This window comes from Sorex fumeus, unplaced genomic scaffold, assembly GCF_029834395.1.
Source record: "Sorex fumeus unplaced genomic scaffold, SorFum_2.1 ptg000045l, whole genome shotgun sequence".
Taxonomy (NCBI): Eukaryota; Metazoa; Chordata; class Mammalia; order Eulipotyphla; family Soricidae; genus Sorex; species Sorex fumeus.
Genome location: NW_026606102.1, coordinates 13,441,446 through 13,582,839, shown reverse-complemented (window position 1 = coordinate 13,582,839; position 141,394 = coordinate 13,441,446). Strand labels below are relative to the sequence as shown.

The 141,394-nt window shown below is 48.8% G+C and overlaps 5 protein-coding genes and 1 pseudogene across 9 annotated transcripts in view; 3 read left to right on the top strand and 3 right to left on the bottom strand.

The window, feature by feature from the left end:
* The window catches only part of IFT25 (intraflagellar transport 25), a 24,967-nt gene extending 11,681 nt beyond the window's left edge, over window positions 1-13,286 (bottom strand). Inside the window, exons 1-3 of one of the 4 annotated variants that reach the window (XM_056122163.1) lie at window positions 13,152-13,286; window positions 11,910-12,009; window positions 3,426-3,538 (exon numbers count right to left, since the gene is read on the bottom strand). In XM_056122163.1, the coding sequence (XP_055978138.1) occupies window positions 3,426-3,523 (98 nt within the window). In that variant the 5' untranslated portion in view covers window positions 3,524-3,538; window positions 11,910-12,009; window positions 13,152-13,286. Of the gene's footprint in view, window positions 1-3,425; window positions 3,539-11,909; window positions 12,010-12,586; window positions 12,683-13,151 lie in introns of those variants that run through there. The other 3 variants (XM_056122164.1, XM_056122165.1, XM_056122166.1) reach the window with 3 other exon arrangements.
* Window positions 13,287-13,594: 308 nt separating this feature from the next.
* Window positions 13,595-40,639, top strand: LRRC42 (leucine rich repeat containing 42). The gene is made up of 8 exons (XM_056122158.1): window positions 13,595-13,676; window positions 20,061-20,547; window positions 27,703-27,834; window positions 29,836-29,954; window positions 31,191-31,279; window positions 31,462-31,575; window positions 38,437-38,521; window positions 40,166-40,639. Exons 2-8 carry the CDS (start codon window positions 20,075-20,077, stop codon window positions 40,420-40,422), a joined length of 1,269 nt encoding a protein of 422 aa, XP_055978133.1. The 5' UTR covers window positions 13,595-13,676; window positions 20,061-20,074; the 3' UTR covers window positions 40,423-40,639.
* Window positions 40,640-50,158: 9,519 nt separating this feature from the next.
* On the bottom strand, window positions 50,159-56,374 carry LDLRAD1 (low density lipoprotein receptor class A domain containing 1). The gene is made up of 6 exons (XM_056122214.1): window positions 56,354-56,374; window positions 55,949-55,991; window positions 53,880-54,005; window positions 52,147-52,284; window positions 51,155-51,283; window positions 50,159-50,307 (listed from the first exon to the last, which is right to left on the bottom strand). The coding sequence occupies exons 1-6, from the start codon at window positions 56,372-56,374 to the stop codon at window positions 50,159-50,161; spliced, it is 606 nt and encodes a 201-aa protein (XP_055978189.1).
* Window positions 56,375-64,808: 8,434 nt separating this feature from the next.
* On the bottom strand, window positions 64,809-85,672 carry TMEM59 (transmembrane protein 59). 2 transcript variants are annotated; one of them, XM_056122159.1, is made up of 8 exons: window positions 85,374-85,672; window positions 79,548-79,653; window positions 76,554-76,648; window positions 75,101-75,253; window positions 73,686-73,767; window positions 72,512-72,596; window positions 70,302-70,410; window positions 64,809-65,430 (listed from the first exon to the last, which is right to left on the bottom strand). In XM_056122159.1, exons 1-8 carry the CDS (start codon window positions 85,557-85,559, stop codon window positions 65,275-65,277), a joined length of 972 nt encoding a protein of 323 aa, XP_055978134.1. In that variant the 5' UTR covers window positions 85,560-85,672; the 3' UTR covers window positions 64,809-65,274. The 2 variants fall into 2 exon arrangements, with proteins under 2 accessions (XP_055978134.1, XP_055978135.1); XM_056122160.1 differs by having other exon boundaries at window positions 72,512-72,593.
* A 1,390-nt stretch (window positions 85,673-87,062) lies between these two features.
* On the top strand, window positions 87,063-139,462 carry TCEANC2 (transcription elongation factor A N-terminal and central domain containing 2). The gene is made up of 4 exons (XM_056122162.1): window positions 87,063-87,193; window positions 103,703-103,844; window positions 127,717-127,910; window positions 138,550-139,462. The coding sequence occupies exons 1-4, from the start codon at window positions 87,092-87,094 to the stop codon at window positions 138,736-138,738; spliced, it is 627 nt and encodes a 208-aa protein (XP_055978137.1). The 5' UTR covers window positions 87,063-87,091; the 3' UTR covers window positions 138,739-139,462.
* On the top strand, window positions 124,838-125,055 carry LOC130031156 (uncharacterized; annotated as a pseudogene).
* Window positions 139,463-141,394: the final 1,932 nt, after the last annotated feature.

Below are 141,394 nucleotides of genomic sequence, written 5' to 3'. Positions count from 1 at the left end.
TCTCCGGCCCCCACTTTTTTTTTTTTAAATAGGGGCCACTTATGGAGATGCTCAGCCTGACAGTGCTTGGCCATCACACTGGCAGTGCTGGGCAGGGGAGGGGACACGGTGCTGGCAACTGAAAATTCAGGGCCCTCCACACCAGCATCAGTCTACCACTGGAGCTGTCTCCCGGATCCATGATTATTTCTCTTTTAGCTATCTGATCCAGAGAGTTTGATATGTGTATCTGCTTATGTGACCAATCCCCAGTCAAGATCTAGAACAGGGCCTGGAGACAGCTGGGAGGAATCGAACCCAGGTCGGCCGCATGCAAGGCAAATGCCCTACCTGCTGTGCTATGGCTCCAGCCCGGTCCCTATATATAATTTTTTTAAATCACAAAATGGATTTATTTGAGATTAGCAAGGGAATTAAAGTTCTAGCCAGGAATTAAAATTCTAGAATTCAGAGAAACACAGGAGGGTGGAAGGGGAAATTGGGAGGGGCAACCCAAATGAACATGCGTTGAAGGAGGCAGCCTCCCAATGCAGCCTGCTTTATTTTCCTGCATGTATTTGTTCAGTTTTTCTAGCACTGTATGTTAGAAAGTTTCCTTTTCCTACCTGGAAATAACCCGAGTGCCCGAAAACAGACGACTGGTTAAAGAAACTTTGGTACATCTACACAATGGAATACGATACAGCTATTAGGAAAGACGAAGTCATGAAATTTGCTTATAAGTGGATGACATGGAGAGTATCATGCTACGTGAAATGAGTCAGAGAGAGAGGGACAGACACAGAATGACTGCACTCATTTATGGAATATAAAATAACATTATGAGACTGACAACCGAGGACAGTAGACACAAGGACCAGAAATACTGCTCCATAGTTGGAAGCCTGTCTCATGAGCTGGGGGAAAAGGCAGCTGAAATAGAGAAGGGATCACTAAGTCAATGACAGTTGCAGGGATCTTTTGGGATGGGAGATGTGTGCTGAAAGTAGATAAAGGACCAAACATGATAGCCTCTCAGTATCTATACTTCAAATCATAATGCCCAAAAGTAGAGAGTATGGGGGAAATTGTCTGCCACAGAGGCAGACGGAGGGTTGGAAAGGGCGGGGGGGGGGGGGTATACTCGGGACATTGGTGGTGGAGAATGTGCACTGGTGGAGGGATAGGTGTTCAATCATTGTATGACTGAAATTCAAACATGAAAGTTTTGTAACTGTATCTCAAGGTGATTCAATTAAAAAATAAAATATAAAAAAAAGTTTCCTTTTCCTATTGAATTATCTTGGTGTCTTTATATAAAATTAATGTTTACATATGGTTTAATTATTTCTTCCCTGCGTATCTGTTTCTAAATCCTTAGCCTTTGTGGATAATTAATTTACCTTGTATATATGGCTTTCTACCCTGTTTCATTGGTCTATATAGATCTATAATCAGAAAAACACACTACTGGAGGCCAGAGATGGGTGGCGGGGGGATAAGGCCCAAGCTTTTCTGTCAAATAAAAATAATAAAAACAATAATAAAAATGCAGTGTTGAGATCCAGAGAGTAAAGTGGGTAAGTGCTTTGCACACACCAATCCAAGTTTGATCCCTAGTAACATATTGTCCTTCAAGCCCCACTAGGCGTGATCCTTAAGCACAGAGCCAGGAGTAAACCCTGACACAGCTGAGTGTGACCCAGAGAGAAAGAAAAGGAAGAAAGAAAGGAATAGCAGCAGGACTGGAGAGATAACATAGTAGGCAGGCACTTGCATCTGCATGCAGTCGACCGGGGTTCACTCCCTGGCAACCCATATGGTGCTCTACGCACAGCCAGGTGAGATCCCGGAGTGCAGAGGCAGGAATAACTCCTGAACATCACTGGGTGTGGTCCCCCCCAAAAATTTCAAAGAATTTAAAAAGAAATCAAGAAACGAACAACAAAGGTAATTCACAGACTCAGTGAAAATCAGTGTTACCAGAGGGAGAAGAGAGGGGAATGGGAGAAATGAGGACGGGGAGTCTTTTTGAGAGTGGAATGGCACTGGAAAATTGGTGGAAGGTGTAATGGCGACTACATTTCTCTAGGGAGGCGTGAAGAACCCTTGAATGTCCATATTAACACAAACCAATCATAAGGCAGTGGTCAGACAGAAGAAAAAAGATAAAACAAGCCTCTTGATTTCAAGTCATTCATCTGATAAAGGAGAAGAAGTTAAAATAAATAATAATGCAATAGAAGAAAACAGAAAGGTAATAGAGGTACACACCCAGCACTATGGGAGCCCAACAGAAACGTAAAGTAGTCCTACTTGAAGGAAGGGGATGGATGTCAAAGAAAAGGAAATCATTAGGCCTAAAGGCAGAGGTCAAGTGATTTTATCCAGATACATGAGCTTCAGAACACAACCACAAGATTTTTTTAACAACCTTCTCTGTCTTCAACTCATAACGTAAGCAGTAAGAGCAGAGAGACAACTCGACTGGCTGAGTGCGTGCCCTGCATGCAGAAGGCCCAGGTTCGATCCCTGGTTTTGCATGGCCCCCAAACACAGAGCTAGGAGTAGTGCCTGAATGTGTCCCCCCCCAAATAAACAATGGGTATCTGACCTTCTTAGATTTCTTTTATCACAAGTATAAAATGAAAGATTTTTTTAAAAAATATTTTAAAATGTTTTAGGAAACGGAGAGGAAAGTTTTGGTAACACCTGACAATACTCAGGGGCTGCTCGTGGCTGACTGCTCTGGGGTTGAGGGTCACTCCCCATGGTACTCAGGGGACAGCATGCCTTAGGGAACTGAACCTGGGCGGCTTGCATGCTAAGCATGCATCATCTTTTGAACTATCTCCAGGGCCCCTAAAATGAAAGGCTTACATACAACGTATATTGAGGTTGTCCTACCTCTAAAATTATGTCTAAGAATGATACTTATATATATTTTAGTAAGGGCTTTAGCACTCTGACAAGCAGAAACTGGAATGGTTGTCAAGAAGCTAGGAACCAACCAATGCAGGGGGCTAGCTTCAAGTGAAACGTTCAGTTTAATGCCGATTATGCATAGACAAGAAATTAAGCAGTAGATACAATATGTTACTATTTACAAAGAAAATTTTCAAAGAAAAACATTATCACTTAAATGTACACTCCCATAAAATGAGGCAGTTTTGCCTTGATAAACCATTTATTAAGAAACAACCAATTTAGAAACTATAAAAAAATCAATTTAGAAACTATAAAGAGAAGGATAAAGAAACACTTAAATGTACACTAGTTTCTGGCATATATATATGTATATGTATATACATACGTGTATATACATATACATATATATACTGTTAGATGACATAACTCATCAAACACTTATTAAATATTTAATAGCACTAGTTATAGAAACATAGTTCCTGGACTCAAGAAGTTTAATAAGTATTAGTAACTCTTACCCATCAATAATATTTTCAGGTGGATATTTTTCATCACTTGATGTAGCTAAAATCACTTCAGCCCCTTCAGAGCACAAACAAAGGTCTGTTTTTTTCATCTTGAAGTGTTAAATCTGAAAATGAAACAAATGACACAACAAGAGCTACTTGTGAATTTTCTGAACCTTATCCAAGAAAAGGGAGAGAAAGTCTGTTGCCTAGCACACAGTCTAGCAACTAAGATATTCAACAAACGGGAGGGACTCTAACACATTTGTTTATTTAAGAAAACTTCTGGTCTCTCCCAGGGAACATCCATAAAACAAGTTTTCAGCTACTCTGATAGTTATTTATCTGCTTCTAAAATTAAAAAACATCTAATTATATGGAAAGTTCACAAGATAAAATTAAATCATTATTAAATTAAAAAATTATTTACAGCTACATTTCTAATATAAAAAAAGTTTACTTTCAGCATGCTTCTCCCATCCTGGGAGGATCTTCCCAACACCCTTTATTTGGTGCTCCCTTCTCTATCTGAGCTGCCTTTTCCCCTAGCATGTGTGGCTGGCCTCCAAGCCATGGGGCAAAATCCCTGGTACTGATCTCCGCCATTCTTGGGTGTTAGTCTCCTATTTAATTACTTTATGTTCCCCAGAACATAAAGTCTATCCCTCTCTTTCTGACTCATTTGACTTAACATGATACTTTCCATGTAGTACCACTTGTAGACATCATTATTTTTTTAAGCAGAGATGTAAGGGTGAAAATAATCTTTTGCTTATTTACTATGATTTTTTGAGAGTTTGGGGCCACACCGAGAAGTACTCAGGGATCAATTCTAGTGATGCTCAGGGGACCAGACAGTGCTAAGGTTGAACCAGTGTCAGCTACATTCAAGGTCTTACCTCCTGTACTGTCTCTGCCCCCTATTTTATTTATTTTAATTGCTTTTATTTCTCCACTCTTCTAATGATATTAAATCATTTCCAATACTTTGTTCTTACAGCTTTGTGGAAATACCCATAGCACATATATGGGGAGTCTTTTCTTTATAGAAGTAAATTTGTACAGGCCAGAATAATGGTACAGCAGGCAGGGGGTTGGCTTTGCATGTGGCAGACCTGGGTTCAGTCCCTTGCACAACATATGATCTCCTGAGCACAGCCAGGAGGATCCCTGAGCACAGAGCCAGGAGTTTGCCCTGAGCACTGCTGGGTGTGACTCCAAACTGAAAAGTATAAAAATAAAAAAAGTAAAACGTAGAAATTTAGACCATCTTAAAAAAAAATAATGGATGAATTTGCTCTCTAGTTGTAACGAAAAAGAGTTTATGACTATTTTCTCACATGCCCACTTGCTTAGTATTGCAAGATATTTTGGCGTTAGGCAATCTCACCGGTGTGGAATGCTGTCTCAGTAAGGTTTCAATTTACATTTCCTTACTAGTGATGTGGAATAATATCCAGCCTCTTCTATTTTACTCCATTTTGTATTGCCAGAACTATTACAGAACTGTCTTTTTATACTTTTTGATTCATAGGAGTGTACTTATTTTTACTTTTTGGTCTTGGAGTCACTCCCAATGGTGCTCAGGGGTCATTCCTGGAGGTGTTCAGGAGATCATATGTGGTGCCAATGATCGAACTGGGGTTGGCCATATGCAAAGCAAGAGTCATAACTTCTGTACTATGTGGCCCATGGGAATTTAAAAAATTAAATATTCCAGACACAAGTGCTTTCTACTATGTATTGCAAATATCTTCGCCTACTCTGTGGCTTAATTTTTAACTTAGTTTATGGGCTGGTGAGTTGATTTGTGCAAGAGCTTCTCCCCCACCATTATTGAATTCACACACAGCAAAGAACACAAATTCTAAGCAGAAAACAATAAATTTCCACAAAGGATAAACACTAGGTAACCACCACTGAGGTAACCCTTATCCTGCTGGAAAAAATTAAAAATTACCAGTGGTGCTGACAGCTCAATATGCCCAGCACATGCTTTCCATGAAGAAGGCCCTGGTTCAATCTGTGGCACAGCTTGGTCTCCCAAGCACTATGGGGGAATAATGCCCCTGAACACAGAGCAGGGAGTAGTCCTCAAACACCACCAGATATGCCCCCCAAACAAAATTACCAGCACTTGAGAAGCCTCTTTATCGCCCTTCACAATTACTGCATACTTTTCACACTGTAAGAATGGGTCTTATGCCCAAGACTGTAACCTTTGGATTTTATAAACAGTCATACATTTTACCCTTTTCCTTCTTTCACTCACTGCGACGTGGTTAAGATTTACCTATTGCTTTGTGGACCAGAGCTAAAGGGGAACTAGGGCACGCTCCCACCCAGCCCCCACCCAGCCCAACTCCTAAGAAGATCAAAGAAGTCAGCCGTTGACAGGCACTTTACAGGAAGCTTGGTGTGAACTGAACAGCAAACATTTCTACCAGCTGGTGAACTTAGATCCCAAAGTCCTGATGAAAACAGGGTCATGATCTCACACTTGGATCTATAAAATCTGAGGTAAACTGAAACTAAAACTAACACTCAAACTCCCTGTTCTTGGTTCAAAAGTAGACTGCTTGCCTTACGAAAGTGAGGACCTGGGCTCCTTTCTAGCAGCACACAAAAAAATTGAAAAACAGAAACCAAGAGGCTGGAGCGAGAGCACAGCGGGTAGGGTGCTCCCCTCACGTACAGCCCACCCAGGTTCCATTTCCAGCATTCCATGTGGCCCTCTGAGGTCTGCCAGGAGAGAACGGACATAGTTTTCAGTCTTCAAATCCAGGGTCAGTTTGTTTCCTTAGAATCCAGATTGGTATGGATTTATGATGTTTCATGATTTTCTCTACACATACCTTCACTTTTGTTAGATATTCTTTTGTTAGATTCACTTTTGTATGACTTATGGTTTTCATTGCTACAATAAATGAGGGCTGGAGTGATAGCACAGCAGGTAGGGTGTTTGCCTTGCAAGCGGTCGACCCGGGTTCGATTCCTCCGGCTCTCTGGAGAGCCCAGCACGCTACTGAGAGTATCCCGCCTGCACAGCAGAGACTGGCAAGCTACCTGTGGCATATCTGATATACCAAAAACAGTAACAACAAGTCTCACTTCATGTTCCTGAAACGAAGCAGCTTCCATTGGGCTACACTAGCACACAACAGGGCCGAATGGAGACGTTACTGGTGCCCACTCAAGCAAACTGATGAACAATTGGATGATGAACAACTGGACGACAGTGCTACAATAAATAAGAGCTCTTAAAAATAACATTTTTGGGGCTGGAGTGATAGCACAGCAGGTAGGGCGTTTGCCTTGCACGTGGCCTACCCAGGTTCAATTCCCAGCATCCCATATGGTCCCCTGAGCACCACCAGGAGTAATTCCTGAGTGCAGAGCCAGGAGTAACCCCTGCCAGTGCATCACCGGGTGTGACCCAAAAAGAAAAAATTCTTGCCAAACAAACCTGCAAACCTGCAGCTGCTCCCACACCGGAGCCGCTGCCGTGCCCCTGCCAGACTCCCCACCTTCAGGACTGAGCCTCACAGAGAATCTAATCCGCTGACGACCTCAGCCTCTTGAGGCTGAAAACCTCTAGGCCTTTTCTGGATGGGGTTGGAAACCTCTCCCCACCTCCTTCTACTTCCAGAAGACCAACAGCCACGCCCATGTCCCACCACTGCGCCAAGTAAGATCATCTACCAGCCTAGTTCCAGGCACTCACATAAATCTCCAAAGAGATCACCTAGTAGCAAAAAATCCTCAGGACATTTGTCCCGGTTGAGACCTCGGGGTGCTCTCAGAAAAGGGTGGACCAGCTCCAGCCCAAACAAAGCCCCGGCCGCCACTCCCCTATCCCAAAGCTGTACCCAGTTAAAAAAGTTAAAGCCCACTGGACTGCTCAGTTAAGAATTCTGAATTTTAGGAGGGTGTGGCCGTGACATCTCCAATGTCTACAATACTGACACCACTGAAGTAGACGGATGGGATGTGGGAGAAACCAACCCTTCTCGGCTAACAAAAACATTAACACTGAAGGTTAAACTTTAACAAGCTTACGAAACCCTCAGACAAGCACTTAACATCCCCATGGTGTGATACAACCATTTTCACGAATTTTCCTCTATGGAAACAATCTTTGATCTTTCTGTTAGCCGTTTAAGGGTGACCAGCAATAGAAAAGAAGTGATTGTCGGCCTGCTAGGGGGAGGTCTGAGGGGTGGGTGGGGAAATGTGACAGTGGTGGTGGGGTTGGTGTTAGAATATTGAATGCCCGTCACAAACCACCATGAACCACTCTGTAAACCAGTATTTTAATAAAGCGTTGGGGTGGGGTGGGGTGAGGGTGGAAATAACATTCATTATTGGCCAAACATGAGGCAAAGTACTTAAAATGTTATTTTTGAAAACTCTTTCTTTCCTAGATTAGCAATATTCCTAACATTTCACCATTAAATGTTACTAAAGGATTTGATGACATTGCTCATCAGGTCAAGAAGTCTCTTCCTCTGGCTTTTATTTTTTCTTCTAAAGGGAACGAGCATGCATGAACACTGAATTTGATCAAAAGCACTAATATTTACCAAAAGGATGGATTTTTCTATAGGGTGCTAATATGACAAATTAAATTATTCTAAAATGAGGCTGGCGCGATAACACAGCGGGTAGGGCATTTGCCTTGCACACAGCTGACCCGAGTTCGATTCCCAGCATGCTATATGATCTCCTGAGCACCGTTAGGAATAATTCCTGAGTGCATGAGACAGGAGTAACCCCTGTGCTTTGCTGGGTGTGATCCAAAAAGCCCCCCAAAAAATTATTTAAAAATGTTATATTACCTCCAGTTACCACCATAAACTCTGGCCAATGTGTGTTATATTTTAAATTTTAGTCTCCACGATAGAGATGGTACCATGAACGGTAGGCTTGACGCACATGTTCTTATGCCACACCCTCCACCAGAGTGCCCACTTCTCTCCAGCAGCCTCATGGGCCCCTACCCCAACCTACACACACACACACACACACACACACACACACACACACACACACTGTGGTAAGCTCAATTTTACAGACAAGTTCTTGTGTTCTGTTGCCTTTGGCCACTTATTATTTCCTTACTATATTCCTTTATATCACACATGGAAAAGATCATTCTATATGTTTCTCATTCTGACTCCTCATTCCATCTACATAGTTTACATACACGTAAATATATACATTTGTGTATATAACATTTGTGTATATATACATATATGTAACATGCATACATACATACATATATGTATTTGGTGTAGGGGCTATATCCCAGCTGTGCTCAGACCTTACTCCTGGCTCTATGCTCAGGGATCACCCCTGGTGCGCTCAGGGGACTATATGGCGAGCCTGTGATCAAACTCGGGGTGGCCACGTGCAAGGCAAGTACCTCACTCCAGCCCCAATATTTTGTATTTAACATTTTTTTTGATTCTGTGATTTAAATGCTATTAATCACGATTTTTCATGCATCCAGAGTGGGAATCAGCTTGTTAACATAATTTCCCTTTGTTGGTCCATATTGTTTTGGATTTGTACAATTAATTGTACTCCAGTCATAAGAATTTGGAGTTTCCTGTTTTTGCAGTTGTTGGAACAATTTGTGTAAGATATGGGTTACATGACCCTATAAGTCTAGATTTTTTTTCACTATTTCAAGATCATTTTTCTCGTGAGGCGTTTTACAAATCCTGAAATTTGCATTTATTGGTATAAAGTTCATTTTATATTGTGATTTTTACTATATTTAGTAAGATATTTGACCTCAGAAAGGCCAACAATGGTACTGGAGAGACTGTACAGTGGGTAGGTGCTTGCCTTGCCGGTAGTCCATTCCGTTTTGATCCCTAGCACAATTAAGGCCTTCCAAGGTGTGATCCCTGAACAGAACCAGGAGTAACCCCTGAGCATCGCCAGGTATAGCCCCCAAACCAAAATCAAAGGAAGGGCCAATAACACTGAGACATAAAAAGCAAAACACAAGAGGGGCCAGGTAGGACAGAAGTTGGGTTAAGGCAACTGTCTTGCATGAGACCAACCCTGGTTTGATCCTGGGAACTACATGATTCCTGGGGCACTGCTAGGAGTGATCCCTAAGCACAAAACCAAGAATGGCCCAAAACTCTCCCTCTCCTCCAAAAACATCATAAGGATTGATCTAGACCAGAAGTTGATAAACCACTGCCTACAGGCCAAATTCAGAATGCCAACTGTTTTTGTATCTTCCATGAGCTAAACATGTTTTATACATTTAAAAACATTTTTTTTTGGCTTTTTGGGTCACACCTGGCAATGCACAGGGGTTAGTCCTGGCTCTGCACTCAGGAATTACTCCTGGCAGTGCTCAGGGGACCCTATGGGATGCTGGGAATCGAACCCGGGTCGGCCGCGTGCAAGGCAAACGCCCTACCCGCTGTGCTATCACTCCAGCCCCCTTAAAAATACTTTTAAATCAAAAATTTTTGTGGCAAAATGTGTAAAACCCACACTTTAGTATCCAAGATGCTTTATTTGAAATAGCCACATATGGTCATGTATACACTATCTATGGTTACTTTTGTGACAGAGTACCACAATTAAGCAGCTATGACTATAGGATCCAAAAAGTACAAAATATTTATTATCTGGCCCTTTACAGAAACTTGTCAACCCTTAATCTGGGTGTGTAAAATCTATGTTTGGTTGATTACAAAGTCACTATAAGGCAAGAATATACTGTTCTGCCCCAAATGTAATGGAATGTGATTTTACATTAATTCTGATAAGATGAAACTACATTCCATCAAATGTAATAGTCAGGAACCAAGCCAGTAATAGAAGATAATTATAACCTATGACAAGATGATGACGAAGATTTGATTTTTGCCTTCAAGCGCAGACTCAAAGAAGATGGACAAGATGCAACTAATAATTAATATTCAGAATAAGGTGTTCAGTCCTAGATAGCATATATTAAGTAGGACAATATCAGGTCTGATACTGTTCAAAGGAGAGCAAAAAGTTTATAATAATCTATATTAACTATATTGCATGGAAGTTGAAATTATCAGAACTATTTCAAGAGATAATTTATCAAGAGAAACGACTTTTTTTTTTAATAGGGACCACATCTGGCATTACTGGGGGTGGGGCCACTTGGACAGAGCTGAGTGTTGCTCTGCTTACAGCCAGTTATACCTGATGGTGCTGAGTGCAGGACATTCCTACCAGGGGTCAAATTCAGGACCTAACACGCATTAGGCATGTGCTCTATCACTTACCTTCTCAGCTCCATGACAAGAACTTCTAAAAATCACAAGGATAGGGGTTAGAGAGATATTACAGGGGCTAAGTGGCATGGCAGACAACCTTGTTGGATCTCTGACACTACCACATGTTCTCCTGGGCATCATCAGTAGGTGTAAGCAAGAAGGCCCCAAACACTGACAGGATGGGCTGGGGAATCCCAGGAAGTACAGGGTGAGTACCATCCTCTGTTCCTCACACTGACCCATCCAAGACTTTCAGGAGGGACGTTGGGCATCTTGACATCCTGAATGCAGTTGGGGTGGGGAAGGTCTTCCCTCCCAATCCCCCAAATCACATGTTCACAAATGCAAAAAAGGACTCGATTTTTTCTTTCACAACTCCAAGAGTCTGGACTACACTGAACAGGTAATAATTTTAAGCAGGAAGGTTTCCCAGATCAGCTGTGATCTGTGCCAAAAGGTACAAGTGTAGTAGATAAAACTTAGGTTTGGTAGTTCAGCAGGTAGGGCATTTGCCTTGCATGCAGCAGACTCTGGTTCGATCCCCAGCATCCCATACGGTACCCTGAGAACCACCAGGAGTGATTCCCGAGTGCAAAGCCAGGAATAACCCCTGAGCATTGTTGGATGTCAACCAAAATGTGGAAAAAAAAAAAACAAAAAACAAAAAATACCACCACCAACAAAACACCAAACAGCTTAGGTTTGGGGCTGAAAAAATAGGTTATAGACTATATAGGATATATAGTCTATAGTCTAAGGAGAGAAAGGGCTTTATAAATTTTTTTTAAGTGCTGTTTCAGACACATGTATCTGGTATGGGTAGTAGAGGTATAAAGATGTCTATTTACCAGGAGGGAAGCAAATACAAACTTGAATCGCAAACTCGGTTCATACTTTCTGTCTCCCCCAACATCCTCCCTACTTCTTGTATTGGAAGCAATGATCCAATTATGAAGAAATGACATGTTAAAGTTCTTTTCTTGTGCTAGTAAGAGATAAACCAGTCTCAAAGAGAGACAAGTGAGCATACAGGTTGTGTCCACTACTCAAAACAGCAGGTCTGGGGTGCAGTCAGATTTTTCACGCGGGGGTGCCTTAAAAACACAGACTCCCTTCGGGATTCCGTTTATCAAAAGAGTGCATTCTGGGGTGTCAGCCTGGGGAATTCTTTGATTGAGGGGGAGCACAGAGGGCAGTGCCCACGTCTTACTCCTGGCTCTGTGATCAGGGATCACTCCTGGCGGGGTTCAGGGTGCCAAGGACTGAACCTGAGCCGGCCGCGTGCAAGTTCCTTTGCTCGGACTCCAGTACTGGAAATTTAAAAAAAATAAAAAAATCCATGAGCGTCAATTTCCCTGATGCCTGATCCCGTCTTCTACTCCCAGCAGGGCCAGGATTACCCTTTCTCTCCAGTTCACGTGACCTTTCGAGTCTCATCCCCAGGCCACTGGCTGGCCCCTGGGTTCCGGTACCCCTGGAAGTGGCCAGTCTGGAGTGGACCTCGGGAGGGGTATCAAGCCGGACACGCCCTCGCCCGGCTCCGGGCGCTCAGCCAATCCGGGCCCCGGGTCCCCGACACGCCCCGCCCCCGCACCAGGAAGTGCATTTCCTTAAAGGCGCCGCGGCCGCGAAGCGACGTCGGGCGGCTTAGTTCTAGGTTGCAAGTTTCCCTCCCTTCTTGGCCGTAGAGGGTGGGGGGAAAGCCAAAACGTTCCCGCGCCCACAGTCTGGGGGCTGGTCAGGGTGTCCCCCAGGGCTAAGGGGCCTGGACGGGAGCCGCCCGCCGCACGGCCGCCTGCTCCGCTCGCTCCCGCCCGACCGCGCCAGCTCGAGCTCGTTCCTTCGCCCCGCCCCGGCCCGCGCCGCGGCTCCCGGCCCTTCTCTCACCAGCACAGCCGCCCCGCCCTCGGCCTCCCCACGCCGCGGCTCCGGAGCGCGCCCGGGGCTCCCCGCCCGCAGAGCCGCCGCTCCGGGCGCGCGCTCGGGGCTCCCCCGCCCCGAGCCGCCCCGCCCCACGCCCCGGGTGCGCGCTTAGCGCTTCCCCCGCCTCCACCCCCGCCCCCCCGCTCCGTGGCTCCGGGCGCGCGCTCGGGGCTCCCCCCCCCCCACTCAGAGTCGCCCCGCCCCGCGGCTCTCGGGCGCGCGCTCGGGGCTCCCCCGCCCTCAGAGCCGCCCCGCCCCGCCCCGCCCCGCGGCTCTCGAGCGCGCGCTCGGGCTCCCCCCACCCCCCACTCAGAGCCGCCCCGCCCCGCAGCCCGCGGGCGCGCGCTGAGCGGTCCCCCGGCTCCTCCCGCCCTCAGGACCCGGCGGCCCGGCGCTGCGGGTCCCCGTCCTGAGACTCGCCCCGCGCACGGAGTTCGGGGCGCGGCCCAGGACGACTCCCTGCCCTCAGCTCCACCCTCCCCGCAGGCCCCTCTCCCTCCCGCGAAGGCCTTCCGCTTCCCGCACGGACCTCCGCAAGGCCCGCCTCTGGGCCTCCTCCCCAGGCGCGCGACAGAGGGAGGACGCGGCCTCTCCGCGCCGGCGCCCGTCAGACCCAGGGAGCCGCCCAGGAGCGGGCGCGCACGCGCAGTCACGCCATCGCGTCTCTCCCCGCGGATCCGCGCCCGGGGCCCTCTGGTCGCCGGACCGGGGCCTGGCCCCGCCCCCTCAGGGCCCCGCCCCAACCCGGACACGCCCCCTAAAGGCCCCGCCCTCTGCCCCGGCCCCGCGCACGCGCGCGGCCCCAGCCCCGCCTTGGTCCCCGCCCCCGTCCGCCCCGCGGTCTCCGGGCGTCTGGTGGCCCCCTGCCCCCGCCCTCCTCCACCTCCTCCTCCTCCTCCTCCTCCTCCTCCTCCTCCTCCTCCTCCTGCTCCTGCTCCTCCTGCTCCTCGTCCTCTCCCCCTGGCCGACGTCCCCTCCCTAGCTTTGTGCCCGGCGCGCGGCGCCCCGTCTCCCCCCGCCCCCACCCCCAGCGCTCCTCCGGGCCGGGGTCCAGGTAGGTGGCGGCCGCGGGGGGCGGGGGGCGCGGGCCCACCCGCCGGGGAGCCCCGAGCCGGCCCCGGAGGGGAGCGGGGTCTGCGGTCGGGGCGCGGGGCGGGGGCGGGGGCGGGGCTGGGGGAGTTGCGGCGCGGGGCGGGGGTCGGCGGGGCGCCGCGGAGGCAGGTGCAGGCGGCCGGGGGCGGGAGGGCTGCGGGGACGCCGGGCCGCGGGGGTCGCGGGTGGGAACCGGCTTCGGTGGCACCAGCCCCCGCGAGGTTGGTTGGGTTTTTTTTTGGTGGGGGGATGGTTAGGGAAACTGAAACCTGGCCGGCTGCTGGGTCCCGGAGGGCCCTGGGGAGCCGGTGATGGGTGAGGCGGCAGGTGGGCGGGTGGCCGGCGGGGGCGGGGAGGGCGCCTCGAACAATGCCTGGGCGACGGGGGCTGCCCTGGGGGCTTCGGCGCCCCCTCCGGGCGGGGTGGTGGCGAGGCGTGTTCCCGGGAGTCCCGCATTTTCCACGCGAACCCGGCGGGGTGCGGACGCGGCGGGAGGCCCGCGTGTGCCCGATGCTCCCCGGGGTGGGGGGCTGCCTTGTGCCTCTCGGCCCGGGGGGCCGCCTCGCCCTCCCCGCCTCTGCCCCCTCCGATGCCTGCTGCCGTGCCCACCGACGTGGCTGTGTTTCTCCCTCCCCACCAGCCTGCGCCGTGGGCGCCCCGCGGAATCAGACAGGTGGGTGCGACCCATCCTGCACGTCCCTTGTGGAAAACGGGGCCCCCCTTGCCCCCGAGAGGCAGCACCCAGCCCCGGGGAGAACTTGAGCCGGGAGGCATGCCAGCTTAGAGAGGGGTGCTGGCCCTGCCACTGGCTCCCTTTCTTCCTGCAGAGAGTTGCCTCTCCTCCTCTGTCAAGGAAAAGGCAACCCTGACCGGTTGGGGTGTCCGGAGTGACGGACACGGACGTGAGGTCATTTTGCAGGACGCCTGGCCCAGGCCTGTCAGCTGGGAGGTGGTTGATGAGTGGCAGGATCTCGGAAGCTGTCAGCTCATTATCATCATCATCATCATCGCCATCATTGCTATAATTTCTTTTTCTGGGGGGGCGGGGGTCGTGGACTTACCCAAGTTATGTGTTTTCTTCCCTTTTTTAAGTGAAAGAGCCGTTGACTCAATTCCCCGTTTTAATCCTATCCCTCCCACTCTTCCTCTTGTTTGGGATAGTCATGCTTCGGGCTTAGTTAAAAAAAAAAAAGGGCTCCGAGGCCTGGAAAAGAAGCCGGTCGTGTTTCGTGTTATTTCACCATCTTATTCAAAGAGACTGCAGAGAAATGAGTTTTTATTGTAGTAAAGTTGTATTTTATGCACTGGGCAAGCGTTGGCTCATCTGTGGGGACCAAATAGTGGGACATGCACTGTTGTGCCGTTTTTCCTCTGAGGGTGTGTGGTTGCAAGCTGCCTCCTTTAGAGGGGACTGGAAGATGACCGTAATGCCCCGTCACTGTTAAGGTAATGTAAGATACAGCGAATGTACATCTACTCTGGACAGTGTTATATAGATTCCAATTTTTCACTTTTATGGCCGTTTTTGAACCACACCTGGAGGTTCTCAGGGATCACTCTTAACAGTGTTTAGTTGATCATGCAGGGCCAAAAATCGAACCCGGGCCTCCCCCGTGCAGAGCATGTCCTCAGCCCTTGAGCCTCCCTCGTTCCCTCTTATGGGGGGGGGGGGTGCCTTGGTATAGATCCCGTCGCCTGAGGGTTTCCTTTATAATAATCTACCTTATCCAGTAGCAGGTAGAAGCAAAGCCAGAAGGTTTGTATGAATTTCTGTTGACATGTTAACCTTGGGAGGTTTACACTAACTTCATTCTTAGCTCATTTTTTTAGCACCCCACAAACTCTCAGGGTGCTGCCGTTGGCAGAAGACAGATGCACGGATTTAATAATAGAAGCCATAGGTCAACAGGATTCCTTGAACCAAGTTTAGCTCCTGAAGAACCATCATTAAAGGACAGGACAACTGGCCTTGGGGCTTTGGGACAAAATGTATGGGTTTACCTTTCAGGAAATACTGAGGTTTTGGAGATTATTATCATTTTTTTTAACCATTTAGAAAGAGACTGTTGTTTGGTGAGTCTCTTAAAGTTGAATAGGCACCCCAACTGGGCCTTTTTAGAAACTGTTCCTTGGAATCCTGGGCCAGCAGGGTTTGGGGTGGCCTGGGTGTCTGCCTTCATCCTGGTTCCAAGGTGCTTGTGCCCTCTGCTGGTTACAATCAGACTTTGCTGAGTGCCCCCACCCCCACCCCAAAGTCATCTTCCTTCCATTCATTTGTGCAGTTACTGGAGAGTTTGTTGTAGACCTGGTCGGGGGCGAGCTTACACTGTGCTAGTAGGTCAGTTATCTTTTGTAGAATTTGCCTTCCTCCTATTAAAATGATGTTCCCTTTTTTTTTTTTTTTTTGGAGCCAGTCCTGTCGCTTAGTTTCTGATCCGCAGGTAGGGTCCGGCTCCGGATTTTCAGTTCCAGGAATAAAGGGGATTTACCCTAATAGGATTCAAGGGTGAGATTGCCGGGTCCAGATGCTTACCCTTTCTGGAAGAAGAAAAGCTAAGAATCAGTGAGGCATCACCTGAGCCGAAGGCAAGAACATGAGCTATAAACTTTGGCACCGTGACAGGGATTTTTCCCCCTAGTTGTTAGGTTTTTCCCTGGTGGTGCTGCAGCAGTGACGCCCAGTCATCTGTTTCGCTTCTGCCACCTGCAGGAGGGTCTGGCGAGGAGGGGAGGGGCCCGCAGCGCAGTTGCCGGGAGGAGGAGCTGACTCCTAGCAACGGCATCAGCCGGCAGAGCACCAGCCCTGCCCTGCGGAGGGCTGCCGCAGCACTCTGCTATCTGGGAAAAGGGGCTTCCTGGGCACTTGGGACTTGTGTTGGGCTTGGGGAAGAAGGATGAATTCCTAACGGCCCTTCCTTCAGGGAGCCTGCAGCTGCGGGGCCAGTCACAGGTGGACGCAGTGGGAAGTGCTGATTGGTGGGTAAAAGGATACTCTGGTGCCCGGGGGAAGTCCAGGCAGGCAGGGGTGCAGTGGTGCGGGTCAGGCGAGGTTTCCTGGGAGGGGGCCAGCAGCTGAGCTGCGTGTTAATGAGGAGTAGGACCGAGCCAGGTCCGGGACACGGAGAGGCAACTCCTGCAAGAGCTGCGGAATGGGCAGAGGCGCATGGGATAGGAGTGCGGCTACCTTACCTAGGTGGCGTGGCATGGTGAGCTGGGGATGTCACCCCAGGGAGATGAGCTGGGACCAGCGGCTGGACCCAGGCCCCTTGGCCTGTATGGTTTTGGGGTTGTGTGTTCGGTTTTATTTGTTGGGCAGGGCTGGAGGAGGCACCACCTTCTGTGCTCATGGATTCTTCCTGGCAGTAGTGGGGGGGAGGGGTCATATGCAGTGTCAGAGATTGAGTCTGGCTTGGCTGTGTGCAGGCCAAGTGCCTTACCCACTGGACTCTCTCTCCTGCCCTTTGCTGGTGGGTTTTACGCATATAATTTTCCCCGGGAGAAACACGGTTCATATTGGTGCCCACAGACAGGTTTGATGGCCTCAGGGGACTCAGCATTTTTATCACTGACTGGATTTTGTCCCTCTTTCATTGTTGTTTGGTTTTGGACCTTAACCAGCACTGCTCAGAGGCTGCCTCCGGCTTCACACTCAGGCGTGGCTCCCAGCAGAGCTCCAGGCGCCAGGCCTCCTGCAGATCAAACCTGTTGGTTCTGCCCGTCGCTCTGCTGACACTTGAAGTGGCACCAGCGCTGCCTTCTAGCCCCATGTTGGCCCGCGCGGCAAGCCTACCGTAGTCTTTCATGATATCATTAGCTCTTTTTTAACCTAGGCTGTGTTGGGTTTCTACCTCTCTCCTGCCTTTAAATTGTGGAAATAAGTACTTTTCTTTAACATAGTAAGTGTTTTGAAATTATACAGTTCCTCAAGAAAACAATCCCGGGGTGAGCACAAAATGCCACCTGCATGACTGCGTAAGTGCCCAACTGTTTTCATGCTATGCCTCATTTCAAAAGTTCCCTGATGGAAGATGTTTCCAAAGGCCGGAATCATTTTCTTATTGGTTATCGGGACGGGGATGGGGCAGAGGGAGTAATGGGCCGTACCACGAAGGGCCGCTACCGGCTCTGTGCTTGGGGGATCACTCCCAGCCATGCTTGGGGGACCGTATGGTGCCAGGGCTTGAACCAGAGTTGACCCTGTGTGTAAAGTAAGCACCCAGAATCATTTTCATTTGACGGTTGTAAGGGTGGTTTTCATTCGTAGATCCCAGAAGCCGCCTTGCTTTGGTGTATGTGGAGTTTAGCCCCTGAGCAAACGTCAGGCCCACAAGTACGCTGCTTGGGGTCCCTAGGCACACCTCAAAGAGATTGCCCACGCAGCTCACAGACCGCCACTGTGAAGCGAATTTGCCATGAAGTGACTCATCTGAAATGCTTGGTTTCCCAGTACATATAAAAGTTATGTTTATCTTTTGTTTGAAAGAAGCTGTTCATTTCTCAATTTAGCGTTTGTTTCTGGACAGAACTGCAGAGCTCTGGTTACCGGAGAGGGGGCAGGGCGTCCGATGGATTGGTGGAGGGTTTGGTACTGTGGCAGTGGGGGTACAATAGTAGATACTTTGGCGTGAAATTGTTTCCCTGAAGCGCGGACACTATGTAAACTGATGTTTGGTGTCGGAATTTTTTTTTTAAATGGCAGATGGGAAGTGAGTGCATGCTTTGGGGAAAATGGTCCAATGCACTTGCTCAATACAGGATTGCTTCAGACCTCCAATTTGTCTTTTACACCTTCAGTTTGTAAATAGTGCAGTATCTGAATAGTGAAGGGAAGGTAGGGAATGCCGTGAACTGTGAAGGGGAGGTAGTGAACTGTGAAGGGACGGTAGAGAGTGAAATATGCCTGGAGTAGAAGGCAGAGAGAGCACTATGTATGGAGTCTGAGTGAAATCAGTGCAGTTCCTCCCTTCAGAAAAGCCAGAACAGCAGAAACAGGTCCAGAAACAAATTAGTGCAGAACAGTGAGCCAAGTGCAATGAAGAAGTGACTGGCCCATTCCCAGGTAACTGAGGAGTTAGTTATTTTTCTTTCTGTTTCTTTTTTTTTTCTTTTTGGGTCACACCCAGCTATGCACAGGGGTTACTCCTGGCTCATGCGCTCAGGAATTACTCCTGGCAGTGCTCGGGGAACCATACGGGATGCTGGAATTCAAACCTGGGTCAGCCGCGTGCAAGGCAAAACGCCCTACCTGCTGTGCTACCGCTCCAGCCCACTTTCTTTCTTTCTTTTTTTTCTTTTACTCTTTTCAGTAACTCCACCTCTAATTTCTAATCTTTATACTGTGTGTAAATTGTGTACTGTATCTAATTTGCAAATCAATAAAGACTCGATTGGTAATGGTTGCTAACATTCACGGAATGGATGTGTCATCATTCATTTAATAACACCCTAGTTGGTGGACATTTAGGTGGACATTGTATTGCTTATATAGATCGGGCTGCCATGATATTCCAGGTAGAATTGAAGAATTGAGGAGGCTTTTTTCTTTACTTTTTGGGAGGTGAGGGAGTGGTGTTTGGGCCACACCTGGGGCTGGGGGCTGCTCCCTGGCTCTGTTTGATGGACCATGTGGTTTCGGAGGTAAGCGATCTGTCTCTCAAGCCCCAAGCTGGCCTTTTGAAGATGGGTAAGAGTGGACCAGACAGACAAGAGAAGGGAGAGTAGAGGCCAGAGGACAGTAGGGCCAAGTGGGGCACGTGCCCTGCAAACGGACTACCCAGGTCCAATCTGTGGCATCCCATAAGATCCTCTGAACCCTGCTAGGGCTGATCCCTGAGCACAGAGCCAGAAGTATGCCCAAAGCACCCCAGGATGTAGCCCAACATACTTACACACATACATACATACATAATCGAGAATAGAGGAAAGGACATTGAGAGCATTGCCGGTAGAGACAGCAAAGGTGATTACTCCCATAGAAGTTCACAGGCCACAGGCCAACTGGTAAGTTTATTTTCCCCAGAATCTTGCATGGGGCCGGCGTGGCTGACCCAGGTTCGATTCCTCCGCCCCTCTCGGAGAGCCCGGCAAGCTACCGAGAGTATTTGCCTGCACTGCAAAGCCTGGCAAGCTCCCCGTGATGTATTCGATATGCCAAACACAGTAACAACAAGTCTCACGATGGAGAAGTTACTGGACCCGCTCGAGCAATCCATGAGGAATGGGAGGATACTGCTACACTCTTGGGGCTTGTCTGTAGGCCCAGAAAGCTCTGTACACTGGGGAAAGTTAACATGTTACAAATAGGATTTTAATTGGATTTCCTTCCCTTCTGCCTTTGCCTTTGTAGTACCAACCAAAGCAATGTCTTACTACCTCAACTCAGAAAACCACCTAGACCCAGGACCCATCTATGTGAGAGAGAACGGGCAGTTACACATGGTCAACCTGGCACTGGACGGCGTCAGGAGTAACCTGCAGAAGCCCAGGCCTTTCAGACTCTTCCCCAAGGGCTTCTCTGTGGAGCTCTGCATGAACAGGGAAGATGACACCGCCCAGAAAGAGAAGACGGACCACTTCATCTTCACGTACACCCGGGAGGGCAACCTCCGGTACTCGGCCAAGTCCCTCTTCAGCCTCGTGCTGGGCTTCATCTCTGACAATGTGGATCACATCGACTCCCTCATCGGCTTCCCGGAGCAGATTGCCGAGAAGCTGTTCTCTGCTGCTGAAGCCAGGCAGAAGTTCACAGAGCCAGGTGCGGGGCTGCGGGCCTTGCAGAAATTCACGGAGGCCTACGGGAGTCTGGTGCTGTGCTCCCTTTGTTTGCGAAACAGGTGGGTGTTCTGATGAGCATAATGCGTATTTTACTGGGTGTGTTAATTCCGTAAAACTCTGGGATCTAATGGATTTGGGGGCTTCCTCGACCAAAATAACCCTTCTGTTTAAAACTTCCAAACACAAAGCGGCAGGCCAATTTTAAGAAAAATTCTACCTGCCCACTCTGAAACAACGCTTAATTAGATTTTGAAAACACTTTACAAGTTGATTACCAAACCTCTGTCATTAGGTAGAAAAGACTCTTCTACCAACTTTTCTAGTAGGAGGATAGAAGAAAAACAAAATGTAATTTGCCAGGTAACTCTTGGAATGCTTTGGGGAATATAAGGATTAGTAAGCAGAGTTCTGGGTCCTTCACTTGTTTTTAGTTATTGAGCATTAGATTAAGAGCAACTTTCGGGGCTAAGAGATGACTCCACTGTAAATGCATATGAGACATAGGTTCAATCCCCAGAACTCTAACGAAAAATTTTTAAAAAAGACTTTAAGATACTGAGTAACTGGATTGAGTGAGTGGTAGTATGGGGGGGAAGGCATTTGCCTTGCATGCAGCTGACTTGAGTTCAATCCCTGGCACCACATAGGGTCCCCGAAGATGTGCCACAGTGATCCCTGATCACTGTACCAGGAGTAAGCTCTGAGCACTGCACCAGGAGTAAGCCCTGAGCACTGTTGGGCGTGGGCCTCTCCCCAAATAAATAATTTTTAAAAATCAAACACTGAGCGATTTTAAATTTTGAGTATCCTGTAATGTTTGGGGGCTGGAGCTAGAGCACAGCGGGTAGGGCGTTTGCCTTGCAGGCCGCCAACACGGCTGACCTGAGTTCAATTCCTCTGACCCCCCTTGGAGAGCCCGGCAAGCTACTGAGAGTATCTCGCCCACATGGCAAAGCCTGACAAGCTCCCTGTGATGTATTCAATATGCCAAACACAGTAACAACAAGTCTCATGATGGAGGTGTTACTGCCCCAAATCTATGAACAATGGGAGGACAGTGACAGTAACATTGTAATGTTTGGGAATTCCCAAGTAAGGTTGTTCCTCTAACCGCAAGGTCTAATAGAGCCATCTTTTCTCTTGTGACATGCCTTTGCTTGCTTCTATGGATGTACATCTGTATTTTTTTTTCCACCATGATTTTTATTCCACCATGATTTAAAAAAAATTACTGTCTGAACATCTCCTTGCACCAGGGAAATAGATGAAAGGGCTGGAATGCATGCTTTACATGCAGGAACCCTAGTTGAGCCCCCACCACCTTAGGGGAGTGACCCCTTAATCAGGAGTGGTCCCTGATCACTTGCCAGTATAACCAAAATAAATAAAAATGATTTTTTTTAAGCATAGGAAAATTCAGACACCAGAACGTATGAAGTGAAACAGACCTTCCTCCCAGCTCATCTCGTGTTTCTTCTCCCCAAAGGCACCCATTGCTGCCAGGTTCTTTTCTCACATCCCGGAGCGATTCCGTGTGTTCCCACTTGCAGATACGGCTTTCCCCTTTGTCATGCAAAGGGAACCTCACTGCTGTACCCTGTTAAGAACCTCGCTTTCTTCTCATATTGTGACAATCAACAACAGTTTTGTAGACTGGAATTCTCATAGAGCTGTATAGTAAACCACTCCAGAGCCATCTCTGCAGTTAAAAATGTGAAAAGCAGCTTGTTACTAGGATGCACAGTCGAAGGAGAAACAATTCTAAACAAAAAAGCATGTGATAGAAAAAGAAAAATCACACCAGAAAGTGTAAGTTAAGTTTATTGTTGGGGAAAAAAGGTGGGGAGAGGAGCGTAATCTATATTTTATCGACCAGGGACCTAGTGGTTTCACTCCCAGGCCCAATTTTATACCTTAAAACGAAAAGACAAACACGTGTAGACAGGAATAGTAACACCTACTCATCAACTGAGCAAGCAACTCATGGGTCCCGGGTCTGTGACGTAAAGTCTTAGCTGAGTGCATGCAAGTGGCCCAAGGTCTGTCCAGGGCCGCATGGGCCCCTGGACACTACCAGGAGGAGCCCCTGAGCACAGAGCTGGGAGTAGCTCCCCAGGTCCACTGGGTGTGGCCCCACAACAGAGAGAAGGAAAACCGATGCACTGTGTGGTCTTGGTTCAGGCTGCCCCTGGGAAACCAAAAAGTTCCCTTGCTAAATGAAGAACAGCGGTGATTTCTTTGTCTCTCCCACATTTGAAATACATTTCATGGGCCAGAGATTAGCCCAACTGCTTGAGCATGTGCTTCGCCTGCCGGAGGCCTGGGTTCAATCCTCGGTGCCGTACAGTCCCCCAAGCACTACAGAAGTGACCCCCAAGTACTGGGCCAGGAAGTAGCCCTTGAGTACAGAACCACAGCAAAGCAAAAGAAAATTAAGTTCATTCTCTCACATTTATTCCAAACTACTTACCTTCATCGTATAAAACAAAGAAAAAGAAATGAAAAATAGGATTATAACGTACATTTTTTTTAATTGTTTTATCGAGGCTGTACATATACTATTTGGGAAACTAATCTTGGAAATTCGTAAATTAAAGGTGATTGTTTTCAAATACATATCTTTATATGTTTGGAGGTACGCATCTGCATTTTTGCTCTCTAATTACCCCCCATTACAGCCAAAGTGTTTTATGTTTTATTCTCCTCCCCCCCCCCCCTTTTTGGGATCATACCCAGCAGTGCTCAGGGCTTATTCCTAGCTCTTCTCAGGCATCACTCCTTGGTGCTTGAGGGACCATATCGGAGCCAGAGATTGAACCCAAGTTGGCCACCCAAGTTGCAAGCACTCTATCCACTGTACTACTTCTTTGGCCCTAGAGCCAAAGTATTTCTTGTGATTCTTAGTGTGCCTTTGACCTGTGTGGTGCTGATAGAGTGGTCAGTGGTCAGATTGGGTGAGGACCACTCTTTTATTCACAATTGCTGAGCATGTGAATAGTGTAGCACTTCAGAAGCAGCTCCGCATGATGTATCAAAAAGCTTTTAAAATATTGGCACTATCCCTGAATTTTTTTTTGAACTTCTGATTTTTTTTAAAGGTAAAGGTAAAGGCCCTCCCGTTGATCGTCGATTTGCTCGAGCGGGCCCAGTAACGTCTCCATTGGAGACTTTGTTGTTACTGTGTCTGGCATATCCAATACTCTCGGTAGCTTGCCAGGCTCTCCGAGAGGGGCGGAGGAATCGAACTCGGGTCGGCCATGTTGGCCGCTTGTAAGGCGAACGCCCTACCCGCTGTGCTATTTTTTTGATTAAGAATCTTCTAATTTTTCATTGAATGATTATATATGGAAGCAAATATTTTTACATGATGTGATCTACATGTTAGTACTATTTGTAATTGTAGCATTCTGTAAACTGTCTTAACTGGTTGACAGGAAACTAGTTAAACTAACGACCTAACGACCGTACATTTATGTAGCAAAATGTTAAGTAATTATGAACACCTAAAGCTCATTTAAAATAATCCAGTGAAATGTTCATTAGATAATAAAACTAATGGACAGAGGAGATGGCTCGGGGCCGGGACTGGACCATACTGGGGAGCCCTGGGTTGGGTCCCCAGCACTATGTGGTCTTCTGAGTTGCCCCCCAGCAGGCTAAGCACAGAGCCCGCAGCCTTCCCACCTGATGGCTTGCATTCTGCTGCTGAGCCCCTTCTCAGGCTGAAATGTAAACCATTGCAACATTGAAATTGATTTTGATTTTCTTTACAATTTTCCTTTTAAAAAAAATTTTCCCCAAGAGTCTTCACTGTCACTGTCCTCCCGTTGTTCATCAATTTGCTCGAGCGGGCCCAGTAGCATTGTGAGACTTGTCACTGTGTTTGGCATATCGAATATGTCATGGGGAGCTTGCCAGGCTTTGCCGTGCGGGCGAGATACTCTGGTAGCTTGCCGGGCTCTCCGAGAGGGACAGAGGGATCGAACTCAGGTTGACCGGGTTGATCACGTGCAAGGCAAACGCCCTACCCGCTGTGCTATCGCTGCAACCCCCAAGAGTCTTATTACTTTTATAATCAAAACAACAAGAGAAATATTTTCATATATTCGTTGAACTCACATATTACTGCCACAGTTCCAGACCTCACTGTCTTACTCAGACGTAAGTAAGATTTTCAGTTTTGATTAGTCCTTCCCTCTCCTTTTGAGTTGGCAAAGGAAAGCAGGAAGAGGAGAGGAGATTGGGCTTTCCCTTTGCAGTCCAGCTCGGCGTTGAAGCTGGAGCCGCAGAGTTTCGCCAGCTGCAAAGGGTGCTGGAGGAAATCATTGAGAATAAGATAGCTGAGCAGATGCAAGTAACTTGCTGTCCTGACTTTTGGCGACAAAGCTGACTGCCTGGAGAAACCTGTGTCTTTGCGGTTGGATTTCACCTCTGCGACATTTCTGGCATTTGAACTTCGTGATTTTTTTTTTTTAATCACAGTGGTGGTGGCAGGGAGGCAAGTATGTTTTCCTAAAAATAGCAACTCATGTAACTAAAGTCATTAGAATAGCCACCCTTTAATGAGAGAGCTTATGAGATGCCCTGTACTTTTGGAACATCGCTTGTTGTTTTCTAAATAAAAGAAGAAACGATCAGGTGTGACCCACCCTCAACCCCACATTTCCCCAAAAACACAGTGTAGAAGATTCTTTGCAGAGAGGACCCCAGACTAGTTCTTTAGCGGACTTCCCTGAGAAAGCTTTTTTTTTGTTTGTCAGTCATGAACTTTCATGTTAAGTCTTTTTTCCCCTTAATGACGGCCTTATTTTCCTTGTACAACCCTGTTTACCTTTAGTGCCTTCTGCCACGTGAGTCTAGTACTAGACACTCGGATGTTAGTGGTGGGTCTGTATCCTTTGCATGTGCCAAGTACTGAGTTCGATCCCTGGCGTTCAAAATAAGAACAAACAAGATCAGCTCCATTTCATCAAACAAGCAAAAAGATCAGCTCCGTTTCGGAGGTGCTGAAATTGAGGCTCAGACAGGTGAAATACTTTTCTCCCAGTCATTCGCGCTGTTAAAATTCGAGTTCGGGTCTCTTTGCCACAAAAACCTGCCCTTGTTCTTCGTGCTGCTTCTCCACCGTTCTGAACTGTTTCGGGGACAGATTGGAAGAATTGTTGCCAGTGAGACCCTGTCTTACATCCTAGAAAAGAATCGAGTTGTTCCTGTGACTTTGCACATTGGTTCTCAACTCTGACTTCCATGGCGCTTGTGCATCCTGCTGAACATTGTTGTGTCCTTCACAGATAACCCTTGTTTCGGAATACTAATAATCCTCTGTTAATTGGTCAAAGAATGTTTATTTTCCTTTCTCTGATTGTCATAATCCCCCAAGTCCCTATTAACCCACTTCAACTCTGTGATTGGAAGATGGAAAACAGCAGCTTTATTTACAGTGCAATTAAAATACTTCTGAGTAAATAAGGCTCACTTGTGTACCCAGCTGAGCTCAGTCACCAGACAGCTTAGAGGGGTATCAGTGCCCCTGGCCATCTGTACCCAGCAGGCGGGACCAGTGATTGGCTTCAGTGCCTCTCCGTTGGTTTGAAGTAGAAAGGAAGGAGATCTAACTCCTTTCCTGCCCTCAAATTATTCCATCCTGTGTGGGGCAGTTAAGATCCTGCTGACAGAAGGAAGAGGCGAGCACTTTTTAAGTATAACCCACCGGTCCTAGCAGACTGTCTTACAGAGGAAACTACATATCCCAGAGGAATGTGGATGACGGGGCCGACTCCTAACACAAGGCAGTTTCCCTTACTCCTAACACAAGGCAGTTTCCCTTAGCCTTCTCTGTTTCCTGTCATCCGTGATCCCTTTTCATTTTTTCTAACTGATGTCACCTGGGAGAGTTGAGCCAGCCAGGACTGTGGAATGCCCCCCTCCTTTTTTTTTATTCTTTAAATCTCCTCTTCTCCAGAAGCTTCCCTGATGCGCCCTGATAGTAGCTTGGCAAAATGATCCAGTATAATTAAGTTGTTTGTGCTCAGAGGTTTGTCTAATAACCATGTAGATTGGATCATGTTCGAGTCTTGCTGTACAGACGTTGGCGAGGGTGTGGTGTACCAAGTGGGGCTTCCGAGGCACCCCTGGCTCTGCTCCAGTGGCCATATGTTGCTGGGGATAAGCCCGAGGTTCCCACATGCAGAGCGTGTACTCTCGCCCTTCCAGCCATCTCTTCAGCCCCTGCTTTTGGAGTAAACTTAGCTAATGAGCCCAATAGTTTGGTTAGGGGAACAAAAAGGGATCTCCCAATTATCTCTTGGTATATTCTTGGGCTTGTAGGGCCAAAGGTCGTAGCCAGTTTCCAAGCCTTTGAGCATTAGAGAAAAACAACAGTTCGAGAATACAGAGTGCGGGAGTGTGCAGGCGGCCTGGTTTGGAGCCTCTGCACAGCACGGCCCTCCGAGCCCCACCACGAGACAGGGTGCCGGGACTAACCCTGAGCACCGCTGGGGATGGGCAAATGGAAAAGAGAAAGGAAAGAAGAAAGATTAATGATTTGCATGTCCTGGGGCTGGCGAGGTAGTACAGCATGTAGGGTGCTTGCCTTCCCTATGGTTGACCTGAGCTCGGTCCCTGGCTGGACCCAGGTGGCTCCCTTAGCACTGCAGGAGGAACCCGTGAGCATCACGGGGTGTAGCCAAAAACCAAAGTATCCTAAATTCTCCAATAAAGTCCTAACACCAGCACCTAGGTCGGTCTGGTCATCTAACAAAACACCTGTTTAGTATATAACTTGCCTTTGCTGATAGTTTTAAGTTTTGATTCCACTGTAGTGTAAAAGATTTTTGAGACATTTCCTAATTAAAAAAAATTAACCTGTGCTCACATAGTCAGTGAAATCTGATTATCCATAATCCCTTGTCTGATGGAATATTAGCCAAAGCCACAGATGTTTTGAAAGAAGGAAAGGAAAAAAGGAACGACATCTTATTATCTCGTTCTTACTTTGGACAACCCGGCAAATGTATCCTGCCCACACGGCAGAGTCTGGCAAACTCCCTGTGGTGTACTCAATATGCCAAATACCAGTAACAATGATGGGTCTCATTCTCCTACCCCTGAAAGAGCATTCTCAGGGCTAGGACGAGAATGTTACTGGTGCCAGCTCGAGGCAATCGACGAACAACAGGATGATCGTGATCGTGATCCCTTTTCATACCCTACAGGTATCTGGTGATTTCAGAAAAACTTGAGGAGATTAAGTCTTTCCGGGAGCTGACCTGCCTGGATCTTTCCTGTTGTAAGCTTGGAGACGAGCACGAACTTCTAGAACATCTCACCAATGAGGCCCTATCTAGGTATGAACCTGTCACAAATTGTAGATGAATTTCATTACCTGTGTGAAAGGCTGACCCATGGGATGATCTTGAAGAATGTGTTTATTTGCTAATTTTTCCCCCTAAAATATTTTAGTCTCCATCTACTTGGTCAAAGCGATATAGATTGGGCATTTGTTAGAAAATAAGTTAAGAAATTATTTTCTTTTCTAAATCATCTTCATTTCTGACTGTAGTCCTTACGGCTTCTTGGGTTGAAAAATGACTTGATCCAGTCAGCAGTTTGCTGCGGTGTGGATGGCTCTGGAGTGTATCGTGTTGAGTGGAATCAGCCAGAGGGAGAGGAGCAGACTCCGATCGCTCATGTGTGGGAGAGAGAGAGACCTCACAGGGGAACAGCAGATGCACAGAGGAATAGGAACAAAGAACTGGTCTTCAGTAGGACGCCTGACATTGGGGAGGGGCAGGGAATAAGGTAGAGAAGGGAACACTAGGACAGTGGGGGAGGGTGGGGTGGGAGGGAACCGAGGCACCGGGGAAGGGCTGGGCTGTTGGAGCAATAGAAGCCCGAAACTCAATCATAAATATCGTTGTGACTTTGTACTTCATGGCGATTCTACTTCATGGCGATTCGAATGATTTATTGATTTATTTTGTTGGTGATTCCATTTAAAAAGAAGAAAAGGAAAAAATTTTTTTATCCAGCTCTGATATATTCTAGCAAAGGAGCATCGTTTTCTGTTTTAACTCTCAGTGAACTCTAAAATCAGTTTAAACAGTGAACCATTAAAGAGGGTCACGGAAGCCGTTTCAAGGACCCACCAGAGCTGGAAGAAATCCCCCAGCAGTACATTCCCAGTTGGCATTGACTCAGGCTGACCAGCAGAGAAGGGTGGCTGGTGGCAGGTGGCGTCCTGTGTGGTTTCCTAGGCGTCAGGGGGAGCCCACAGTAAACCCGAGTCCTTGCTGCTGTCTGGGCTCACCTGGGACAGCAGCACCTACATGTGCCCTTTACAGAAGTGTTCCTGTGTGGTGTTGGTGAAGGTCTGGACTTACTGTGTTAGGACAAAAAGCACATTAATACCCCAGTATCAAATGAGCTGGCTGGATTGGGTCCCGGGTGCACTGAGAAACCCAATCTGAAATCTAAATTTGCAACAGCAGTTAAGAATAGAGACTCCTTGGGCCCGAGAGATCGTACAGCGGGTAAGGCACTTGCCTTGCACACGCTGGCCCCGGTTTGCTCCCCTGGCACCTCCTGGTCTCCCAAGCCCTGCCAGGAGTGATCCCTAAGCACAGAGCCAGGAATAAGCCCTGAGTGACCCACCCTGCACTGCCAGGTCTGACCCACCCTCAACACCCCCACCACATACACACACACACACACACACACACACACACACACACACACACACATCTCAAACAAACAAAAAAGTAGAAAACTTGGGGCTGGAGCAATAGCACAGCGGGTACAGCATTTGCCTTGCATGAAGCCAACTCAGTATTCGATTCCCAGCATCCCAGATGGTCCCCTGAACACCGCCAGGAGTAATTCCTGAGTGCATGAGCCAGGAGTAACCCCTTTGCATTGACAGGTGTGACCCAAAAAGCAAAAAAAAAGTAAAAGGCTTTGCAGAAAGGACTCTGGAGTAGTTCTTCAGCGGATTTTCCTGAGAAAGCGTTTGTTTGTTTGTTTAGTTTTCACACTGTATTTGTCAGTAGTTCAGCTTTTATGTTGTCTTTTTTCCTCTTTTTTCCCTAGTAAAGCCCTTATTTACCTTCTGCAACCCTGTTTAACTGTTAACGCCCTCTGCCATGTGAGCCTGGTACGAAACACTGAGGTTACCCCACACTCGGTCAGTGAAGTAGCGCCGTACAAGCTTTAGCTTCTGCCAGTGCACTGGGGATAAAATTGTGGGTAGAGGGTATTTTTTTTTTTTTTAGTGAGTTTTATGAAAGTATGTCGTGCCTACACCTCACAGACTCTCTAAGTCTCGTATTTATGGACTTTGTTTTCCCTAGTGTAACTCAGCTCCACCTGAAGGATAATTGTTTATCTGATGCCGGGGTTCGGAAAATGACAGCACCCGTTCGTGTCATGAAAAGAGGCCTTGAAAACCTAACGCTATTAGACCTATCTTGTAAGTTTTATTAGAAATTACAGCTTATTGATGTTGGAAATATGGGCTTAGAACTTTCCTAATACTTCTTCGCTGAAGAGGTGATAATTCAGAAAGTGAATTTCCAAGGTGTCACATTAAGTCACTGGCCCAGCAGGATCAAAGCAGAGGCCCTTGGCCCCTTGCCAAGAAGCCCTTCCTGGCTTTGCTGCTCCTCGTAGGGATTCGCCTGTGCTGCCCATTCGCTTGGTGCCAGCAGGCAGCCTTTCCTCGCTTTCATGGCCAAGGATGTCGTGCTCCTCTGGATATGTTCTCTGAGCTCCCGGTCTGTGGTGTCTGTCAGCTAAGTCATTTTATCAATATTTGCTTTAAATCTGGATGAGTCCACAATTGGGACGTTGTTTTCAGCCTTAACCCAGATACAACTGCAATGGTAGAAAATTGACGAGCTCATTTACGACTTAACTGAGCATCGGGTGTTGGTCTTGAAAGAACAGAAGGTGCCAGAGTGGAAGGTTGAGGTGCAGATCTGGCGCTGCTGTTTTTACTTGCTGCTGTGTCCCCTTGGACAAGTTATTTAACCTCTCGGATCCTGGCTTTTAGCTTCTGTAAAATGGAGACAATATTTCCCTACCTAACCTCCGAGGAAAGTACATTCATTCCTTCAGCATGTCTTCAGAGCATTTCTGCCGTGTCTGGCCTGTGCTCAGGGCCTTGGCAGCAAAGAGCTCAGTGCACACTCTAGCGTGACCGGGAAGTAGGAGAGCGAGGATCCTGGCAGGAAAGGCCAGTTACGGTAGCCGTAATAATTTCTGTATCTGAGCACTCTTGGGAACATTCATTATAGGAATCTTTTCAATTTGGAGATGGGCAGCTACTGAAAGCGTCTTTTGACACATTTTAATATGTGTTTCCTGTATTATCATATGGTTCCACACTAAACCCTTTGGGATTACTACCTGTTAATTTTTTGTTCATTTTTCTGCTAACGCCCAACTCATGGGAAGTTCAAGCCGACAGAGCCTCGCAGATAGCCTCGTGTGGCTCGTCTGTCACAGTTAGGAAAGATGAAATCCCTGTTTCCTTTACTCCAAAAGCATTGCTCACGCAGTGCTTTACAGTGAAGCATCATTTGGCCCTCCCTCCCTTCCTCCCTCCCCCGAGCTTATTGTGGGCTTTTTAGCAAGAGTTTTATGTCCTCGTGGTTTGTGTGGCATAGAATTTAATAGAAACTACCTGTGTTTTTTTAACCTTTAGGTAACCCTGAGATCACAGATGCAGGAATTGGATACCTTTTCTCTTTCCAAAAACTAAACTGCTTAGATATTTCTGGGACAGGGCTCAAGGTAAGATCACTTCCTTCCTTTCTTTTCCCCAACTTCCCGTTTGATACTTTGCTTCTGCTCCGAGCTGCTTAGAAATGGCTGGCATTACGGGTGGGGTTCCCCCCCCCCCGACAACCACCACCACCATCATGAGTCACCAGAGTAACTCAGACCCCACACTCCTGTCCTGTCTCCCGCCCTAGGATGTCAAAGCCGTCAAGCACAAGCTCCAGACCCACATCGGCCTCGTCCACTCCAAAGTGCCTCTGAAGGAGTTTGACCACAGTAACTGTAAGACGGAGGGCTGGGCTGACCAGGTAACGTCGCTGCCGCCCCCACCCACGGCCCGTGCCTCTGTGCCCATCCTCATTGCTCGTGTCTGCCTCCACCCTTGGACAGATGTTCATGCTCTTGAGAGTCTTGGCTGACTCGTCCCACCTCCAGGCTTAAAGCACTGATGACCCGTCACCGACCCACTGCCCAAAGGGAAGGTTGCTGGTCCTTCAGCCTCTCTCTCTCTTTTTTTTTTTTCACTTTTTGGGTCACACCCGGCAAGGCACAGGGGTTTCTCCTGGCTTTGCACTCAGGAGTTAACTCCTGGCAGTGCTTGGGGGACCATATGGGATGCTGGGAATCAAGCCCAGGTCAGCCGAGTGCAAGGCAAATGCCCTACCTGCTGTGCTATCACTCCGGCCCCACAGTCTCATGTTTCGACCCCTTGGATTGTGCCATATTTTAGTGGACCAGTGAGAAAATGCCACCTCACAAACAATTTCAAAAATAAGTGAATTCTGGCCCAACTTCCAAAAATGGGTGTTCCTTAGAGAGTCAGTCCCACTGCCAAGCATTCAGGCGTTACCTCTCCCTTGCCGTGTGCAGATGGGTCACCTCTCAGGTCCTTAGTGGGGAGTGTCTGTGCTTGTCTCCCCTCGCCTGCCCATGTCCACCCGCCCAGCTCAGCTCACTCTGCCCCCCTCAGTGATCTTCAATCGTGGGGTGAGTGCAGGCGGACGTGGGAAGGTAACCCGGTAGTAGATGCCAGGTTCTCTGTGCTGGTACCATTCAGACGTTCAGACTCTTAAACCCATGATTCTCGGGAGAGGTCGAGAGGGAACCCCCAAACCTTTGTCCCGTGTTGCTCTGTGATCACAGGCTTCGGTGCCCAGTGGTGGGCCTGCTCGCTGGCCCACACCTCGTTCCACCACGCCTGTCTTGACAGCTGCCTCCCCTCCCCGCAGCTGGGCCGGGCGTGCGGGAAAGGCCGCATTTTATTTATTTTTCTTTTTTAAAGTCCACATTTTAGAAGCACTTTCAGGTTGGTTTTGGAAGTGCATCCTGAGATGGGACCACAGTGCATCCCCAGACTTGGTTGCACTGGCCGGACCCCAGAGGTAGCCAGTGAGCTTGGGGCAAAACAGCAAAAAGGGAAAGGGGCTGGAGCAGTAGCACAGCGGGTAGGGCGTTTGCCTTGAACGCGGCCAACCCGGGTTCGATTCCCAGCATCCCATTTGGTCCCGCTAGCACCGTCAGGAGTGATTCCTAAGTGCAGAGCCAGGGGTAACCCCTGTGCATCGCCCGGTGTGACCCAAAAAAGGAAAAAGTGTAGACTCTGGATTCTGTTGGGGTTGAGCTCCTGACTCAATCCCATCAACCCAGTGGGCGAATGCCCTCGCAGCTCAGAGTTTTGGTAGGTTCACCTCCTCGAGGCCCCCACGACCCAGCAGCAGTGATGACCGGCCTCTTGTGGGTCCTTGTGAAAACCTTCCTCCTGTCCTCCTGTCCTCCTCGGGGCAGATCATGCACGGAAACCAGGACCTCGAGCAGGACTCTCTGGCTCCCCTCTCTCGGTGTCAGTTTCTCCCTGCCTTCTGCCATATTCTGCTTCTCTCCTGTCTGCAGGCACAGACCTGCTGCTTTGCTCCCGTGATAACCCTCTCCGTCGTCTTTTTTCACTCTGTTCCCTGCTGTCACCAGCTTCTTTTCGCAAACCTCCCTGTACTGCCCGCCACCACATCTTCAGTCATACCCTCTGTCCACTTTTTCCTTCCTGTGTGTCTTACTGTGCTGTTGGTCACCTACCAGCACAATTGTGAAGTTCTTTTATTTTGGGAAAATATTTTTGATTGCACTGATACTGTTTAAAAAGTGTCTTTAAGTATCTCTGTGACTCAGGGGTACAGTGTTACTTTGCTAGGTCTCCCACCAGTATCCCTGCAACACAGTCCTTTGAACCCTTTCTGCTTGCACACACATTCCCCCCCCCCCCCCCGCCCCCAAACCTCAGTCGTGGTCAGAGTCCAAGGTTTGTTTTCACAGGGCCCTGTCTGTTCCCTTGTTTGGTTTCTTTCTTTCTGTACTGCAGGAGCGATACCATTTGGTATTTGCCTTTCTCCACCCGATTTAACTTCACAAAGTAACCCCTCCACTTCAATCATGTAGCAGCAAAATAGTGAAATTTAAGCTTTTCTCATAGCTGAGTACTGTTCCATAGTTATATGTACCTCAGTGTCTTGATCCACTTCCTGTCATTGGCTGTTTTCCGGTCTTGGCCTTTGTAAATAGTGCTGTGGTGAACACGGGTATGTGTGTATTCTTCCTAAATACATCAGTGCTTTCGTGTTTTTTTTTTTAGATGAGGAGGAGTGGAAATGCTAAGTAATAGGGTATACTTGTATTTTTAATTTATTGAGAAACATACATGCTGTTTTCCATCGAGGTTCAACCAACTTTCATTCCCACCAGCAGTGGAGGTTCCTTTTTCGTTTTGTTTTGGGAGAGCCACATCTGATGGCATTCAGGGCTTACTCCTAGATCTGCTTCAGGGATCACTCCTGGCAGGGATTGGGGGCCCATTGGGGTGCTAGGGGTCGAACCTGGATCAGCTGTGTGCAGAGCGAATGCCGTGCCCAACCTGCTGTACTGTGGCTGTTCCCTGAAGGTTCCTTTCGCCCACGCTTTTGCCAGCACTTTCTTGCCACCCTTTTGACATAGGCACTGTCTCGATTTTGGTTTGCTTTTTTGGTGTGTTTCATTTTTTTCACGTGCCTGGGATCGCACCCTGGTCTTGTGCTTGCAGGACGTACACTTGGCCCACTGAGGCCCATTCCCTGGCTCCTTGCTTTGATTTGCACCTAGTCATCAGCCATGACAAGCTTTTTTTTATCTCTCTGTTGGCCTTTTGCGGGTGGGGGGTGAGGAGGCGGCTATACTTGGCTGTGCTCAGGGCTTACTCCTGGCTTTGCACTCAGGAATCACTCCCAGCAGGGCTCGGGACCTCATGGGGGGCCAGGGATTGAACCCACGCCAGCCACTGCACAAGGCAAGTGCCCTTCACACCGTTTTATCTCTCCGGCCCCGTCTCTTGGCCGCTTCTCTGTCTTCTCTCCCTTCTTGAGACCCCAGACAATTGGGATCTCCAGACTCAGTCCTTCCCATAGGCCACTGGCCACTGCCTCAGCCACCTGGAGAGTGCCCTCTGGACCCTTTCTTTCCGGGACCCCGACCCCCAGCAGCAGGACTGTCAGATGGCCTTGTGCTTGCAGGCAGCATTGGGGTTGAACTCAGGTCTTATCCCCTGAGGCGTCCGTCTCGTAGACCCTCGTGTGCCTTTGAAGAAATGTCTCCCCAGCTCTTTCCGTTTTTGATGGGATGGGTTTTTGTTTGCTTTGTTCGTTTTTGTTTTCTGTTTTTGTTTTTTAAGTTCACATCCAGTGGTGCTCAGGTCTTTCTCCTGGCACTGTGCTCAGGGGTCACTCCTGCTGGGACTTGGATACAGCTAGGGCGCCTGGGATCAAACATGGATCGGGGCGTGCAAGGTATGCGCCTGACCCGCTAGACTATCTCTCCAGTCCAGGATAGGGTTTTTCCTTACTGAATTTGTGAGTTTTTGTGTACTATGCATTTTATCCCTTTGTCAGATGTATAGTATGTAACTATTTTCTTCCATTAAGTAGGACATCTTTTTATTTGAATAGTAATTTCTTTCACAGCGCAGGAAGCTATTTTAGTTAGATGACGTCTCCTTTCTTTCACTTTTCCTACTTGAGTCATGGCAGATAACACTGAAGCCAGTAATAAGGAGTGTTTTGCTTGTTTTCATCGATGTGCTTTACAGACTTGGGTCATTGTCTCAAGTTCTTAATCCATTTGAGTTAACTATTATGCATGGTGTGAGGTAACAGTCCAGTTTCACTACTTTGCATTTGGTTCTCCAGTTTTCCTAACACTATTTTTGAAAATGCAGTCTTTCTCTATTTCCTGCTCTTGGATTCTTTGTGGGAAATTAACTGTATGTCTGGTGGGGTTTCCTGTGCTCTTGATTCTATTCCTTTGGTCTGGGTTTCTGCTTTTTCCCACTCTCACATTGGTCAGCTTTATGATTTTTTGTTTGGGGGCCACACTCAGCGTTGCTCTGGGCTTATTCCTGGCTCTGCACTTAAGGATCACTCCTGGTGAGTTTGGGGACTATATCTGGTGCCTGGGATTGAATCCAGGTTGGCCTCATGCTAAGCAAACACCCTCCCAACTGTACTATTGCTAGCGCCGGCTAAGCTTTTAGGGTACAGTCTGAAAATCGAGCATAATCATGCTTCCATCTTCTTCTTTTTCTTCTTCTCTTTTTGGTATTAGGGTCACACCTAGCAGTGCTCTGAGCTGATTCCTGGCTCTGTTCTGGGGATCGCTCCTAGATCAACCTGGAGTAGGAGTGATCCCCAGCACAGAGCCAGAAGTAAGCTCTAAGGACTGCTGGATGTGGTGCAGACAAAGAAACAAATTTTTTGATCTCTATACATACCATTCCCCAAGCCTGCCAGGAGTAAGTCCTGAGTACAGCGCCAGGAGTAAGCCAAGAAACAAAAACAGAACTCGTATTGTCTCCATGCAAGGCAGGTGCCTAAACCCCTTCACTGTCTCTCTGCCTTCGGCTTATCACGATCCCTTTGACTATTGGGGGAGTTTTGTGGTTTCAGACAACTTATTGGTGATGTTCTGTGTCTTCGAAGAACACTGTCGGAACTTTGGTAGGGATTGCATAGAATCCGTATAATACTTGAGCTATAGGATTGTCATTTTAGCAGCTTGTTTTCCAATCCGAGGGGTTGGAATATTTTGCAATGGTTTCCTGTCACAGTGCCAGGGACTGAGCCCACGTCTCCTTCCTGCAGGTGTGGATTCTGCCACTGAGCCACATCCCCGGCCTGTTTCCAATTTGTTTTGTAGTTTCTTGTCTTGTGTGTGCCCTCGCTGACCAGTCACACCTTCAGTCCCCTAATCTAGTTCTGGCCTCCGCTGCACCCCTGTGGGTATTCTCGGGAGGCCCAAGACTCCATTCTTCACCTTTCTAGATGTTTCTCTGCTGTTGAGGTAAACGTGTGACTTAAGCGTCTCGCCCTTTGACCTTTTCCTGGGTCCCGTAACTTTCTCACTTCTCCCTTCAGCTCTCGGCGATCCCTCCCCTCCTCCTCTCTTCTCTCTGTGCTCAGTTTCCTGGGGATCTCAGCTATTAGCGAGTTGTAACTGTCCCTGCAGGGGATGGTCCACCTCCTCTCACATTCTGTTCCCCTTCCTAAATCTTGTCCACAAATCACCTACCGCTTCACGCTTGGCTGTCTAGAACCAGATTTGTTTTTTCTTCCCTGTCCCCAAGCGGCTTAACTTTCCCCACCGTCCACTGAGACACCAGATGCAAACAGTCCATCTCTCCCCGTTCCCCATGGTCAGGAAAGTATCCAAGAAGCAGTGGCCATCGTTATATGTTAATTTTTCTGTGAGTCAGACTCTGCTAAACTTCCATGTGTGTTATTTAATTCTTAGAACGACCTAAATGGGGTAGGTACTATTAGTAATTTCCATTGTATAAAGAAATTGAGGCTCAGAAATTAGAGTGCCTCTCTCCGGCTAGTAAATGGTGGAGCTAATTTTGTCACTGTCTTCGCAAACTCTTAGACGCCTCTGAGTCCCGAAAATCTTCTACGTGATTTTCTTCACATACCAGAAAGGGAAATACTGCATCTAGAGCTTTTATTCCTCATGGGAAATGTGAGCAAATCACTTCATTTTATTTCTGAAGTTTCATAGTCATCCAGATTTCCAAAAGGGTTTGTAATTTAAAACCTAGAGTCAAACTAGATTTATACGGAATTGGAGATCTCTCGGTAGAACTGATTTTACCTGGGTGGGGTTTGGGAAGGCTATGGGGATGCTGGAGGAGGAACTGGGCTCCCTGGGGATGGGTGTGGTGTTGGAATGATGCGTGCGTGAGAAGTGTGATTAACTGTATAATAAACCCTGGTATTTCAATAAAAACAGTCTTTAAAAGTACTAGATTGTAAACAACTTAAAAAATGGAAATTGAGCATGAATTGTTACCGGAGCAACAGATGTAGGTATTTGACAGTCATACAAGAATAGAGTTGGTAAATTTTAAAGCAGAAAAACATGTGAAGATTATAATGACTAAGGATTTTCGTTTTAATACTCAGTCTTTACTATGTATTGCTTAGAACAGGGATGAAAATAGTGAGTCAGCAATGCAGATTTTTTTCTGAGTCATCCAGATCTATTTCTCCAACTTGTTTCTCTTTTGGCCAGCTCGTACATTAAAACAGAAAATGCGTCCTGGCTCTTCGAGCCCATGTTCCCCCTTGAACATGTGTCTCACTTGCTTGTCTCGATGTCCCTTTGCCTGTTTCCACTCTGGAGAAGCCTGTGTTCCCTTTTGAACAGACAGTTCTCTCTACCCTCACATCTTTCTAATGAACTTTCAATGAAAGCTTTCTTGCTTCACCAAAAAATAAAAAGAGCCATACCACAACAAAACAGTATGTCCCAACTGTCCTTGGTTTATATTCTTTTTTTGGGGGGGGGGGGTTCATACCCAGGGATGCTTAGGGGTTTCTCCTGGCTCTGCACTCAGGAATGACTCCTGGCAGTGCTCAGGGGACCATATGGGATGCTGGGAATCGAACCCGGGTCAGCTTGTGTGCAAGGCAAACGCCCTACCCTCTGTGCTATCACTCCAGCCTCCTTGGTTTATATTCTTACCACTCATCTAGAGTAAAATTTACACAGGCTTTGTGTATTGGGAAAGAGGGAGGTGAGGGTGGAGGTGCAAGGAAGGCTTGCAAGTGATAGTTAAGGATTTTGTTCACAATGAAATCTTCCCAAATTTATTTCAGATCGTCCGGCAGTGGGAGCGGGTGACCTCAGAAGCCGTGAAGTCACGAGAACCGTCGGAGGCTCGAAAGGCAGCCCAGCACTTCTGTGAGAAGCTCTCTTTCCTTTGGCATTTTTGACCCTTAAAACAGCCTGTCTTTGCTCATTAGGAAATTATGATCATATTGACTTAATTAGATCTCTAAGACATATTTCACCAGCGTAGCTTTGTCCTAAGTTCATGCTTAACTTGGAGCAGCAGCACCAGAAAAATAACTTCTTAGAACTTATGTGCTTATCTAGTTAGGTCCCATTTTCCTCCAACAAAGATTTGTGATGGCGCAAAAGTTTATAGAATGCAGATGATTAAAAAGGAACTACTTGTAGCCATAAGGTAGAAGTAGCAACTAAAATGGGGCCAGAGTGATAGTACAGCAGGTAGGGCATTTGCCTTGCATGCAGCCATCCCGGGTTCTGTCCCCACCATCCCATATGGTTCCTTGACCACCGCCAGGATCAACTCCTGAGCATCTCCAGGTGTGACCCAAAAACAAAGAAAAAAATCGGAAAAGTGACCATTGATAGATACGTGGATAAGTAAAATGTAATTTTTTTTAAAAATTGTCATATTTACATAGTATGTAATATTCAGACTTAAAAAGGGATGACATTTTGACACATTCTGTAACTCCGATGAAACTTAAAAGCATTGATCTTACGTGAGATTCCATTGATAGTAAAATTCCTAGAGAAAGAAAATAAAATGGAAAAAAAAAAAAGTAGAATGGTAGCTGTCGGGGACTGGAGTCAGGGGAGACCATAGGGAGTTCTAGATGCAGTTTCAGCTTGTCAGGATAAAGAAGTACTGGATATGAGTGGCAGTGATATTTGTACAACACAGAGGTACTTAGAACCACAATATGTGATGTACACTCAAAGATGGTTCAAAGGGTAAATTTATGTGTTCTGCATTTTAACAAAAAAGGAGCTAAGTGTAGAAAAAAGCAAAGCACTGTAGCACTGTCCTCCCATTGTTTATCGATTTGCTCGAGTGGGCACCAGTAACGTCTCCATTGTGAGACTTGTTACTGTTTTTGACATAGCGAATATGCCACGGGGAGCTTGCCAGGCTCTGCCATGCAGACGGAGTACTCTTGGTAGCTTGCCGGGCTCTCCGAGAGGGACGAAGGAATCAAACCCGGTTGGCTGCTTGCAGGACAAATGCCCTACCCGCTGTGCTATCACTCCAGGCCCTGGAAAAAAAAAAAGCAAACTGATAGGAAAATTAAGGAAGCAAGCTAAGAACCAAAATCATACTTTAAAATATAGTCTGTGGTATCACTCCCTAGAGATGGGCCACAGATTTGACTCTGACATAGAATCCAGTCCAGATTTTGAAAAATAATAATTAGCAGTTGTGGACTCTTACTAGATGCCAAGGCTTAAGTGCTGAGTACTCTGCATCCATCATGTCTTCACCCTATTCTGTGGAAACAGGTTTTGTTTCGAAGATGAGAAAACTGTATCGTAGGCACGTTACTCGCACACCCTCCTCTTCCTCCCTTTCCCAGGAAGTAGCAGGTTGGGGGTTGGAGTTGGAGCGCGTGACCCTGCAGGGTGAGCCCCTGCGTCCCCACAGCACACACCGCTGCACGGGGATGCAGTGGGCTGAGGCCGCCACACTGCCGCCCCACCGGGCCCGGCCTCTCCGCAGCAGACCGACTCCCTGCCCTCCCCCTGTCCCCCTCACAGATGGGAAGCGGGCTCGGACTGAAGCCGCCCTGAAGTGCCCCCTGGCAGAGAGCCTCGCGAACTCCGCCGAAAAGCTGCAGTTCTATAAAGAGAAGGCCCCGGACTGCCACGGGCCGGCGTCAGGCCAGGAGTCCAAGAAAAGCAAGAAGAGAGCGTTCGAAGAGCCCGAGAAGGAGCAGAGCAGCTCTTCGCCGTCTTCGAAACAGAAGTGCGTGTGTCTGACCGTGGAGGACTGGGACTTGCTAAACTCCTACTGATGGGCAGGCCGAGGTCGACCTCTCTCCTCCCCAGCTCCACTGTATGAGGAAAGGGGACTGACGGCGTTTTCCTTTTTGTTTGGATCTTCCTACGGCATTAGCCTAGCAGATATTTCTACTTTTGTGGTGGGGGAGGGGGAACGTATGTAATAATTTCTGATGTATATTTTCAATACATAGTAATTTTTTCAAATAAACGTTTTTGCTGTCCTTAAGTGATTTAGGGTTTAGAATGTCAATTTCAGGTCGACACTAGCGCAGCCCGTAAGGTAAAAGGTAAAGGCCCTCCCGTTGATCGTCGATTTGCTCGAGCGGGCCCAGTAACGTCTCCATTGGAGACTTTGTTGTTACTGTGTCTGGCATATCGAATACTCTCGGTAGCTTGCCGGGCTCTCCGAGAGGGGCGGAGGAATCGAACTCGGGTCGGCCATGTTGGCCGCGTGTAAGGCGAACGCCCTACCGCTGTGCTATCGCTCCAGCCCAGCGCAGCCCGTAGGGAGGGCATTTACCTTGCACGTGACTGACCCAGGTTCGATCCCTGGCATCCCATCTGGTCCTTGAGCACTGCCAGGAGTGACCCCAGATCTCAGAGCCTGGAGTAAGCCCTGAACACTCCTGAATATGGCCCCCAAACAAAAAAAGAATGTCAGTTTCACCTGTTCTTCTAATGTGATGGGAAATTTATACAAGGTTTGTTTTTGTGATTTGCATATTTCTGTTAGACAGTGCTGCTTTAGACCCTCATTTCTTACATGGTGTGTTCTGACCCCCGTATGGGGTTAGAAACTGGTATGTGAAGTTTTGGAAAATGTGGTAGTCAGGAGCTGGAGTGACAGTACAGCGGGGGGGACATTTGCCTTGCACAAGGCTAACCCAGGTTCAGTCCCCAGCATCCCATGTGGTCTCTCAAGCCTACCCAAAGTAACTCCTGAGTGCAGAGCGAGGAGTAAGCCCTGAGCGTTGCTGGGTATGGCCCCCCCCAAAAAAAAAAAAACACAAAAAAGGAAAAGGTAACCATACAAGGTTTGGAGTGCCCAGTGGCCAAAATCTAATTCAAAATCAGTTGCAAAATGATCAGATCTTCTGAGATGTTTCTGGCAGCACTTGTCTAGGCACTAAGCAGATGCAGGTGGAAAAACTCCCGTGCTCCAAAGGTATTATTTCTCAAGTCAAGGCTTGCAAGTAAACGAGAGAGAGTAGCTCAGGGGGTCAAGTGCACGCAAAGCTGGCAGCCCTGCTGCCATCCCCAGCACTGACCACCGCAGGGAGGCCCCCCTCCCCCAGCACTGCTGGGTGTGGTCTAAGAAAACAAAAGGAAATAACATCGGTTTGGTCAGCTAGGTTTGATGCTTGGGGATGTTCTACAGAAGTGTTTTATAACTGAAGGCCATGTGGCCCCTCTAGGAGGGTGGGATAGTCAGTAAAGTCATGTTAACGGGAGGGGTTATGAGACTGGGGGGGCCCAGGAAGGAAACAAGGGGGCCACGCTGGACAAAGGCCGGGCACACTGCTAGAGTTAAACCAGGGTTTTGATGAAGGCGGGTCTCTTCACTTCGCTATGAGGGTTGCTGGTCAGAGGCAGGCAGGCACCGCACAACTCCAGAAGATGCCGCACGCGTGCTGGAAGCCTGATGCCTGAAATCTGGGGAGGGAAAAGGGTTGGTCCCTTGCACATTGTTTTTCTTTGAAGAACTAAAGTGTTAAAATGTTCTTTGGGCCCAGGAGATAGTTCCACAGACAGGAGTGCATGCTTTCCATGTGGGAGGACGGGGTTTAATCCTGACACCAATGCCCACTCCCCCAAATACTGAGCCAGCACTGCAGGGTGTGACCCAAAAGCCAATAAATAAATTGTCCTTTGGAGGAGAGTAGTACATTTCGCCAGATCCTAGACAGTCAGACAGCTTTTCATGTCAATCTCAGCATGTCCTGTAAGTTGGACTGACTTTAGGGCCCTTCCCGCGACCCCGGATAATACCGTAACACAGTGCCAAGTCACAAGCTGGCACCTAAACAACCCTTCAAGCATCCTGCCTCCTCTCTGGGAGAACAAAGCTCACAAAGCCATTTGTGATGTCTTCTCTTTCGTTAATACACTGTACTTTCCTGGCTTTCGTGGCCTTGAATGCTTTCTCAAGGAGATTGCTTTCCTCTGCTGGTGATTCCTTTCAACAGTTATTGTTCAAGTAATCCGTTATAGGGACGGAGCTATCATAGAGCGGGTAGGGTATTTGCCTTGCACACTGTCAACCTGGGTTGGATCCCCTGCATCCCATCTGGTTCCCCGAGCATTGCCAGGAATAATTTCTGAATGCAGAGTTAGGAGTAACTCCCGAGCATCTCCAGATGTGCCCCCCCCAAAAAAAAATTCATTGTTGTAATTCAAATGAAGAGTGCAAATCTAAACTTAAATGACTAAAGTGAAGGTGGGAACTTATGACTCATAAAATTGAGTAATAAATTAGGAGCTGTGTATATATGTTTATAAGGGAAGATTTAATTTTAGAATTCATTATTTCTTAGAATTCATTTGCTGACTTATAAACTTTGAACCAGTCATTCAATTCTGCTCATTTTAAGATTTAAAAAATCATCAGCCTACATTATGATTGCAAGAATTAATTAGTGTTTCTCAAAAATGATCAGTGGGGGCTGGAGCAAAAACTCAGCAGGTAAGGCGTTAGCCTTGCACGCGGCCAACCCACGTTCAACTCCCAGCATCCCATATGGTCCCCTGAGCACCGCCAGGAGTAATTCCTGAGTGCAGAGCCAGGAATAATTTCTGAGCATTGCCAAGTATGACCCAAAAGAAAAAAAAAAAGATCAATAGGGCCTGACCCCAGAATCTCTTGGAGTATTTGTTAAGGCGAAAAGCCCTGACCCTCACCCATTTCCACTCTGTTTGTTAGAGCTTTAGATAAGAATTTGCCATAAGTTACACATTTTCCTGTGGACTTTAGTTTGGGGGGGTTGCTTTTGCTTTCATAGCCCCTGACTCCCTCTCTTTCTGGCTCCTTATACATTCAGTTTTTGAATGTTGGGCTGTTTATTCATTTAGAAATGTATTTAACAGGTGCCAAGGAACTCAACAGTGAACACATCAAAAATATTCATCTGGGGCTGGAGCAATAGCACAGTGGGTAGGGTGTTTGCCTTGCACGTAGCCGACCCGTGTTCAATGCCCAGCAACCCATATGGTCCCCCAAGCACCGCCAGGAGTAATTCCTTGGTGCAGAGCCAGGCTGGGTGTGACCCAAAAAGAAAAATAAAATACTCATCTTTGGGGCCAGAGTGATAGAAGAGTGGGTCAGGCACTTTATGAGGTTCAGGTATTTTTCCATTGCCAGCAGCCAACCCGAGTTGGATCCCTGGGACCCCAGATGGTCCCCTGAGCATCACCAGGAGTGATTCTTGAGTGCAGAGTAACTCCTGAGCAACCCTGAGGATGACCCCAAAACAAAACAGAACATAAAAGCCACCTCATGTTCTAGAAGTTCTGTTCTTTCAGGGTGAGACAGACCAGAAAATAAACAGTATGTCAACAACCTGAGTTTATCTATTGATAAGCTCTTCAACTGGATGAGAATACTGGGATATTGGGGTATGTGGATGAAAAATCAAACTGAGATTTTTTTCATTGCTTTCTCCCCTGAGGAGATGGGTGGTGGAGGTGGGGGGCTAAGACTCTTAACAAGCAGAGACGGATGGGGTGCAGGGGAACCCTGGGGGTGAAGTCCTGGAGAACAGATTAGTAGCAGGTCATTGGATAATACAAGCCTAGGAGTGAAAAATGTCCTTGGTGTGTGGAGGGTGGGGAAGGGGGAGTGCAGCTCTGATGATGATCAGGGTTACTCCTGGCAGTGCTGAGGGACCTTATGTGGTGGCAGGGATTGAAACAGGATCAGCTACATGCAAAGCAGGTGCCTTTCCCGCTATACTATCCCTCCAGTCCCCCAAATCAAACGTCTAGTTAAAAAGGGAGTAGTGTGGGGCTGGCGTGATGGCACAGCGGGGAGGGCGTTTGCCTTGCACGCAGCCGACCCGGGTTCGATTCCCAGCACCCCATATAATCTCCCGAGCACCAGCAGGAGTGATTCCTGAGTGCAGAGCCAGGAGTAACCCCTGAGCATCGCTGGGTGTGACCCAAAAAGCAAAAAAATAAAAAATAAAAAGGGGGTAGTGTGGGGCTGGAGTGATAGCACAGCAGGGAGGGTGTTTGCCTGGCACGTGGCCGACCCGGGTTCAATTCCCAGCATCCCATATGGTCCCCCGAGCACTGCCAGGAGTAATTCCTGAGTGCAGAGCCAGGAGTAACCCCTGTGCATTGCCAGGTGTGACCCAAAAAGCAAAAAAAAGGGGGGGGGAGTGGAGGTAATGCACTGTGTTGAATGCTTTGAGGAGGTCAAGTTAGGTGAGGACAATAGTTTGGCAAATTGGAGGTTGTTATTGACCTTGATTAGCTCAGAAGGAAAGTGAACATTGAAAACCCAACTGGAATAGATTAGAGGATGGGCGAGGCAGAGACCTGCATTTTAGTCAGGGGCATTTGATGTAAAGTCCAAATTCTGGAGGTCCTGGGTCTTGGGGCCCAAGAAGTATTTCCTTATTTTTTTTTTAAATTTTGGATCACACCCAGTGGTCCCCGGGGTGTACTTCTAGCTCTGCACTCCTGTGCTCCGGGGACCACATGGGATGTCTGTGATCAGACCTGGGTTGGCTGAATGTGAGGTAATCACCCTACCAGGCACTGTACTATCACTCTGGCCCCTTTTTATTCAAATATTTTAAAATAGACTAGAACAAACCTCGTGTCCACAGTAACCCATGTGTAGGCTGAATGGTGCCCTTCCCTGAGCTCCTGCCCAGGAGAACCCGTGAATCTGCTACTGTGGTGGTGAGGGACTTCCCAGGTATGGTTGTGGATTTGGTGATGGGACGATTCCCCTGGATTGTCCATGTGCACCCACAGGGAGGGAAAAAGAACTGAGTCAATAGCAGATGAAGCAGGTAAAGAGGGGTCGGGAGACAGTACAGCGGGTAGGGGGCTTGCCTTGAACAAGGCCAACCGGGGTTTCATCCCCAGCACTCTCTGGGGACCCCTGAACTCCTCCAGGAGTGACCCCTGAGTAAGAGCCAGAGCCAGGAGCAAGCCCAGAGCATGCTCCTGCCCCTCCCCCACTCACCCCCCCATACCCAAGACTGTCGCCCCCAAAACAAAAACAAAAAAAAAAAAAGGAAGGAAATGGAGTCTCCCCCAGCATGAAGGCAAGAGAAAATACACGAGAAAGAAAGCGCCTGGGGTGTGTGAGGGAGCCAGCAAGTTGCTTTCCCTACACGGAAGCACTTGGGACGTTTGCCATTTGCTTATTGTCCCCTTTGGGGCCACACCCAGTGGTGTTCAGGGGCTTATCTGAGCTCTGTGCCTGAAGGTCGCTCCTGGTGATGTTTGGGTGACCTTGCAATGGCCCGAATCAAAGCTGGGGCCTCCTGAGGGGACCCATTCACCAGCTCAGTTGTCATTGCTGTGATCCTGTACGGGTCACATATGGACACCTGTGTACACATGTGGGATACTACTTTAAACACGTGTGGATTTGTGCATGTCAGTTGAATTTCATAGAGCGGTATCTGAAAACTCCATACTTGTCTGTTTAGGGTCTGCACATTCGGAGGACCAGGCTCATGGCTCAGAAGTTGGGGCCAGTTTGAACTCAGCACCCCAGGGCCCCCGGAGCCTCTGTGGGTGTGGCCCTGGGGGCCGCTGAAGCCCAGTAGGATTGCACCTCAGAGAGCAGCACCACCTGGCCTGCGCAGCAGCCTGGCGGCCCCTCCCTCAAACACATCTGTACATTGAGAATATATAACTCAGACTTCGTAATATCAAAAAAAAAAGAAAATTAGGCACTGCGATTTACAGTAATGATACTGGCAGGGTTTCATGCAAAAACTAACCCAGGACCACCGTCTCTGCAAATGTCAGCTTCCCTCCAGAGCGTCCCAAGGTGCCCACACCCGCCCCATCCCCTCCACCTCCCCCTCCCGTGATAAGCTTCCTACTAAAGACCAGCTCTCTTTTCTGTTGCCTGGGGGTATTTGCTGTTTCCTTTCTCTGTCACTGTAGGTCCCATCGTAGGAGGAAGATCATGCTGTAAAGTTAGTGAGATCTGCCTCTGACTAACTTTACTCTGCGTGATAGTCTCCAGATCCATCCATACAGCTGCAAATTGCGTAATTTCTACTCATCTGTAAGAATATGTGTGTATGTTTTGTATATATATATATATATATATATATATATATATATATTTGTTTTGGACCAGAGCCTATGGTGCTCAGAGTTTACTCCTGGCTCTGTGCTAAGAATCACTCCCGGGGCAGCTCAGGAGACCATATGTGGTGCCAGGACTTGAACCCGAGCCAGCCATGTGCGAGGTAAGTACCCTACCCACCACACTATGGCTCCAACCCATGCATATTTTTCTTTAACTAATCAAAAAAAAGAACTACTCAGAGAAACAGTTTCTGCCCCGGCCTGGTGTGCCTGGGCTTTCTCCAAATCTCAGCCAAGTGCTCTCCGCAATGGAGCCCCCTAGTCAAAAGTTGGGTGCTGAGCTCCCCCAAAATCCCCCCCTGGCGGTGACAGCGAGTCTAGGGGTATAAGGAGGGTCCTGAGCAGAGGGCAAGGTGGAGGGTTAAGCCAGAGCCGATTTTCAGTCCAGACCCTGGGGCGTAGCCGCAGCCACTTAAAATTCCGTTAATCTATCGTGTGTGTTTGTTTGAGCCGCCAAGAACCTGTTGTACTTTGGGTCCTGATGCTGCGCCAGGGCCGGGAGCCTGGAGATGGCAAATATTGATGCTGGCGCCCGGGGCCCTCTGGCAGGCTGCAGCGTTTGCTGATGTGAGCCAAGATGGGGGAGAGCTGCCCCTCAACTCCCACACACACATCTTTTTGGTTTTGGGGGGCCATGCCCGATGCTATCCAGAGCTTCCTCCTAGCTCTGTGCTCAGGGATCATTCCTGGCGCTGCTCCGGGGACTATATGAGAGGCCGGGGATCGAACCCCGGCGAGGCACGGGCCCTCCCTGCTGTCCGACCTCTCTGCATACCCCAACTCCCGCTTTAGATCCAATTCCAGTTTAAGGAGTGCAGCTTGGGGGGAGGAAACTTCCTGCCATGCCCCAGCCAGCCCCCCACACCTTTCACACAGGGTTCCTGGCTGAGGGGGACGCACTGCCGGGTGGGTTGCTGCAGGTCTGCCCTTGCCAGGTCACTTACAGACAGTGGAGTCACTGGGACACAACTTCACAGTGAGGTGCAGATAACCAACCCAGGTTCCTGGGGCGACGGTGGGGATTTGAGAAAAGAAAATTCACGAGTTGAGACAGAGAAGTTTGGGATGGTACTTGGCATGCACTGAACCCTCATTCAGGCTTCACCGGTTTAAGCCTCTGGGCCGGCATCCCAGGACCCCCAGTGCGCCCCACAGTTTCTGGCCGCCTTGCGCTAGTCCCTGCCCGCGTGTCTGCCAGCTTAAGGCCCCTCGGGCCCCTGCAGCAGCAGTCCCCGGTCATTGGGTCACTGGTCCCCCTCAGCAGTCACACCTCCAGGCTGCGGGCCCCACTCCAGCCCAGGGAACCCCGTAACTCTGGCCTGGACTGCCGGGTCTCTTCCCAGATGACTGACTTCTTTATTAGGAGCCTCGATGTCTCCATAAAGCGGGGCTGTGGGGCCGTGAGCCCACCCCCACATGGCCTCCAGGGTCCCCTACGTGCTCCCCGAGGGGGTGCAGAGCCAAGGGCTCACAGCAGGTGCTGCCCAGGGCGTATCTGAGCGGGCCTGGGGCAGGTCTCACTGCAGCTGTGCCCGCGCTGTGCCCCCGTGCTCCCCAAGCTCTGCGCTCTGAAACTCGAAGCCCCTCCACCCACACCCCCGGCTCCCTGACTCCTGGGTCCAGCCACCCTCAGCAAGGACCCACTGGCTCCGTTCCCACAGCCTCCCCTAACTCGGGGCCACAGAAACCAGCGGCTCTGGCTGCATGCCTCCTAACATGGGCCCTGCCCACAAGCGTCTCCCAGCCCACAGCAGACAGCCCTGGGGAAGAAGGCGCAGCCCAGCACGGGGGCCAGGACCCCCCTCTCAGGCCCCACCTCCGCCCCCTCCCCGTTTCCCGCCGCACCCCATGCATGCATCCTTGCTGACGGTCACCGTAACAGGGCCAGCGCCCACGGTGCCCGCCTCAAGTGCTCAAGACCCCGAGTTGGATCCCTGATGCCACATGCCCCTGCAAGCACTACGCCTGATGCCCCCTGAGCACTGCCAGGCCTAGCACCGCTCTGTCAAGAGGAGCCCCCTGAAAGGGTGCTGAGGGTCCACATGGTGTGTCAGACCCCATCCACGGCCCTGAGCGGGGGGAGCTGCACTCCAGGGGCCATTGCGCCCCTCTAGCTGCCCCTCCCCAAATCCCATACTCCCCCCCCCCATGGATCCACCCACCCCCCTGGACCCCTCCCCCATGGGCCTCTCTCCCTCTTCCACTGCCCTGAACTGGGGCTGCTCCCCCAGGTCAGCCCGAATGCCCTCCTGGGAAGGCAGCACCGCTGCTCAGTGCTCAGGGCTGAGCCTGGGGCTCCCAGCTCTCACCTGCACTGGGTCAGAGCACGGGGAAGGAGGGTTCACGGAGCCCGTGGGCGGGTGCACTGGGCCTGTCCCCGTGTCCCAGAAGACAGAAACAGAAGTGATTTCCATCCCTTTTATTCATTGCCCATGGGCTGGGTTTGTCTCCTTCCCGGGTCCCATGAGCGTCCACGTGTCCCACACCCCCTGCCAGGCCTGTCACAGAGGCTGAACGGCTTCAGCCCAGGGCCCCAGCCTGTGTCTCTGTGCCACCCCAGCCCTGCTTTGCTGTAGGACGAGGAACCTCTTTTTTGTCCCTCTGGGCCTGAGTTTTTCCTCATCTGTTCAGTGGGACCCTCCATCCTGGCCCGTGTGAGTGGTGGGAAACTTTAGAGGCCTACAGAGAAGCAGCACATTAGTGGGCTGGGAGGCCCAGATCCTAACGGCTGCTTCTTGCCCCTGGGTGCTGGACGGGGCAGCTGGACCGAGTGGAGAAGGACGCAGGGGTCTCCTCGTGGCCTCTCCAGCTCAGAGCCCTCTGCAATGACAAGTAACCCAACTCAGGCTGACCCGCAGGCGAGGGTTACTGATGAGGAAGAGGCTCAGGCCGCCTCCAAGCTCAGCCAAACCTGCTGTAGGTACCAACCAGACAGGAAGTGGCATACTTGCCTGGCGTTGTACTCGAGAAGGGTAAATGCCTCAGCTCAGTGCCTGGGCTCCAGACTCTAAGGGCACTAGCTGGGGACTTGCGGTCTGAGCAGAGGCACCGGCTGTCTGTGAGGCCCCACCCAGAGGCCTGAAACCCCAGGAGCAGGTTCTCTGTGCTTGGGAGTGAGCTCCCCGTCCCTGGAGGCATCCAAGCAGACGCTGAGCAACTTGAAAGCAGGAGAGGCAGTTCCATTCCCTTCCATCAGCCACAGTGTGTCTCCACTTAAAAGGTCCACCTGGGTTCCGTAACCTCTGAGGTCCTGGAGTCTGAGCAGCTGCGTGCCCCACACTCAGGGTAGGGGCAGAAGTACTCAGAACAGGGGGCAGGAATACTCAGGGCAGGGGGCAGCAGTGCTCAGGGCCGGGGCAGGAGTGCTCAGGGGGGAAGCAGTGCTCAGGGTCGGGGCAGCAGTGCTCAGGGCCCGGGACAGGAGTACTCGTCGGACCAGTCGGCACAGTCCTGCCTGCCGTCCCGGCAGAGGCTCCTCGGGATGCAGTCACAGTACTTGAAGAGGGTCGGGGAGCAGCGCCACCAGCCGGGGCCACAGGCCGGGCACTCGGACACTGGGGACGGCAGACGAGGCTGTGCTGACACGCCCCCGCCGGGCCCCGCCCACCGCCCTGCCTCGCTCTGAGCCGAGGATGCTCTCCAGGCAGCCTCTCCTTGCTCGGGCTGCTGTCCAGCCGGGACTCAGATGTTCAGGGGCGCCAGCCCGCGGCCCCCGCCCCGCTAGCTCACCCCTTCAGCCTGTCGGGGCTCCCCCTTCTCGCAGCTGAGACCCCAGACTCGCTCTGCACGGTCGGGGCCTGCCCGCTCTCCCAAGGCCTGCTGGAGATCGAGACCCACTACCCCCGGTACCACCCCTCACCCGGCCACTCCTCCGGCCCCAGCACTTCCTCTAGGCCTGTGTGTGAGGGGCGTCCTGCGGAGGGCATAGTACCCTGCAGTCCCCCCACCCCGGCCCCCAGCGGCAGTCACAGCCAGCAAGGTGCTTGGGGTCTCCAGACACAAGCTCCCTTCCTTGCCTCCCGCCCTAAATCTTTTCTCCGCTCTGATCCGTTTTCCCATGTGTCAGCTGGGTATGGAGCTTCCTTCCCTGCTTTCCTCCGAGGCTGCTGTGAGGTTCAGAGTGGCTGGGGGAAAGCCCAGGCTTCCTGCAGCTGGGCCGTGGACCTTCCTCTCATGGCTACTCTCTGTGTTCCCTCTTCTGTGCCCTCCAGTTCTCTCCTTCCCCCAGAAGAATAACCTTTCCAAGGCTGGCATGGTAGTGAGTTCCCCATCACAGGAGGCAATCAATCAGGGGTGTAGAGTTAGGTAAGCTCCCTAAATCTTCCCAGCATATCGGAGGGGTGCAGGAGGAGCCTTGGGGTGCCTGACCCGTGTCTCACCCCCGGGAATGCGCAGCCTCACCTGGGCTCTGTTCGTCAGAGCAGTCCCCACAGTTGTTCACCCCGTCACAGCGCTGGTCTGAGTAAATCCAGGAGGCCCGGTCTCCGCAGGAGGCCAGCAGGAAGTTGGGGAGGCTGTGGGGCACGTTTCCTATGGAGGGACACAGGAGGCAGGGCCTATCCACACCTGCCCCGGGGGACTGGCCAAGGCTCAGCCTTGGAGGCTTCCCAGGAGCTGGTGGAGTCAAGGGCGAGCAGGTGCCTCCCTGTGCACCATCCGGGGAGGGAGCAGGGAGCTCGCTCCCCTGCATGGGAGCCCGTGGGAGCCCCCGGGAGCCCCCCGAGAGTACACGGGAGCAAACCGGAGCAGGAGGGAGGGTGTGAGAGCAGGTAGGGGCACAAGGGAGCACACAAGGGCATAGGGGAGCACACAGACGTACACGGGAGCACACAGGAGTGTGGGAGCACACTGGGAGCACTGAGAGCACACAGAAGCCCATGGGCCCACACAGGAGCCGGAGGCCGGGCAGCCTCTGCTGGGCTGTGCTCGACAGGGGCCCGGGCCTGAGCTGCGGCACTGACTAGGTGACTTGAAGCTCCCTTCTGAGAGGTTTTCCAAGATGCGATGACGCGTCCCTCTCAGCACCCCTCCTCCCCCACACGCCTGCTCCCTCCTTCCTGCCTGGAGAGCACCGGGACCCCATGATCAAGGTATCTCGGGCTGGAACCCAGAGAAACATGGATCTCTGGAATCCCAAGGCAGGACCAGAGTCTATCTTGGAAGTCAGGGAAGACTTCCTGGCAGAGGCGACAGGAGCTCTGCCATGCAGGTGAATGAGGTTGCCCAGAGTGAGGTGTGCAGAGAGAGCATCTCCCAGTGCGGGCACAGGTGTGTCTGCGGCAGAGCTGGGGCAGGTGTTGCCGGCCGTGGGCACCTGCGGCACGAAGGTGCTTGTACACTGGGGGGCAGTTGAGCTTTCGTGGGGGCACCGGGCCGGGTGGAGCAGTACTCACGGCACAAAGCCTCGTCCTCATCCTCGCCGTGGGCGCAGGTGCGGGTGCCATCACAGACGCTGCTGGCCGGGACACAGTGAATCCGGTCGTGGCACAGGAAGCCCGTCCTGTTGGCCGGTGTCATACAGGCCTGGGCCACTGCAGGGTGGGGCGCCCAGCATCACGGGGATGCTCGAGGGCCCCGGGCTTGCTGAGAGTGGCCCCACCCGGGCAAAGGTAGAAGAGAGAAAGTGACCGTCGAGTGGAGGCTCCAGGAGGGGCAACAGGGAACGGGTGGGGGGTCGGGTCAGCCCTGAGCACTGGCCAGCTAGTGTGGGGACATCAGAGCTCAGACACTCAAACTAGCACCCCCACAGCTGAGCACACACATATCCCGACTGAACACACGGACTGGAATGCATTCACATATGGACACAGCACAGCCGGTATGCACAAACATGTGCAGAAACACAGACACAGACCAACACACACGCACTATGTGCAGAAAACAGACACACAAATTCACATACAAACACCAGCATACACACAGGCACACACATAGAAAAGCACAGACACACGTGATCACACACCTGCACTTACACAGACACACGGACACACTCAGCAAACATGCCTATATCCACAAACACAGGTGGATCCCTCCACACAGATGCACCCGCAAACACGCACACAGATGGGCACCAGACCCCCACAGGATACTGATGCCTCCTCAGGGGCTCACTGTCCGCCCAGGCCAGGAGGTCACTGCGGGCTGCTCCCAGCCCACCCTGCCCATGACACCCACAGCTCACTGGGGCCATCCAGAGAATTGCCTGGGAGTCCCTCACAACCGGCTCTCCTGGGGTCCGTCCTCCCACCCTCCGGGGCCCCTGGAATGCTGCCTCCCCTCCGCCTCCTCATCCCAGGGACTCCGTCCACACTGTCCCTGGGGACACCATCCACGCTGCCTGGGGGACCCCGTCCATACTTTTCCCGGAGACCCCGTCCACGCTGCCCCCAGAGACCCCATCCACGCTGCCCCCGGGGACCCCATCCATGCTGCCCTTGGGGACTCTGTCCACGCTGCCCCCGGGGACTCCGTCCACACTTTCCCCCAGGTACCCCGTCCATGCTGCCCCCAGGGACCCCGTCCACACTGCCCCTGGGGACCCCATCCATGCTGCCCTTGGGGACTCCGTCCATGCTGTTCCCGGGGACTCCATCCATGCTGTTCCCTGTGCCGGATGCTTTTCCACCCCACCGCCACCAACCTGGTCCCTCTTTGCCTTCCTGCCTCTTCCCTTTCTCTCCTCAGGCACCTCCCTGAGTGCTCTCTGGGCTGTCCAAGCCTCTCAGAGCCCCTCCCCCACTCCACGCAGTGTCCTGGTCACTCCTGCTCTCAGCTCCATGAGGGGATGCACGGGCTGGCAACAAGCCAGGCCTGGGACACGCGGCAACATGCCCCATCCTCCACAGTGACAGCAAACACCTTCCCCAGCAGGAGGCCAAGGAAGTATGAAGGCCATAGGAGCTGAGATGAGACTTCTAACCCAGCCAGTGGGCAGGGAAGGCTTCCTGGAGGAGGTAGCATCAGACCTGGGGCCTGCCAGGTTTACTGACATGCCTACCTGTGTGTGTCCCTACACCCACAGAAGGATGGGTCCCGGCTTCTGGAAGAACTGGTGGCCTCGGTCACCCCACCTCTCTGCCCGCCCTCCCGTCCGTAAGTCCAGCCCCGGTGTCTTGTCCACTCTGACCTGGCGTGCGCGGAGGGAGTCCGAGGACGGCGACCAGGGCCAGCAGAGCCGCGAGCATTGCCAGCAGGAGCAGCAGAGAGGCTGAGAGGCAGAGCCCTGCCCGCGAGCAGCCCAGGCGGTGGCGGCCTGCGGAGTGGAGAGGCAGCCAGTGACCGTGGGCCAGTGCTGGGGCTCCCTCTGCTGGGCCCCTTCAAGGGGGAGGCACGGCAGGCTCCCTGGAGGAGGGGGCTCCTAGGCCCCTTCTGACCTGGGCTCGTGTGCCTGTGTATTCCCCCTGCCAACCGCCCGCGCCAGGCCCGGAGCTGGTGCGTGGGGGTCAGATGAGGGCTGGGGTCTCTGCCCCAGCGCCCCCGGCCACCGTCCTCCAGTGGGGCCAGGAGAGCTGCACACGCAGGGCAGGTGCCCAAGAGCCTCCAAGGCCGACTTCTCGGATGGGAGAGGAGACTGAGGCTCAGGGAAGCTGAGGTCCAGGTCACCCCAGGAGAGGCCGGGGGGTCACTCCAGACTCACGGCCTTTCCTCAAGGTCAGCGGCCGCCCCACATCCCCAACTGGGCCACCTGAGAAGTTCCTTCTCTGGGTCTGCTTCTCCCGGTGGAGGTGGGGGCCTGACTCCTGAGCACTGTCATCTCGAGGGTCCCCCTGGCTCATGTGAGCAGCTGCTACTGGTGCTTCTGAGACCTGGCTTGGTTCACGGGGCGCCTCAGCCTTGCTCAGCACCTGCACCCTGCACCCACGCCCCCCACACACTACCCCCCATGCACTCACCTACCCCCACAATCTGCATCACCCCCATGCTCCACACACCCCCACTTAGGACTCCACTCCCCTGCACCCACACTCTGCTGTCCACTCCATGCCCCACTCCATGCTCCAGTGTCCACTCCACACTCTCCCCGCCCCACACTCCACATCCCCCCCACAGAACTCCGCCCCCTGCACTCACACTCCACACCTCCCCAACTCTGCACTCTGTTCCCCGCACTCCACACTGTCCAACAAAGGAAAGCGGGTTGGGCTCTGTCCAAGCTCTCCGCCCATTGGAAGCTCAGGGCCACCCTGGTCAGCCGCTGTACAGCATTTGGGAAAGCCAAGGTCCATCTGTGTTCCCAGCAGCGGGCCGCGGTGGCCTGGGAATCTGGATGGTCAAGTCTGATCTGTTCCCGCTCACCCCCAACCAACCCACTGAGGAGTCCGGGCCGCTTCCTCTGCGCCCACTGGCCAGTCCAGCACCCCCTCCGCTGCCCTGTCCACTGCCCTGCCTCCTCCCTGTGCTCCATCCCCACCAACGGCTGGGAGCCAGGTGTGTGGGGTGTTGCAGGCTCAGCCGGGATTTTGGGGGTCTGGGAGGCTGATGGGGGACAGCAGGGAAGGAGGGTGTGGCCTGGCCGGAGGGGAGGAGGTCTCTCTCCCAATAGGAATCTAAACCAATCCCCCCACACCCCCGGGACCCTGACCGCCTGCCAGCCTCAAACCAGTAACCAGGAGAGGCTCCAGTGCAAGTAAGTGTGGGTACGGACCCGACACGGTGGGGGCACAGGGCAGACCCCCTAGACAGAGAAAAGGGGGGTCTTTGTCCCACGGCCACACCACCCCGGCCAGGAGCCGAGATACAGGATCACGGCATTAGGGGCTGGGGCACTGTCTGGGCCCCCCAGAGCCAGCCAGCACCACCAGCCTCATGGGCAGCCCTGGAGGCCCCTGGCTTTTGGCCCAAGGGGCTGGGGCTGGGCCTGCATCTGCCTTCTCTCTCTTTCGGGTGCAGGAAGCAGCAAAGCTCCCGGTGCCTCTGGCTTGAACTTCCCGGCCTGTGGTGCTGGCGGGCAGGAGGCACTAAGGGAGAGCCCAGACGCCCTTGACCCTGAGGGCCAGGCAGAGCCCTGTTGCCTGTGCGGGGCATGTTTGCCCCCTGCTAGTCAGGGCGGCACTGATCTGGGGTGCCCAGAGGCAGGGTGCTCAGGCCAGGACACAGGGAATGCCTGGAGGCAAGAGAGGCTCCCCGGGGCGGGGGTCTCTAGTGGGTTACCCTGCTCCCCAGGCCCATGGCGCCCCGCAGGGGAGTGCTCCTTACCTGCTCCTTTGGCTCCTGCAGACGTGCGATCATTGGAGGGACCCTGCCCAAGAGGACAGAGTGAGCAGGCCACGGGGGAGGGGGGCTCTCCTGGGGCACAGACGGGGGGGGGGGGGCGGGGGGGGGGCTGCTTCCTTGAGGCACAGAGCCCGGGCCTCTCTCCTGGGACACAGAGCTGGAGTCCTCTCTCCCCTGGGGGCTCAGAGCAGAGGCTTCTAGAATCATGGCCCCTCAGGGGTACTGGTCAAACCTGTCTCAGTTGCCCTCTGCCCTGCACACATCCACCCACCGCCGCTGCCATGTGCCATGCACCCCCTCCCTGACACTGCTCCTGGGCTTTCTGCTGGGCCTCTCCGACTACAAGCCCTCCTGGGGCAGCCCCCAGAGAGCCGTGGGGGCTCTCACCTCGGGGAAGACCTTGTTCATGTCGCAGCTCCAGTCTCGGGCACTGGGGACGCAGTGAGGGCTGGGCCGGTCACCAGGGCAGCCAGGCGGCCGATCGCGGCCACGCCCTCGCCCTCTCAGCTGCTCCCCGGCAGCACCCACACTCCTAGGTTGGGGTTCTCAGTGCAGAGACAGACAGCAGTTGACAGTTGACAGGAGGGGGAGAAAGTGGCCTCGGGTCTCGGGGTGAGAGGGACAAGCGTGAAGGGGCTCCACTTTCAGCGTTGTTTGTTTCTCTTTATTGTTTGGGGTTCTTTTTTTCTTTTCTTTCTTCTCCTTTTTTTTTTTGAGGTCACACCCAACAGTGCTCAGGGCTTACTCCTGGCTCTGCACTCCAGAATCACTCCTGACGATGCTCAGGGGACCATACGGGATGCCGGGATCGAACCCGGGTCAACCACATGCAAGGCCAGCATCCTCTCTGCTGTCGTGTCGCTCCAGTTTGGTTTATTTTTAGTGGAGATGGGGGTGCACAGCCAGGCCCTGTCCTTGGGGGACGTCTCAGCTTCCCCCATCCAAGGCAAGGGTCGTTTCTCACGCGTTTCTTTTGTCCCATGAGGCGGGCATTGCAGGTTGGAAGACTGTGCATTTCCCACTGCAATGAAAAAGGAAAAATCATTTAGTTTTGTCTTATGTATCAGGGTGACCCTAACAGTGCTGCGGGGGGCGGAGGTGGGGACAGGGCTGCCCCTACGGTGTGGGGGTAAATGCGATGCCAAGGATTGGACTCAGGGCCTTGAGTAAGTTTGGCATGTGTTAAGCGCCTCCCTGTGACTCCTTTAACTTGTCTTGAAAGGAGGCAGTGGGTATCATTATTTCTCTGGAGGTGGCGCTGTGATGGGGAAGGGCATTTGCAGGCCTGTCACCCTCTCCCCAACCCCCCCCCCCCCCGCCAGCCAGCCAAGGTGGCAGAGCCCCGGGGAAGTGAATTGGGGGTGCAAGGGATGTCGCTCTGCTGCTTCTGCCACTGTGGGTGTTCTGGCCTGTGTCTGCCTGGCCTTCTGCTCTGGGAGAAACTCTGCACCACTGAGGAAGGGGTGGGCTGGATGGGAAGGTGGGCAGCATGCAGGAAGCCTCCCAGGAGGGGTGTCCAGCCAGGGCTCAGGGGAACAGTGTTTGGGCCACCCCTCTCGGAAGCTCATGCTGAATGAAAAGATTGGATTAGATGAGAATGTCTTGGTCTGAGGGTTCCCATGACCAGACGCAGGACCTGGCTGGAAAGTCACTGATGCTCGAGTCACACAGGGTTAGACAGCGCAGGGCCTGCCCCAAATCAATTATACTATTATTATTATTATTGATTTTGGGCCACACTTGCCAATGCTCAGGGGTCTTTCCTGGCTCCCTGCTTAGGAATTATTCCAGGCGATGCTTGAGGGACCATACGGGATGCCGGGGATTGAACTTGAGTCTGCCTCATGCAAGGCGAATGTGTTGCACTATTGCTCTGGCCCCACCAAATTGACTATTTTCAATAAATTGTAGGGGTGAGTGAATCATGACACCTGTAAATAAAGATGCATATTTTTCCTTTTTTGCTGGCTGGTGGAGACACACGCCTTTGGCAGTGTTTCTTGTCATGGAAGATGGTTTTGGCGGAGTGAGAAGTGACACGTGATTCATCGTATAAATAGAGGATGAAAATCCCTAGTTCAGGGATAGTACAGCTGGTGAACATTTACCTTGCATGTGGTTGATCTGGGTACAATCCCTGGCACCCTGTATGTATGGTCCACCAGTTTCCCCAGGAGTGATCTCTGAGTCCAGAGCCAGGAATCAGCCCTGAGCACCACCAGATGTAGCTTTAAAAACAAAAATAAATAAAAGAAGGCAATAAAATGAAAATATCTCTGATTTTAAGTGCACTCTTCTCCTCCTTTTAGTGACCCGTAGTAGCATTTCTTTTCTTTAGCTCACTTTATTGTAAGAATCTACTAGATGAAGTAGAAACCCCACCATGTATGTGCTCATTCACCGATTTCGACCGTCAACTGGTCATAACAGTGAAATTTGGGGGATTCCAAAAGTTATGCGTGGGTTTGGGGCCCTGAATCCTGAGTTGCTCTGGAGTCAACCATAGACTAAGTTGGGCGGAACCCAGGAAACGACAGAGTGGGGAGCAGAATACGGAAGCTAATGCAGGGACACTCCTCACCCTGGTGGGCCACAGCCCAGAGAAGGCATCTCCACTTCTGCTCTTCTCCAGCCTTGTCAGAAGGAGCCGTGGGAGGGGCAGCTGGACAGTGCTCTCCCGGGCCCTGCCGGAGTCCTGGGGCAGCCACAGCAAACTTCCTCCTGAAATCGCTCGAAGATGCTGTGCATGATAGCACTATAATATTCCACAACGCAGGTGATGGGAATGTTATTGCCGTTTACAAACTTAAGCATTATGAAATCATCAGATAGGGATCTTCTGTAATGACTGCGTGCTGGCAGAGCTTGAGGAAACATTATCAAGAGCTTTTCTTGAAACCTCTCCTTTCTAATCTCTTGCTCATTTTTTTCTCACACAAGCCTTCAATTATTGCTGTTCCAACTGTTCCAACAGTGCAAAGACAATTCAAGTGTAAGAAGCCCACAAGAGGCAATAAAATAAAGCCCAATAGTCTAGATCTGAATAAGCACACAGACAAAAAACGTTACTCTTAAGTGACCAAGTCAAAATTAGATAACCTATAGAACCGGGGCTCAGAAAACCTGGGTTTGGGGGAAAGAGAAGTCTTAATTTTCACTCACTTTGGACTAAAGTGCAACATTTCCTTTACTCATGAGCAAAGGCAGCCACTTAAATAGTATTAGCAGTATTTTGTCACCACTGGAAATCACTGATGTTTGGATATGAGCTCAAGGTCGTGATCTCCAACAAGGCTTGTGTTAAATAAAGAAGTGCACATGCAAGTATCACGGAACTGTGAAAATACTTTAATAGTGTGGTTTAAGATGGTTTCCTCTGCAATACTTCACATTTAGGTCTATGCATTTGAAGTCATTGTTCTGAGGTCTAAGTTTTTGTCAGATTGCCAAAGAGGTTCATGACGTTAAAAAAGGGTAGAGCACACCTATACTATTGCTGAGATTTTTTGGGGGGCTGGGGGGTGGAGGGATGCCAGATATTGAACCCAGGGTGTTCTACATGCCAGGCAGGTGCTCTCCTGCTGAGCTTGATCCTCAGAACATCCTACTCTGAACTGCGTCACTGCTATCCCAGAAGGAGAGGACTTTGCAGTGAAATCGATCAAGCTGACTTTAAGAACTGCGAATCTCGGAAGAGGTTTACTAACCATGCTTGAGAAATGAATTCCTGCAAGGAATTAAGAAACCCACACATTCTGTCACCGTTCATACCTCCACCCTGGCCTCTACTCTAGAACAGGTAGTCAAGGAAAAATATTTCTAACAGGTAACTGATTCCGGAGATCTTCTAAGCCTGTAAACACAACCTGCTTAGCAACTGGAAGCTGCTGGGAGGGACTCTGGTGGCAGCAGCCTGGTGGGTAGAGGTGGGGCTGGCAGACCTTTCGATGTTTGAGGAGGCAAGTTGACCTAGCGCTGTGGTTTCCAAGCCCGCCCTGCATCCTGGTGAGAAGTGTGGGCTCTGGGAGGCAGCCTGCCCAGAGCACTCTTCGACACAGTGAACGAGGGCCAGGGAGAGGCCAAAGCAAGTTGACTCTAGTTGCACTTTACTATCGGCACAAATATGTGAAGGAACAAAGGGCCTTGCAGGGGTGAGTTCAAAAGTCCTCGTGGGCTGAGGTGCCACCGCGAGTGGTAGGGCGAATGCCTCAATGGCTAAGACCCTGGGCATGACCCCTGGCCCTGTCATTTTCATGCCTCCCTGCATCGCCAACTATGGTCCTGTAAACTTTTTTTTGAAGTGTCTGTGACATGAAAGGAATTTGATGATTTACACATTAAAAAAATGTGTAAGTGGAAAGGGAATGGAATTTTTCATGTGGGAAAGGTTCTTCTCTGTCTCCTTTGGGTAAAGCCGGCTAGGTTCTTCACAAGGCGTCAGAGAGCTGTGGGACTTGCCCCTCTCTGCTGTCTCCGCATCATTTACAGAGTTTCTCTCTTCTTCAAACTGACCACACCAGTCAGGGGCAGCTCAAGATTCACACGGGGCTTTAGCAGGTCTGTCAGTTCCCATCCACGGCTGTGCTTCCGTCTGTAACTCGCTGTCCAGCTGTCTGCGATTCCCAGCCCACTTGGCTTCCTGCCCTTCCTGCTGGGGCTTTGCTCCCTGTGTTCTGTCTGGCTTCCCGCTTTCCTCCAGGATGAAGTTTGGCTCTCGCTTCTGAGTGAGCGTCTCCTGTGCGTTCCCAGAATGCTCTATGCCTCCCTGGTCGTGGCACTCAGCTCCTTACTAACAGTAAGACTGAGCAACCAGGAGTTAAGCGCTGGGCATTGGCTGCTGCCATCCTATCACCTAGTACAGGGCCTGTCACTCAGAATCTCAAGTGGTTATTGAATGGGTCAACAGTGATTCTAGAGCATCAGGACAAAATCTCTGCGGTGTTATGGGGGGCCCAGCTGAGAATGTTTTTTGTTTTGGGGCCACACCCAGTGGTGTTCAGGGCTTGCACCTCACTGTGCTCTGAGATCACTCCTGAAGGGCTCATGGTGCTGGAAATCGAACCTGGGTCAGCGGAGGGCAAGACAAGAGCCCTGCCTGCTATACTCTCTCTCCAGCCCCCTGGGAAGTTTTTATGTATTGATGCACAGGGAAAGATGGAAGGGGACTGATTAGTTTTATCAGAAAAGATCCAGAAACTTCTAGGCTGATGATTCCCATTGTGTATCCCTAAAACATCTAAATTCACTGAAATTTAAATGGAGTCATTTCTAATGGAGTTATAATTCAAAAATCTTAAGGGAAACAGCGTATGTATCTAAGAGAAGGCTAGAAGAGACCAAGAATACAGGACAGCTGCTCTTGGGTGGAATATCAATTCAAGAGAAAAAAATACTAGGTTTCACATTATCAGCAGTTCAGATAGGCTGCGGAGACCAGAGGAGATAGTGCAGTGGGCTGGAGCACATGCTTTTTAGGCGGGGTTCAATCCTTGGCACTGCAAATCCCCTGCCAGGAACCATCCCGATGGACTCACCTACGATTAGCCCCTGAGCACCAATGGGTAGAACTAAAATCTCATATTGGCTGGTGATGTGTCATAGAACATTTTTTTGAGGGGGGGGTTGGGTCACATCCAGCGATGTACAGGGGTTACTCCTGGCTTTACACTCAGGAATTACTCCTGGAGGTGCTCGGGGGAACCATATGGGATGCTGGGAATCGAACTTGGGTTGGCCGCATGCAAGGCAAACACTTACCCACTGTGCTATCGCTCCAGCCTGTCATAGGACTTTCTAAGATAAGATTGATAGCCACATAATTGGACACTTGTCTTTTTTCGGGGGGGGGGAGCAAACTTGGCCATGCTCAGAGGCTCCTTCCCTCCAGTTCATTGCTCCTCGCAGCACCGTAAGGGTCACTTGGTACTGGGGACCAAATCCAGGCTCTGAGATGCAGAGCATATGCTCTCCAGCCTTGGGGCCATCTCCTCAGCCCGATGTGATACTTTCTGATTATCAGACATACCTGTCATATATAAATGTGTGCATCATGTTTTGTGAAAATATTAGGAACTTTCGATCTAGATCATTAAATAAAGGTGATAGTATCTATACTGCCTGAATTTTAATGTTCTTAGACCAGAAACCTGATCTGTCAAGGAAGGAGGAATCTGGGAGGTGGGAACCAGTCTTGGATCTTGAGAATTGAGACCAAGACAAGGTTCTACAGAAGGTGGTTCGGGCGCTCTCTGCAAGGAGCAGGTGCAGTTGGAACCATGCAAGGAGGGTTCATTGTTACTTCGAAAGGAGCCTGGAGCCTGGGCATCTCAGCCTTTTCCAGTCCAGTATTTTATTGTGTACATTTTTTTTTCTGGGGCAAGTTTTCTTTCTTCCTGAAAGCCAAACTCTTCAACAAAATCAGTTGGGTTTGAAAGTCAGAAAGGTAGAATACAAATATTTGAGCCTAATACCAGGAGTGACTGGATGTTCAAACGTATAAAGAATTGTCTCCTACTAGTAAGAAGTGAAACAGCCTAAATGTAGATCAGAAGGATGAGGGCATCCCAGAATAGCTTATGCAGTAAACGACAGACAAAACTCAGAGAGGTAGAATACAGAATTAGATATCAGAATTAAACACAATTTTATCTAGATGTCCCTCTTTATCATTTTCCTTTTCCAACCTCTGGGATTCCCTGCCTTTTGTTTTTTGGTGCTTTTTGGGTCACACCTGGCGATGCACAGGGGTTACTCCTGGCTCTGCACTCAGGAATCACCCCTGCCGGTGCTCAGGGGACCATAAGGGATGCCGGGAATCGAACCTTGGTTGGCCACGTGCAAGGCAAACACCCTACCCGTTGGTGCTATTGCTCCAGCCCCGGATTCCCTGCCTTCTATAAATCGGCAGACTTTTGTGTATCTTCCCCCCTTTGCCTCACTGACTACAATTAAATTTGTGCCTGGCGAAGGTAACAGGGATGGAGAAAGGACAGCTGGGACTTTTAAGAAGTGACTCTAATCTACTACTTAGGTTGTATTTTCCGTCTTTGTTAGAAGACAGTGCTCAGGGATCACTCCTGGCAGCTGTGCAGTGCCAGGGATCAAGCTGGGATTACTGGGTGCTCGGCAAGCACTTTAGTCCCTGCGTTGTGTCTCCTGGTCCTTATGTTTAACGTTTTTGCACTCAATTTGAGAGGTGACTGCGGAACAATGAGCGCTTCCTCTTTCCTCCTTTCTTCCCCATCTGGATGCGCCCACGTATTTTCTTTTGCTTCTTGGGGGCCACACTTGGCAATGTTCAGGGCTTACTCCTGGATCTGCCTCAGGAATCATTTCCTGTTTGGCTCAGGAAATATGGAGTGCTGGGGATTGAACTCAGGTCAGCCGCATGCAAGGCAAGTGTCCTACTCTACTCTTTGTCCAATCACTCCAGCCCCATATTTTTGAGTTTTGGGTCATGCTTGGGACTTACTCCTGGCTCTGCACCCAGAAAACACTCCTGGCAGTGCTTGGGGTCCATCTAGGGCACCAAGGATTGAGCCTGGAACAACTGCGTGTAAAGCAAGTGCCTTACCTGCTGTGTTCCTTCTCCAGCCCAGGTCCCGTTATTTTCTAACCCGCATGCCAACTAAGCCAAACTTTAAAAAACCAAAACCTGTACTTTGTGACTGAAATCTTACTTGATTCATTGTTAATTATACTTTTTCTGACTCAGAGAAAGCTGAAACCGGGGCTGTGAGGTGGGTGACTCACTCTTCAAACAGCGCAGCTGCTATTGCCAGCGTCTGTGAGAGGCTCGATCTGCAAGCTAACATTTCATGGCATAATGACATGAAGTCATGCTCAGGTTCTAGTGTATTATATTACCTAATACCACTCTTACATTAAAATCCATTATTATAGGTAAAAAATAAGGGCTTTTTTTTTTGCCAAGTGAAATCTATACTTCATACCATGAGTTTCAATCTTAATGTCAAAATGAAATGCACTCTCTGAAAATAGCTGCTTTTTTTCTTTTTTTGAGGTGCTCTCCAGCAGTGCTTGGGACCAGTGAGTCTGTAGGTCTATACCTGAGAGCACTGTGGGGTTGGGGTGGGGACAGATGACGTGTTGGGGATAAAAGGCAGGGCCTCATGCAGGCAAGGCATGTATACCAGTCCTTTGGGCTGACTCTGGGCTCCTCTGAAAACATTTTTAATTTACACTTGATATGCTTTTCCTTTGGGATGACTCAATCTGACAAGAACCTACATAGACTGTGCAAAGCAACATAAAAATGTGGTTCTGACAAAGCCCATGGCCACAATCTACATGTGCGAGAACCAGGTTTGACTCATGTCCAAATTAAGGGGATAGAGCGTCACTGGGAATGACCCTAGAGCTCAAAGCCAGGAGTAAGTCCTGAGTACTGCCAGATGTGGCCCCCAACCAACCTCACTCCTCCAAACCAAACTACTTCTTTCTGATAATACAGTTTATGGGATTCTGTTCTCTGGTCATCACTGTCACTGTCCTCCTGTTGTTCATCAATTTGCTCGAGCGGGCCCAGTAACATCTCCACTGTGACGATTGTTACTGTGTTTGGCATATCGAATACGTCACAGGTAGCTTGCCAGGCTTTGCCGTGCAGGCGAGATACTCTCAGTAGCTTGTCGGGCTCTCCGAGAGGGGTGGAAGAATTGAACTTGGGTCGGCCATGTTGGCCACTTGCAAGGCAAACGCTCTACCCGCTGTGCTATGGCTTCAGCCCATCTCTGGTCATATTATACAGATATAGACTATTTCATAATTATTATTCTGGGTTGGGGTGGATAGAAAGGAAAATCTGGAAACCAGGAATTTATTAACTCAAATTTCAGAGTGTAATTATTGAAATAATATTTTAATCATTTCAGTTCAACACAACTGAAAATGTAGTGTCACTGAAGGGCACTTCCAATTACAAGTTGTCATTTTCTGAGCAGAAATATCATATCCTACTGAGAATATTAACTAAGGTGATTGACAGTTCATGGCAGGAGGTAGGAAAGAACAATGATCAGTACACAGCGCTAAGGAAATGAAACACTACAAATAGGAATTAGTGCAGCTATCAAGTAAAATAAAAACACAGTCCAGACATCTATCGCTTAAATTACTAGAAAGAAATCATAGGTAAAGTTTTAGCAAATGGTCTTCAAACTTTGGGGTAACTTTATTTGCATTTTATAGTGATTTTAAGCCCTGTATCCAATGAAACCATTTTTAAAAAGCTCAATGAGGAAAGTTTAGATGTCTAGTACATACTTTTTTTCTAAAAAAAAAAAAGCTTAAATTTCTGAATGAGCGAGATTGACTTTTGTAGGCAGAGGTCCTGCTTCTTCATGATCCTCAGTTTTCGCCCTAATCACCACAATAGAAGTAGCTGGGTATCTGCTTAGCTTCTGATCATTCATAAATTCCAAGTCACCATATATACTCAGCTTCTGCAAAAGAAAATCACCATATGTTAGCAATCTGAATAATGCGGAACCTACGTCTTCAAATAATTTACTCTATGGATATTGGGTTAAAACAACTCTAGGGTCAGGGAAATAGTAAGTGGGTTAAGGAGCTTGTCTGCATACGGTGGGCCCTGTTCCCATCCCTGGCACTGCATATGGTCCCCCGCTCCCACGAGTGGCTCCGGGGCAGGGCCAAGAGAAGCTCTGAGCGGTGCCTCAGGTTGCAGCCCCAGAAAACCAAAACCCAACCCCTGCAGCTCTAAAAACTCATTCAAGAATGAAGAATGCTTTTATTCCATATTATACCTGAATGTAGCTCCCAGAGAATGGTCAAAGGAAACTTTCTGCATCTCTCAAATTAAAACTCTTAAATGCTCAGGCTGAAATGGAGTTGGTGCGACTCCACCCGGAGCGCGGCTTCCCGCTTCAGAGCCTGGACCCAGCACAGGAGCTGCCCGGGCACGGCAGTGCTGGGGCACCGCACCCGGTGGCTCTCAGCAGACCACGTAGGACTGGGGGTTGAACTTGGGGCGTCTGCATGTAACTCATCCATCCCAGCCTTTGAGCTACCTCCCCACCACCATGGCTTTGTTAGGAGAGGAAGAGTTCCAGGGCGAAGCATGAGAGTAACATCTAGGGGTGGAAGAGATAGCACAGTGGGGAGGGGATCTGTCTTGCATATGGCTGACTTGGCTTCAATCCTCAGCACACCATCTGGTCCCTGGAGCACTACCTAAGCACAGAGCCTGGAGTAAACCCTGGAGCAGAACCAGGAGTGACCCTTGAACACAGAGTTAGGAGTATGCCCTGAGCAGAGCCAGGAGTGACCCCTGAGCACAGAGTCAGGAGTAAGCCCTAAGGAGAGCCAGGAGTGACCCCTGAGTACAGAGCCAGGAGTAAGCCCTGAGCAGAGCTAGGAGTGATCCTGAGCACAGAGCCAGGAGTATGGCCTGGCCAGCGCCGGGTGTGGCAGTCATCTGGAGAGACCAAAGTGGCCAACAGGCTCCGGGTGCTGCTGTCATACCGCTTCTTGATTCAGAGGCGCTGTGGGGAGGAAGGGGTGCATTGTGGGCACAGCTAGGGGTTCCCCACAGACCACCGGAACCTGTGGAGAAAGTTTCCTACAACTGAAGCTATATAGTCAAAACAAAGCGCATCAAAGTTTTAGCAGGCTACCCTGGCGCCTAAAACTGCTAGAGAGACAGGAGTCCTCCGAAAGAGCTAAGAGAAAAGCACTAAGTGTCCATCGGAAGTGTTCGGCATGGGAGAGTCTGCGTGGCCTGGCTCAGAAGCAGAAACCACGTGCTCCCAGGGGTGGTGCCAGCCTAGTGGCCAAGAGAGCACTCAGGAGGGGGCTGAGAGCAGCCGGGTCCCAACCCTGCTTACAGGTGCAGGCTGACCAAAGCAGCCCAGGGTTTGGCCCTGGAGTCCAGGCACCAGGCTTCTACACTTGCTCTGTGATCACTGTGGAACCACACTTTCTTTGAGTTTTCCTACCTGGAAAAAGAAAGATATCAATAACAGAAAACCTCACAGGATTACTAGGAGAACTAACGGAGCTAAATCACATAAAGCCAAGAACAGGATACAAAAGAAGGGGCAGAGCAATAGTACAGCCGGTAGAGCGACTGTCTTGCCCACAGCTGACCCAGGTTCAATCCTGAGCAGCATCGGGTGTGGCACAAAACCAAAGACGAACAGGAACAGTAGAATGTACTCAACATCCGCCAGTGAAACTGGGACATGGAATGGAGGTCACAGTGAATCCATGAACGTCAGCTCTATCTGAGGTCAGCCATGCAGATACAGCCTCACATGCATCTTTCTTACACAAGGGAAGACCTCAGGAGTAAGGGGTTTGAAAAGGACAAAGTACCAGAGAGTGGCAGGTCACCAAAGGTTATGTCATCGGTTTGTAGTTCTGTTACCAGGAGGATTTAGGAAGGGCTGGGGGTGGGGGGAGGTAGAGAAGGGAATCTCAGAGGCTAGCCAAAAATAGAATAGATATACGTATATATCTATCTATCTTCTTGAGAGAAAGAGAGGTAAGGTAATCTCATGTAGATGAGGAATTTCAGCTTTACAAGGAACAATAACATGATTAAGATACAGACACATCAGAATTAAACAAAAATACAAGTTGGTAACAATACAGAAAATTATCAGCAAAGTTAAATTATAAACAAAATACAAAGAAATGGACCCAATTATCTAACCAAACTGCAATTTGAAGTTCTCTGTAAGCCTGACTTGGACCACTCGGTCTAATCTCCTGCTCTAGGCTACCTAATTCAGACAGTCCCTTCCGCAAGGGACCTGAACCTGGGGGAGCAGAGTGCATCTCCCTGCTAGCCCAAACCTTGCTACTTCACCTTCCAAGTTCAGGTGAAGACTCCCATCACCTAAAGCCTAGTCTGTGCTTTCCTAACAATCTGCACATCAATTATTTGTGTGGGGAAAACCAGGAGCTTCATGCCCCAGATGCGGTCTCAGTGCCCTCATGGACTTAAGATCTAAAGATCTAAAACCTTACAAGTGTCAGCTGGAGGCAGTGGAGGGGCTGCCTTGCATATGCTCAGGCCTGGTTCAATCCCTGGCACACCATGTGGTCCCCATGCACTATCAGGAGTGACCCCCAAGCAGAGGCAGGAGTAGCCCCCAGCACAGCTGGGTGGGGCCCCAAACCCTATACCCACGAACCCTCACAACTATAAAACCCAAGGAAGATCAACGAGAGCTGTGCGTGCTGACTCCCCTCTAATAAGGCTAATGAAGGCTGCTGCCCAGCACTGCCAGACAGGTGAAAAGCAGGAAAATACTTTGTAGATACTGTTGGCTTTGCTTTGGGGCCCCACCTGGCAGTGTTAGGGGGTCCTCCCAGCTGTGTTCAGGGGTTGTTCCCACTACAGCTCAGGGGGCCATGCAGCGCCAGGGACCAACCCAGTCTTCCAAAGCACGTGCTCTGTCCACTGAGTTCTCTCTCTGGCCCCACTTTATCAATTCTGTTTTTCACTGTACTATACCCAGCTGTGCTCGGGGCTTACTTCTGCCCTGGACTCAGGGATCACTCCTGGCAGTGCTTGGGGGACCATATGCAGTGCGAGGGATCAACTATGGGGCAAAGCACACGCAAAACAAGCTGCTGTACCATCATTCCAGCCCCAGCTCTGTAAAATTCAAAGGCCTATGTAAATGCTAGTGATCAATAATATCCTGTCAATACTGTATCTAGCTGCCAATATTACAATCATCAAAATGAGATTAATCATTATTATGTAAATCTTACATCAAAACTGATTTCCATTTTCAAACAAGTTTACAGCTCAGGCACCATACTTAATTTTCCTCCTTCCTCTTTACACTTTTTTCTTTGGGTTTTCAGTTTTAGGGTCACCTGACAGGGCTCAAGGGCTACTCCCTGGTTTAGAGTTTAGGGAACAATAAAAGTTTAGGGGCTGAAGTCATACTGTGTTTTGGAGGAACAGGAGAAGTAAGGTTTATTTCAGCTAGATTTGATGTCAATAGATACGAGTTTATATTGAATTTCTTTTTATTATCTTTCGGTTTGTTTTTGTTTGGGGGACATACCTGAATGTGCTCAGATCTCACTCCTGGCTCTGCACTCAGGGATCACTCCTGGCAGGCTCGGGGGCCCATATGGGGTGGCAGGGATTGAACCCGAGTCAGCCGCAAGCCAGGCAACAGTACTGTCCTACCCACTGGTACTCTCTCTCTAGCCCACACATTTGGTTCTATAAATAAGTTTCCTTACTTGAGAGCTAAACTAAATACAACTGTATCTCCCTAAATGAAAATGCTGTAACAATTATGTTTCTTGGGCCAGTTAAATTAATCTATTACTTTATTTTGTTTGTTGGACCACATCAAACCGTGCTCAGGGCACCGAGTGGTGCTGGAGACTGAACCCTCAGCTTCTGCATGCAAAGCATGTGCTCCAGCCCTTTGAGCCATCCTTGAGACCTGGGCCAGTTAAACTTTAATTACCAAGGAATTATAATAGGCCATCTCTCTCACGGCTAGGTACCCGAGCACACTAACTCAGGATCTAATACTCTAGCCTTACACATTTTTTTTTCCCTTTTCTTTTTTTTTTGTTTTGGGGTCACACGCAGGGGATGCTAGGGATTGGAACCAGGTCGGCCGTGTGCAAGGCAGGAGCCCTCCCCACTGTGCTACCCCTCCCGCTCTCAGCCTTGCTGTTTCTAAGGCAGCAATTACTTCTTAATATTTGCAGCAATTAATTCAAAATTAAGAGGTTCTACAAGTCTTAGGGCTGGAGCGACAGCACAGCGGGTAGGGCGTTTGCCTTGCACACGGATGACCCGAGTTCGATTCCTCCATCCCTCTTGGAGAGCCCAGCAAGCTACCAAGAGTATCTTGCCACAGAGCCTGGCAAGCTTCCTGTGGCGTATTCGATATGCCAAAAACAGTAACAAGTCTCACAATGGAGACATTACTGGTGCCCGCTTGAGCAAATCGATGAACAATGGGAGGACAGTGCTACAGTGCTACAAGTCTTGATTATCACCTTGGAGAGATCTGTCAACAGGTCCTTTTCATTCTCAAAACACCCAGGTTTCTTTTACCCAAGCCAGCCACCACACATACATGCCACCAGGGTAGTTGGCGCCACAAGATACTGAACTAGCGGTTCTTTTGTGGCAGATCTGTAATTGTCAGGTGTGCGCCAACCCCACACATGACTAGAATCAGCAAATCTCTCATCTATTAGCGGAGTGGTCTTGTTTTCCTAGTTAAGTAAATAAGGCATTTAAACTGGCGGCCCCGAGGACTTGGCGCAGCGATGGTGTGCAGGGTCAGAACTGAGTTACCTCTGAGGGGACATACTGCTCCACAGCCGTGGCGACAGTCGCACAGCAGATCCAGAGCAACACCATCACGGACAGGATCAGAGTTGTGGTCAAGATCCACCCGGAGTTACTGCAAAAGTCACAGTGGGTTAAAATAAGAGACTTCCAATAGTAAATCTGTGCTTAGTTAGGGATACAATGAGAACTTTCTGCGCATGCTCTCTGAACGCTGCTCACACTTGGGGGTGGCGGGAACCAAGCAGTGCTGGGGACCTCTCCCTCCGATCACCAGCCAGTCGGGCCCAGCAGCACAGCGAGCAGGTGCTGCTGCAACCTGGTTGCCCAAACACCACACGAAGGGGGGAAAAAGGCGAAAGACCAGGAGTTGCAAGATTCAGCTGCTGGAGTGTTTTTCAAATCAATGTATTGTCAGGGAATAGGATAAGTTCCAAAGAAAAGGCGGTCAATCTTCTTTTTAACTCACTGAGTCTAATTCTAAGAAACTACCAGGCATTTTTTTTCTGTTTGTTAGCTCGTCTTTGTTAGGGCACCAGGACCGCCACACCTGTTTCAGAGTTCCACATCCATGTGCCAGCATCCATCCCACAGGGGGGCGGGCAGTGTGCTGTGCTGTCCACTCCCTCCACCAATGCCCTCTACCAGGTTCCCTCCAGCCTCCGGCCCGCCTCTACAACAGGCACATTTTAAGTGTCGTTGTGGCTGGGGTCTCCTGCTTCCAGTGCTGTGGGCTCTGTGGTCTGGATATACACACATACGGCACCCTACACCAGCGATGGGCCCAAGGGCCCTAGGTCACGTCTATGACCTCCTGCCCGCCTCTTCTTACAAAGCCTGCCACCTAAGAAACATTCACAAAATACTTCTGAAATATTATATTTAAAAAAACATAAAATATAATGACAGTATGTTAAAGGGCAGTGATTTACCAATATGATTCCAGGTACCACAATATTGAAAGTAAATTGTAATTTAATATTAGATATCAGAACTTAAGTTATAAGGTTTCAGAAAACCATCAAACTGCAGGAAAAACCCTAAAAACCAGAAAAAAAACTGCCCTTTTTTTTGGGGGGGGGGCACAAAGCCAATAAGTTCAGAAAGGAAAGAAGGGGAGACTGGAAATGAGATTGAATCTTCACTTTCTCATCCAGTGCTCAAAGACTTTGGTCAGTGAATGATAGCAACTTTTAGATTCCAGATGCCTCTACCCATCTCTGATAAGACCAGCAGGAAATGACTTCTACCCCAGTAAATCAAATAATGCTGTTCTCTGGCCTGCAGTAGGGGCCCACCGGGGGAGCAAACCCACCCCAAGCAAGTACGTGCTCCCTGCTCAGCTGGGCACCAACACAGCAGACCACTCTGGACAGAGCAGTCAGGACAGGTCACTGTCTATCTCTGAGAAGTGGGAAGCGCTCAAAATGAAACATTCTGGCAGATGGAAGCAGGCATACTTTGTTAACACCTTCCTCCCCTCCGATGCTTGATATGCCCTCTTGGGAAAGTAGAAGTACCTGACCACTCTCCTTGCTGTCCTTTGTTCTTGTTTTCTGGGGGTTGTTGGGGGGTGATCCTCCCCAGAACTGTGGGAGGACAGAGGGTGACCCAGCGGTGCTCGGGAGGCCCTGAGAGCTGGGGATTGAACCCAAGACCCTGCAGATAACAGGCCTGAGTTCCTGCCCTCTGAGCTAACCCCCACCCCCCTCAGCCCCTTTCCCTGCCATCCTTGAAAATCCCTGGCACTGGGGGCCAGAGCAATAGTCTAGTGGGTAGGGCATTTGCCCTGCAAGTGCCCAGCCTGATCTCCAGAGCACTGCAAGAAGTGATTCTTGTGTACAGAGCCAGGAGTAACCCCTGAGCATTGCCAGGTATAGCCCCCAAACCAATAATAATAATAATAATAATAATAATAAAAGTGAAAATCATCCCCCTAACTACAAAATTTAACTATCTAGAGAAGTACATTTCTTAACATGAATCAAGGCATCCTAAAAAAAAATTAAGAATCTTTTTGTACTGTGAGAAAATTATCTTTTAAAGAAACTAAAATACACGAAAGTGTAAGTATGTCAGGGAAAAGATTAAAAGGATAAAAAATTTTTCTTCTTTATGCTTAAGTAATAGATAAAATTTTGAGTAGTTAAAAGGACTGTATTTGTTCTGAGACAAGCCAGAGTTTACCTTCTATACACAAAGAGAGAGATACATACAGCGAGAGGCATCTTAAAAAGCCTTCACTTTCTCCATCTTCAAGATAGTTCCTGTGTGCTTGTGAACTTCTCACCTGCAGATCTGCTGAAATAATGAAACAAGAATTTACAACAGTCTATCATTCAAAGGCCACTCTCACATGATCACGTCTAGAATCTAGATGTCCTCAACAGATATGATCTAATACATTTTATAAGACTGTCTTCTGGCACTTCTAAACGAATGGATATTCTACATTACGGATTTCAAATTCTTATTGGTACTGGAACTTTTTCTAAATTATGTATTGGTTTTAAGGTTAAAATCTAGTCTAGTCTAGGGGACTGGAGCGACAGCACAGTAGGTAGGGCGTTTGCTTTGCATGAGGCCAACCCGGGTTCGATTCCCAGCATCCCATATGGTCCCCTGAGCACTGCCAGGATTAATTCCTGAGTGCAGAGCCAGGAGCAACCCCTGTGCATCGCCGGGTATGACATAAAAAGAAGAAAATATAAAATCTAGTCCAGTCTAAAGAAGCCTTTACTAAATGCAGTCTACCCACCAAAATTAGAGTTAATTAAATCATTTATCTAAAAAAAAAGTATGCATGCTAGTTTATTTTATAAGCTTTGGTTTGATGTTTCATAATGCCATCAGCTAAAATCCACCCTATAGTACAGGAATGCATACTTTCAAATAGTTCATTATTTGGTTAGTTTACTTGAAAATAGCAAAATATTTCAGGAGTTCATACCCAAATATTATTTAAGGCAAAGCAGTTTTTAAGAATAATGGTTTTCAAGGTGTGGTTCCCAAGAACATGCCAAAAATGCAAATACTCAGGTCCTATCCCAATTCTCATAAAATGAAAACTTGGCGGTGCGACTCAGAAAGCTGTTGTAACAGGTTCTCTGGATCTTAACACACATTAAAGTTTAAGAAACACTCTTCCAGTGTTTATCTGTTCACCTTCCACAGTACAAAAACAATCGCACAACCAGTTCTACTACATCCACATTTGTCTGCTGATGTTTTTTTGCAGTTGCTACTGCCACTGCAGTGCTGGGGAGTCAGATCCAGGAATACTGAAAATCAGATCGGGGCTTTGCATATGCAAGGTCTGTGCTCTACCATTGAGCCACACCCTGACCCATCTGCTAATGTTTTTATCTTGTTACTTAAAATAAAACTTACAGGACATTTTGCCTAGTGATGATTTTTTCAAATTTGTAGATTCCTGCTCCAACTGTGACGCATACTGGATTTCTGGCTTAGACTAAAATGATAATGAAAGCAATTAAGTCACTTGTACTTCTTGAGCTTTTTTTCAGTAGCAAGTTCTACAACACATCATCTCTATAAACATTCACGCTGAAAATAAAAGGAACATTAGTATGGTATAAAAAATAAAACACATTATCCACAATATATTTTAATTGCATTCCTTGAATAGCAGATCCACAGCCTTATAGAGGCACAAATTTCTGGCATCATCAAGTACTCAGTCTAATTTCCTGACATTACCAAAAAAAAAAAAAGCATAAATTATACCATAGTGGATTCAACCCTGCGCAAAAATGAGTACTATACCAAATCTAATTGATCAGAAATTCAGCAGACTGTCAAAATTTTTGACTAAACACACATTATCTCTATTTTTTCTCATCTAAAACATCCAAGTCTTCCCTAGAAATAAATAATTCATAAACAGCAGCTAAAGATTTCATACTTTCCATCTTCCACACTGCACTGACGCTCTGGAGTCGGGGCTTCTCCATTCTATTTACACTCAAGCGGACAAGACCTTAGGGATGGTGTTCTATCCTCTCACGAAAAGCTTGAATTTAACAAGAGAGAACTTCTTTTGTGTTTGACTTACTACCAAATTAAGTACAGGGGCTGCAAGGCTAAAAATGTGCTAAATATCACAAACTAATATTATAGCAGGCCACTCAGTAATGATAATACAAATTAGATTCTTGGTGTCCTCATTAATAAAATAGGGGTAATACAACCTCATAGTTGTCTGAATATATAAAATAGTATGTGTAAAGTGCCTAGTACATAAAAATCTTCCAGAAATAGCTGCTTCTATTATCTATATCTCATGGTAAATAATGAGGTAGAAGAAAAGGTTCTCCCTTAAGGAGAAAATATGCTTTCAACAAGCTTCCATATAAGTTATTAGGTAAAATGCTATTAAAGATTAAAAAATAGGGACAGGAGAAATAGGACAGTGGATGAGGTCCTTGCCTTGCAAGCAACCAACTTGGGTCTGATCCCTGGCATCCCATGTGGTCTGCTATGAGGTCCCACAAACACTGCCAGTAATGATTCCTGAGTGAAGAGCCAGGAGTGACCCCTGAGCATCACCATGAGTGGCCGCAAAACAAAACAAAACAAAAAGAATCTTGTAATTCTTTTCTCTAATATCAACATGATATATACATATGTCACTGAATCAAAAATATGACTCTTATCTCCTGTATCTATGGATTTCATTTTATCAACTTGGCCACTATAAAATCTAGAAAACCTAAGAGTTCTTGTTAGATAAACACATTTACAGTTGCTGCTATTTAAATGAATTGAGGAAGAAGAGCTGTCACCTGGAATATAACTATTTTCCCATCATCAGCTTGAAGATAAAAAGTCCACGAAGAGGTTATGAAGCTCTGTGCAGAGTCCATCATGTCACTCCAGAATGACCTCACCAGAGTCAGAGGGAAGAGAAGATGCATTTTTGGCATCAGGGTCATGAGCTTTAAAATAAATCATGGAAAATATTTACTTTTTGATATACACATTTAGTCAGGTGCTGGAGACTAAGCATGGCAAGCTCTTACATCCTATACTCTCTCTATATATCTATATCTATATATATATATATATATATATCCTATACTCTCTCTCTATATATATATAATAATATCGCTGGCCCTTAAAATTAAGAAACTTCAACCAGTATTCTATTCAGCGTATAGAATAAGGAATTATAAAAGGTGATACGGGAGAGGTAACTGGCATACCGAATACATCAGGCTCTGGTACGTGCTCTGGACTTAACATCTATTGACTTATCTAAGCTAGGAGAAAGACATGGTGATTTCTCCATTTAGAAAAATATCTGGACACAAACTAAAGGAAGAACTAAGAAGCACTGAAGAGCGAAATGACTAAGAAGCACTGAAGTGCGAAATCACTTGGGAGTTAATTTAGTGCTGAGAGTTAGAGACATGTACTATAGAAATGATGCTAGCCCGAGTTAGGGCAATGGTAGTTAGGATAAATAAAAAGGTCTGAACAGGCCCCAGAGATCGTTCAAAGGGCTGGAGAGCAAGTCCCCAAGCACTGCCGGGTCCCTGCCCCCAAACGAACACGAACTCAATTTTTCACGTGCAGAAGAGTGTCTTCATTGGACCATGAGAAAAAACAAAGTAATTACTAACACGAACATCCCTCTTTTTGCTTTTGATACTGGGTGACTCCCTGTAACTCTCCAGGGCTACTCCCAGCTGTGTGCTCAGAGGTGCAGGTGACCGGAAGCCAGGTCTCCTGCACCTACGGCATGCGTCCGGGCTACTGAACTCTTTCTCTGGCCCCATATATGGACTTTTTAGGAGGAAAGCACTGTAGCACTGTCCTCCCGCTGTTCATCGATTTGCTCAAGTGGGCCCAGTAACATCTTTATTGTGAGACTTGTTGTTATTGTTTCTGGCATATTGAATACGTCACGGGTAGCTTGCCAGGCTTTGCCATGTGGGCGAGATACTCTAGGTAGCTTGCTGGGCTCTCTGAGAGGGGAGGAAGAATCGAACCTGGCTTGGACGGTTCGGCTGTGTGAAAGGCAAATGCCCTACCCGCCGTGCTATCGCTCCAGCCCCCAGGAGTAAAGCATTAAACACAAATAACCATGCAATTAACTTCTTTTCTATTTGCCAACATGTAATATGTTTGCTGACAACTAATTATGAAATGTAACACTAGGATCAGGTGGGTGATAAACATTTCAATACTGGTCAGTGCGATCGAAACAGGCAACGTCAAAGTACTAGTTCTTACTTGCTCTTGTCTCTGTTCAGCAAATGGCAGTTGACTGTGGCAACCAAGATGGCAAGCATATTGCTCATCAGACTGGGAATACGCTTCTGTACATGCTGTAAGAGAAACCAGTGAAATTACAAAAGGTAGACGGGAAAGTAAAGGATTTGGCATTTTATAAAAATTTGGTTTTGGGGGGTTGGTATCCCTCGTGGTGTTCAGGAGACGGGGGCGTAGGGTGACAGAGGGGGCCCCTCCTGATGAAAGCATGGCACCGACATTTGGTGACAGTGTGGCAGTGTTCAGGATGCTTGAGGGTTCCCAGGGAGACACCCAATCTTGCTAGGATGTCATGTGCTGATGGGGATCTCACTCGGGGCCGTGTCCATTCCCGGCATGTGCCCCACGCCTGGGAATCATCTCATGGCTCTTACAAAGAAATCTCATACTGAAAAAGCATCTCATCGACAGGAATCTCCAAATTTGGTAATAAAATAAATCTCCCTAACTTCTACCACAAGTCCAATGTCTCAAGTATGAATCTTAGTTATACTCAGGCGAGGGATATATGACATTAACATGAGGGGTTCTCTGTGGCTGAAGTTTGGAAAGTAGAAAAACTGGGACTGGCATATTGAACTTCTGGCTCCATCTGTTGACTATATGTGATCTGAGCAGAACTGGTGAGCCCCTCTGATTATTATTTTCTATGTGTTTAAAATGAAAATACCACCACCCACATGGTTGAAAGAATACGTATTTCAGTGATTTATACAAATATGTATGTATCACTATCACTATCACCCCGTTGTTCATCGATTTCCTCGAGCGGGCCCAGTAACGTCTCCATCCGTCCCTGTCACGTGCTAGTGTAGCCCAATGACATATTGGGGGCTCTTTCAGGGTCAGGGGAATGAGGACCATCATTGTTACTGTTTTTGGCATTTCAAGTACTCCACAGGGAGCTTGGCAGGCTCTGCCGTGCGAACGGGATACTCTCGGTGGCTTGCCGGGCTCTCCTAGAGGGATGGAGGCTTTTGGAGCAGCCTCTATCTAATCACCTTTACAGGTGTTCCCAGTCAGGCATAGATATGGGCATGATACTCTCAGTAGCCTGCCGGGTTCTCTGAGAGTGAGAATTAGAGAATAAGAGGTCACACGGCCGCAAATGTATATTTATATAAATAAAACTGCTACGGGAATCACCTAATTGAGAAGAATATGTAAATAGGAAGAGAAAAATAATACAAAATCCAATTAGTCCAATATCCTAAATTCTAGAAAAACTGAACTTAGAAAATGTGCTACAGATGCTCCTAAAGTTAAAATGGTTCTTTACCAGGTATAATCTCATTAATCTCATCACGTAGTTCACTAGAACCACTTCTTTGAATGGAACACTCCTCTATAAAAATTCTATTTTCATTTACAACCCAATTACATCTTTCTACTGTTTCTCAAAGGTGCGCAAAAACTGTAGTGAATAGTTTTATGTACTAAGATGCCAGTTTGGAGCCTGGGCAGTGGAGAGGAAGACTGTGGTCCTGTGGAGACTGCACCTGAGTCAGGGCATACTGACATGGAGAAAGGTTGCTCCCCTTCGGCTGAATACACGCATATGACTTAATGAATGGGGAAAATTTCATTAGAGTTCTTTAAAAGGTTAAATGTCAATTTTGTCCAGATTACAGGTTTCTTTTACTAATCATATCTTTTTCAGCAAAAAGGAAGAGATGAAAAAGACTTTGATTCTTTAACTGGCATACACCACAAAGAATTCACCACTAAATAATGAGTCAAAGGCCCAATTCAGTAAAAAATCAAAATTGGTTAGACCAACCAATTTTTCTACACTGAAAGGCTTAGGAAAGTCAACCACTGAAAAGTTAGTGATGAATTATGAGCAAGGTAATTATTACTGTATTTGTAAAACTCAAATCCTTGGTTAAATAAAGGTATCCTATCCACAGTACAAGAAAAAAAATACTGTTTCATCAAATTTAATGTCCGTGAAATTTCTAGCAGCGGTTACTAAAATTCTAACTTCATGATAATTAAAGTACTAGTTTAAAAGGATGTTTGTCAGGCCAGAGAGACCGTAAGGCAGAAAGGCGCTTGCACTAAATGCAGCCAAACTGGGTTCGATCCCTGTCATTCCATATGGTCCTCAGGATTGTTCCCTGAGTGCAGAGCCACCAGTAAGCTCTGCGCACAACCAGGCATGGCCCCAAAACAAACAATAAAAACAGAATGTCATTTTATGAGTAGAAAAAAAATTAAGTAGAACATAACTCAAAGAAGAAAACAACATTATGCAATATAAATCTTTCGGAAGAGAGCATTGAACGATATTCCATAGCCATGCCTCCAGACCCTGCACCAGGCTGTTTCATTCAGGGCAACCTGGGGTGGGGGTGGGGGGTGAGACCCTCCAAGCCCCAACAGAGCCAGCCCCAGCAGCCAAAACTTTCGGAATTCAACCGCCACCATGTTCACGGCTACTCTCCACCGGCTTGGACAAGCCTCACCCATGAGTGAATCTATTCCTGGACACCTCGTACTTTACATATCCATATACCAAGAGTAGTAGACCACAATTTTATTGGGTTTAAAGTAGAAGGGAACCACCCTTACAGGGGAACATAGTTATACAGATGAAGATTTAAGCACACAAGGCTCAACCTTTAACAACATGCTACTCATCTCTTATAGAAGGGCTCAATGGCTCCTGCGTGAAATACAATCTTCACACACATTCCTCTAAGAAAACTTTGTCTTATTTTTAGTGGATTATTTATAATAAGCGATAAAAAATAAATCATTTCAGTTCTGCTTTGGGGGCAGGGTTTGGGGTTCGGGATGGAAATATGGTGGTGGGAAGGTGGAATGGTGGCTGGATTGGTGTCTGAATATTAAATGTAATCAAATGTTGTGAACAACTTTATAAAAATAAAATTAAAAAATATAGAAAAGAGAAAACAACATTATAATGCTGTCATTAACAAAGCACTTTACCTGATTCACATTCCAGCTTGGTCCGATTTAAATCAATTCCATCATCCACAAACTGACAAATTGAAAACAGTCTGCAGCCTCTTTGACATGCGTACAACTCCTCCTCCTGGGAAAGTTCAAGAACAGGGAGGATTAGCAAAAAAATTTCCCCCCCGGGGGAAGAAAGTCAAAAAGAAAGCAAAATTAGTCGGGTTTATCATCAACTATCCCATCAGTTTTATAACTTAAGAAGGCAGGGAGATTTACAGGAATCATACAACGAGATTATTTCAGTGTCTTACTTCTATAGTGGAACCCAAGAAAGAAGCCTAGAAGGCAAAAACAGAAACTTCCTCCCAGAGCTGCTGCTCCTATTCTGTAGGAGAAAATTTGACATAAGGCGAAGAGAGATAATCAGAACTTCGACATATGTAGAAACGAGTGAGCAAGTACGTACCAGCAGCATATGTCCAGAATATGAATATTTCACACAAACCATCCGGCTTATCAGGAAGTCACCACGACTAGCCTCACAAGGCAACTGCTGCCAGAAAACACCCTAGCACAAACAAGGGCCATAGTGTGTGCAGGGGAAGGCCAGTGGCAACCAGCTAGATCTGGATGAAAACCTCTTAGGTGAGTGACGCTGCACAAGTGTCTTTACCTATGGAATCTTAGCTTTCTTACATAAAAGAAGACACTAGCTACAATTTATCTCAAGCCCCCTCAATACAGTGCTCGGGACATAGAAAGTGCTCAGTACATGACGGTGTTAATCATAATTTTTTGTTTGCTTGCTTGCTTGCTTTTGGGGGTGGTGGCTATGTTTAGCCACTCAGCTGTGTTCGGGGCTTACACCTGGCTCTGTGACCAGGAATGACTCCTGGTCGTGCGTGGGGGTTGTGGGGCATGTGTGGTGCAGGGGATTGAAGCCAGATTGGGTATATGCAATGCATGTACCTTACCCGCTATAATATCTGGCCTCTACAATAGATTTTTTTTCCTTATCGAAAACAACAGTTCAAGCCATAATATATGTGTGGGATCTCAAGATAAGAATAAATTCAACATACGCTTATAAGACTAAGGACAATGTCTTTTTTGTTGTTTTTGGACCACACTTGGCTGTTCTCAAGGTTTATTTATGCTCAGGACTAAGTCCCAGCTCTACGCTCAGGGGACAGTGTGAGGTGCCTGGTATCAAAACTGGTCAGTCGGGTAGGGCGTTTGCCTTGCGCGCGGCCAACCTGAGTTCGATTCCCAGCATCCCATATGGTCCCCTGAGCGCCACCAGGAGTAATTCCAGAGTGCAGAGCCAGGAATAACCCCTGTGCATTGCTGGGTGTGACCCAAAAAGAAAAAAAAAAACCAACAAAAAAAAGCCTGTTCAGCCGTGAACAAGGCAAGGGTCTTCCCTCTGTACTATGTCTCTGGACCGAGGACAATCAGGGTTTTCATCCATAAAGTAACTACAGTATTTGAAATAAATCAGCCCATGTGGCACAGTAAGCCACCATAACTTATTGTATGATCCACTGGGTACAAACTGGCAGGCATCGAGGAAGGAAGGAAAAGTGTGTGCACATTGCCAGTTAGTGACCAATGGAACACAAAGGCGGGCGTTCCCTGCTGGAGGATTATCAGTAGCAACAACGCAATGAGAGCCGGCTACGGTCTAGAATCACACAGTAATACTTCCTATACTGCTTTGAAGGCAGCACATTTTTTTGGACCCAAGTTTTGGTTACACTTACTGTTAAGGTGAAACTGAAAGAATTTTTACCATTCACATCAATTTCGTGCCTGAGTGGCTTTTCCAGGCTTCATAAAAACAGTGGAAGAATTCTCTTCTGTCTTTGCAGCATCCCATATTTCTCTGCATCTCGCAGAGAGGAAACACGCCAACCCTACTGCATGCCATTTCATGTTTTCTTTCCTGCATTAAGCCAACCTGTAAGTCCCCCCACCCCATTTTCAGAATAGATTATGGCACAGTAAAAACAGCCGAGCTTTAGGAATCAGCCCTGTTTTAAAGACCGGCCTCTTATTTCTTCTCTACAAACTTGAATATGACTTAATTTCTCAGTGTCAGTTTCCTTAACTGTAAAGTAAAAGTAAAGGCCCTCCCGTTGATCGTCGATTTGCTCGAGCGGGCCCAGTAACGTCTCCATTGGAGACTTTGTTGTTACTGTGTCTGGCATATCGAATACTCTCGGTAGCTTGCCGGGCTCTCCGAGAGGGGTGGAGGAATCGAACTTGGGTCGGCCATGTTGGCTGCGTGCAAGGCAGACGCCCTACCCGCTGTGCTATCGCTCCAGCCCAGCAGAGCCCGGCAAGCTACTGAGAGTATTCGATATGCCAGACACAGTAACAACAAAGTCTCCAATGGAGACATTACATTCCTTAACTGTAAAACAGGGATAATATTCATGTCAATCTTGAATATGAGGGCTATACATTTTTATCTATAATATCATTACTATGCTATATGATCTAATATATAGCATTCTAAGAATCTATTTAATAAGCAGCCACAATATGCCAGGCTAACTTTTAAGGCACCATACAATATGGGCACGTAAGAGGCACTCAATAGCTATTAAAAATATTTGAGGCTGGAGAGATAGTACAGAGGATAGGGCACTTGCCTTGCAGGCCGTGGATCCAGGTTCAATCCCTGGTCCCTCAAATGGTACCTCGAGCCTGTCAGGAGTAATTCCTGAGCACAGAGCCAGGAGTAACCCCTGAGGCATTTCTGGGTGTGGCCAACAGTCCCCACCCCTCCCTACAAAATTAGAATATCCTAGGGCTGGAGCTATAGTACAGTGGATAGGATGCTTGCCTTGCATGTGGCTGAACTGGATACAAATCCCGGCATCACAAATGATCCCCTGAGTACAGAGCCGGGAGTGATCCCTGAGTACAGAGCCGGGCGTCAGCACTGAGCACAATAGGATTCGGGCCAACCCCGTTTTCCCTCAAAGAAAAAAGATCACATCCTATTCACATCCTATTCCAAGTGTTTCCTGTTCTAGACAATATTATTATTCAAGTAAAAATTTCACACCCTACTCATTCCAAATGACTAGCAAGGAAAAGGGGCTAGTCACCAAACAATGCCAGCTAATAACCTCAATGATACTATTTATAGATTTTATAAGCATTTTTAAATCCTGAGTTAAGTCAACTGTTCTCTCATTCATCAGCACTACCAATACTAAACACATCAGACTGGTTTTAAGATACTCAGCAGAAGAAATAACTATCTATTGCCATGAGTCAGGTACTATTCTAATAGTGCCTAATATATTATCTTCAGTCCTCATATTAGGTCTGTAAAAGGGGTGAGTTTTTGTTTGTTCATTGCAGCACTCTTTACAATAGCCAGAAACTGGAAGAAATCTGAATGCCCAAGAACAGATGACTGGTTAAAGAAACTTTGGTACATCTACACAATGGAGTACTATGTAGCTGTTAGAAAAGATGAAGTTATGAAATTTACATACAAGTGGTACAACATGGAAAGTATCATGCTAAGCGAAATGAGTCAGAAAGAGAGGGATAGACATAGAAAGATTGCATTCATCTGGGGGATATAAAGTAACAAAATATGAGGTTAATACCCAAGAATAGCCGACATCAGTACCAGGAGGATTCCTCCATGGCTTAGAGGCCAGCCGGGCACTCAAGGGGAAAGGGCAGCTCAGATAGAGAAGGGAACACCAAATAAAGGGTGTTTGGAGGATCCTCCCAGGAGGGGAGATGCATGTCGAAAGTAGACTATGGACTGAACATGTTTGCCACTCAATGCCTCTTTTGCAGACCACAACACCCAAAAGGAGAGAGAGAACACAGGGGATTGCCCTGCCGGGGGGGGGGGGGGGGGGGCGCGGGGATGGGGGGGTATTATCCATGGTGGTGGAAAATGGGCACTGGTGGAGGGATGGGTATCTGATCATTGTATAATCAAACCCAAGCACAAAAAATTGTAAATCTACAACTGTACCTCATGGTGTTTCACTAATAAAAAAAAGAAAAAAGAAGGGGTGAGTTTTTGCCTTTTTTTTTGTAACTGGCAAAATGAAGCAAAGAGACATAAAATGACCAGCAAAGGCACTTAGTAAAAATGACACTGGGACTGGAATCTACATTTGTATGGCTCTAGAGCCCATACCTTGTTAAAAAAATGACCAGGCTGGCTCTAATCAGTTTACTAATATGATTTATGTCTCCTGTATTTGGACCAGACCAATTATGCCACTGCGCTTTTGAGGAAAGTTAAAGGGTGAAATTATAGTAAAATATTTACAAACAGGTCAAGAAGTTTGCTTTCTTGCAACAAACAATACTGAGTCATCACAGTAAGATTTCTATTTGTAAAAACCTGACCCAGAGATGATACGCAAGCATCTAAATTCATTTCTTACAATGCACTGCTTTTTTTCTGAAAGGCAGAGTATTCCAGAGGTGGACCAATAGAAGTTATTAATAGTTTTAATCCAACTTTACAAAGGAGGCAGCATGAGGTACCCAACTCGAGGGCTCAACTACTACTATGGAAAAATGACTTTGGGCAAGTCATGGAAGCCTTCCGGGGCTCCCTTTCCTCCACGGAAGGAAAAGCCTGCTCTGCGAGGTGGTCGTGAGAATTCAGAATGTTGGGTCAACCTCTTATCATACTAGCAAAAAACACAGCATACCGCATTCATGCATTTTAAGGAGTCAGATGACTTAAAGAGTTCCTGAAGAGAGCATCTTCAAAGATGAAAAGTGACTTAGAGATACCAAGTGTCAGAAATCTGGATACTATGGAAGTTCCTCAAGTCTACGGAAGCGCCTCTATTTGAGATGGTCCATCCTAGCATTCTAGTTTATATTGCATTGTTAGGAAAACATACAAGAGAAAAACAAAAACAAAAAAAAAAAAAGAAAGAAAGAAAGGAAAAGAAAAAACCAGCAATCCTTAACGGTGAAAAATAAAACTCCCCTTAATTCCAGATCCACTCGGTATTGGTGAAGAGGAAGGGCTGGGCTGGATACAAAGCATAAGAAACGTAACTGACAAGAAACATAACTGATACACTAAGGGCGGCCTCCATCGAGGTAGGTCCCTAAGTCGGGTTCCCAGCTCCCTCCCCTGTTCCATCCACCTTAGAGCCCAACATCCCCGTCTCCCGCTGCTCTCCCTGGAAACATCCTCGCCAGCAGTGAGCAGGAGACATCTGGGAAGGGAGAGGGTCTCGCAGGCCTGGCAGCCCCCGCCGCGGGGCTGGCGGGCCTCCACCTCCCCAGACCGCAGCGGGCAGAGGACGGCCGGACAGCAAGTGGACAGTCAACAGCGCAAACGGCAGCGGACGCAGGAGGGCGAGGCCGGCCCGGCCAGCCAGCCGCATCGGCCAAACACTCCGGCTCGGGGCCGCGGGAGAGGGTCCCGGGCGGGGGGCGCCGGGGGCGGGGGTGGGGGGGCAGCGACACCAATCCGGCGCGTTCTGAGCAAGCCCATCCTCTCCGTTCCTCGCGGTTTGGGGGTCCCCCGCCGGGGCTCCCTCCGGGCTGGGCTCGCGGGACCATATGGGGGTGCGGGGCCCCAGCCTGGCTGCGCACGGCGTGCGGGGCAGGCGAGCTCGCCGCCCTCTCGCCCCCGCTCCCCCGCCCACCACCAGCCCGCGGGGGTCTCGCTCGGGTCCCGCCCCGCGCCCAGGGTGCAGCCCCCGCAGCCGCCCCCTCCCCGCGCTCGGGAGCCTCGGTCGTTCCCTTGCAGCCCCGCGGCCCAGCTCCCGGGGAGGGGGGCAAAGGGGCCGCGTCGGGCTCGGCCCTCGGGTGCCCCCCACTTCCGGTCGGCCCTACCTTGGGGTAGGTGTGCAGGGGGTAGGTCAGCTGACAGGCCCGGTGGCAGGACGCCGTGTCGCCCAGCACCGAGTCAAAGGCCTCCGCCGCGGCGGTGCCCGAGCCCCCGGCCAGCGCCACGGTGAGCAGCAGCAGCGGCGGGAGCCCCAGCCGGGCCCCGGCCCAGAGGTGCCCCCTCGGCGCCATCTTGGTTGCCTCTGTCACCGAGCTCCGCGGCCGGGAGGCTGTTTTCCTTCCAGGCGCTCCTCGGCTCCGCAGGGCCGGACTCCCTCCCCGCCCCGCGGCCGCCGCTTCCGCCTCCGCCGCCGTCCGCCCGGCTCCGCCCCGCTCGGCCCCGCCCCGCCCGGGATCGCCGCCTCGGGCCCCGCCTCCGGGCGCTGAACTGCCCCTGAGGCCGGCGAGACGAGGAGGGCGAGCCAACCCCCGCCAGTGTGACGCGCCCCGCCCCGCCCCGCCCTCCGCCCCGCCCCAGCCCCGCCCCCTTTTCTTCGCTAGGCACGCTGGGAAGTGTAGTTCTCCGCGGGCCCCAGGCGCACCGTGCCGGCGGGCGTGTCGGCGCCGGAGAACTACCGGCCGCCGGCCGCCGCTTCCTTCGCAGTGCATGCCGGGGGATGTGGTGCGGCTGGGCGCTCGGCTGCCCGCGGGGAAGCGCTCACCCGTGGCGGCGTCCGTTTGCTTTCGCCGCCCGAGGACGACGGGCTGGGGGTCGGCTCCTGCGGTACGCGGCAACCCCGGGTTGCTCTCCTGGGGGGTTAGGCGTCCTTTTCTGGGTTCCTGGCTGCGCAGGGCAGAGGAAGACGGGGCTCTTGGCGGGGAGCTAGGGCGCTCCGGGCGGGTTCTGGAGGTGGCCGTCGCTTGCTGGGCGAAGCCTGCCCGGGATCTGGTCGTCGCCCGCTGTTGCGGGGGGCAGCTTGGGGTCGCGGGGATGGTGGAGTAGCAGTCCAGTCCCGGCCCGACCTCGGTTTGGAAATCTCGGCTTCCGTGCTCGGCCCAGCGCGGCCAGCCCTCCCCGCCCCACCTGCTCCGGGAGGCGGCGGGGGCCGAGGCGGCCTCGTCCTGCTCCGGATCGACCGCCGGTTCCGTTTCAGGCCTGAGAAAGATGCGGCTGTTTCCTCCGGGAGGAAGTCTTCCTGTCCGTTGCACTCGGAGTCCGCGGGATGCGGGACTGCGGCAGCTGGGTGTGCTCCTGGGGACCACGCGTTAGAGTGGTCTGGGTGAACTTTTTCGCTGTGTGTTTTCCTTTTCCTTTTTATTTTTATTATTATTTTTTATTTTTTTGCTCTTGGGGTCACATCCAGAGATGCCCAGGGGTTCCTCCTGGCTCTGCACTCAGGAATCACTCCTGGCGGTGCTCAGAGGATCAGATGCGACGCTGGGAATCGAACCCGGGTCAGCCGCGTGCAAGGCAAACGCCCTACCCGCTGTGCTATCGCTGCAGCCCCTCTCTTTCTTTTTTCTTTTTGGAAAGGGGATGCTAGGTGGGGCGGAGGGAGCGGGGGCCCACAAAGTGATGAAAGGGGGCGGTTCCTATCCCAGGAGGGTGCAGGGGGTGGGAGGGGGGAATGTGGGGGCCGGGGACCCATCGGGGTGCCCTCGTGCAAGGCAAGTAAGTGCCTCAACATCCGGGTGGTCTCCCCGCGTTATAGAATCTGCCCTCTTCTCTCAAGGAGACCGCGAGGCCGGCGTGGGGAAGGTAGTTGGCGCCACACCCCCTAGCAATGGATAAATACCTCGTTCGGACGCCTCGGGTCCAGAGCAGTCCTCAGAAGAGAGATCCTGGAGAAAAGGTTTACAAGCAGGCCACGATCGAGTCTCTGAAGGTGAGAAGGGAGCCGGGACGGAGAGACGGAGCCCTGGACCTTGACGGAGGTGGCGAGGGCTGCCAGAAGCTGGCCCCTTGCACCCCGCAGTGTTCCCGGCTGCTCATCCTTCCTGTCTCCTGCGCCCTCTAAGACTTCCATTGATCCGTGCCTGCATTATGCCTCTAATTATTTAGTAAATATTAGAGATCTCGTAATTTGGTCCTAGGGTTGTTTTGCTTGCTAGTAAAGCAAGCCTCGTTCATGATCTTTTTTCTTGCAAATATATTTTTTGAATCTGATAGGAATATTAAAGAATAGGATTCTGCGGACCCTGTATAAATCCAGTAAGGCTAGTGATGACACGAGGCCCACTTAAGGGCCAGATCGATGTCTCATGGCCTCCACAACTACAGCAGAAGAGAACTCTGCACAGTTCCAGTGGACTCTGCAACCTTCATTCAGCTCAATCCTACTTCTCTTAACAAGTAGACAGCCAACAGTGACTCAATGAGCATAGTTACCCAGTTATGGTAGAATCATTATCATTGCACTGAAAAAAAAAAACAGAAAGCAAAAATGTCTTTCTAATTAGTTCCCCTGATTTTCTCAGATTTCATCTGTATTTTTTTTTCTGCAGTTTTTTTTTTTCATCCCCTTCTACTAGATTCCCAGTGTTTGTGCTTTCAGAACTTTGTTCCAGTTTATGTATTTGACTAGTGTGATCTTCTTTTTTTCTTTTCTTTTTTTGGGTCACACTCGGCGATGCCCAGGGGTTACTCCTGGCTCTGCACTCAGGAATTACTCCTGGTGGTGTTCGGGGGACCATGTGGGATGCTGGGAATCGAACCCGGGTTGGCTGCGTTCAAAGCAAACACTCTACCCGCTGTGCTATCACTCCAGCCCCCTAGTGTGATCTTTTTTCTAAGGCTTCCCACCCACTTTTTTTGGTTTGTTTTTGAGCCATACCCAGTGGTGCTGGGAGTCTTCCCCTCATTTAGTATTCTTTTACTCTTTTAAAAAGAATTTTGGGGCTGGAGAAATAATTCAGCAAGTAAGGCTTGCTTTCCATACGGCCAACCTGGGTTTGATCCACAGGTATCACATACGATCCCATAGCACCACCAGGAGTGATCCCTGAGCACAGTGCCAGGAGTAAGCCCTGAGCACTGCTGCCTGTGACCCAGCCCTCCCCCTCAAAAAAAAAAAATGAAAAACAAAATTTGGGAGTCACAGCTGGCAGTGCTGGGGACCATGCAGTGTTGGGGGTCTTAGGGGGCAAGGTTTTTTGTTTTATTTTTTCAATATATGCTACTCTTTTTTTCCTTCCCACTTAATTTAAGCACCATGGTTTACAAAGTTGTTCATGATGCATTTTTTATTGGCATTCAGGAGCGATAGCACAGCGGGTAGGGCGTTCGCCTTGCACGCAGCCAACATGGCCGACCCGAGTTCGATTCCTCTGCCCCTCTCGGAGAGCCAGGCAAGCTACCGAGAGTATTCGATATGCCAGACACAGTAACAACAAAGTCTCCAATGGAGACGTTACTGGGCCCGCTCGAGTAAATCGATGATCAACGGGAGGGCCTTTACTTTTACTTTACTGTTCCAACACCAATCCCACCCCCACTCTCACCTTCCCTCCACCAGTGTCTACATTTTTCCACCCGCTCCTTAAGCCTGCCTCTGTACCAGGCCCACAATCATTTATTCTATAGTGCTTGTCACCACTAAATGGCTAATGGAATTATAAAAATATTTCAGTAAAAGACAATTTGTGAAAGCTGCTGTATCTCACCATGGGGACATTAAGTTCTTGTCTGAAGGTTTCCTGAGCTCTTGTTGCAAGTTAAGCCTTATGTGTGAACATTTTCATTAGTAGAGATTAGTTGGCATCTACATCACATTCCCACACAATTTGACGTGCTCTGGCTAGGATGTTAGCACTGTAGAGTTTGGAGGTGTCGCTCCAGAAAATCCAGAATATTTAACAGGGCAGTCCAGGCGGAGGCCTGGGGCAGCTGTTGGGATGAGAGTGCGGCCGCCTGAGCTTTGGTAATTTGACTCTCCCTGCTCCTCAAGATCACCCTGGAGGTCTCAGCCAGGACCCGGTATCCAAGAAATTTTTGCAGCTACATACTCGCCCTTTAAACCATCTTCCTGCCTCCTATGAGTTCTCTTGGATAATTATACAGAACAGTGATTCTCTCTGAGGGACGGTGGTTGGTGGTAGGCAGATTTGTGGTATCAGACTGTCTGGAAGAAGAAGAGGATGAGAATTGAACTGTACATGCCCTCAAAATACAAACATACAGACACAGTGCCCTTCTGCCCCTTCTTCTGCATCCCCAGTTGGACCCCACTTGAAAATCACTGTGCATGATGGCAAAAATAAGTCACGTGAAGACTGTGGGATTCTTTAGAATAGACAGTTAAGTCTCACAGGAATAACACTGGAGTTAAACGCATTATCTTTTCTGCCAAATCTGTTCTTTCTTCTGCATTTACTTTTACATCTACATAGCTAGTAACAAGGCCTACAAACACAGAAAACCTTCTTTAACTCTTTTTTTCTCTTAGATCCAGTTTTCAATTCTGCCTCCTAAAAATCCTGGCCTCCGCACCTTCCACTTTAAATTCAGAATCTTGTGATTTTTTTTCCCGTAGAGCAGTGCCCTGGTTTGTTAACTCTTCTCACTGTTTTGTCAGACCTTACTGCTCTCCCCTGTCCACATAAGCCAGAGACATATGTCTTTAGAAAACAGAAAATCTACTCCGATTTTCTACTGCCTCATCCTTCAGTGTGTTCTCATTAGCTATCAAAAAAGAAATTTCCTGAGGTAGAAACCAGGGCCCTCCATGACCTCACTCTCACCTGCCTCATCCCTTACCATTTTTTTGTTTTTATTCCATCCTTTGCCAGCCACTCAAAACATCCCAAAGAGCGCCCCCCCCCCCCCCACACACACACACCGTCTTTTAGCCTCTGACTTCTGTTTTGTTTTAGCGGTGATGTGGCAGTGCTCAGGAGCAACATGCAGCTCTGTGCTTGGAGGTGCTCCCAGCAGTGCTCCAGGGACCATGCAGTGCTGGGGATCAAACCCGGCCTCGCATATGCAAAGCATGAGCTCAGCCCTTTGAACTCTCTCTCAGGCCCAAGTGCCTGTATATCTTTGCAGATGCTGTCTTGTTTGACCAGACTGGGCTTGCTCTCTTGTTTTATTATCATGTAATAATATAGAGTAAGAACCGGACTTTAGAACCCAGCTGCTGAAGCTAAAATTCCAGCTCCAGGGGCTAGAGAGAGAGAGAACAGCAGGTAGGGTACTTGGCTTGCCTGGGGCCAACCTGGGTTCAATCCTTGCCACCTCGTGTGGTCCCCTAAACCCAAACAGGAGTGATCCTTGAGTGCAGAGCCAGGAATAAGCCCTGCATACAACCAGGTCTGGCCCAAAAACAAAAAGAAAATTAAACTTAAAATTCCCGCCCTGGGGGCTGGAGAGATAGCAGAGCGGGTAGGGCGTTTGCCTTGCACGCAGCCGACCCGGGTTCGATTCCCAGCATCCCATATGGTCCCCTGAGCACCGCCAGGAGTAACTCCTGAGTGCAGAGCCAGGAGTAACCCCTGTGCATTGCCGGGTGTGACCCAAAAAGCAAAAAAAAAAAAAAAAAAAAATTCCCGCTCTGCCTTTCCTTTTTCTGTAAACTTGAGTAACTTATTGGACCTCTTTGTGTCTTTCTTCACCTATAAATGGGAATAATACTAATATCTTGATCGTATGGAAATTACAGAGTGTGAGTGAATATTAGCATTTGGCACATACTAAGTACCATGCTAGTGTTTGCAGTTATCATCTCTACTTCATTAAATCCTACATTTCGTCTGTTACCTAGCTCAAGACTCTTCTTCTTTGTGACCTTCCATGACCACAATTCTGGCCCACAGATACAAAACAACATAGAGACAGTACAACAGGCAGGGCGTTTGCCTTCCATGCGGCTGTCCAGGTTCAATCCCTGGCACCACTAAGGCCCCCTAGCCCTGTTGGGAGTGACTCCTAAACACAAAGCTGGGAATAATCCCCAAGCACAGGTGACTGTGATTGAACCCCGGAAATGGGGAACCGGAGGTTAGGCACTTGCCTTGAGTGTGGCCAACCCACATTCCACTCCCAACACCACGTATGTTCCTCTAAGCTCTGCCAGGAGTCATTCCAGAGCCCAGAGCTGGAAATAGGCCCTGACCACTGCCTGCTGTGGTCCCAATCACCCACCCTATGCCACCCATCTCCAGCTACCCTTAACCACCCTGAAAAAAGGAAGAGTTAAGAGGGGAGAGAGTCCAGGTCTATTTCAGTCATAGAAGGAAGTGCTGCACTGTGCTTTAAAAGGGTGGGGAGGTTTGACTAGGTAAAGGGAAGTAGTGACGTACAACTATTCAATAAGCGGTACCTGTTCTCTTCCCTTCACTTATCAGCAATGGCAGATTAAAAACATTGAGGTAAGTATTAAATTTAAAAATTGGGGGCCGGAACGATAGCACAGCGGGTAGGGCGTTTGCCTTGCACATGGCCAACCCGGGGTCGATTCCCAGCATCCCATATGGTTCCCCGAACACCACCAGGAGTAATTCCTGAGTGTAGAGGCAGGAGTAACCCCTGTGCATCGCTGGGTGTCAACCCTCCAAAAAAAGCAAAATTTATTTTATTTTTTAAAGTAGTTCGCAATATTTGTCTACATTTAATATTCGAACACCAATTTCACCACCATTACACCTTCCCACCACCATATTTCAGATGTTTTCATCCTGAACCCCAACCCCTGCCCCAAAGGAGAACTGAAATAATTTTGTTTGTATTGTTTACTGTGAAAAACTGCTGAAAATGCTACAAAAAAGTTTCCTTAGAGGAAAGAGTGTGAGGATCGTTGTATTTCACCCAGGGGCCATTAAGCCCTTCTATAAGAGATCACTAACATGTTGTTAAAGGCTGAACCTTGTGTGCGTGTGTGTGTGTGTGTGTGTGTGTATATATATATATATATATATATATATATATATACATATATATATATTTGGGCTGGAGCGATAGCACAGTGGGTAGGATGTTTGCCTTGCACGTGGCCAACCTGGGTTCAATTCCTCCATCCTCTCAGAGAGCCCGGCAAGCTACGGAGAATATCCTGCCTGCATGGTAGAGCCTGGCAAGCTCCCCTTGGCGTATTCGCAAAAACAGTAACAACAAGTCTCAAAATTTGTTGTGAGACATTACTGGTGCCCACTCGAGCAAATAGATGAACAATGGGAGGACAGTGCTATATATATATATATATATAGAGAGAGAGAGAGAGAGAGAGAGAGGAGTCCCAGATCTCGATGCTACAATATCCTCCCCTGTACACCCAGCCCATCACTCCTGTCCTGACAGACAGCCCGAATTCCAACCTGCTGTGCATCCTGGGAGAGGAAAGAATCTGGCAGTGTCTCCCACAGGTGGGGCTGTGACGTGATGTGGGAGGGTGCCTGCCTTCAGGACATTTCCAGGCCCCAGGCAGGGGCTTCCCAGGTCAGGGCTAGAGGTTTGTCCTCCTCACAGCTCTGATTTCTGCTCCAGGTCTTTGTTTTGGAGTCTAATGCTGATCCTTGGGAATAACAGGCAGGATAAGATCATGCTGAGGCATGGTCTTGGAGGTTGTTTGCATGGAATCTTTGTGAATTTTATTCTTTTCATGAAAACATGAAGCGATAGCACAGAGGGTAGGGCATTTGCCTTGCACGCGGCTGACCCGGGTTCGATTCCTCCGCCCCTCTCGGAGAGCCCGGCAAGCTACCGAGAGTATCCCACCTGCATGGCAAAGCCTGGCAAGCTCCCTCTGGCGTATTCGATATGCCAAAAATAGTAACAAGTCTCACGATGAAGATGTTACTGGTGCCCACTCGAGCAAATCGATGAACAACGGGACAACAGTGCTACAGTGATATATATATATATATATATATATATATATATCTGTAGAAGAAAATATTTCTCTCTAAGATTGGTTACCTCCTACTTTAAACCCCATCAAATGTGGTGTGGCACTCTTGAAGTATGGGTGGGTGTGAGGTATGAGTTGTCCAGGAATAGGTTCACTCATGGGTGAGGCTCGGCCCAAGCGTGTGGAGGGTGGTCATGAGCATGGTGATAGTTGAGTTCTGGAGGGGCTGCTGGGGCTAGGTACCTTGGGGCGGGGAAGGGTCTCACCCCCAGGGGTGCCCCGAATGACACAGCCTGGCGTGGGGTCCGGCAGCATGGCTATGGTGTGTGTCGTGTTATGCTCACAAGTATTGAACTTTTTAAGATTAAAATGAGTTAAAAAGTGAGTTAAACATGAATTATAGAGTCAAAGAGATGACTCAGAGCACTGGAGGGTGTGCTTCATGTATAGAAGCCCCAGGTTTGATCCCTGCAGGGCACTGCCTGGTCCCCCAGCCCCTGCCAGGTGTCACCCCCTAGCAATGCAGTGGGAGTGGCCCCTGAGCAAAGTTTAACATGTGAATTCTAGACAGTTGGATTTGTTCCCTCCCAGGTGACTCATTTCTACTGCCTGGCGTTTATTTGTTTGTCTTTAATTGTAATTTGTTTTTGCTTCTTCCCCTCCGCCCCTTCCCTTTCTGTTTCGTTGTGTGGTTGCTGTGATGACACACATACTGTGCAGTAGTTCATGCATGGTGTTAGCTGTCTCAGCCACCCGCTGCTCACGTGCTCTCTGGGACAGAGAGCTCTTTCTGAGGAGCTTCCGTATACCCGCAGTCGTGGCTGCAAATTCCTTGTGATATCAGGGATCGCAGACAATAGAACTGCCAGGACCTAGTATGTGGGACGCTGGGGAGTTGAACTCACAACTGGATACTTGCAAGGCTGGAGCTTTCAACCTCTGCGATATTCTTCCAAACCCACTAGCATCACCTTTTGTTCTTTTTTTTTTTCCCTTTAGCTTAGCATTGTCTTTTTTTTTTTACATTTATTTTATTTTATTTTTGCTTTTTGGGTCACACATGGCGATGCACAGGGGTTACTCCTGGCTCATGCACTCAGGAATTACTCCTGGCAGTGCCTAGAGAACCACATGGAATACTGGGAATCAACCCGGATGGGCCGCATGCAAGGCAAACGTCCTACCCGCTGTGCTATGACTCCAGCCCCCTACCATTGCCTTTTTATTTATTTATTTATTTATTTATTGCTTTTTTGGGGTCACACCCAGCAGTGTTCAGGGGTTACTCCCGGCTCTGCACTCAGGAATTACTCCTGGCGGTGCTTGGGGGACCATATGGGATGCCGAGGATTGAACCCAGGTCGGCCGCGTGCAAGGCAAACGCCCTACCTGCTGTGCTATCACTCCAGCCCCACCATTGCCTTTTTAATTTCAAGAATCTGCTGAATGTTCAAGCCTCAGTTTCCTCCACAGTGACTTGAGAAATGAGATGACACTACCGAACGGGGGTTTGAGAGCTAAATAAACAGCTGAACGTTGAAAAGGCTGAGTTACAGACACGCCTGACACATAGTGAAAAAACTCAGAGTTTCCTCTTTATAATTGAAAAGGGAGACATTTGTGTGTTCAAACTAGGCTGAGAATGGTGCTGCCACAGTGAGGTTGGTGGCACTGATGACGAAGGCTAAGCAGATGGTAATAACAGTTATTATATCGGGCCAGGGAGATGGTTCACAGGGCTGGAGAGCTTGCTTTTTATGCCGGAGCTCTGGGTTTGATCCCCGGCACTGCCTCGTCACCCACATATAACTGGAAACGACTCTGAGCACCACTTGTGACCCCTAAACAAAACTAAACTAAAAATTAAAAATAATGAGTATCTAACAGTCATTGAACCCATTTCCCTGGGCCAGGAATTGGGCTAAGTGCTTTACATATATGAACTGTAACCTCTAATGGCAGCTCTGTGAAACAGATGCTTTTATCATTTATGTTTTATAGATGAAGAATCTACTGCACAGGAAGATTAAGTAATTTTCCCAGGTCAGGCAGCTTTAAGTGGCCAAGCTGGGATTTGAAATGGACAATCTGATTCCATATTCTCTCCTCTGTAGGGTAATCTAAAAACACGAAGGTGTCTGAATTTCAAGCAGCAGAGGTTTAAAAATCTTGGAAATATTAAGACCATGTACTTCTGTTATCAGTTTATTAAAGTAATCTTGCCGAAGCCTTATCACATTCAATAAAAGCGATACTCAATTGAGCTCATGTAATGTACATCTGAATGGTAAAGGTTAATTTGGTTAATCTCTTCAGACTCCCTTAAGGGAAACAGATTTTTCCTGTTGGTTGCACTAGATTGTTTTTTCAATCGAAAGATTCTAGGATGCTGATTTTTTTTTTTTTAGGTACAGCACTTTAAAGTGCCTCTCTACACCTTTCTTCCCTTTGCCAGTGTGTTAGCCCTGTTCCCATCATCAGCCTGATGCCCCTCTTGTTGCTTATGAGCAAATCACTTACCTTCCTTCGTCTTACCAAACGTGATTATCTCCGTAATCTGTGACTTGGGGCCAGGCGATGCTCCAAAGAGCACCTCTTCTTTCTGGTGACGGCTCTTCTAGTTACTACTCACACTAGCTTCCCCATTCCTGTCCATGCCCTTGCTCCTTAAAATGATTCAGCTAAGGATTTGCCATATGTTATGGGGTCCTTATTTGAACAGAAATAAGAACACACTCTGCCATATATAGGATTATTTTGCACCTGAACCGACTCTTGTATTTTTCTATTCTGTCTTAAAATATCCTGTCTGAAAACTGTACTGTACTATTTCCTCAAGGGTAGAAATGGCTTCTTTGCCCCAGGCCCCCAAACCTACTGTGCACAGGGCGGTTACGAAACAAGAAATTGTTTTGATGCTCATGGTTGCTAATAGTCTAGTGGGAGAAGACATCCTTCTAGATAAGTACATGCAGAGAGAGCAGATGCATAATTTGAGTCCACTTAGATTACACATTCCCCCAGAGGGGATGTGATCAAATGTGGTAGCAGAGGCAAGAAAGGGCTTCATAGAGGGGGGTGATGCTTGAATAGAGTGGGCTTGGAGTGCCTGTCATGAATTCAAATCCCCAGCGTTCCACACAGCCATATGTGGCCCTGACAGTGCGCTGGCAGCCCTGCCCTCTGATCCTGGTGCCACGAGGAATTTCTGACCACGCCACAGGTGTGTATAAGCGCCAGTTCAAAGCGCAATCCCCGGCGAGCACCACAGCTATAAAAAGATGTGCCAGCACCACAACTAGGAGGGCAATCCTTGGGAAGTCTGTGTCTGCACACCACAGAGAGACCTACTGAGCACCAGCTGTCCCCGTGGGTCTCAGCTCAAAGTGTGACTCCTGGTGAGTGTGTGTGCAAGACCTGCGGCGGAAAAGTGTGAGCAGCACAGCCAGCTGTGTGCCAGTCATCAGAATACCACCAGCAGCAGCAGCAGCAGCGAAGAAGTAGGGGGTAGGGGAGAGGGAATAACAGATGAAAGTAAATGAATAAAAATTGTTAGAGTACCTAGGTGTTGGCTGAGTGTGTAACTCCACGGTGGTCATATACTGCATGCATGAGGCCCTTGGTTCAAAACCTTGCGCCAAACACCAAAAACCTTCATAAGTGTTTATCACATGTTTGTGGCAAAGAGAACATCCTGGGCCAGAGCAGTTGTCTAGCAGGTAGGGAAACTTGCCTTGCATGCGACTGAACCAGGTTCTATCCCTGGCATCCCACATGGTCCCCTGAGCTCTACCAGGAGTGATCCCTGAACTCAGAGCAGGAGTAAGTCCTGAGCATTGCCACGTGTGGCCCCCAAACCAAAACAAACAAAAAATCAAAATCCTTGACAGAGGGTGTGAAACTGTGCCTCATTTAGTCAGCTTCTAATGGTGTGCTATATGAGGAAGAAATGAGGGGCTGGAGCGATAGCACAGCGGGTAGGGCATTTGCCTTGCACGCGCCCAACCCAGGTTCGATTCCCAGCATCCCATATGGTCCCCTGAGCACCACCAGGAGTAATTCTGCAAAGCCAGGAGTAACCCCTGTGCATCACCGGGTGTGACCCAAAAAGCAAAAAAAAGAAAAAGAAAAAGAAATGAGAAGGGTGTCTGTAGTGAAGTTCTGAAAGTCCTCTGTAGGTTAGAGCATCTCACTGACAGCCAGTGAAATGCTTGATCAAGAGTGTCCAATACAAGCGTGTGGCTGCATTTGCTGCCGTGCGACATCTCCAAACTCTACAACGCTGACATCCCATTAGGCGCAATCCAGATTGGATTGGATGTAAACTAGAAGCCAACCATCCTGGTCTAATAGAAACAGAATGCTTAACTTGCAACAACTTAGTAATCTCTCAGACAAGGACTTAATGTCCTAAAGGTAAGATACTACAGTTTTCAAAAATTTTCTTTTACAGAAGTATTTTTTGATCATTCCATTAGTCAGTGGTAACGAGCAGTATAAAATAAATTATTTTGGGCTTGCTAGCGGGGCAGGCTTGAGGGATGGTTGGGAAAATGGGGACAATGGTGGAGGGAAGGTCATAGTGGAGGTGGGATTGGGGTTGGACTATTGAGTGCCTGTAACACATGCATCATGAACTTTGTAAAACACTGTTTAAATAAAGTGTGGGGAGGGAGGGAGTGTCCAATATAGAGCTACACTTGAAAGCATGAAAGAGAAATCCTCCAGTGCCAGGGAGAAAAAGGAAATTCAAACTCAGATCCCTTGAGTGGGAGGTGAAGCTGACTAGTTCCTTGGGAACCAGACAGAATACTAACAGGACTAGGAGCTTTAGGGCCAGTATGGAGACAGCAGATAAAGCCTCAGTTGAATACTCTCCCACCCCTGGAAGTTAGCAGCCAAAACAGGGCTAACTGTACTTGTAAAAACTAATAAGAGTAATAAGTGGGATTCTAATTTCTTAGAATGCATAGATATGTGTGTCGTTCTAATTCACACTATCTGCAAGGCCAGAGTATTAGAATAGTGAGTAGGTCGCTTGCTTTGCATGAGGTTGACTTCAGTTCAATCCATGGCACCCCATATGTTCCCCCAAGCCTGCCAAGAGTGATCCCTGAGTGCAAAACCAGGAGTAAACCCTGAGCACTGCTGGGTGTGGGCCCTCCCCACCAAAATATCAATTCACACTCTCCAAAAAGCTGAAAAGTTTAAATTTTTATAGGGGCTGCTCCCCTCTGTGGTGCTGGGGTGGGGTGGGGGGAAGGTGGTACTGGAGATTGAACTCAGAATCTCACACATGCTAGGCTAGCTCCTAAGCTGAAAGTATTTAATGTAAAAACTGGGCCAGGGACTGGGGAGTTAGCTCAGAGGACTGGCGGGCATACTTAGCATGCTGAAGCCCTGGGTTTACTCCCCAGTATCATGGTCCCCTAGGCATTGCTGGGTATGACTTTTCCTTCACACAAGTTTTTTATAAGAAAGAAGTAGAAATTAGAAGAATGGAATAGTATGAAAAGAAAACAGGTTATTTAAATGGAGGGAGAAAAACTTATCCAGTGATTAAAAAAAACAAACTTGGGGGCTGGAGAGATAGCACAGCGGTGAGGGCATTTGTCTTGCACGCGGCCGACCCGGGTTCGATTCCTAGCATCCCATATGGTCCCCTTAGCACCACCAGGAGTAACTTCTGAGTGCATGAGCCAAGAGTAACCCCTGTGCATTGCCGGATATGACCCAAAAAGGAAAAAAAAAACAACTTATTGGTGCAGAAAACACATTAAGTAGTTGAAAGTGGACAAACCATAGCTACGAAGCAGAATAGTGAATTGAAAGTTACATCTGGGGAAATGAAAGTGTGTCGGATAAATGAAATATAAAGAAAAATGAAGAAACATGAAGGTTAGGCACAGAAGTTGTGTCTATTTCTAATATTTATTTTTGGTTAATCTCACCCGGCAGTGTTCAGGGGTTACTCCTGGCTCTGTGCTCAGGAATTACTCCTGGCGGCACTCTAGGATGCAGGGGAATCAACCAGAGTCTGCTAAGTACCAGGCAAGCGCCCAACCTGCTGTGCTATCTCTGAATATTTATCAGTTCACTTATATATTTCACTAGCATATATTTGAAAAGTTATGAATCGAAATGATAGAGAAGTATGACTTCTATGTGAAACGATGAAGATAGAAATATATATATCATGAATCGCAAGGAAAAATCGGGATGAAAGAAAATGCAGGCTATTAAACAGATCAGAGAGGATGAGAAAAAGGCAAAGAGAAAATAGATCCAATTATATCAGTAATCATAATAAATACAAATGGCAAAAGAGCCTCAGATGGGATGGGCGGTGGAGGGGAAGCAAATCAAGCAGTGCAGGCTATGCAAATACACTGATTCGGAAGCGAGGAAAGTGAAGGAATGGATGCTATGGGAATGTGTCAGGACAGAAGTTCACTGGCACTGTGTTTACGGTAGTTAAAAAATGAAGGAGAGGGGCTGGAGAGATAGCACAGCGGGTAGGGCGTTTGCCTTGCACGCGGCCGACCCGGCTTCGATTCCCAGCATCCCATATGGTCCCCTGAGCACCGCCGGGAGTAACTCCTGAGTGCAGAGCCAGGAGTAACCCTGTGTATCGCCGGGTGTGACCCCAAAAAAACCAAAAAAACCAAAAACAAACAAAAAACAAACCAAAAAAACACCCATTAGGGAAACAGATTTTAAACGCCTATGATATTTGTAGGTTAAAAATAGTAGAGAACGATTAAAACAAATCAGTTGCATTTCTGTGTATCAGTATGGATAAGTCAAGAAAACATTGAGGGGAGGGAGCAAGATACAGAATGACATGATATTTACATCTTCGTAATTTTGAAAATATTCTCAGAGAGAGAGAAAAAAAGCGCCTGCCATAGAGGCAGGCAGGGGGTGGGGGGAGGGGAGAGGAGAGGAGGGGAGGGAACCTGGGGAGGAAACCTGGGGACACTGGTGGAGGGACGGGTGTTAGAACATGGTACGACTGAAGTCCAATCATGAAGAGCTTTGTAAGCGTCTGTCTCACAGTGATTGCATAAAAAAGGTTTTTTAAAGAAAATATTCTCTTTCCAGACTCTCCCCCCCCCCCCTTTATTTGGGCCACACCCAGCAGTGCTCAGAACTGATCCTGACTCTGTGATCAAGGATTACTCCTTTCGGGGCCCAGGGGCCGTATGGAGTCCCAGGGATAGAACCCAGGTTGACCATGTATAAAGCAAACGCCCTACTGTACTATCTCTTCAGCCCCTATTTATTTTTTCATACTATTTAACACTAACAATACTATTTTATTTTGTAACTGCTCGTTAATGTTGTCTGAGATCCCCTAGAAACAGAGTGAAGACCTAGGTATCAAATCGTGTTCCCAGAAACTCGTAAACCAACTAAACAGAACTTGTCAAGGCAATGTATGAAGACCAGCTTGGGGCTTGGGGGTGTTAATTGTTGTGTGGGGCCACACCCAGCCGCGCTCAGGGCTTACCTGGCTCTGTGCTCAGGGATCCTGGCCATGCTGCAGGACCACAGGCAGTACCAGGAATCGAAACCCAGTTGTCCACATGCCAGAGAGGTGGCCTGCCTGCTGTCTTATCTCTCTGACCCCCGTTTTGGAAACCCGAACTCATTACCCACAGTAGGCCTAAAAGAAGGTCGGTGTTAAAGGAAGAGCCGGGAGAGAATTTCTGTCTTTAAAAGAGGGCTGTGGTGCTTTCACTTGCAGAACTCGATCTCAATTCTTGGAGATTAGACCTGTGCCAGCAAAAGCCTAAAGACTTAAGATGGCCAGCTGGTGGCCAAGGAAGAGAAGTGGCCACATGGGGAAGGCTCAAGGTAGAGCTACAGGCATGGAGGGAAAATGGTGCTGGCCTGGAGCTGGTGCACAGGAAAGGCCCCAGGCTTCCTTCAGAGGGAGTCTGTGTGCAGTGGGGTTCTTCCAAACTAGAGCCTGTCGTGACCCAACAGTGAGTCGCTGGAAGGGGCTCGCACGCTGTCGGCAGTGAGGCTGTCCAAGGAGCCGCAGCTGCTCCCCATAAGAGTTCGCCCGTAGGTAGTGGCCAAGTCTAGAGATGACTGTTGTGTCTGAGCTGCAGGTCAGGTTCTCCCCGCCCCTTCCCTGCTCTCTTCCCCCAGCTCTGAGCCTGCAGGGCCCAGAGACCAAAGTAAACAAGCAGGTGAGGGAGGAGAGTGGGTGACTAGGCTGGAAGGAGACCCCACCGGCTGGGGGATTGTGACTTTTTGACAGGGGGCAGAGGCGAAGGCACACTGGAAGTGCTCAGGGCTGATCTCTGGCTCTGCACTCGGGTCAGGCTCAGCAGGGCACGGGGACTCATATATAGAGCCTGGGATCAAACCCAGATCGGCCGCTTTCCCACTTGCCATCTCTCTGGCCCGAGTTGAGACGTTTTGGTTATTTTTTATTAAATTCTCACACGCATGTAAAAGAGTGGACAGGGGAAGCCACAGTTTGTTGCCAGAATCCCTGGAGCCCAACCCCCTTTCCATTCTTCAATGTATTCCACTTCCCTGGTAACAGCTATCCAGTAGGTAGCCCGGTCATGCCTGGGAATTGTTAAAGTGGCTTTATTATTTACTTATTCTCTCTCTCTCTCTCTCTCTCTCTCTCTCTTCCTCTCTCTCTGTCTCTCTCTATCTCCGTCTCTCTCTTTCTCACCCTCCCCTTCTGGGCATTCTGGTTTGCAATACAGGCACTCACAGGTTATTGTGTATATTCCTTTACCCACTCGCAGAACTCAGTTCTCGTCCCGGGTGATCATGTCCGGCTGTCATTGTCCAGCTACCCCCCCTCTACTCATGGCCACCTTCCACCAGGGGACAATTCCTCCCCATTCTTGTTTCTCATTTCTACTCTCCTTGGATATTACTCTCATGCTCTGCTCTCTGGTTTGTTGTTTGTTTGTTTGTTTGTTTTTAATCCCACAAATGAGTGCAATCATTCAATGACTTTTTTTTTTTTACAAATTTTTAAATCAGTTAAAACTTAATGGAATCATTTCTCCCCCCCCCCCCATCTTGATTCATATTGGTGCTCACTGGCAGCGGGGAGGGGGATGCGGGGGATGGGGCGGGTGTCACATGTCATAGTGTGGTTGCTCACACACAACAGATTTGCTCACTGAGGATCACACAGTTTACTCGCGGTCTAGAACGTCTTTAGCGTTTGCCGGCGGTGGCACCATTTTCAGTCATGCTGTTGGCACACAGCTGGCCGTGGTGCAGTCTGAAATCACGTGTGATGCTGGAACGCCAGGGCGCTGGCTTGCGAAGCAGGCCCCTGAGTAACTCCAGTGCCATGGAAGGCTTTCAGGACTACGGGACAGTTGCAGCGCCGTCCTGAGAGCTTCCCGTGCCTCCCCCTTTGCCTCATCGCACTTCGTGGAAAGAAGCCTATCGACCTTGCAGTCGCCAGTCACCCCGGATGCTGCAAGTCCACGGAGCCCCCTTGCTGGGATTCTCACAGAGATTCGCCCTCATTTCTTCTAAATGCTGGAGTTGGGAACTCCAGGTTCCCCAAACTCCGGGTTGGGGATGGGTTGTAAGGAGACTTAAAACCATCATTTGAGGGGCTGGAGCGATAGCACAGCGGGGAGGGCGTTTGCCTTGCACGCAGCCAACCCAGGTTCGAATCCCAGCATCCCATATGGTTCCCTGAGCACCGCCAGGGGTAATTCCTGAGTGCAGAGCCAGGAGGAACCCCTGAGCATCGCCGGGCGTGACCCAAAAAGCAAAATAAAAAAAAACCATAATTTGAGTAAGTTAAAGTGAAATAGCTAACTATACGTTTCTCATTTTTTTTTTCTTTTTGGGTCACACCTGGCGATGCACAGGGGTTACTCCTGGCTCTGCACTCAGGAGTTACTCCTGGCGGTGCTCAGGGGACCATATGGGATGCTGGGAATCGAACCCCGGGTCGGCCGCGTGCAAGGCAAATGCCCTACCCGCTGCGCTATCTCTCCAGCCCCTCATTTTTTAAAAAAATAGTGAGCCGCTCTTTCCCCTTTTTTATTGTTTAAAGTTTTTAAAAGGTCTCCCCACAAAGGAGGACGTGCATGTCCGCAGCAAGGAAGTGGGGGAGCTGGTGCAGCGTGCGTTTTATTGCTGAAATAAATACGTGGGTGACTTGTCTGCTCCCTGTCCTGGCCTGTGAATTAAGACACTTAAGTGAGTGCGAGGGCTGATGCCACTCAGCGTCGTTTTCCTTTTCGTCTCATCATTATTGCCCCTCACTGCTAAGTGCCCAGTGGTGTCTGCCATGGTAAGATTAAAACTTGCACTTTTCCTAATAGACGGAACTCTCTTCCTGATTTGCAGTTAGCAGGACCCGCTTTTAAGCAGTTGTCCATTATTTGGGGCCGCCACACACACTGTGCTCTGGCCCGGGTCATAATCAATAATTCATATGTCAACAGGAACCCCATTAGCTCAGGTGAAGGCAGATGTCTTTCTAATGAAAATGTTCCATTTTCCAAATGACTTCTTCTTCTTCTTTCTTTTTTTTTTTCCCAGAGAGTTGTGGTTATCGACGACATAAAAAGGTGGAAAACTATGCTGGAGCTTCCTGGTCAAACCAAAGAGAATCTCATGGAAGTCTTACGGGAACTGAAGAAGAAGCTGCCCTCCAGGGAGGTGTTAAAATCCACGCAGATAGGTAGGGTCCTTTTGAATCTTGTCAAAGTGCTTCCATTTGGTCTCTTTCCTTTTTCCTGTCTTTCTTCCCTTAAGTATTAAGTTAGCTAACTCTCAGTGCTTCTCAAACCCAGCTGGAGGAGAAACATTAAAGAGTTTTCCATTGGATGTAGGCCAGTATGTCCATAATATATAATGAAAATATGCAAAACACAGGACCCACCTTTAAAAAATTAGATCCAACAAACATTTACTTCATATTTCTATAAAAGTTTCTAGGGGCTGGGGCAATAGTACAGCAGGTAGGGTGTTTTCATGCGGCTGACCCAAATTCGATCCCCAGCATCTCATATGGTCCCCCTCAAGCACCTCCAGGAGTAATTCCTGAGTGCACAGCCAAAAGTAACCCCTGAGTATTGCTGTGGGTGTAACCCAAAAAGGAAAAAAAAGTTTCTAAATGTGGGTCGAAATGCTATACAGTGGGTAGGGTGCTTGCCTTGCATGTGGCTGATCCAAATTCAGTCCCTGGCATCCCATATAAGGCCCCCACCCCCACCCCACCCCACTCCCGAGCCCCAGTAGGAGTGATCCCTGAGCGCAGAGCCAAGAGTAACCCCTGAGCACCACTGGGTGTAAAACCCCAAATAAGAAAGTTTCTAAATGCTTACATCTGTTTTCTTACTTCATGCACTAGTAACCGGCAATTATCTTAACTTGTGTGGGGGTGGGGGGGAGGTTAAACCCAGGTCACATGCATGCAGGGTGTGTACTTGACCATACTTCCAACCCTACAGACTGCTTTTTGTGCTGCTTGTGTGTGTAGAAACCAACCTGACCTCAAGTCACCTAACTTGTGACCTCAAGTACCCCTAAGTTTTGTGGAGAAGTCAGCGTGTAGAAAAATAGAAGCAGTAAAATATGATAGGTTACAAACAGAAGTGCATGCATCAACTGGGATGTGGCTCGGTGGTAATATGCAGACCTTGTATTGTGTGAGATCCCTGGGTTCTATCCCCAGTCCTACAGAAAAAGGAAAATCCAGGTGAGTGGTGTTGTGGGCACCATTCTGATCTGTCCAAGGTAGACTTTGGCTCAAACAACAGAGCCTGGCATCTAGACAGTTTAGAAAAGGCTTCGTCAAAGAGGTGACATTTCAGCTAAATCTTGAGAGACTTGGCTTCTCTGTCTTGAGAGAAGATAACTTGCGAAGCGTGTTTCCATAAAAACAAACGATAGCACCGTTTGCCACTGCGTCATTGATTAAAACACTGGCGGTGTTGGAAAGGTAAGCCGGCGACTGTGTGTGTTGCGTTGCCATTTCCGTGCAGTGCGCAATTGTGGGTAACATGCACGGGAGGGCCAACATGTGTTCCTCAAGCTGCTCCCGCCCCCCTGGGGAGCCTCGGGGAGTCGTCACAGCTGCCGTTCCTGCCCTCGCTCGTGCAGCCATCGCCTCCGCTGCCTCCCCTTGACCTCTCGTTCACTGAGAAGCAGGAGAGGGAGCAGCCTCAGACTGGTGCGAACAGCTGGCAGGAGCTGTGCGAAATCCCCCCGAGAGCCCCCCAAGAGTCTTGAGAGTTGCACCCCTGTAATATAAACCAGAATCCGAGAAAATTAGATGCTTAAAGAACATAAAGCCCTATCATTATAGCCACGGAGAGTCTCCCATCTGCCGGCGGATTTCTTCCCTTCCGGGCTGTGGGCACTAGAGGGCGATAAGACCATGCGAATGGGTGGATCAGGCTTCCCCGCCAGCAGAGGGTACCAGCGGTTAATATTTCATGACATGCATATATATATGTATATATATACACATATGTGTATGTAATGCTCATCTTTAGACACAAATACCATCTATAATCAGATCTTGAATGTCAACAAAATAGGCTGGAATTGTCCTCCAAATAGGGAACAGATGAGAATTCCAAGCGGTCGTCTTTAGTGTCCTTTGAGTGAGCGTGCTTTCAAGAACGGGCGTGCCTGACGTTGGGTTCAAGGACCGGAGTGAAGCCACACCAGAGGAGCTTGACCCGGGAGGAGCTGGGTGCCACCCGACTTTGGAAGCTTGACCTTCCATCAACGCTTCCCCGAGGTTGTGGACACACGGGGAGTTCTTGGTTGCTTTGTAGTTCTGTCCGTCGCTAGGCTGAAGGTTCATTTGGATCTTTGTCTGAGAATGTTTGCATGTTCCCACCTTCTGCCTGCCCTCTCCTGTGGCCTGTGAAGGCACAAACGTGTACCCAGGGCCTCCTTTGTGTTCGAAAGTGTGCCAGCCAAACCGCGAGAGAGGTGCTGGGCCCACCTCTCTGGAGCCTGCGTTTCGTGGACCCTCAGACAGTTTCAGCCGGCCCTTTCTCAAACAAGGTGATGACTGCTGTGACGACGGGAAGAGATGAGCCAGAGGGGAGGAAATATCGTGGGAGTGGAGGGGAAGGCATTGAAGAACAGGTCAGGTTGGGGGTACATTGTGTGAGCTGTACAGAATGTTGGAGGTGGGAAAGAACATTCTGGCAACTGAAAGAAATCTGGCGTGTTTAAAATGTACAAAGCTGGAGAGAAAGTGTGACAAAAAGCGAAGCTGAAGAGTGTCTGGTCCCAGTGGAGAATTTCTTTGCCGTTCGAAACTGTTTGATCTGCTCTTCAAAGAGCCTACATCCTAGTGGCCACAACCCAAGATACTAGTTAGCTAGCCCTGTGTGGGAAAAGTACCCCCAAATACAGCCGCTTAAATCTTGCACTGTTTTGTTCTGAAGACAGAGAATCTGGAAGCGACTTGTCTGGGGGTGGTGCTGTTGGCTCGGAGGCAGGCGCTGGAGAGGCCGGCCAGGCCCCGCGGGGGGAGCTGCGGCCCCTCCCAGGGCTGCGCGTGGCACAGCAACTGACTTGTCACGTAAGAGAGACCACGGTGGGTTTTCTGACCTGACCCCAGAGGCCCATAGCACCACTTCCTCCGTAGTCTTTTTTTTTTTTAACTTTTTTATTGAATCACTGTGAGACAGACCCTTACAAAGCTGTTCATGCTTGGATTTCAGTCAGGCAGTATTCCAACACCCATCCCTCCACCAGGGTACATTTCCCAGCACCATGGAGCCCGGCAAGCTACCGAGAGTATTCGATATGCCAGACACAGTAACAACAAAGTCTCCAATGGAGACGTTACTGGGCCCGCTCGAGCAAATCGATGATCGATGGTCCCCAGGTTCCCTCCCATCACCCCCACCCCCTGCCTCTATGGCTTCTCTCTCTCTCTCTCTCTCTCTCTCTCTCTCTCTCTCTCTCTCTCCCCTCTCCCTCTCCCTCTCCCTCTCCCCCTCCCCCCCTTCGGGCATTGTGGTTTGCAATATTGATACTGAAAGGTTATCAAGAAAATCCCTTCCCTTTACCTACTTTTAACCCCGAGATACTTTTAACCCTGAGATCTTGTCCAGCTATTATTGTCATACTGGTGTCTTCTCTATCTTACCTACCCTCAGCACCCCCCCCCCCCACACACACACACACACTTGTGGTTAGTTCCAACCATTGATCAGTCCTCCTAACCCCTGTTTTTTCGGCCATGGATGTTAGTCTTCTTCCATAGTCTTTTGTCTCACAAACCAACTATGGTATCGCGGGCAGCATGGATGTGAGGGTCATGGATCCCAATAAGGGGTGCTGGGGAGTAGCTTGCACGCTGCCTCTTGTGATTTGTATTTCTGTGGATTTAACGAGAAATATTATGGTTCCTGCACTGCAGGATTTATATTCATCTAGAAATTTCATAGCCATTGTATCATCAATAGCCCTCTCGTTCTCTATATTCTTTCCTTCTGCGATTTTATCATTAGGATTATGTTAGACCTTTTATTTTCCAGATCTGTAGACTTGTCCACCATTACAATCTCAGAATTCTGGACAATTTCTTCAGATAGGCATATCCCAAGTCACTAATTCTCCTCTTCGCTGACTCTAATATGCTCTTTGTCCCAATCATTGAGTTCTATACCTCAAAGACTTCTGTACATTTACAAGTTTCCTTTGTCCCCTAAATCTGTGCCTTTCCTAGATAGTATTTGTACACTTTTGAGATTGTGTCTTTTCTTTCCTTAAATATTTAATGTATAGTTCTGTCGTTCTGTTCTTCTTTTGATTAGTCCTTGGGGTTTATGTGCTTTTATTGTTTCTGCTGAATCATGGCTTGCCTTGCCGTGCTCCTGTTGTTTTTCTTTTTTTAATTGCAAGCTCATTATTTTATTTCATTGATGGGAATTTTGTGGGGCTCCATTGCAGAAGCTTCCCTCTAGAGGGGATTAGCGTCTATTTTTGGTTTCTAACAGTAGCTAAGGGCCACTTCTGACCTGGAATCTGTTACATACCTCTCAGTGATCCCAGCTCAGCGTGAGAGTGCCGGGATTAACTCCCCCACTTCACCACTGGCCCAAAGCTAAAGATTTTAGCAGCAGCTCTCTACCATCAGCCCTCAGGATTACCCGGCCTCTCGCTGAGCCTCCCCTCCAGCCTCTTCTTACTTACTTTACTGGGGGATGGAATGAAGTGCCTGTAATCCAGAGTCTAGCTATAGTTAAGGGGTAGCTTCACGCCACCGTCGAGCCTGAGATCCTGACGATAATGAGTGGTTATTACTGAGGATTTTGAATGGCTGAGTGACAGATTCGCATTTGCATTTTAGAAAACTCTAGCTAGCCACCATATGGGAAAAGTGTTCAAGAGAAACAAAGGCAGGAACCCGGTTAGGGTTGAGGAGCAGGGATGGTGGCCTGGGTGGGACAGTGACGTGGGGATGGGAGAATGTGGCTGGAATCAAGAGGCATCAAGGAAATGAGAGTCCAGAGATTGTTGGGACTCTGGGAAGGAAGATCATGGTCACGGTCACGGTCCTCCCGTTGTTCATCGATTTGCTCGAGCGGGCCCAATAACATCTCCATCATGAGACTTGTTGTTACTGTGTTTGGCATATCGAATACGTCACGGGGAGCTTGCCAGGCTCTGCCGTGCGGGCGAGATACTCTCGGTAGCTTACTGGGCTCTCTGAGAAGGGCGGAGGAATCGAACCCGGCCCGGCCATGTTGGCCACTTGTAAGGCAAATGCCCTACCGCTGTGCTATCGCTCCAGCCCGGGAAGGAAGATAAAGACGGGAAATTATTTGTGGGGGAGGAACAACTGGCAAGAGCTGGAGTCTAGGCCCACCTTGGTGTTTGGGGGTCACTCCTGGAGGAGCTAGGGAACCATGCATGCTGGGGATTGAACCCAGGGCTTGCATATGCAAAGCATTCATTCGTGCTTCCTGAGCTCGTAGACCTGGGCTCAGATTTCTTACATGGGCAAGTGGTGGCTGTGTAACTCCCGAGGGTCAGAAACTGCAGTTTGGAGATGTGGGGAATAATACATTTAGTTTTAGACTTTTGTGTGGTGGGGAGCCCATACCTGGCTGTGCTCAGGGAACCATGTGGTACCAGGGATCAAACCCAGGGCTCCTGCTTGATTCTGCTATGCATCCCTTTGGATGAACTACCCAGCCAAGACTTACTTTCTTCAACACCCCCTGGGCACCGAGAGAACGTGATCTATAGGCTGTTGCATGTCCAGGCTTAAGCTAAGAAGAGGCTATCCAGAGATACTTGGGAGTTAGCATCAGCCTGTGGTTAGGAACTGAGGCGAAGGAAAGAGATAAGCTTGCCCAGAGAGGGTATTTAAGAAGGGCAGGGACAAGTACTACTACTTGGCCTTGCATGCGTGAGGCCCTGGGTTTGACCTAAGCCCCAGTGTAGGCCCCAGGATAATAAAGAAAGTAAGAAAAGAGTCCAAAATCCTGGAGGATTTATGGTGCCTTAGACTCTTGTAAAAGGAGACTGAGCAGGTGTGGCCCAAGAAACAGAAGAGAAAGCAGTCAGGGGACAGAAAGGAATGTTTCTTTGGGGGGTGTTGGGAAGGTTGGGCCACACCCAGTGGTGCTCGGGGTTAACTCCTGTCTCTGCGCTGAGGGATCAGTCCTGGCAGTGTTCACAGAACCTTATGCAGTGCCAGAGATTGAACCAGGGTCAACTGCATGCACAGGAAGTGCCCTATCCCCTGTACTGTCTCTCTGGACCCAGGAAGGACTTTCTGAGGGCCGTGATCTTCAGTGTCCATTGTGGTCAAAGGGTCAAATGAGTGAAGTCCAACCAAATTGTAGAGTGGACATTGCAAAGAAGGTCACTGATGATTTTGGTAAAGAAATCGTCACAGGCAAGGATGGGGACAGACAGTGAGGAGTGGGCAGGAGGTAGGAAACTAACAGTAAGTAGCCACTGCCTCAAGAAGTTTGGTGCTGAAAGAAACAACACTATCAGAAATGGAACGTGGGGTTGGAGAAAGTTCAGATTTTTTTCGATAGGAGCGAATCTAACTTGAGTGACAGGTTTGGAAAGGGCATCTCAGGGAGGGGAGACAGCACTTAGCACAAGTGACTGGGGAACTTGCACTCTACTGTTATTATTGCTATTATTTTAGGTACTGTGATTTGTAATGCTGTTAATGTTTCAGGGATACAGTGTCGCTGTACCGCACTCTTAACATCTCTCCACCCCTATCTCTGGTCCCTCTCGTCCTGTACCCTGCACCTCTCAGTAAACCCTACAGCCGACTCTTGGGCTGTTATCCCTGGCCATTGTTCATTCCCTGCCTCTCTCACTTTGCGGTCCACGTGCGGGAGAAGTCGTTTTGGGTTTGCCCTCCCTTTGACTCATGTTGCTGGGCCTGACACCCTCCAGTTCCACCCAAGGAGCAGGGAACGGCAGGACTTCATCTTTTCTCAGAGCCAAGTAGTGTTCTACTGTGTATTTAGCCCACAGTTCCTTTACTTCTTTTCACCTTCATTGATTTGTACTTTTAAATTAAGTACAGGAACCAGAGTGATAGTTTAGCGGGTTGGGCCTTGCACGCGGCCAACCCGAGTTCGATTCCTGGCATCCCATATGGTCCCCCGAGCACCACCAGGGGTAATTCCTGAATACAGAGCCAGGAGTAACCCCTGAGCATCACCAGGTGTGACCCTCTCCCCCCCCCAAAAAAAAAATTAAGAACAGCCTAGATACTGTGGTGACAGTAGTACTTTCAGTTCATACTACTGATGTATAGAGTTGCTGTACCCACCTTCACCCCAGTGTTGGGAGTCTCCACCACTGTCTTCAGTCCATCTTCACCTGACCCTTATTCCCTCTCCCCTCCTCCCACTGATTCTGAATCCGTTTTGTAATGCAGTACTGTGTAAACTCACACAAAGTGGGGCGCACGGCAATCACACACAGCGGCGGTGGCTCTATCTCTCCCGCCGCCCGCGTTCGGTAGTCTCACCCTTCTCCCACCCCGGAGAGGTCGATGGCGATGGTCAGGCGGAGGAAGGAACAAGGGCCAGGCTGGTAGGTATTAGTCGTAGTTTATTCTGATTCTCTCCTCATCTGTCTCTGCTCCTGTCTCTCTCTGTCTCTCCTCATCTCTGCCTGTCTCTCCCCCCCTGCCCAATCTACAGTCTCCTTATATCTCTCTCCAAGAGAATGGGGGGAACAATTACATATAGGTGTGGTCACAATCAATAGGGGTGGAGATCAACAGGGGTAGAAATCTTGGCCTCAGGGAAGACCGCTCCTAGGACAGATCCTTCCTCAGCAGGAGGACCCACCCTAGAGCAGAATCCTATGGGAGTGCCTCTCCTCTCCTTGTCGGACAAGCATATAAGAATATAATATAAATCATTTTGCATGGATACAGTAAGAAATATCTTAAACTTATAGAATTGCTCTCCTAGGGCCATCTTGATCTCAGACTACGGTGCTCAGGCCAGATAGTCTTTCCCACCCCTAGCAGGATCCTAGTCTCATCGTTACCTTGGATCATGACAGCATTTGTCCATGATCAAACTCTTAACTTATAGTTAAGAATCGTGGCACTTTGGCCTGGCCCATTTCGCTGCCAGGGTAGCTCACCGCTTGCCCTGGGTCCATTCAGTCCCTCGTCGGGACCCTGCTTTAGGGTGTTAGGAACTAAGGGCAACTGAGGCTTAAGTCGAGAAAGATGCCCGGGAGTGAATAATATTCAAGGCCAATCAAATCCTAAGTTACAAAGCATAATGTTAACGATCTTCCTGTATCTATACAAAAAGGATATTACTTTAAGGTAAACTGTTCATAAGGCATAAGGAGAGGAAAAGGGCAATATTTCACTCATACATATAAAATCATAGATTTCTGGGAAACTGATCTTACAAATTAACAAAGTCTGATTAAGGGGAAAGCTGATTAACTGGGTGGGAAGGAGAGCATAGGGAAGACTGTTTACAGATAAACACAATGGAAGTAGAAGTGCTTCAGGAGCACTGTGATGGGTGTAACCAGATTGATGGATGTAACCAGATAAAACCTAAGCTTCTTGTAGAGGGACAAAGCAATGTTACCCAACACAGTACCACATGGGTTTTGCGGTTGCTCCCAGAGTTTGGGTACGTCTCCTGTTCGGTGCCTCTCATCCATCCCCTCTCCATGACGCTTCCTGCCTCAGACACGCAACTTTTCCCGGTTAATTGTCTTCACCACCTCTTCAAATACCTTGTTTCTCTTCTTCCTTTTATGATCAAATTCCTTTTAAAGGACGAACAGTTGCATCTCCCTGCCCTGCCCCTCCCCGCTCCTGCCAGTTCTCCTCCCGTCACCGCTTGGCGCTCCCCGGGCGGGAGTGATTTCATTCCCTCCAAATCCAATAGCCTTGTCTCAGTTCTCATCTTCCCAGAACTGTGAATTTGAGACCATTGATTACTCTCTTTTCTGTCAACATAAATGACACCGAACTTGCTGCCAATTCGGTCTATTTTTAAATGCTTATTTCCTTTGTCGCCCTTATCTGAGTTTGTAATTACTTATTTAATTATTTACTGATCTTACTTTTTATTTACTAAATAGGATCTCTGTGCCAGCCACTCACTGCCATTGAACTTGCCAGTTGCATTGCAAACATTAGTGAGGCATATTCAGGAGCTCAATATATTCATCAAACGAACAAAAACCGCAGGCACCCAGAAGAGACTTTTCTCCATGGCCCTTTCTAGCTTTATCTCTCCCTGTTTATCCCCTCTCAGTTTCTTTGGTCCTTGTTTCCGATCCACTCTTTTCCCTAGAGTGCAGCCCTTGGCTTCTGTCTTTTGCATTAGACCCAGAGAAGCCGCCCTCGTCTCCAGCTTGACTGAGGCCCTTCGTTGAGACACTCTTGGGAATCCGTCTTCTGATCTATTTTTGAATCTTAAAAATTTTTTTTTATTGAACCACTGTGAGATATAGTTACAAAGCTTTTCATGTTCGAGTGAATCTTAAATTTTTAGAGACATCATTACCAATGTACATCCCCACCGTGCTTTTCAAATCTTACCTAATAGATGAAAATAACATTTTTTTTGGTTTTAGTTATTTTATTTTTTGGTTTGGGGGCATACCCAGCAGTGTTCAGGGCTCACTCCTGGCTCCGTGCTCAGGGATTATTCGGGGCTCAGGGAATATAGGCAGTGCCAGGATTTGAACCCAGTCTACTGTGTGAAGGGCTTATCTGCTTATTGCCTTACCTGCGGGACTGTCCCTGGAGCCCCTGAATTGGTCTTTACACCTTTATGAGCATTCTGCTTTTTTGTGTGAGTTGTGTTCTTTGTCCATTTACTGTTGTGATCTAATGAGTTTGATTCTCTTTTTTTCAGAGCTCTATAAATGTCTGTCCTAACACCTTTGGGGACAAGGGTACTTGGGACCACATCTGACAGTGCTTACGTCTTAGTCCTCGCTCTGGGCTCAGGAATTACTCCAGGCATGGCCCAGGAGACTGAAATGTAGGGAATCGAACGCGGGTTGGTCGCATCTAAGGCAAGTCCCTTACTTACTAGCTCCCGGCCCCTTCTAATACTTTTGTATAAAATTATTTTTATTTATTTGTGGCGGGTGCCACACATGGCAGTGCTCAGAGCTTTCTCCTGGCTCATATTTGGTGCCGGGATTTGAACCCAGGTCAGCTGGGTGAACGTCATCTATGCTGTCTCTCCGGCCCCCTCCTAACACTTCGAAGCCCATTTAGCACCCTCAGGTTAGAAACAAGATCAACTCAGAGTCGAGCACTGAAGTGACTTGCCCTGGACCACATGGTGAGTTCGCCAGGAGTCACAATGAGTGCCGAGTCCCCCGGGGCTGCCTCCCTTCCTGGTTAGCAGACTGCTGCTGGGCCCTGCGCCCTGCCATATGTGCCTTTATTTTATTAGACGAGTTCTGTGGGTCCTGCCATCTGCTCAGATTCACATCTTTTAAAATCAGAACTTAGTGACACTCCTTGTATACCCCACATGGGTGTTTTTCTCCTAGTTCCATTAGTCAGCTACCCTAACATCTTACCCTGACATAAACTTTTTCAGTGGAAATATCCAGCAGGCGTTTGGAAGTGTGGGGTTGAAGCTTAGACGAGACACTTTGACTAAAAAAAAAAAAATACATATGTGGAAGTCATCTGCCTTAGAAGCATTTGCTTAAAAAGTCACCTACGTGGATGAATTCTCTGAGTAAAACCAAAGACAGAAGGGATGAAGAATTGAGCCACGGGAGGGGAGCAGAAAGAGGAAGAGGAGCCACGGGAGAGGCAGGGACCTGACTGTGGCGATCAGTCGTGAAGGAGTGGAGGCCTTCACCCGGCAGGGCCAGGCGAGTGGTCTCACTGCCCTCAAGGGCTGGGAAGCTCAGGGCTGGCACTCAGGTGTTTGCCTTTAGAAAGGAAGTCGGGGGTGGGTGAGAGATGTTATAGCAGGTAAGGCGCTTGCCTTGAACGTGGCCAATCCCAGGCGCATCAGGAGTGATCCCTGAGAGCAGAGCCAGGAGTACGCCCTGGGCACCATTTGGTGTGGTCCAAAAAAACAAAAAGGAAGGAAGGAGTGAGTAGAAAGGAAGGAAGTGGGCAGGAAGGTGGCTGGGTGCATGGGGCTGGGCACACTTGGTGAGTAACATGCTCTCTCACAACACCATGGAAAGGGTATTCTGGGAGCATTTTATGTCGTCATATTGCTCTGATTTCAGAAGGGCATGTTTTCATCTATGATCGGCTAACAGCCAACCCCCCTGCATTTACGAAGAGTTTTCAGTTCTTCAAGCTCAGCTGACCCACTTATAAGGATCAATTCTGTATGGTAATGGTCATGGTCACGGTCACGGTCCTCCCATTGTTCATCGATTTGCTCGAGCGGGCCCAGTAACGTCTCCATTGGAGACTTTGTTGTTACTGTGTCTGGCATATCGAATACGTCACGGGGAGCTTGCCAGGCTCTGCCGTGTGGGCGAGATACTCTCGGTAGCTTGCCGGGCTCTCCGAGAGGGGCGGAGGAATCGAACTTGGGTCGGCCATGTTGGCTGCGTGCAAGGCAAACGCCCTACCGCTGTGCTATCGCACCAGCCCATGGTAATGGTATTTCTCGATATTACAGATGGGAAAACTAAAGCCTAGAGAGATTTATCTTTTTGTTTTTGGACCACATCTGGCAGTGCACAGGGCTGACTCCTGACTTTGTGCTCACCTGGTGGGGCTCGGGGTCCCGTCAGTGGTGCAGTGCATGCAAGGCAAGCGCCTTAACCTCTGCTATCTCTCTGACCTTGCAGGTTTAGAGAATTCAAGTAACTTGCTCCCAGGTCAGAAAACCAAGTGAGTGATAAAGCTAAAATGCACTGGGTCGTGGCACCTCCTTAAACCGCAAGACACACCTCTATCCCTGGCAAGCTCTTATTTGTCCTGTAGACCAAGTGCTGGGTGCTAGGGGGACGGTTTTGTGTGCCAGCCTTGCGAGCATAAGGCCATGGGTTCAGTCCCAGTGCCGCCCACCTGTGCTGTGCTGTCTAGGCCTCTGGCCCAGTGACAGTGAGAAGCCTTGGGAGCACAGGTGTGTGAGAGCACCACAAGTGATGTGTACAAGCGGCACTGCAACCAAGAGTGTGGGACCCCCAGTCGTTGCAACAGCATCAGAAACAAAGGGATGAGAGGGGAAGGGGAGGGAAGACCGAGATGATGCACTGTTTATGTGAAGGGTGTGGAGTGAGTAAATGAGTGTGTGACTGAAAGAATGGGTAGGGATGTGATTGAACGTATTTGGGGCCTTGCGATAAATTAGTGGCAAGAGTGGCCAAAAAGATAATGCCACATGTAAGGCACCGCCTTGCACTCAGCCGACCTGGTTCCATCCCTGACATCACACACGGTCCCCTGGACGCTGCCAGGAGTGATCCCTGAGCTCAGAGCCAGGAGTAAGTCCTGAACTCATCCACCAAAGAAAAATTAGTGGCAAGGACCTTCCAAGTGGCCTTTGGTTCTCAAGTTGTCCCTGGATTCCCATTGCTTTAGCAATCTTTAGCTACTCATAGCTCCTGTATTCATTTTCTATGAACGATCCCATAGCCCAGATCTGGGGCTGAAAGCAACACAGGTTTATTATCTTACATAGTATCCTTCTGTGTGTCAGAACTTCAGTATGGGTCCGACTGTCCGACTGGGCTAATGTCAAGGGTTTGGGTTTTGGCAAGACTTCTGTTCCTTTTTTTTTTTTTCCCCTTTTTAGATCATACCCAGCAATGCTCAGGGGTTACTCCTGATTTTGCACTCAGGAATTACTCCTGGCAGTGCTCGGGGAACCATATGGGATGCCGGGGATCGAGCCCAGGTCAGCCACGTGCAAGGCAAATGCCTTACCCGCTGTGCTATTGCTCCAGCCCCCACTTCTGTTCCTTTCTAAGAGCAAATCATTGCCTTCTCTGATTTTGGATGCCCCAGTATTCCTGACTCATGCTCCCCTTCCTTCTTAAGACTTGGCAGTGGAGTTTCTAGTTCTTCTCCCAACTTATGTCTCTGACCCACCCTTCTGTCTCTGTTAAACACTTTCATAAAGTGATTGGCCCCACCTAGATAATCCAGGCTATTCTCGCCCTCAAAGTCCTTAACCTTCCTGGGATCTGCAGAGTCTCCTTCTCTACGTAAGGTGTCACAGGCACAGGTTCTGAAGGTCGCCATCTGTGGCTCTCCCTCACGTCACGCCATGCACATTCCTGGTTCTCTGCTCCCTTTCTTCTGGGGTCCTGTCTCCTTGTGTCATGGGTCAAAACTGAACCAGGCTTGCCTCTCTGCATTCCTTCCCTGACTCCTCCAGGAGATGAATTGAGTGCTCAGTCCTTCCGGCCCTTCCCAGGGGTCCCCCTTCAGTCCTGCAGCACTTGGGTGCAGTTGCTTTCATCTCGGTGTCTTCTCCCGTGCAGAGGCCCCTCAGGAACTGCTTGGGAACAGGGTCGGCATGTCTGACCTTCTCTCGCGGCGTCCAGCAGGACGTTCCGTCTCAATGGAACCCCATGCGTAGATTGCATATTTGGTTCGGAGCTTCAATTTGCTTGGTTAAATGAGTGAAAGACTTCTTTCTGCAGGGCATTTGTCTCAACAATGTGCTGGGGTGCGGAAGCCCCTACCCTTAAGCCCAGGGGACTTGACCTAGATCATAAGACCAGCTGGTGGCACTGCCTGCTTTAAAACATAAACTTCACGGAGCAAATAATGACTTTTTGCAGAACATTAACTCCCTTGATGTAGCTACTGACCAACTTATGACCTTGGGGAAAGGTCATGGAGTTTCGTTTTTTTCCCTGTGAATCAGGAGAAGGTCGGCCTGTCTGATCACCAGAGGCAATGGTGCGGGGTTAGAGCCGGAGCTGTGAGCCAGACCATCACCATCATTTGAAATCCGGCCTTGTTTCTTACTGTGTCTTTTGCAAATTACTTAAGCCCTCAGTTCCTTGGATTCTTCACCCAGGCCAGCGGAGTTACGGTAGGAAAGCGTTTAACACAGTAACTGTCATTGTTATCCCAAAATTCCCTTTGTGATCTACAACTCACTTTTGCCTGTTTGTTCTAGATGCTTCCCTAGGACTTCACTCCGCCTTCTCTTCCCATGCCCCCCACTGGACGGCCTTTTCTATCATCACAATTCTTTGGTGTGTCCTCCCTCTTGCTGACAAATCTTTATCCCTTGGGGTTCCCTGACAGCCCTGCCCTTCCTGGCACAGTGCCTGGGTGTTGGGAGAGCCCCTTGGCAGTCTGGGTGGACTCCTGGGGGTTTCCGAGGGGCCTCCTGCCCCCTGCCCCCGGCCCCCAGCAGCCACAGGCCTGCTCCCTGCATTCTACTTCACAGCTCGGAGCCTGCGGTCCTCAGACTGGGACTGAATCAGGTGAGCATCCTCATCACAGCGGCGCTGGGATGGGGATCAAACGTGCCGGTGCTCTTGAGAGCCTCTCTGTTTCCATCCTGCTTAACTTGCTGGGAAATGGTGGGCAGGTGGCCCCGCTGAACTTCAGTGCCTCATTTGTAAAAGGAGATGTAATAATAGCATTTCATTCATTGTGTGGTTATAAAGAAAATTAAGGGGAATCATTCACATCAAATCTGGAGTCATAGGCAGGAAGAATTCTCGGCAGTGGGCAAGAATTAGGAACTTTATTTCCCAGCGCCTTTGAATGTGATTCTTCATAATATAGTTCTGTTATTTTGTTTGCATCTGCGCGATGCTGCCAGTCAACTGCATCTATATTCAAATGTTAGTTCAAAGCCAGTTTGAAAGCCAAATATAAATGGATTTTTACTGAAGTGTTTAATTTGGTCCAGGCAACATTTCTGGCTTGTTCTATACCAGAGAATATACTGGGAGCTGGGGGAAAAAACTGGGAATAAAATACAGGTTCTGCCCTCAAGATGTTTATAGTTTAGAGGAGAAAATGGGCCTTTAATTATTCCCGGAGATTGAGCTAAGGCACAGAAAGTATGAAGGCCACACAACTTGATCCCAAATAAGGCCTTGCGAGATTCTCTCTGACAAGAAAGAATTTATATGTGGAGGCAAAGGGGTAGGAGGGCCTGTGAGGACAGGAAGGAAAGGTGATGCCATGGTGCAAGCTAAGACAAAGGAGTCCCATAGCTTGAGACCCTACCTAGAAATCAACTTGAGGGTAATGAGAGAGCCAGCAGTGGGCGTGTGGCATGGAAGGATGTGAAGGACTAAATCAGGGAAGCAGGGGCTGGAGCAATAGCACAGCAGGTAGGGCCTTTGCCTTGCATGCGGCCGACCCCGGTTCGATTCCCAGCATCCCATATGGTCCCCTGAGCACCGCCAGAGGTAATTTCTGAGCGCAGAGCCAGGACTAATCCCTGTGCATCGCCGGGTGTGACCCAAAAAGCCAAAAATAAAAAAATAAATCAGGGAAGCAGCGAGGATGGAGACAGAGATGAGGAAAAGAAAAAGAGAAGAGAAACATTGGGGAGCCCCAAGGTATGGGTGAACAGAGGGCCACAGTGTGAAATGCAGGAGGGGGGGCCAGAAAGATTGTATAGCAGGTAGGGTGCTTGCCTTGTACGCAGCCAACCCAGGCTTGCTCCCCAGCACCCCATATGGTCCCCAAGAGTGATCCGTGACCATGGAACCAGGACTAAGCCCTAAGCACACTGGATACAATCCCCCAACCCCCAAATGCAAGAGGAACTGAGAGTGTGATAATGAGCTCCATTTTCCATTTTTAAAATGTTGAGCTGGAGGTGTTGGCAGAGTAAGCAGGTGAAGGTGACAGTGGGGGCTGGGTCACTGGGCCCTGTGCTCAGGAAGAGCCTCCGGGCTGGAGACTGGGGAGTCATCTGCGCTAGGCAGCAGCTGGGCCACCAGAGTGAGAATGATAGATAACTCAGGGAAGGCAGCTGGGAAAAAAAGAAAAGGTAAAGCCAACAGTGGCACCCCAGGTGGGGTTCACGGATAATTAAGGTTGGGGCTGGAGCGATAGCACAGGGGTAGGGCGTTTGCCTTGCAAGCGGCCAACATGGCCGACCCGAGTTCGATTCCTCCGCCCCTCTCGGAGAGCCCGGCAAGCTACCGAGAGTATTTGATATGCCAGACACAGTAACAACACAGTCTCCAATGGAGACGTTACTGGGCCCGCTCGAGCAAATCGACGATCAACGGGAGGACAGTGACAGTGACAGGGCTAAAGATGTGCCACGAGCAGAAGAGATGAGAAGGGAGGAGGGTCAGTCCAGGGGGAGCGAAGCACGTTTCAGAGGGAAGCAGGCGGCAGCGTCACCCACCACAGAAGAGTTGGGGCAGGTGAGACTGGATTGGACAGGAGGGGGACCTTGAGAGGTTTCTGCGTTGTCATTTCCCATGCAGCACTGGACCAGCCATGCCTGTCTCGGGGAGAGAAGTGGGTAAGATGGGGCACGTGCAGGGAAGGGTCTCTATCAAGCAGGCCGGCCGCCATGCACCTGCGTCAGAGCATGGCCTGCGCCGCTCACATCACCCGCAGTGAGTGAGATCCGTGCCCTCCTGAAATCCTGCTTTCCTCGCCCAACTGAACCAAGTGATCATCCCCCATGTAGTCTCGTGTAGAACTATTCCAGCCCCTAATGGCCTCAAAGTATTCGTGTCTAAATGGGCTGTAAGTTACATCAGAAATTGGACCTAGAAGGTGGGTTGTTTTATCCTTTTGCTACCTCAGAGAGTCCTGGAATGAATTTTTTGAATCTTTTTGTACATGTGTCCTCCTCCTCCTCCGCTTCCCTCTCCTCCTCTTCCTCCTCCTCCTTCCTCTTCCTCTTCCTCCTCCTCCTCCTCCTTCCTCTTCCTCCTCCTCCTTCCTCCTCCTCCTCCTCCCTTTCCTCCTCCTCCTCCCTCTTCCTCCCTCCTCCTCCCTCCTCCTCCTCCTCTTCCTCCTCCTCCTTCTCCTCCCTCATCCTCTTCCTCCTCCTCCTCCTCCTTCTTCCTCCTTTTTCCTCCTTCTTCCTCCCTCCTCCTCCTTCTTCCTCCCTCCTCCTCCCTCCTCCTCCTCCTCTTCCTCCTCCTCCTCCTTCCTCTTCCTCTTCCTCCTCCTTCCTCTTCCTCTTCCTCCTCCTCCTCCTCCTTCTTACTCCTTTTTCCTCCTTCCTCCCTCTTCCTCCTTCTTCCTCCCTCTTCCTCCCTCTTCCTCCCTCCTCCTCCTCCTCCTCCTCTTCCTCCTCCTCCTCCTCCTTCCTCTTCTTCTTCCTCCTCCTCCTCCTCCTCCTCCTTCTTCCTCCTTCTTTCTCCCTCTTCCTCCCTCTTCCTCCCTCCTCCTCCCTCCTCCGCCCTCCTCCCTCTTGAGTCACACCCAGCATGCTCAGGGGTTACTCCTGGCTCTGCGCTCAGGAATTACTCCTGGCAGTGAGTGGGGGACTATATGGGATGCCGGGGATCAAACCTGGGTAGGGCACGTGCAAGGCAACCACCCTCCCCGCTGTCCTATCACTCCAGCCCCATGCATGAGTCTTCTTGGCACACTTTGGTGGGGTCAGTGTCGGTTAAATTCCAGAACGGTCTTACTCGGCTGTGGACTCTCAGCACAGCATAAAGTAGGTGCTCAGTAATAGCGTAAACTGCCTCTGAGATGCCACAGTATCTCACGAACGCTTGCACTCGTAGCATCTCCAATGGTGCTGAACACAAGAACATTGTTTGCTGAATGAATAACCTCAAAAATACGGAGGAAGTGGGCTAAGGGCTTGACTCCAGTGGCAGAGCACGTGCCTACAGGAGTGAGGCTCACCCCTACCACCACATACACCACCCCTCTCCCATGATGATTGTTTTGTTCAGATTTTTGGGGGGCCACACCCAGGCCATACATACAGGGCTTAGTCCTTGTTCTGTGCTCAGGGATCACTCCTGGCAGGGCTTGGGGGACCATATGGAGTGCCAGGGATTGAACTCGCATCAATCGCACGCAAGGCAAACACCCTCCCCACTGTTCTAGCACTCCAGCCCTCCACAATGATTTTTTTTTTGAATGCTGAGTGCATGCTTCATATTGCGGGAGACCTGGGTTTGATCCCTGGCCCCGCTCGGTCCTTCCTGAGTGCTGGGAGCAACCTCTGACCACTGCTGAGTGAGGCCCCAACCCCCTCCCCCCACCCAAAAAAAAAGAACTCTTCAGAAAAAGAAAGAAAGGAAGGAAGGAAGGAAGGACGGACGGAAAGAAAGAAAGAAAGAAAGAAAGAAAGAAAGAAAGAAAGAAAGAAAGCAAGCAAGCAAGCAACCATATGGAACAGTGACTTCAGCTTTAAGAGACATGTGTCCCCAGTTAAAGGACACCTTGAGACTGTCCTAATGACTTCTCTGCCTTCCTCCTCTCCTGCCCTTTCCTCTGATGAGCGCTTCTGGACTCCTCTCCCTGGACAGTAGAAAGGCGAGATAAGAATTCTGGAGAGATAATTGGTGAGAGTGAGAAGTTCAAGGCTGCCTTCCCTTCAAAGTTACCTTTCTTTTTCAGCCCCACTCTCTCTTTACAGACCCTGTGAAACAGGCAGTTTCTGATTCCACCGTGCATTCGTCATGCCCAGCACCTTCCAGGTGCAAAGCGAGATCTTCAGGAGGGGGGGAGGGCGAGTTAATGACCACCCAAGTGTCAGGCTAAGCCTGAGGCACACGAATTATTCAGTCACCATCACCACCTTCTCAGAAAAGACAATAACGCAGCTCCCTAGAAATCTATCTTGTTTAGGGAAACAGTGTCCCCGTTGCAGGGGAACCCCCCAGTGCGGCAGCCCGATTTTTCCAGTGCCTCCCCAGCAGGCAGCACCCCCAGTTTGGGAGACAGTGGGCTAAAGTAGGTGGCATAGTCTGAGAAATGTTCTAAATATTCTGACCCTTTCCCCAAATTTCCAACCACTTTCCTTTGTTCAGTCATGTTTCTAGTCCATGTTAAACTCTTTTTTAGAAGCCCAGTGCTTGTATGAGACCCCGAGTTAAACACAAACAAAAAATAACAAACACATGCAGTTTGATCTGTTTTCAAACCTCATTTTTCTTTAGTTCTGCAATTCTGTCCCTCTGTTTCTTGGTGCTTGTCATGTAATTTTAATTATCATTGCTTTGAAATGTCTAATAAGGCTAGTAATACCTTATAAAGTTAATTAATATCTTACAAGGGTACTTTTATCTCATAATCCTCTTTTACAAAATAATATTGTTATACTCTTGCTGCTTTATGGTTGTAAAAGAAATCCAAGATAATTTTGATGTATTCTAGTAAAACAGCCTGTGAGATTGACTGATTGTTTCTGGGCCTGTGCTGAGGCAAATCCTGGCGGGTTCTCAGGAGTCACTCCCAGCAGTGCCCGGGACCCTGTGGTTCTGGGGATTGAACCAGGGACCCCAAAGCCTGCGGAACTAGCTCACTGGCCCCTAATTAAAATTAAGATCACATTAAATCTATGCGTTAATTTCAATGCTGACATTTTTGTGCATTTTCTTATATAATATATTCTCCCCCCCGTGTTAAAATCTTGTTAAATATTTTGATTAAAATCGGTTGTTCTTGGGACTGGAGCAATAGTACAGTGGGTAGGGCGTTTGCCTTGCACGCAGCCGACCCGGGTTCAATCTCCGCAATTCCATATGGTCCCCCAAGCACCACCAGGAGTAATTCCTGAGTGTAGAGCCAGGAGTAACCCTGAGCATCACTGGGTGTGACCCAAAAAGAAGAAGAAAAAATCTGTTATTCTTGAGGCTAGAGAAATCGTACAGGGATCAAGTCATTTCCATTGCATGGGGTCAGCCCTAGTTTGATCCCTGACACTGAATGCCCCCGCCTGAGTACCTCCATGATTGAGCCCTGAGGACAAAGTAGCTCCCAAACACTGCTGGGTGTGTCCCTAAGCCTCCGTCAAAATATATTCTTCATATAAATCTTGTTGCATCAACTTTTATGGAACAGCCACTGTCCTACCCGTCTCAACTGCCCTCATCTGCTCTCTGCGGGAGACAGTCTCTTGGACGATGAAGAGTCCTGCTCAGCTAATTACTGGTAATCAGATAGTTAGGGTGATGGAGGGAAGCACAGGGTGTTAAGGAAGCAAAGAGGAAGGGAATAGTAGGGAAGGCTTGCAGTCGGTGGGCACTCATGAAGTGGGTCCCAGCGGCACAAGGGAACTTCCCCAGATGACTGGGAGGAAGAAAATTTCTGGCAGCAGCGTGTTCCTTCACTGGCGTGTGTATTCAAAAGCAAAGAGACCAGACAAAGGACAGGGCCTGGGGGGAGCCGCAGGTCACTGGCATGAGAAGAACTAGAAGGGAAGCTGAAAAACTGGGGGCGGGAGGCAGCCTCTGAAGGGACTCCTCTGACAAGATAAAGAGTTTGAATTGAGGGTTGAAAGATTAAGTGGAGGAGCGAAAGGGTTAGAGCTCGGTTTTAGAAATACCACCCTGAAGAGACAGAGAAAGTGCTCAAGTTAATAAAGGTCACTTGCAGCCGTGTGGAGGAAGGCTGAAGGGGCCACAGACGGTCCTGGTGTCAGAGCGAGCGAAAGGGAACAGCACACCACCTGTGGCTGAGGAGAGAGGGGGCTGAAAGGGTTGTCATTTCTACAGCTTAAACAGAATTTCTGCCCCCCCCCCCCCTTTGTATTCTGACTGGTTATTGCTGACACGAGAAAGCTCTTGTGGGGACCAGAGAGATAGTACAGTGGCTAAGGCGTTTACCTTGCGTGTGGCTACCTCCAGTTCTGTGCTGGGATCGCAGAGCCAGGAGGAAGGCCTGCGCTGGTATGGTTCACACACTTTAATTGTGGTACTCACATGCATACACACACATTCGCACTTAAACTTAGTTGTGGAATGCTGGGGACTACAGTGCCCTCTGGCACACCTGGCCATGCCATGGATCAGATTCACAGCCTCATGAGTACAGGGAAATCCCTGGGCCCCTATGTAGTTGATTTTATCTAAGAGCTCCCCGCCCCCCTATATTTCATACCCTTCCCTCTTTTGCCATAAATATCAAAAATACAGGCAAAGACATGAAATAAGAGAACCCAGGAGAAATGGATAAATTCCCGGACTCGTATAACCTCCCAAGGCTTAACCAAGAAGATTTGGAATACTTGAATAGAACTGTCATTATTGAGGAAAGTGAGATGGTAATCAAAGTCTTCTCAAAAACATAAGCTGATCACTTCTCGGCCTTTTGGCTAAGATCAAGTGTAGTACCTGTTCTTATCAGTTTAATGTCTGCCGTCCTCTATCCAAAAACAAAAGCTGAGAGGCCCAGATGGATTCCCTAGTGAATTCTTTCAGACCTTCAAAGAGGACCTACTGCCAATCCTTTTCAAGCTTTTCCAGGAAATTGAAGAAACAAAAACACTTCCAGTTTCTATGAAGCAAACATCCTGTTACCAAAAGCAGACAGAGACATCATGGAAAGAGAGAGAGAGAGAGAGAGAGAGAGAGAGAATTACAAGCCAATATCCTTAATGAATACAGATGCAAAGATCCTCAATAAAATACTAGTAAATAGAATCCCAGCAACTCATCAAAAAAGATCATACACCATGACCAAGTAGGATTCATCCCAGGGATGCAAGGATGGTTTAACATACACAAATTAATCAGCATAATACACTATATCAATAAAATTAAAAAATAAAAATAACCATATGAGCGATAGCACAGCGGTAGTGCGTTTGCCTTGCACGGAGCCAACATGGCCAACCCGAGTTCGATTCCTCCGCCCCTCTCGGACAGCCCGGCAAGCTACCGAGAGTATCTCGCCCGCACAGCAGAGCCTGGCAAGCTACCCGTGACGTATTCGATATGCCAGACACAGTAACAACAAAGTCTCCAATGGAGACGTTACTGGGCCCGCTCGAGCAAATCGATGATCAACGGGAGGGCCTTTACTTTACTTTAACCATATGATCAGATTAACAGATGTAGAGAAAGCATTTGACAAGATCTAGTACCATTCATGATTAAAAACACAAAACTCAACAAAATGGGAGTCGAAGGAACTTTCCTCTATATAGCCAAACCATTTACCACAGACCCATAGCAAACAATATTCTCAGTGGGGAAAAACTAAAACCCCCCTCTCTAAGATCAGGCACAAGACAAGGTTGCCCACTTTTGCCACTTCTATTCAATATAGTACTAGAAGTACTTGCCATAGCAGGTAGGCAAGAAAAAGATACCAAGGGCACCCAGATAGGAAAGGAAGAAGTCAAGCTCTCACAATTTGTAGAGAATATGATACTATATTTAGAAAATCCTAAATACCCTACAGAAAAGCTAGGAACAGGGGCTGAAGTAATAGTACAGCAGGTAGGGCATTTGCCTTACATGTGGCTGACTTGAGTTTGATCCCCAGCATCCCATATGGTTCTCCAAAACCCCATAGGAGTAATTCCTGAGTGAAGAGCCAAGAGTAACCCCAAAACACTGCCGGGTGTGACCCAAAAAGTAAAAAAAAGCTAGAAACAGTAGATTTATATGGCAAAGTGGCAGGTTACCAAATTAATATGCAGAAGTCTATGGCTTTCCTATATAAATAAAAGAGAGAGATATTTTTAAAAAATCCCATTCACAATGTTCCTCAGCACCTGTATTGCAAACCATAATACCTAAAAGGAGAGAGAGATATAGACAGAGAGAGAGAGAGAGAGAGAGAGAGAGAGAGAGAGAGAGAGAGAGAGAGAAGTATCTGCCATCTAGGCAGGCTGGGGAGGGGGGTAAAACAGGGGACATTGGTGATGGGAAATATTCACTAGTGAATGTAAGGGCGTTGGAACATTGACTGAAACCCAATCATGAACAGCTTTGTAACTCCATATCTCTTGGTGTTTCAACCAAAAAAAAAAAGTTGGGGTGGGGGGGTTATTTAGGCAAATAAAGAGAGTGGTATAGCAAACTCCCATATGCTCTTTACCCAGATTCAAGGACTATTAAGATGTTTGTCCCATATATACCATCTTGGCCTTGTTTGCACTTTTGTTTAGTTACTGGTGGATCTTACTTTTTCTTTATTTTTTTTGTTTTTGCTTTTGTTTTTTAGGATTACTCCTGGCAGGGTTCAAGGGACCCTACGGGGTGTCAGGGATCAAACCCAGGTTGTGCATATACAAGACAAGTGCCCTGCCTGCCGTACCTGGGAGGATTTTAAAGCAGATCCTCAGACATCTTGTCATTTCATCTGTGCATACTTCAGCGTGCGTCCTGGAACATAGGGATGTTTTCTCATATAACCACAATGCTGCAGTCCTGTTCTGCAAAATTAATAATTCCCCGATGCAATTGAATATCCTTACTTATCTTAAAACGTCATTTCGTTCTTGGTTTATTTCCATCAGAAAGTGAATTACACATCCCATTTGATAGCTTGGTCTCACTTGTTTAATCTGCAGCAGTCTCTCATCTTGGCAACTTTTGAAAAAGTGCCGGTGACTATCGAAGGGACTGCATCTATTGCCCTGTTGAAAATTCCTCAGTCTACGTTATTCTGTTGCCTCTTGTTGTGCTTTAAATGCCTCCTCTGGCTCAAGTATTTTCTATAACTTAGATGTTAGGTTGGCATAGCTAGTTAGATGCTGTTTCACTTATCCCTTGGGAAGAGGATACAAAAATGCTGTGAGGTGCTTCTCCCAGCCTATGATCCTGCCTTGGGGAGTCTGGGATTGGAGGGGGACAAAGATTCCTGGCCTTCGTGACCAGTTTTCCCGCCAGCCTTGCCGCAGACGAGTTCATCACTAATTGTCAACTGCATCCTGAGCTACAAAATTTTTGTTTAGTTCCATCGATCTCTTCACATTTATTAGCCAAATAAATGGATGCTGAGGATTGTATAGCCGGTAGGGCGCTTGTCTTGCACGTAGCCCGCTGAGTTTGATCCCCGGCATCCCATGTGGTTTGCCAAGCACTGTCTGAAGTAATTCCTGAGTGCAGAGTCAGGAGTAAGCCCTGAGCACTGTGAGGTGTGACCCAAAAAAAAAAAAAAAAAAAAAAAAGACAGTGATCTTTTGTCTTTTGTTTCATTTTGTTTTTTCTTCTCCTTCCAGGGCACACTGTGAACAAAATGCGTAAGCATTCAGACTCAGAAGTGGCTTGTCTTGCCAAAGAAGTCTATACGGAGTGGAGAACTTTCATTGAACAACATTCGAATAAACCTTCCATTGAAGTCCGAAGTGATTCCAAAACGGAGACATTAAGGAAGAATGCCCAGAAACTACTCTCAGAGGCCCTGGAATTAGAGGTAATGAGTGTCCAGGCAGAGGGTGGTTCCAAATAACCCTCATGCTCTTAAATAACCTTCATGTTTTCATCATGAGTGCTCATAGCCTTAGTGCTGTGCCTTTATTCTAACTGGTGTTTCTGCAAGAATTCTGATTTGCGAGCATCCTGGGATGTAGAAATGTGTAGGTAGAACGATGATGGAGAACGAGAGTATGTATTGGAACTAGCAGACCTGGATTCCTTGGATCATGGCTGGAGAGATGACTCAGTGGGCTGAGCATGTGCTTTGCATGTGGGTGGCCCAGATTCAATCCCCAGCACCCCATATGGCCCCCTGAATACCTGCCGGGAACGACCCTCAGCACAGAGTCAGGAGTAGCCCATCAGTACTACAGGATACTACCCCAAAGCAAAACAAAACAGAAGAAACCCTGGCTCCCAAGTTATGCTAATGTCATTAGACAGTTGCATGGACTAAAGGCAAGTCCTTTACCACTTCTAAGACTTGATTGTATTTGCCCTAAGATGAGGATTTTCATTTTTATACAAGGAACATAATTTCTAACTAAGGATTTCAATTCAGGTTATGGGAAGCTGAACTAGACCATTATAAACAGGAATAATATAATGTCTGCTAACTGGAAGGCACTTGAATGTTGCTTCCTTCCCACTTAACAGTCTTTCCTATCAAAGCAAAAATTCTGGGGTGGATTCTGTTATGGAATATCTGTGCTATTAAAAAGACTACTTCCCTATTTTTTGGTCAACATTCATCTACCTTTTTTTTTTTTTTGCTATTGGGGCAGGCTGGAGAAATAGCACAGCGGGTAGGGCTCTTGCCTTGCATGCAGCCGACCCGAGCCGACCCTGGTTTGATTCCTCTGCCCCTCTTGGAGAGCCTGGCAATCTACCGAGACGTATCTACCGCATGGTAAAGCCTGGCAAGCTAACCGTGACATATTTGATATGCCAAATACAGTAACAAGTCACAATGGAGACGTTACTGGTGCCCACTCGAGCAAATTGATGAACATCGGGAGGACAATGCTATACAGTGCTATTGCTATTGGGGTCATATCTGGTGATTCTTAGGGGCACTGCCCAGCTACATTCACCATGAAGTGCTGGGGATTAAACTCCAGTCTCCTGCATATGAAACATGCGTTAGCCCTGCAAATTATCTCCCTGTTCTAATCTATTTCTAAGGCATGAAGTCAGTTGGCTAGAAATAGTACTAAGATTAGTATAGCTGACAGTTCAGATGATGCCAGTCATTGGAGGTATACATGCTGAAAAAATGTTTGCTCATTAGCAATAATATTAATATAATCATCGAACAATTTTTTTGTTCGGTTTTGGACCACACCTGGAAAACCTCAGGGTTACTCCTGGCTCTGCACTCAGGAATTACTCCTGGCAGTGGTCAGGGGACCATATGGGATGCCAGGGATCGAACCCAGTTGGGCTGCATGCAAGGCAAACGCCCTACCTGGTGTACTATCGCTCTGGACACTCATCTAACAATGTTTACAGACCACTTACATGCTAGAAAAATCAGACATTTGATCTTGTCTCTTTTTCTTAATGCATCCATACTAAGTGTCCTTGAAAAGTCATTTATTATTAACAAAATAAGCAATTCAGGGGCTAGAGAATGGAGAGGGTGCTTGCCTGACATGTGGCCAACATGGATTAGATGCCCAACTTCCCATATGGTCCACTGACCCCCATAAGGAGCTGGGAGTAAGTCCTGAGCACTGCTGTGTGTGACCCCCTAACTCCCTCTCCACCCCCACCCAAATAAGCAATTCAGAAATATGGTTTAAATGCTGAATTTGTTACTTCATTCTCTAAAAAATGTTTTCACTTTTCTTTCTCAGTTATGCTGCCACAAAATAAAGGAAAGTGGATCTGGTACATTATTTTCTTTTTCAAAACAAAGTTTTGGGTTCAGGCCACACCCAGTAGTATTCAGAGCTTACTCCTGGTTCTGTGCTCAGGAATCACTCCTGACGGGATTTGGGGAATCATATAGGGTTTTGGGGATCGAACCCAGGTCAGCCACATGCAAAGTATCCATTGTACTCTCTCTCTAGCCCCTAAAGATTTTGGTTTTTAAATACAAACTTATTTGACAAAACATGGGGAAAAATAGAGAAAGAAAAAATGGAATCACCTTTGAACCTGTCACCCAGATATAATCTTGTTAACATTTTAGTGCATTTCCTTTTTGGTGAATTACTTTAGTTCTTTAAATGAATGCTGGGAAAGTTCTGTTACCCCAGATTTATTAAGGACCAATTATATGCCAAATGTTCCATAAGATATTTTTATTGATTATTTAAATAAGATTGCAGAAAGTTGACATAATTATTTACATTTGTGTTGTCTCTTTAATCTTGATCAATATCCGTTAGTGTCATGGTGTATATCCTTTTACATCAATTTTATTTTATTTTTTTTGCATTTAGTACTTTTAATGTGATAGTTTGCTGAATTGATATGCTGCAAATGAATATTAAACCCTTGGAAGAGAGGAAAAAAATGACGGTTGTAAGTTTTGTTTTCCAAGGTATTGATTAGCCACCAAGACTTTCTATTTGATGCTTTAAATAAAGTTTATTTTTTTAATATGCCAAAATTATTGCAGGGACATAGAGTGTGGGCATATAATACGTAGTTAATGTGGTGGTAAATGCCAGTTCCCTATGATATCTTTTTAAGTAAATGATAATAACGAAGTTATGCTTGTAAGGATTAATGAGCAGTTTTCCTGCTATATTAAACTCCATAATAATTATCCTTTTAGTTTATCCATTAATTATCCTTTAAATGGCACATCAAGTGGTAAGCACTCAAGTGTTACAAAGCAAAGTTAAAAAAGTGATACATTTGTTAGTGCCTTCCAACATAATTGGGGGGAAAAAATCAGATTAAACATCGTTGAATGGTTTCGTTCCCAAAGAGCAAATTTAAAAAATTTAAAGTATGCATCTTACTGTCTTCCTTGGCACCCTGCCCCCACCAAAAAAAATCAATCTGTTTTCTGTGCATAAACACACTTGGTAGTATTTTTTTTTTATCAGTTTGATGTGTCAGAAAATATGAATGCAAACACACAAAGTTAACTCCTATCATCTGAACCCTTGTTATATTAGAGTGAACTTAGTGAGCCATCAAATCCAGTACCTGGTCTTTGACAGTAACTCGTGTTTAGTACATTCAAATCAGACATCAGATCTCCTCGGACATTCTTTATCGGTAAACTATTGGGTAAGTTATTGACCTAGCAACTTAAAAGGCTTTTACAATTTGATCTTAGCATGTTTTTCTGCAAATGTACTCATTATATTTTTATAGACCCTCCACAAGTTTTTCTTGTTATTTGTTTTGATTGCATCCTTTAGTTAATAAAAGCCACAGATGAAGAATGTACACACATAACCCAAAGGTGCATCTCTTTATCAGTCCACAGATCTTGCTTTCCAGATTCACGGACTGTTTCCTTGTTCTTGGAATAATGGGATAGATGAATAAAAACCCCATTGTTGGAGCCCAGGCTCCATTCCCCTTTACTTTCTCCCTTCCGGATCTTCTTTGTTCTTCAATGTCTTTTAGATCTTTCCTCATATGAACATCCCCTGTGGTGTCATTCTCTTACTTCCCCTTCCTCATTATCCACTCTTCTTCCTACCTCACGGCCTGTGATCATTTTCCTATTATGTCATTAAAAAAAATGGACCTGATTCTCAAAGTGAGCCTGTATCATTAAGAGTTATGAAACACTGGCTGGTTGGCCCAGTTGGTTGTCAGATGGTGCTAATGAGATCCAGGTCAGGGGTACGTCCCCATATGGGACTGCTAGTTTTTCCTTTGTTTAATGGCCTCAGACTGCACCTCTGGCTTTGACCAGCTCTCTCATAAACGTATTCAGGTGGTCAAAAGGGAGTGTGGGTAGGTGGGTATAAATCCCGTCTTGCCTTTGGAAAACTCACACAAAGTTTGATTCCAGTGGCTCTTCAACTCAGCAGATGTTTAGCACCACCATTACTCATGCCAGGGGAGAGTCCAGACATAAATGACTTACATGCAGTCTCTTTCCAAAGAAAGCCCACTACCTCCTGGATGAGAGGCTGTGGATGACTAAGGAAACCTGAGGCAGGAAGAAGTATTTCTGAAATAGAGGCGCAAGCAGAGTGGTGTAGACGCACAGGGTTGAGCGGTAAAATCTGAATCTGATAGGGGCCTTGGGCAAGCTTTTGGCCTTTCTGAGAGGGTCGGACTTCACAAGAGCAGTGTGTGTGTGTGTGTGTGTGTGTGTGTGTGTGTGTGTGTGTGTAGATAGTTTTTAGTCACACTTATTTAGAAAGATGTGATGGGGAAGAGGGAGAGAGAACACAGACTTCTCCGGAGAAATAAGCAGGCAAAGAAACATAGACACCAGCAAGCCAGTACACCAGCTTGAAAACCCAGCCACGGCTTTCGAAAGGAGAGTTTATATAATTCTTTCTTTTTTTCTTCCTGGAGCTGGGTTTTTTTTTTCTGGATACATAAAAGAGTTTTTTTGTTTACATACATAAAAGTTAATCTGGGCCTTGTCACAGACCACAACATGAGCTTTATAGTTCATATTTTATCCAGTGTATGTATAGGATGGTATTGAAAGAGCAAGGCGGCACACACAGTGGAGATGGGCATTGACTTAACAGATATTTCCTGAGCACTTATTATGTGCCAGCACCTATGCTCAGCATGGGGAATTTTTTAACCACATTTCTTTATTACCACTATTTTTGGTATATTATCAGCCCCCCTCCCCTTCCTTATCATTGATGCTGAAGTAGCTGCTGCAGAGATGGGGGTTACAGGTGCCTGGCTGTGGGTGCTCTTACATCCTTTTAGCTGTGGTGCTTGCAGGGGATTGATTCGGAGGTCGCAGTGCCCGCACCCTCAGCTACAGTGCTCTTCAAGGCTTGCAGTCCTTTCATTGTGATGTTTGCCTGTGCTCACAGAGCTGCAGTTACAGTTGGGGTACCCGCTGGAAGTCACTGCACTGCTCACTCATGTGCTTGCCAGAGCACATGAACTTCCTGGCCATGGAACCTGCATATCTTTCTTAGTAGAGGGGCTCACTGAGGGTCACACAAGCCCCCCCCCCTTTGAGATACTTACATGCATCTGGTTATGGTACAACTAGAAATCACATGTGGTGCCAGGGGTCACAGGTAGCAAAACAATCAGGCTCAAACAGCAGCAGTACCTGGATAGTACTTGGTTTATGTGAGACACCAGGGATTTCAACTCATGACCATGTACTTTAAAGGCACGACCATATACGACAGTACCATATACTTGAAGCCTCCGTGATATTCCTTGAAGCCCCTATCATGGGGAATTTAGAAATAGATCCAACATGCTATCAGCCCTAAAGGAGTTCTCAGTTTTCTGAAATAGGTCAATAAATTCAGTATGGTAGAATAGAAATTCTTTTTTTTTTAATGTAGTATTTGCTGCTATTTATTCAGCCATTGATTAAGCTGATGGAATTAGGCATGAACTCCACGTTACTATTTTTTTAATTGAATATCCATGAGTTAGACCATTACAAAGCTGTTCATAATTGGGTTTCAGTCATACAATGATCCAACACCCATCCCTCCACCAGTGTCCATTTCCCACCACCAATGTCCCCTGTTTCCCTACCACCATCTCCCATCAACCCTCAAACCTCCTTCTATGGGAGGCACTTTCCTTCTTGCTCTCTCTCTCCTTTTCCTTTTGTGCATTATGGTTTGCAATACAGGTGCTGAGAAGAGGTCATGGTGCTTGTCCAGGGCATTTGGTATTTTTATCTGGGCAGTAGGGCTGGAGTAGCTTTTAAATTGGGTGGCAACTCTGGGGTGTGGATGTGACTGCCGAGGCTTCTGTAAGTACAGGGAGGTGGGGGAAGATAGCCCATCCCTACCCCAAGAAATTCTGGAGATTTCAGTCACAAAACCTGAATACCAGAATTTCCAGCAGATCATGTCTTGGTGAGGTCTGTCCTGAGACAGTGGTGTCAGGCTGGAGGTATGGCACAATTCACGATTTTGGATTGTGGAAGCAAGTGGCTCTGCTTGGGTGGTCACCAGGCTGACTGCCCCCCTGTGATTTACCCTAGTCTGTTTAGCCGTGCACGGTCTGAGATTAATTGCAGATTTTGGTCTCTTTCCAGATTAATGTATGGGTCTCTGAAATAAGGCCGATAAATGAGCTTGTATAACTGAGCCGGAGGTGGTTTGTGGGTGTGTCTCCCACATACCTAACTTTTGGCAGTTTACTTTCTTGGTAAACTTTGCCCCGAGTTTTTGGGGTCTGGCCAAAGGCACAGCAGCAAGTTTTGGGTACCAGGAAGCCTGAAGGCGCCGTCAGGCTGCTGATGCACTCGCCCCCCTGGTACAGGTTGACCTGCTGGCGGCACCATGCCCCTAGTAAAACAGAAGTTCTTCGTGTAAGGTAAACTCTTGAGAAGGCCTGGCTTTAAAGAGCTTCCCATCATTGCTGTCAGGGGTCCACACCCTGACAGATTTTGAGAGTTAATTGTGGCCACTGCTTTCTTAGTGTGGTTTGAGTTTGGGAGTGAGGGGGGCTAGGAAGAGGCTTCTTTTAAATAAAAAAAAAATAAATAAAAACCTTCCCAGTGTGGCAGACATCACTCATTGATCGTCACACCATTCACCTGGAATCCTTAATGAAGGTGGTCGTGTTTGTATCGTCCCCCCCCCCGCCCGCAGCAATTCATCCAGGCCAGGACAACTAACTGACCAGCGCACACTCAACCCAGAGGTACGAGTGGAGAAGGAAGGCAATTCCGATTGTCTGACTCTGAGCCCCGTGAGCCAGAAAGCGCTAAAGACACAATAGTGGGAGCGCCAAGACAGAAGGAAGGTTGGCAGGGTCCAGGGGAGGCAGAGCTGTGGGGGTCACCGCCTCAAACAGGGAGGAATGGGCCGTTAGAACCGAGGGAATGCCAGTGTGAGCAAGAGACCGGGCAGCACGTCAGAGACATAGAGAAAGGAGATGCCCCACGTCAGTCCTGGAGGCTCTTGAAGCCTTCCTGTTCCTGTTCACTCGGGAGCAGCCCACAGCGAAAAAACTCGCAGAGTCTCCGTGAGACTCTTCATGGTGCCCAGCGAACTTGTTACACGCAACAAGGCAAATTCTTTTCCCTCGAGATTTACTTTTTCAGCCAGGGTGGGAGGCAGTTTGGGCCACATCCAGCGGTGCGGCCAAGGGCACCTCCAGGTCTCTGTGCTCAGGGATCGCTTCCGGCAGAGCTCAGGGGACCCACGTGTCGCTGGGATTGTAAACCAGAGCCGGCCACGTGCCGGGCAAGCGCCCCCACCCCTGTGCTGTCTCTCCGGCCCTGCATTTTCATATCACGGAGCTTCTCCCGCTTCTCCGACTGGCCCTTGTTTAACAGGCGCCTGTGAGCGAGATTCAGTGCCTGCCACCTTGTGCCATCACCTCCCCGGCAGAGTCTCTCGCGGACCCCAGGCTCCCTGTGCGTCTCTATGGCGACCTGGGAGCCAGGGAGCGAATCTTTCCGGCTCTGTGTCTCCAACACCCAGATCAGGCCACGCTCCACAGGGACTTAGGGCCTGTTTGCCGACGAAGCAGTGGAGAGGCCAGTTCTGCACACCCTCAGGCACTCTCCAGGTCCACACGCTACACTTGGGGCAGATGCCCAGGGCCTGTTTTGCCCGCACCTCTCCCCAACAGCCACTCACCGCCAAAGAACCCCAAGCATTCAGACATCTTTCTCGCATGTTACATTAAGGTGATCCCTAATTGGTCTGGGAATTCCCACTGTGGTCAGATGCACCTATTGCAAGAATGCTGGACAGATGCTTGCCAGCCGGCCAGCCCCTTGACCTCACAAAGGAGTCTGGGAGCAGGGCAGCCTCAGGTCAGGGGCTAGTGGTGCTCCCCATACCCCCGCTGCCTCGATGGCAGTGCAAGTTCCAGGTTGAGAGCCAGGGTCTACTTGGTCCAGCACAAGCCCAGGAGGCCATCGGTCACTGCCTCTCAGAAACCTGATTGGCTCAGCTACCCCCGGCCCGTGTCTGGACCTGGATTTTCTCCCTTGGACTGACTCTCTTCTCCTCTCAGTCCTGTTCTGCTCCTTGCTTGGTTTTCATTTTTGTTTTTCCTTCCAAGATTCTTTTTTTTTTTCTTTATAATTCATTGTGGTCTAATTTTAATGTAGAGACATTTGATCAGGGATAGAGAAACAGTTCATTTTGCCAATGGGAGGTCAGGGTTCAAGTCTGACACCACCTGGTCACCTGAGTACCCCCAGTAACAACCCCAAGCCCAGAGCTAGTGTAGTCCCTGAGCCCCCCCAGGTTGTAGCCCAACAGGGCATTTTATCAATCATTTTATCAAGCAGCTTTCTGTTTGGGTGTCTTCTTTTGAAACAAAAGTCTAGTCACACCCAGGAAAGTGCACAAAGTGACTGGACAGCGCAGGGAATTTATCACAAGGGACACACCGGCTGCCCTGGCCAGAACCTGCCGGTTTCCCTGGTCTCTGGTCACACACCATTTCTGAGGTCCCTTGGCTGGAGCTCTGTGCCCGGCCCTTGTTGCTGCCTTTCCCAGCACGCAGGCTGTGGACAGTCCCGTCCATCCCTGCCTCCTGGGGTGGGATGTGCCCTGCAGTGTCCAGGACTGTGGCGTCCATGCTCACTCTCTGCCGCTCACACAGGCCAGGCACGGAGCCTGGCTCCCGGAAGCGCTGGGCAGATGTGGAATAAGTGGTGGCACAGGTTGGGAAGGACTGAAGGCAGGGAAATTTTTTTTCCATTTCCATTGTTTTCCATATTTTCCATTTTTATAGTGGGTGGCCTCCCCAGCCTGGAGTCACTCCATGTGATATCGACCAGTGATGCGGGTCTGACAGTTTAGTTCTTGGCCCAGCAAAGTCATGTTACTCAGACCTAACGATGCTGAGAGCCGTGGGGACCATACCCAGTGGTGCTTGGGGGGCTACCAGGCTATACCCAGCATTGCCATGGGGAGTGATTTGGTGCCAGGGAGCAGACTCGGGGCTTGACCCTGTCAGGAGTGTGCTCCATCCCTTTGAACTGTCTTCTTGCCCCCTTATTTCCTTTTGGGGGGCCACACCGAGCAGGTCTCAGGGGCTATTCCAGCTCTCTGCTTGAGGGTTGTTTCTGGGAATGCTTACGGGACCATGTGGTACCAGGGAAGGAATTGTTTCCCATTGGAGGGGTGGGGCTTGAGCCACACCCAGCAATGCTCAGGGGTTACTCCTGGCTCTGCACTCAGGAATTACTCCTAGTGGTGCTCAGGGGACCATAGGGGATGCCAGGGGTTAAACCCAGGTCACTGCATTCAAGGTAAGCGCCCTACTCATTGTACCGTCACTCCGGCCAGTTTTCCATTTTTAAAGTACTTGATTCTCAGGGAAGACAAACAAGCAAAAGACCCACATCCAACGTCACTATTAAGAGAAGTACAGGACACTGACGGCTCAGCTCAGATCTAGGGTTTGTGTTTTTGGTGGTTTGGAGAGGTTTGCTTTGCTTTGCGTTGCTGTTTTTGACTCAGAAGGAACATAGCAGAGCCGGAGAGATAGCACAGCAGGCATGGCATTGGCCTTGCAGACAGCTGACCCACATTCAGTCACCACCACTGTATCTGGTCCCATGAGCCCGGTCAGGAGTGAGCCCTGAGCACAGAACCAGGAGTAAGCTCTGCGCCCAGGTGGGTGTGGCTCAGAAACCACAGAGAGAGAGAGAGGAGACAGATAGATAGACAAGAGGCCCCGATCGGCAGCCCAGCACGGCCTACAACTCGGATGGACAGAGCCACCAGCGTATTCTGCTTTGGTTACAGTGGGACCTCAGGAGGCTTGGAGCCCGAGTTGGACCATCCCGAGTTGCTCTGGCGCTGTCCCCTTGGCCTGCCCTCCTCAGCTGAGCCCTCAGAAGACTCTCTACACTCAGCCGGGATCTCGGACGGTCGGGGGCAGTTCGTCCTGTGGAAGGGAAGGAACCTGAGTTTTGGCACTGGGTACTTGAGGCTCCGTTCCTAGCTCTGCTTCCTGGCAGTGGCAAGACCTTGACCCTTTACCTTTGAACCTGTTTTCTCATCTATAACATGAGATTGGGGGGTTGCGAGCATGAAATGTGAGAGGTGATTTAGAAACTTCTCGAAATACTTACTAGGGTCCAGCCCCGGTGTTTCTAAAATGCGACTAGAGGTGAAAAGGCCTTTCGGACCCTCCCCCACCCCCCCTCCCCCCAAAAGTACCAACTATTACACTGATTTATTATCCTTCGTCTTTGTTTCCTGGTTGGGAAAGGACAGGGTCCAGTCCCCGTTGCTTAGTTCAGACCAGTTTCCTGTTATAATGGCAAATATTACCACCCGGCAGGGGTTGTGAATGAGGTCCCTGTCACAAAGCACATGGCCTTGTTCCTTAATTGCCAGGGTGGAATTAATTTGCTCTTCCTGTTTCTCTTGTGACAGGAAGTAGATGTCCTTGAATTTCAGTTGATTAATGGAGGCCTCTGAGCGGAGTGCTCCAGCCTCTCTCGCTTTTAATCCTGATGCAATGCAAGGCTCTAATTTGATAATTTTGCTGTTTTTCAGATGGATCACCTACTGGTTGAAAATATTGAGCGGGAAACGTTTCATCTCTGCTCCCGCCTCATTAACGGGCCGTACCGGCGCACGGTGAGGGCCCTGGTCTTCACATTAAAGCACCGAGCTGAGATACGGGCTCAGGTGAAGAACGGCTCGCTGCCGGTCGGCACGTTTGTACAGACCCACAAAAAGTGACCCAACGCCGCTTCCAACGGGCCTCTCCACCATTCAAAGCCTCTTTTGAGTCGGGTGGTGGCCACTGCCGCCTGCGCTCGTTCTGCCCAGGTGCCTCTCCTGCCTGCCGACGACAGTGCAGCGGGACCCCCAGGCCTGCTGGAAAGGCGGGGTGGGCCGCGGGGCGCCGGCAGCCTAATCACAGGAGCGCGGCTGTCCCTGGGAAGGCCCCCGCGCGGTGCTGTCACCCAGCCCGGGGACAGGCTGACGGATGGCACGGTGAGCATGCCAAGGACACCTCTAAACTTCCCCCTTGGCAGGCAGATGAAGCCGCCACTTTATTTCGCCACCCTGCAGGTAACTGAAACTCAATTACCGCTGCCGCTCCCTCGGTTCCATCCCCCTGAGTTTAGACTGCGCCCGAGCCTCTCAGAACTCCCCGGTCTGTTCGCTTTGCTCTCCCCCAGGGGTGAGCCCGCCGGAGCCAGCCACTGCCCCTGCTCCCCAGAACTCACTTATCTGAATGTTTCAGCTCTGCCTGGAAGACCTTGGTGCAGGTCCCCCCGGCCCCCATGCTGGGTCTTCTAATGAGGATCTGGCCTGAAGCATCCCCACGCCTTGGGGTTCATTTGAATTATGCCGGCTCTCTGGGTCTCAGACTCAGCGGAAGAAGATGCATAATGTACATAATGGAAATTTCCCCTGAAATAAATTGCTGAGAGAAAAAGGAAACACAGTCCTATGTATTCTAAGTACTGCACCCGGGGAAGGGACTGCCTTATCTCATTTTATTGATGATATTTGCTTTTTAAAAGTGATGATAATAAAAAAATAATAAAATGATAAAATTATAGTAATTTTTTAATTTTTCACGGCTTTTCATGGAGAAAGGTTTCGAATTGAGAAGTTTAGATGGTAAAACTTAAGGAGATTGGACAAAAATATGAGGGGAATAATAAGACCTAAGGATGTTTGCTTTGGTTTTGTTTTGTTTTGTTGGGGTTTTTTTGTTCGTTTCTGTGTTTGGTCCATACCCTGCGTGCTTGGGTTGGCCACATGGCAGGCAGTGCCTTACATGCTGCTGTCTCTTGGGCTCCCGGGGAGACCAGATGGGTTCGTGATCTAAGGAGAAAAAAGAAAGAGATCTAAAACCCACAGAGAGCGGAGGGGTTAAAAAACAAGTGCCAGGCCCGAGAGATAGTGCAGGAGTGAAGTCACTTGCCCTGTGTGCAGCCCAGTACCACAGGGTCCCCTGAGCTCAGAGCCAGGAGTATCCCTGAGAGGACTATTGGGTGTGGCCCAGCACCCCGCTCCAACACAAACACAGGCAGAAGGGAAAGGGAGACATCGTCTACCTCTTAAGCGTCAGATGCTTTTCCTAAGACCATGAATTAGCGTCTCTCTTGATCTGTGCATCGATTTTTTAAATTTTTAATCCTGTGTAATCCTCTTACTTCTCATATTTTTGTAGGTGGTACTGTGTCTTGTCTTAGATGACTTCACTGAGGCAGTCACTATTTGCCGAGCACCTAGCCGTGTCTCCGTGCGTGAGCAGAAGCATCTTGCTCATTTCCCCCCATAAGTGACTAAGATTAACATCAGAACAATCCTGGTGAACGCAGCATGTGCTCAATCCCAGGGTGGATGTTTGAATAATTGGTGGAGATGGCGGTGGCGGGCAGGAGGGTGGGGAGGAGTGGGGCACTGCACTGCCAAGAGAGGAGGCCCACGTGACTCAGCCACACAGGGTGAGTGGCAGGTGGAAGGTTCCAGTCACGTGTGTTTGGAGACCTGATTGATCTCAGCCAGTGTCCTAGCTGCAGGCAGACCGTGTGTGCCGCCAACGCTAGAGTTTGTCGCCGAGCCCTTCCCTGTCCCCCGAGCCTGAGAAGCTCTCTTCCTGTCACTCTCTTGGTGGCAAAATGGCCAGGCTGGCCACCAGGCCCTTCCAGGGAGGGGCTCGGGTAGGCGGGACTTTACCCAGCCTCATCCGGGAACTTGACTTCTCGCGTGCATTTAGAATCTCTTGCACTTCTCTCATACCACATCCGGCTTTCTCCTTTGGTGTCCAGATGAGCCTGGGTCTGGTCCCTCTGCCCCTGTCTTCACCTCTTCAGAATCACCTCAGGAGCAGAAACAGAATGATGGGATCAAGAATGTCAGGCCTCCTTGGCGTCTTGTTTTCTCTCTGTAGAACAAGGATTTCCTCTCCTGCCTTTCCCTGACCACCCTGCGGGACGCCCTATACATGGTCCTGTGGTTATGCCACTGGATTGCGATCCTAAGTCAGGAATCTCTCTGACCCCAGTGAGTCTCTTCAGTGACCAGAACACTTGTCCCATAGTCGGAGTCACCGTCCAATTAACGGGCGTCCAGGATGCTTTCCCTCTTGCTCCCTTTCCCGTCTCTTAAAGTGGCCAGAATGAACCTTTGAAAATGTAAGATAGCCCATATCTTTTCTCTATTCATAAGATAGAAGTTCACTTCTTGCGGCTTCCATCTCACTGGGCACAAATCCCAACCCCTTACCATATCCTCCGAGGCCCGATATGACCTGGTTCCTGGTCACCTCTTGACCTCCTTTTATTTTTTTTTTTGCAATTTTTTTGTTGTTGTTGTTACTTTTGCTCTTTGGGTCACACCCAGCAATGCTCAGGGGTTACTCCTGACTCTGCAC

Coding starts and splice junctions, on each gene's coding strand:
- LRRC42 (XM_056122158.1), top strand. CDS start 20,075: ATGTCTTACTACCTCAACTCAGAAAACCACCTAGACCCAGGACCCATC. Junction 20,548..27,702: donor TCCCTTTGTTTGCGAAACAG/GTGGGTGTTCTG, acceptor CATACCCTACAG/GTATCTGGTGATTTCAGAAA. Junction 31,576..38,436: donor CGGAGGGCTGGGCTGACCAG/GTAACGTCGCTG, acceptor AATTTATTTCAG/ATCGTCCGGCAGTGGGAGCG.
- LDLRAD1 (XM_056122214.1), bottom strand. CDS start 56,374: ATGAACAAGGTCTTCCCCGAG. Junction 55,992..56,353: donor TGAACAAGGTCTTCCCCGAG/GTGAGAGCCCCC, acceptor CCTCTTGGGCAG/GGTCCCTCCAATGATCGCAC. Junction 51,284..52,146: donor TGAGGACGAGGCTTTGTGCC/GTGAGTACTGCT, acceptor GTCCCTCCATAG/GAAACGTGCCCCACAGCCTC.
- TMEM59 (XM_056122159.1), bottom strand. CDS start 85,559: ATGGCGCCGAGGGGGCACCTCTGGGCCGGGGCCCGGCTGGGGCTCCCG. Junction 76,649..79,547: donor CAAGCTGGAATGTGAATCAG/GTAAAGTGCTTT, acceptor TTTCTCTTACAG/CATGTACAGAAGCGTATTCC. Junction 73,768..75,100: donor GGAAAATAGTTATATTCCAG/GTGACAGCTCTT, acceptor TTATCATTTTAG/TCTAAGCCAGAAATCCAGTA.
- TCEANC2 (XM_056122162.1), top strand. CDS start 87,092: ATGGATAAATACCTCGTTCGGACGCCTCGGGTCCAGAGCAGTCCTCAG. Junction 87,194..103,702: donor CCACGATCGAGTCTCTGAAG/GTGAGAAGGGAG, acceptor TTTTTTTCCCAG/AGAGTTGTGGTTATCGACGA. Junction 103,845..127,716: donor GTTAAAATCCACGCAGATAG/GTAGGGTCCTTT, acceptor TTCTCCTTCCAG/GGCACACTGTGAACAAAATG.